Consider the following 144,179-nt stretch of genomic DNA (forward strand, 5'->3'; position numbering starts at 1 on the left):
GCCACAATGGGAACTCCTATCAAGTGATATTAACCTTATTTTCCAGACCATAAAACTAAGGCCCAGAGATATCCATTGTGTTTCTCCAAGTGACAAAGCCAGTACATGTAGGAATCAGGACACACACCTCAGATATTGAACTCCAGTTTTGCTACGACCAGACAATCATTTATTTAGCACAATACTATATTTTCAGTATTGTGCTAAATTAGCTTCCTTAATGCTTACACTCCCCCGCACGGGGTCTTGGTCCACGCCCTGACACGACTTCCTTATCTGGGCCAGACCTTAGAATCCCTTCTAGATGATCACGTGAGTCTCTCTGACTTCCATAAATTAGCCCCTACCCTGAATATTGCATTTTTTCCTGCCTTCTCAGCTCAGCCCTGGCTGGTGTCTGACCTCTCCCCTCTCCTTTCCTTCATCCTCCTTCCTTCACAGCTCATGCAAGCCCTCCAACTAGTTTTGGAAAATTCTGGCCTGAGCGCTGGCAGAAACACAGGCCAGTGTCCTTGCAACAGTTTCTGAGAGCCCAGCCTGGATTGTGCCTCCCTTGTCCATTCGACTCCCCTTGGGCCCTCTCCATGTTTCTGGGTCCTAATCTGTGAAATGAACCTTGTGCTGCCCTGTCTTTCACAGAGCCGTTGGGGGGATTAGCAAGGGAGTATTTCTGAAAGTGACATATTTCTGTAAGCTCTTGTGATTTCTACATCCTTGTATTCCAGGTAAGGGTATTATTATTATTTTTTTAATTTACAAGCATCTAAAAGTCCATTTGTCTCTAAAGTCCCTTTGTAACAGAAATAAAGTCCTTCACCTAATCTTGTTACTTAACTCCTTTGTTCACATTGAGCATCTTTCTGTTAAAAAGGTTTGGCTGTGCTTTTCAGTTCTTCAACAGCACATAAGGTAATGTTCACTTTTAGCTTCATTCGCTCCAGTAGTGAACTCACTCCTCAAGAGTGGTAGCTGCTGTAGCGGGTTCATTCAGAATTTTTGAAAAGGGAAGGATGAAAGCATTGAAAAAGGGGTTTGAACTGTGGTTCATTCATTCACTTAATAAACATTCAGTCAGTGGGAAGCATGTGGTAGGTGGTAAACTCCATGACCGTGTCCCTAGCTCTTTGCATCTTTGTTTATTGATGGAGTAAGTTTGTTTAATATACAATACATATCATTTGTTTAAGGTATGTTTGTATGATGGCTGAATGGCCGAATCACGTACTCCTTACTTCACTTCTTTGGGTCTCCCTGGTTTGAACCTTGGTTCCTCTTTTCTCTCTCACTCTCTCTCTCTCTCTCTCTCTCTCTTTTTTTTTTTTCTTTTTTAGGGCCGCATCTGTTGCATATAGAAGTTCCAGGCTAGGGGTGGAATTGGAGTTATAGCTGCTGGCCTACACCACAGCCACAGCAACACAGGGTCCAAACCCCGTCTACAACTTACGCCACAGCTCACGGCAAAGCCGGATCCCTCACCCACTTAGAAAGGCATCCTCATGGATACTAGTCAGATTCATTTCCACTGCACCACAGCGGGAACTCCTGGTTTTTCTGATAATTACAATATTTAAAGATGTCTCTGCACTCACCGCTCCAGCACTGTGCTCAGCACCATGCATTGAATTCTCACTGTAACTGCCAGTGATAGGTGCTGTCACCATTCCCATGCGTTACAGTTGGGGAAACCGAGGCTTAGAGAGGTTGCCACTTGCTTAGGTGCCACGTGAACGGAATGTCGTGTTCTGAAAACATTCTTCCAGCCACAGGGCAGCACATCGTAGCAAGCGTGTCAGGGGTTTGAGCTCTAAGTAGATTCGACCCAAAGCAGGACAATTGTTGGAGACATTTATCCACATGTCCCTCTTTCCCGCCCCCATGTACTCCTGGGATTTCCTGTCCTGGGGAAGGTTTAATGCAGGGCAGGCAGGGCAGAAAGGCTGGTTTCTTCTCTTGCTTTGTTTTCCACTGGCTGCCATCCAGATGCTATGCTCCCAACTCTGAGCAGTTTTAGGCAAAAGCGTATTCAAGTATCACTTTTGTTATTCAATGATAGAGGGATTACTTAGCAATTTTAACATCAAGAACTAACCTACTGATGTGGACATATGTGCATTTCTTCCTCCAACCCAATTACTGCAAGTGGAGGGAAATCTATTGTAAAAAATATAAAGGTTGCCAAAAAAAAAAAAAACAAATCAAGTGACCCATCAGAACTTTTACTAATACAATGAAGGCTTTGAATAAAATCATTAAAAATGAAATCAAAAAAATTAATACTTTTGCAGATCTGCTGAGATCATTATCATAAATACAATATACATGCAAGTTTAGCAAACCAGGTTCTTCATTAATTTTATTTTGACAATTCCCATCTTTGTCTCTATAGTAGAATGTCTTTCTCCATATTAAAAATTAAAAGCCGTTTAAGTAACACAATGGGATAACTATAATTAATAGAGCTAGTGCTATTATCCATGGAAACTAAAGCAATTGGAAGTAGTAACACATTTATAATTTTGCTAAGGTCAGATTACCAAAAAGAATATTTCAAGTTTATTAAAATTCATAAATTTGCTTGCAAAAGCAAAGCATTGCCTTTATTTAGTCTTTGCCAAGTTTTCCTTTAAAGTTTTAAGATTCCATATTTGTTTATGTTGTTTTTGTTTACCAAAATAGGTACCGTTTTGTCAATAAAGTTATGTGGCATTTACTTACAGAAAAATAGCTCTTTTTGTTATCCATAGAAAAGTTTGGGTCCTGTTTTATAAGAATATAGGAACTTGTATATATTTTTCCAACTTTGAGTAAGGTCCAGAGTTCACTGCAATTGGAGTAGGTAACACTGCTCTAAGCTTCAGGGATTTGAATAATTTAAGAAGATATGAAGAGTGGTTATTTGGGAAAACTTAGAAACAGATGATCTGAATTTGGTAATATTGAACACTTCAAAATATATAAATCAGGCTGATTTTCCTTTTTTGTTTCTTACCAGGGTAAAATACTGACATTTACCCAATAACGAATGTGGGTTGATATTAGAAACTTTTGGTCAACTTATGGCTCACTCTGTGTGTCTGTGTAATTAGAAGAACTGGCAGGGGAGAGAGGTTTTATGATACCTTGGAGTCACCATGTGTTACAGAGGAGGACAGATCAAGGTCAAGTGACTTATCTTCTCTAGCCTTCAATTTGCTCTTCTGTAAAGTGGGGTTGGTAAGGCCTACCTAGGAGAACGGAGACAGTACATGTGAAGCATCTGGCATGTGGTGTGGTTCAATATAATTTTGATATTATTATTATTTCAGGTGAGAGTCTATCTTGGCACAGGCTATTAGGCCTTAGAGTTAAGTAACTTATGTAATTGCTCGTATAAAAATTTTTGAATTGCACTCAGTTCAAACAAATGGAAGGCAGCTATGCTCACCACTATACCACCAACGCACTACTCAATTCAAACAAAGGTGAGAGGTTGCTAAGTGCATTTGTTTAACTTACTGTTGAGAATCGCAATTTATTTAACTCGATATTGGGCAGATACACTCTTAATCAGATGATGTCAATGTGCTCCTCAAGTATTTTGAATTTAAAGTGATTTTGAAGCTATTTTAACAGTTACAGTTTTTTTAAAATGGTAGAGACTGGATCTTGACCTTGTAGAAGTGAATGATGTTAAATTAATATAATGTAAAACTATCATCAGACTTTTTTTTAATGGAATCTTTATGGGATTTACATCTTGTGCTATTTTCTGTCATAGTTGAAAATACCATATGATGTGAAACTCCGCCTCTGCCCCAACCTTTCCTTCCTCCTCCTGTTTCAAGGCTAGTGACTGCAGCAAGGATCCCAAGCTCTCTCTCTTCTAGGAACCAGGGTGGAGAAGAGATCTTGGCTTCCACTCTCAAATCCCCATCTTAGCTTCCACTCTCAACTCCCCACCCCAGTTCTTTCTCAGAGCCAGACTTTTCTGGGTGAGAGTTAATCCTTTCTCCAGAGTCTCAGTTAATTGCCATCTTACTCACTTCTCAACCCACTTTATTGGCCTCTATAGCTATCACTTCAACGACTCTCCCTACAGTTACCATTGACCATTGACGTCCACAACACTAATTCCGATAAGCCCATTTCACACGTGGTCCTTGCTGTCTCAGGAGTGCTCAACACCCATTTTTCATTTCAAGTGTTGAAAAACTTGAAAGTTTTAGAAAATGAAAGTGTGGAAGTGAAAGGTTCATTTAGAGTGTTGAGAAACACTCTCTGCTTGTGTGCCACCACCCTGGTGCTCCCGGTCTCCCTCGCACCTCTCTGCTTGTTCCTTTTCCTCCTCTGGAGCCTCACATACCTTGACCCAGTTTTTTAAGTATTGGAATTTCTCAAGGTCACAAAGCAACAGGATCAGACACCTTCAAAGGTCTCCCGGATTCACCGGCATGTCATCCCAAGAACCTGGGGAGACCAGCGCCACTGCCGTGTCACACACAGGTGACAAGGAGGAAAGGAGAAAGGTCCCTGAAATTCGCAGTCCGGAGAGAAGGGACTTCGGGTGAGCCCCTTTCCTTCTTTCAAGTTTAATTTCCTTATTTGGAATACAGAGCAAGGTCTAGCTAATCCGTATAGGTCCTTCCCGTGGTGGCAGTTACCCATTGCCCTGTATCTCTTTGCTTATGGATCTGTCCCGCCACCAGATTGTGAGCTGTCCCACAGAAAGGCCTGCCCTTGACCCATCTTTATACCCTGGCATTGCCCAGCACTGGCTGGCGCACAAGGGGCATATGGGGACTGGCTCTAGGCCTCCTTCGTGAACATGTCCATTCTCTTGCCTCCAGGCTGCTGCAGGAGAAAAGGAAGGAACTATCCTTGGCCCTCTGCATGGAACCTGCTATGTAAATTCTACTGGGTCCCATCTTTTAGCAGCTTGCTTGCTGAACAATAACCACAGCAGTGCTCCAGATCCCCACTCAATCCTCCCTGCCTCTGACAGGGCAGGTGAGGCCTCAGAATCCTCTAAGAAAATTGAGGGCCTTTGGCATCAGAGACCTAATCCTTCCCTATCCTTCCTCATACTTCCAACGTGCTGGTCTTCCCAGTTGAACCCCTTCAAAAACTACAACTACTGTGTTAAAGGAAGGGCAGAAAAAAGAGCTTTCTACCTAGTCTGGACACTTTCATAATAAAGCCCATCTATGAAGTTTCTCAGCCCCATCCCATCCAGCCCATCCCTTCTAGCCAATGTCCCGTTCCCTCGCTGGCCCTATTTTTTCTCTCTTATTGGCCCTTTCTCAGCACTTTTCAGCACCATCTCCCTTATAAACAAGGACCAGGCTCCCGGTCATGAAAACAGCCATCATGTCAATGTATTCTTCTCACCTCCCTTCCCACCCGCCTTATGTTTATTCTCTGTAGTAGACAAACTCCTCGACCTGGGATGACTCCATTTCTTTGCTGCCCAATTGCTTTGCAGATCTTTGCTCTATTTTCCTCATTTCTCCTCTTTCCCCTTATGTCTCACTAGTTCAAGCGAATTAAATAACTATTTATAAATCCCCTACTGTGTGCTTAGCCCAAAGATGGGCTCCAAGGGAAACCTGGTGATGAAAAATAAATATTTGAACCACCATAGAGTTTTAGAACCTAACTAGGAAGGCCAGTTGTATATGCAGTGAGGTACATCATGAGGCTTCACAGGACTGTGCTGATGGTGGAATGAATAATAAATGAAAAGATGAGCAAAGTATCAAATGAGAGCTGTGAAAATGAATGCTTTGATTGTTCACAGGGTAGACGCCCATGGACTGGAGGTGGTTGGAGAAGTGTTTATAGAGGAGGTGAGCCTTGAAGATGAGTTTGAGAAGAGCAGAGACACACAGGATAAGAGTTGGGGGACTATCAAGTGGGTGCTTAGGGAATATTGATTCTTCTTGCTTTTGCTCTATCAGTGAATACAAACAAAGGGATTGTCCTGGATTTCTTCCCTACTGTGCCCACATCCAGTCAGTTACCAATTCCCACCAAAAATATACCCTAATATTTCTCCCACTCATCCTGCCTCTCTGCCCCAGGGTACTCCCCCAGTCCAGGACATTATCACAGCTCATCCGAATCCTGCAACAGCATTAGAATTGGGCTTCTAGTTCCAGCCTTGCACCCCCTATATACACACATAATTTATTTCCATAAATGTTAAGATCCTGGGACTTGGATTCCTGAGACTGCCTCGGTCCAAATCCTGATGCCATTTCTTACCCTCTGATGTCCCTGGGCAAATTGCATAAACTCTCTGTGCCCCAATTTCCATCTATGTAAATGTGGGGATAATGCCAACCTCAAATATTTAATGTGAGAGTCAGATGAGATGCTACATATGAGTCACTGTTGAATAGTATTTGGCACTTAGTAAGCACAAATAAATATTTACCTGGTGTCACTATCCAAATAGTCATCAGAGCGCTCCACTATCTAACATGTAACTTTCCATCTTAAATCCTTTCAGTGGATTCTCATGGCCTCAGTAAAGTCTGAAATCCTGCCTGGTCCTGCCAAGCCTCACTATCTATGTTGCTGGAGGCATTTCTATGTTCTCTGTCCCCTTTATTGCAGCCAAGGAAATTCAAGTCACTGGACATTTGCCTATTTGCCAAGAGAAGGAAGTGATTGCTTCCCCAAAATGGATTTTTGAGTCCCAGTAACTATTGAAAGCCGGTCTTTGGCCAGAATAAATAATTTTCTAAGTTCCTTTATCTCCCATTAGCATATCTTGTTGGAGTGGGTTGTAGATCTTCACTCTTGGTTGGGGTTGAAAGAACAGAGGCGATATGAGGAAAGTTTCTACTACATGAAAAGCAGGTAGTAGAAAAGCCACCTCTTCCAGCCTGGTGGGCTGGGGCAGGAAAGGGCAGAGGGGAGGAAGCCAGGGGTCAGGAGAGTAACTGATGTCTCCTATCTAGGCTAAACTCTGGGAAGGAAGGTGGTTGGACAGACTGAAAGAAAAGTTGGGAGCAAAGAGTTCCTTTTGGGAGGAACCAGAGTGAAAATAGAAGTGATGCAAAGAGAAATCCTGAACCATCACCTTCAAGCCTCTTTTAGGCTCCTGGGAATATTGCACAAAATCCCAAATTTCCTTTGTTTTCCAAGGAAGGAAATGGCAGCTGAAGGTGTGGCCTGGTCTCAGAGGGATTAACATCTCCAGCTAGAGTCGGGGGGGGGGGGTGTGGAGTGGGAGGGGGCTGGGTCAGCTAAGGCGTCTCCAGGCGTTGACTTTGCCAAGAGAACTAACTAGAATTTCACCAACTATAGACAACACAGAGGACTCAGGGACCAGACTAGAGGTCTCACCAAGCTGGATCTTACCAAGCTGAAACAAGGCAGGACCCCCTTGGGCACAGATCTGAGGTCTTCAGTCCAACCTCCATGATGCAGACACACAAGCGCCACCACACATGCATCAAATTAGGGGAAGAAGCAGGGCACAGAGGAAGAATCTGAAAACCTGAAATGTCATGAGCCCCCCCTTCCAGAAGAGACTGTATGAATCAGAAGATTCTGAGACACTGTCCAGTAGCAGCTTCTAGTTGAGGGATGGAGGTAGGTGGGAGGTGGGAAGGTCTGGGGACGAGGGAGCTGAAACACTTCAGTGTGGTGCCTGATGGAACATTCAAGGGTCCACTAGTCGGTCCAGATGAAGCCAACCTCAGAGGAGTCTGACTTTACCATTAAATCTGGCTCCAGAGACTGGGATGGGTGCCTGAGGAGAGGGAAGCAGTGAGGAGAGGAGAGCAGGGAGCCATAGCAGAGACTGGGTTTATCGTTCTGGGCTGTAACTCCAACACCTAACATGTGCTGTTTTAGCATAAATAAGTGAATGAATCAAAGAATTGTGGGCAATGTGCAAAAGGAAGGCTGGGTGTGGGGGGCAGCAGCTTGGGAAGCTGGGTCTGTTAGGTTCTGGTTCACCACCTGATAGGCAATAAGTACAAAAACTCATCACTGTCTCATGATTTCACTCTGTTTTACTCTAATCTATGCTCCTGAATTAATTATGTCTTTTGCATCCAGGCCTGGCTTCATGGGCCTGGGACCTGGGCAGTCACACGGGTTCCTGAACTCAAAAAGGTGAGTGCTTGGTTTAATGCTCTGCCGTTGTCACCTTAAAATTCTCCATAAGTTTTTAACAAGACGTCCCACATTTTCATTTTGCACTGGGATCCATGAACAGTGCAGCAGGCCCTGTCTGTGTCTGTGTGGTGGAAATACTCTAGGATGGTAGCCATTTAGCATCTTTCCCACTCAGTGTTCAGGGGACCTTCTGCTGGCAGCTTGAAATAGGACATGATGGACCTTGGCAAGCACCAGAAATCAGAGTGAGGACCAACTGTAAAATACTTACCAGCACATCACTGGACAGGTCACACTGTATAAGTCTGATGATCATACACATCCACTACCAGCCCCCAGACCCTCGTGGGGTCTGACAGAATTTCCAAGTGGGAAAGAAGTTCTTTTTGCACAGCAGTTTATTATTTATTTGGGGCAAGAAGAAAAACAATGACCTGAGCTTTGGCATTATTTCAAAACCTAAATCCATCCCTTCCGGGATTGAAAACTATCGCACTTGAATGATGCCGCTCTCTGATACGGAAGTTGTCCTGAATCAAGTTTTGCATCAATTGACACAGGGCTAGAAATCCGGCAACTCCTGCCTGCCTGCCCGCCTCGGGCCAAGCCCGGGCTGCCCCCTCCCACTGCTCTTCCTTTCTCAGGGGAAAGCAGGGATGGTGCCAGCGCGCGGAGGCGCGGTGGGCTGGCTCTCCCCGAGAGTGGGTGGCTGGATCCTCCCCCCCCCCCCCATCCCGGGCTGCAGAAAAGCACCAGGCCAGAGGCTGCGGGCCATCCGCGCAGCGCAGAGCGATGGAGTCCTCCTGGCTGGAGACGCACTGGGCGAGGCCCCTCCACCTGGCGCTGGTGTTCTGCTTGGCCCTGGGGCTGCTGCAGGCTGTCAAGCTCTACCTGCAGAGGCAGCGGCTGCTCCGAGACCTGCGCCCCTTCCCCTCGCCCCCGAGCCACTGGTTCTACGGGCACCAGAAGGTAGAGAGATGAAGGGAGGGGTGAAGGAGGATGCTGGAAAGCGGCGGGCAGAGCAGCGGCTGCTTCCTTCTCTTCCTCCGGTGCCTCCGTCCTACGCAGACCTCTTCCGCCCAAGCCTGCGGCTCTGGGCATCGTCATTAGTCTACACTCGCGTTCGCGCACAGCCCTCCAGGGAAATGGAAACGCCCTATAGCCACTGGAAAGGAGGTTTTAGGGGGGCTGGGAGAGGGCAATTTAGAGAGACTGAATAAGGACAAAGAAATTACATGGGAGGTAATTCATGTCTGCCTGCAATTGCTTCTCCCATCTCTTGCATTTAAGTATTGTGTTCTAAAAGGCTTTCCACAGAATGTTGCTAAAAACAAAAAACCAAAAAACAAAACAAAAAAAGTCTGTTATCCTAAATAATACTTATTAAGGGCAGAAGATGTGCCACATTGGGCACAATAGTTGCCACCCTTAGTCCTTTCCAACCTGAGATCCTGTGAAGCGAGGGGGGGGGGGCAGCAGGCCCAGCCAATCACACGAAAAATACCAACGAATTGGAATTTGTAAGGTGGAGGGAGACCCCTTACCTTTGGGTCCCTCCTGTTCTCTAAATCTACTCCCCACCCCATTCCTTGCTCTATTCATTCAACCAACTTTGAGTAGTGGCAGTTGTGTGATAGGTGCTGGATTCCCAAGTCAGATGCATACTTGGACCACAAAGAGAAGATGAAGATACAGGGTAAAGGGTACTTCGACAGAGGCCTAGGGACAAGGGGCTGTTGGAGGGAAGTACACATGTCTCCCAGGGGAGGGAACAGCCTAGGAAGGGCTGAGCACAATCTCAAAGGATGGATGGGTGGGTGGGGAGGCTGTTCCCAGCAGAGCTACTGGGGGATCTTTTGGCTCCCCCACTCCTGGTCCCCCTTCCCCAAAGCAAGCACTTTTGATTCTTTTGTCTATTTATTTAAATCATTACCTAAAAGATAATATTGCTATGCTGCACTTTTATTTTATTTTATTTATTTTTTATTTTTTTAATATATTTTTTTTATTTTCCCACTGTACAGCAAGGGGGTCAGGTTATCCTTACATGTATACATTGCTGCACTTTTAAATTGAATCTTTGAGATATCCATCTCTTAGCTACCTATGAAGAGTTATCACACCTCATTTTTACTGTCCCAATATAGTTATATTGTATTTTTTGATTAAATAGAAAAGTTAGTATTTATATTCTTTTGCTTATTTAAGTGTTATTTACCACTGACCAAATGGTTGATTTTGTTCCTTTTCTTATAGAGTTTTTTCGTTTTTGGTTTTGTTTGTTTGTTTGCTCATGGGGTTAACTTTCTCCTTTTCTCGAATGTTTAGTTTTCAATACCTATCACTATTGTCTTCCCCAATTTTTGAATCTGTTAAACACATCTCAATAATATTTCCAGACATTGAAACCTAGCAAACAATCCCTCAGTCCTTCTGCTTTTCTGGAGGCATTTCTCCCACAGACTTCTTCCCTTGTTCTAATCTGGACTGGTTGCTCTCTAGACCTGGTACACAGATGTTGTGCTGTCCTTTGTCATATCTCCTGTCTCCTTGACGTTATGTCTTTTTTGTTCCTGATTTATGTAATTATTTTTATGGGTAGCTTCTTGAGAATGAGTGAAGGAATGTTGGGTGAATTTTTAAAGCTCTTGAATCACAGTAAATGTCTTTATTATAATTTTGAACTTGAATGATAGTTGGCTGGATATATAATTATACCTTGGAAATAAAATCCTTTCAGAATTTTGAAGACATTGTTCTATTGTCTTCTAGCTTTCTGGATGACTTGGAGATTTCTTATTTTTTTCCAATTTTTTTTTATCATGGTCAAATATACCCAACATAAAACTTATCATAACCATTTTTAAAGTATACATTTCAGTGATATTAAAAATATTTATAATGTCGTCAAACTATCAACCCATCCTTCCAACTCTGTAACCCTTTTTCATCTTGAAAAAGTGAAACTCTTTACCTGTGAAGCAATAATTCCCCACTCCTGCCTTTCCCCAGTTCCTGGCAACTACCATTCTACCTTCTGTCTCTACAATTTTGACTACTCTACATATCTCATATAAGTGGAATCGTGTAGTATTTACCTTTTTGTGACTAGACGATTTCACTTGGCATGATGTCCTCAAGGTTCATCCATACTGTAGCATTTTTCAGAATCTCCTTCCTTTTTCAGGCTGAATAATATTTCATTGTTATGTCTGTACCACATTTTCTTTATCCATTTATCTGCTGATGGATACTTGGGTTGTTTCTACATTTTAGCTAGTGTAAACATGGATGTACAAATATGTGTTTGAGACTTTGGTTTCAGTTCTTTTAGGTAGATACCCCAACATGTAATTGCTCTATTTTTAATATTTCAAGGAACCACTGTACTGTTTTCCATTGTGACTTAACCCTTTTGCATTTTGACCGGAAGCGTTGAGGTGTTCCAGTTTCTTCACATCCTTGCCAAAACTTGTTATTTTGTGTGATATTTTAGATAGTAACCACCCTAATGGGTGCAAAGTAGTATCTCGTACTTTTTTTTTTTTTTTTTTTTGCTTTTTAGGGCCGTGCCCGTGGCATATGGAGATTCCCAGGCTAGGGGTCGAATCAGAGCTGTCGCCACCGGCCTATGCCAGAGCCACAGCAACACAGGATCCGAGCCGCCTCTGCAACCTACACCACAGCTCACGGTAACACTGGATCCTTAACCCACTGAGCAAGGCCAGGGATCGAACCCACAACCTCATGGTTCCTGGTCGGATTCATTAACCACTGCGCAACGATGGGAACTCCTTGTTTCACTTTTTTTGGATGTGTATTAGTAGTTATCTATTGCAGCCCAGCAAATTACCCTCAAACTTAACTAAAAACAATACATGGTTATTATCTCACACAGTGTGTGAGGGTCAAGAATTTGGGAGGGGCGTTAATTAGCCGGGTGAGTCTCTGTGAAGAACTCAGGGCCTCTCATAAGGTTGCCTGGGATTGGCTGGGCCTGCAGTCATCTCAAGGCTCCCCTGGGGCTGGGAATCCACTTTCCAGCTCATTACTCGATTGCTGCGAGGCCTCAGCTCCTCATTGGCTGTTAGACAGAGGCTTCAGTTCTTACCCACTTGGACCGCTCACAACTAAGGTGATCCGGGTTGCCTGGTTGTCTCCTGCTTTTAGTTCTGGGAGTTTTGCAACCTGGGAACCTGTCTCCAGGCAAGCCGGAAGTGTTAGTCGTCCTAATCTCAAAACAGCAGCTTGCTTCCCCAGAGTAAGATACGGGGGAGAGCACGCACGAGTGAGAGTGAGAAGGAATCTCAATGGAAGCTGCAGTCCTACTCTTGGAACTTTTATCCCATCACTTCTGCTCTATGCAGTCAGTCAGCCTGACAAATCCTTGTACCACGTGGGAGGGGACAATATAAAAAGGGGGAGAATGATCGCAAGCCATTTCGGAGGTTGGCTACCACAGTCTGTTTTGCCTTGTGCTTTTCGTGTCCTCGAACGTCAGATGGTCTGTGGCTGTCATTTTCATTGTCTAGAGCGAGGCACCCAAAACGTTTGGAAATCTTACTTTCCCTGAGAGTAATCTCAATCTGTCAGTATCTATGTATTTTTTCCCCGCTTTCTTAGAGGTGAATCTGCCTTTTTGCTTAGGAGATGTCCAGTTGACTTCTGGTGTTCTGGAAGCCGAGAAAGGAGGTGAATTAAGGATTGAATCATTTGCTACACAATCTCTCACAACCCCTCTATCTTCAGTCCAGTGATTCACCCCTTCCCTCCACAATGCCTGATTTCTTCAAGTCTACAGCCTCCCTCGTTTAGTTTTTCTAGAAAATAAAACCTCTGATCTGTCGGTGGGATGTAAGTGGGTATGGTGTGGGGAGAGGGCGGAGACCCAGGACTGAACCAGCCCGTCCTTTAACTACTTCTCCTTTAAGTTACTGCTCTATAGCTAACTTTTTTTTTCATTTAATCCGATTAACTTTTTCTAAACTTCTCATTCCTCAAATTCCATTTACTCTGTTTCTCATCAGAGTTTGATTTTCATCCAAACACCTTCCAGAAACTGAACTTGAGAAGGAGCCATCTATCAGAAGTTGGAAAACTGAAGATGCCCAAGAGGTCTGTTCTACCAGCTACTGAGAGGTGTATTCACATAGTGCTTCTCAAACTATCTGTGGTGAAGCGCCAGTTTTCTTTCCCTCCATTCTGTTGTAGACCTTTACTCTCATTAAAACAAAAACAAAAACAAAACCAAAAAACATAAAAAATTACAGCAATTTCAAATTACTATAAACATTTTTAATGCTATCCTCAGTTTCTGTAAGGATCTTATCATGGACGGGTCTACCATGTTTTGAATAACAATGTGTTAAAATCTTCCACTCTCTTTTTCCTTCCCTCCTTCCGTCTTTCTTTTTCTTTCTTTCTTTCTTTGCTTCTTCTTTCCTTCCTTCCTTTCTTTCTTTCTTTCTTTCTTTCTTTCTTTCTTTCTTTCTTTCTTTCTTTCTTTCTTTCGGCTGCACCTGCAGCATATGGCAGCTTCTGGGCCTATGCCACAGCTATAGCAACACCAGATCCAAGCCCCATCTCTGACCCATGCTGCAGCCTGCAGCATTGCCAAATCCTCAACTCACTGAGCAAGGCCAGGAGTCAAACCTGCATCCTCACAGAGACAACGTCAGTCCTCAACCTGCTGAACCACAGCAGAAACTCCTAAGTCTTATGGTGACTCTTATTGTAAATTTCTTTCTTTCTTCCTTTAGTTCTAACGTCCATTTTTCTTTATCAATTTTCAATCTATAGTAGAGTGTGCATACACATTTTGAATTACTATATCTTCCTCATAGACTAATCCTCCTTATATATGAAACATTCCTTTTTATATCTAGTAAGACTTCTTGCCTTAAATTCTACATTATCTGATTATAGTGTAACTACACAAACTTTTTTGTCAGTATTTAGATGGTATTTGTTTATCCTTTATTTTTAACCTCTTGGACTTTATATCTTGTGTCAGTAGTATATAGTTCGGCTTTTTAAAAACACAATCTGACACCTTTTGTCTTTTACTTGACATAATTAGCCTATTTATATGTAATATAATTACTGATGTATCATTGAATTTTCAGAGGATAACCTTGATATTTGAGAAGAACTAAGACCCTGTCTGGCATGTAAGAGTGCTATGTAAGTGTTTGCTAATGAAACGTAAGTTCCACTATCAGACTGTGACCACCACAGCATCAGGCAGGAACCTGTCTTAATTCCATGTCTTCAGCATCCAATACTCTGTACCTTCCTTGTTCTTGTTCTCTCTGTGCTATTTGGTTTGAATTGTCCATTACTCCCTTACCAGTCTGTTGTTAAAGCAAAGTCTATTCTTCACTAACACCATTACTATACTCATTATCTGGTAGATCAATGGCTTCATTCTAGGTTTTTTAAAGCTTTATTGAGATATAAATCACATACCACAAAATTCACCCACTTAAAGTGTAGAAGTAGTTTATATTCACAGAGTTGTGCGACCACAACCACAATCAATTTTAGAATATTTTTATCATATATTAAAAAAAAAAACAAATGGAGTTCCCTAGTGGCTCAGCAGGTTAAGGATCTTTAAGGATCTGGTGCTGTCACTGCTGTGGCTTGGCTTGCTACAGTGGCTCTGGTTCAATTCCTGGCCCAAGAACTGCTGCAAGCCCTGGGAGCAGCTCCCCCCCTCACCCCTCAAAACCTATATATACTCTTTAGTTATCACTCCCATAGCACCCCATTCCCCCATTCAAGGGCCCATTAATCTACCTTCTATCTCTATATTTACCTCTTTTAGATATTTCATATAAATAGAATTAAATAACATGTCTTTTGTGACTTGCTTCTTTCATCTATTGTAAGGTTTTTAAGGTTCATACATGTTGTAACATGTATCTGTGCTTCATTCCTTTTTGTGGCTGAATAATATTCCACCATGTGTGTATATATCACGTTTTATTTATCCATTTGTCAGTTGATGGGCATTTGGGTTGTTTCCAATTTGGGGCTGTGTTTGGACATTTTTGAACATGCTTTGAAATGTTTTCATTTCTCTGAAGTGTATGTACCTAGGATTGGAAATGCTGGGTTAAGTGAAAAAAATCAGCGTTTAACTTTTTAAGGATCTATCAACTGTTTCCCATTTTACATTCCCGCTAGCAGGATGTAGGGGAGTTTTGCAAGGGCAAAGACCTTGCCTGTCTTAGATTTCATCCTGTGTGGATGAGCCTTGCTACACATTTGAGCACAACCACAGGGTCCTGATGTGCAAAGAAACCTTAAGCCTGGCCCGTTCTTCCTGTGCGACCAGTCACAGCGTGGGCTGTGGGGTTGTCTGTTCTTACGCTCAGAATTTCTAATTTCTACATGTTGGAAGCCGAGAGTTTTCGCTTTTGAGTTTGCTTCAAGCCTCGCTATGTCTGTATAAATGAGCCTTCTACTATTGCAAGGGAAGAGAATTAGGCTTTCCGCGCAGATGAAGTTGGCCAGTTTTCGGAGAAGCGTTTCCTATAAGTCAGGAGACGGACTCCTTCCTCAGTAATTCGACAGGAAGGGTGGGGAGCTGATGCCTGGGCATGTCCCATCTACTGACATTCTCTCCTTCACACAGAAGCACTTTTTTCAGCATCCAGACTCTACTCCTAACCTAAGTGTGTGACGCTGGCAGCTGAGACAGGGTGTGTGACTCCACTCACTTCACCCTCCCCGTTGGGAGAACAGCAGCTCACAGTCTTTGTCATTCCGCAGCGACGTGGTCTGGGGTTGCAGCCTGTGTTCATCCTGCAAAAGATGAATATGTTAACCTTGCTTAGAAAAGTACACCCTAAGCTTAGAAATCCCAAGGAAAGGGTGTTCACTCAATTCCAGAAAAAGGGTCAAGCCTCTAGCTGTGGGACCTTATCCAGGCCTTGAGCTCCGCTTGCAGCTGTGGAGGGCATGAGTCCGGAGGGCCTGGCTCCTCTAATTCCCTTCATTTTTCCCCACTGCAGATAATTCAGAATGGTGGAATGGAGACGCTCGGGGAGATTACAGACAAATACCCGCGTGCCTTTCCTTTCTGGCTTGGACCCTTTCAGGCGTTTTTCTTTATCTATGACCCAGACTATGCAAAGACTCTTCTGAGCAGACCAGGTAAGAAAGGCATGGATCTCGGGATCCTAATCCTTCTAGGAGTGATATGCACAGCCCCGGGCAGGAGTCTAAAGGGACTAAAGACGCAAAGATTGGCGTTGGGCCTTTCAGAGCCACTGGGGAAAGTGCAGAGACGTTTCCCCCCAGTCCTGAAGGGGCTTGCCTGCCCCTCGTTCCCTCCTCTAGTTCAGACTCACGGGAGCCTTTTTAGGTCCATGGATCTTAAAGCCCAGCCACCAACCCTGGCTGTCCAGGGCCTTCCATGGCCCCTCTTCGTTTTGTGAGTTTAGCCCCAGTAATACTTCTCACCACCCAGTGCCTTTAAAAAAAAAATAATTTATTTACAATGCTCTGTCAATCTCTGCTCTACAGCAGTGTGACCAGTCATATATATGCTGTGTGTGTGTGTGTGTGTGTATGTATACACACACACACACACACATTCTTTTTCTCATATTATCCTCCATCATGTTCCATCACATTTTATTGCTTATAGTTTCCTATGATGTACAGCAGGGCCTCATTGCTCATACATTCTTTTTTTTTTTTTTTTTGTCTTTTGGGCTTTTAGGCTTACCCGCACTGCATATGGAGGTTCCCAGGCTAGGGGTACAATAGGAGCGGTAGCTGCCGGCCTACACCACAACCACAGCATCGCTGGATCCGAGCCACGTCTGAGACCTATACCACAGCTCACAGAAACGCCAGATCCTTAACCCACTGACCGAGGCTAAGGATTGAACCTGCATTCTCATGGATGCCAGTCGGGTTCGTTAACCACTGAGCCACAACAGGAACACCTGCTCATCCATTCTAAATGCAATAGTTGGCATCTACTGACCCCAAACCCCTGGTTTGTCCTAGCACCTGTCTTGAGTGTAAAGTCTTCAGGGGAATTCAGAGGCGGTGCTGCCTCTGCTTGCTCAGTAGGAAAACCTGAATGTCGCTCATCCATTTACGAGGCTCACCTCGTGATCATAGACCAATGGTTTCTATCTTCTGCATATGTCTCAGCTGTGTTCCCAATCGTTGCATGAGGCATTGGAATCCCTTACCAGGTCCTTACTCAAGGCTTCCAGGGTAGATTGTCTCCAAGCCCAATATTGAAATGTCCAGTTTTTTTTTTGTTTTTTTTTTGGTCTTTTTTTAGGGCTACACCCATGGCATAGGGAAGTTCCTGGGCCAGGGGTTGAATTGGAGCTGGAGCCTCTGGCCTACGCCACAGTTCATCAAAATGCCGGATCCTTAACCTGCTGAGTGAGGCCAGGGATCGAACCTGCATCCTCATGTAAACTAGTCAGATTGGTTTCTGTTGAGCCACGATGGGAACTCCAAAATGTCCAGTTTTTGCTCCCTCAACTTAGTAACACTAAGATCTGGTACATCGATCTTTCTCTTAATAAAACCTGATAAAAGAAAGCAGCCTCTTCCTGAAAGTCTCCACGTCTCCCAGTCCCCGGCTCTGATGTGTCTCATGTTCACCTTGTAAAGGATGTGAGCTGTAAAATACCCTCCTGTTAGGGCTCCCAGAACCACCAGAAGGTTCTCACTCTCTGGGGTCTGCCAGTCTCTCCCCTAACAGCTAATTTACTTTCCCAAAAGGATGTGATATATCGTCCCGACTACTACACTGGACACTCTGTAACCCTCGGGGAATCTCTGTTTCCATTGGAGGAAGTAGAAACAAGTGAAGAATCTGGGTCTATGTACCTGTCTGGCTTGGGGGGCTGCTGTCGTCAGCTGCCTGAACCAAGATGTGTGGTTTCCCCAGTTTGGCCAAGGGCTATAGGAAAGGAGACCTGGGCCCCCTTCTACTCACTGCTTGTGGTTAGTGCAGGCAGAGGAAGAGAACCACCACCCACTTTGGGAACTGTTCCTCTAATGTTTTCCTTTGTTTCCCTCGCTTGACTCCGCAGATCCCAAGTCCAACTTCCTGTACAAGTTCATGGATCCAGTCGTTGGTATGTATGTGCGAAAGAAAGGGGTGACTCTCTGTCTCTCAAAGGCCCCTTCCTGTGTAGAGCATGCCAAGGAAACTCAAATCGGAATTCAAAAGCGTCGAGAGTAGGGTAGAGCCATTCTGCACGTCTTCAAGGGGAAGGTCGAGGGGAAGGTCGAGTGGTGCAACTTCCTAGGAACCGTCCTCATCCACTTCCCTCCCCAAAGTCTCATGTGCAAGACAGCAGATGTGTGACTCCCTCCCACCTCTGTCTGTACAACTGCAGCTTTTCCATCCATATATTCTCTATTTTATTCTTTCTTCTCTCTTGTTTGCCTGGCCCTTTTCCTTTCCTTTTTCCATATGCAAATCAGTAAAGGTTTGCTTCAAAGTACAGTTTGGAAATATTCCATGAGCAGATGAATTAAGCTTTTGAGGCATACGATTGGTATTTATGTGAGACGAGGAAGGAATTAAATGAGAGAATAAGGTTTTGGATTCCCAACTACATCAGTTTGAATCCTCTCCCCCCCACCACCGCTGACTAGTTGTGTGATTTTTGGGGAAGTCCTCTAATTTCTCTAAGCCTCTGTTTCCTCATCCTTGAGAACAAGGATGAGAGTTACCTCTTTGGGGTGTTGTGGGGATTAAATGAAACACATGTATTTTCAGCATTTAGTATAACGGCGGGTATTGTAACAGCGCTGGACTGTGCATAACAAGCCTGGCGTGTGGTAAGCACTCAGTGGATGATGGCGATTGTATATCATTAAACTTCAAGGTCAACGTACAGCCAAATCTTTAATGACCTCCCTGGTAACAGCAGGTTCAGGGGTGTCAGGTCTGATGAGTGATTTCACTTCGTATCACTTCCAGGTGTGAAGCACAGAGCTGCACTCAGGAGAGGGTAGCTGAGTGGACACTCTTATCTAGTTCCTTGTGAATTTTGTGTTCACAGTAGAGTTTACGGATTGGTCTGGGGTGGAGAGGAGGTGAACATTTGCTGTGCCTCTGCCGTGAGCTAGAGCCCAGGTCAGGCACCTTATGTGTACACCTTCATTTAATCTGTACGGGGCGCAGCGAGGTAGAAATTTACCAGCACACTCTACCCGTGAGAAAACCAGACCTCAGGAAGGTTACTCCACAGGTGGAAAGGAATTGGTGATTTCAGGACTAGCGCACTCATTGGGCTTTAAAACTAGGGGTCTTTCTCACAGTGCTGGATACACATCCATCCCGGGGGGCAGCATCGAAACTCACTTCATTCTTCATATTTAAGTACCACGTCGACATCCCACCACGTCATGACTCCCCGTGTGTCAGAGCCACTCCATATCTGTGTTCCTCACCTCTCCTCCTTCATCTCAATTAAAAAAAAAAAAAAAAAACTGGCATGAGGTTTTGTGCCTTTATTTCTCAAGGAAAAGGACTCTTGAATCTGAATGGACCTAAGTGGTTCCAGCATCGTCGCCTACTGACGCCCGGACTCCATTTGAACGCCTTGAAATCGCATGTGGAGATAATGGCCCATTCTGTGAACACAATGCTGGTACGTGGAGGGACGGAGATGCTCTGGTGTGTGGCCAAAGGCTTCCACCAGGGACGGCATTAGACGCTGTTAGGTGGGAAGTGAGAGGCAAAGGGGGATGATTTCTAGAAGTCAAGCACAGTGCAAGAACCCACTGAGCAATGGGTGTCCACGTAAGTCTTTGCTGTGGTTCTTTGGGTAAGAAAAGAAGAGGAAGATCTGGTCGTCTGTCTTAGGTTTATTTTGAAACCCTTCGGCAGTAAAGCAAGTACCACGTGGTGCGATTCAGACGGTAAGTGCTGCGGTGACAGGCAAGGGAACCAGCAGCTGCTGGAATAGCTTCAGGTTCAGAGGAGACTCCGATGTCACATGGACTTGAGTATGTGTGGAATGTGGATGAGAGCACTCAAGGCAGCCGAGTGAGTTAACACCACCGAAAGTTTTGCAATGGGAGTGGACCTGCCTGAAGGCGGTAAGGGACCTAGAAAGAGAGTATCTACACTGAAAGCATGTATCTACACATCTGCGGACGTGAGTTTCCTCCTGCAGGTCGAGTGGATCGTCAGGAGCAGAAGGATGTCGCAGAGGAATATTCTCGTGGGTGGTCCCTGATCTATAAATGAGTTCTGTCCCAAAATTCCGCTAGTACACGGTGTATTTGTAATGCTTCAATTGCATTTATTTTAAAAACCAGACAAGTGATTCATTAATGCAGTTTCATCATAATGCTTTAAACGCCGCAAACAGAGCCACAGTTTCCTTCCGCCTTCGTCTGCACACCCACCCCTTTTCCCAAGCGAGACCCAGTGTTACCAGCTGGTTGGCCAGGTTCTCAGCCAAGCTCACAGAAGCAGATTTAACCTGAACTCTGCTGGGATTGTGATGAGAATACCTGTGCACGCTCTCCAGGCAGAGGGCTAGAGGTACAGGCTAGTGTGGGAAGGGGGCATTCTCTTCCAAGTCTGGTGCTGTGCACGTTCACGCACAATTATGCAAATCGGCCAGTGGTGGTATTTGAGTGTATCTCCATTGAAGAAAAGTATTTTATTCTATTTTCTTTTTATCAAAGTTTCCTTGATTTACAGTGTTGTGTCCGTTTCTGCTGTACAGCAGAGTGACCCAGGCATGTGTACATATGCTTTCTTTTCCTCACACTATCTTCCATCATGGTCTATCCCAAGAGGTTGGATGTGGTTCCCTGTGCTATACAGTAGGGCCTTGCTGTCTATCCATTCGAAATATTTTTTGTTTGTTTGTTTTTGTGTGGGGGTTTTTTATTTTTCTTTACTTTTTAGAGCCGCACCCGCAGCATATAGAGGTTCCCAGGCTCGGGGTCAAATCAGAGCTGTAGCTGCCAGCCTACACCAGAGCCACAGCAGCACAGATGTGAGCGGTGTCTGCAACCTACACCATAGCTCACGGCAACGCCAGATCCTTAGCCCACTGAGCAAGGCCGGGGATCAAACCTGTGTCCTCATGGATGCTAACTGCTGAGCCACAAGAGGACCTGCTCAAGTTTATGTTTAAATGTGCCTTTGGTTCTTGAGAGTAGTGATGGGATTAGGTAGCTAGCATTTGGGCACTAAAGAGGGAGGAAGCCCTTGTAGTTATGGGCCTCGTATGAGATTATCTGTTCTGCGAGAACTTGGATCTGTTTTAAAGCAGAGTTATGATAATAATTGAAAGGCCAAAGATACTTAACTCAGCCATTTACTAGACACCTGGTTTGCTCCGTGCTCTTTCTCACCCAGTCGGGTGCATTTTTCCCTTCCTCCCTCCAAGTAAGCACTTGGCTTGTTTATGTGAAGATCAATCCGCTGAAGCCTCATTTAAACTGGGGTCGGGAGGCCGGAAAGGGCAGCTCCCACATCCTACGACGAGAGGGCAATTGCAGACCCAGTAGGAAGTGACCTCCCTGTGCATGGTGATGCCTTTACTACCCAGCAGGAGGAAGGGAGAACTTCTCCTTGCCCAGCAACAGCTCAGCCAACGAGAGACGGTCACAGCTCAGCCAGTAAAACCGGCCCACGCTCCTTCAGTGGACCTTTGTGTATAACAGGTCCCCCAACTCCTCCTCCTCTCTGCAGGAGCTGTCCCTGCCTTTGGTCTCCGGACTCACCCGTGCTTCACCAGAGGCCCCTTGTCCTAAGTAAACCCATTTTACTGATGAAATAACGGGTGATGGCTTGGGGTCCCCATGTACCTCTATGGCCTTTGGCTCCTGCGCGGTCCGGACTGTCTCTGTTACATGGGATGCGCAGTGATGGGGAGGAGGCTTCGGAAGAAGGCAGTTTGAGGAGGTGACGGTGTTGATCTTGACTCCCGTGCCAGGGTAAATGGGAGAGGATTTGTGGCACTGAGGACACGCTTCTGGAGATCTCTGCGCACGTCACCTTGCTGACCCTGGACATAATCATGAAATGCGTTTTCGGCTTGGAAACCAACTGCCAGATAAACAGGTCAGTTAGAGGAAAGCAAAACAAAAGGTACTCATTTGCCATTATCTAAGTCATTTATTGACATTTTATCCCCACTTTCTCTTCTAGCACCTATGATCATTACGTAAAAGCAGTAAATGAAGGCAGCAATTTAATTTTTTACCGCGTGTACAATTTCTTATATCACCATGACATCATTTTCAAGTTCAGCCCGAAGGGCCACCGTTTTTTGGAGTTAAGGAAGATACTGCATCCCTACACAGGTATTTCTCGAGTTTGGGCGGTCCAAGTCCCACACTGTTGCAATTGCACTGTGTCTCCCTACAGGAATAGGCCTCAATGTGAAAAGAGAAAGAATTCTTGTCCTTAATGAATCTGTCTCTGAACGTTGCTCAGATGAAATCCAAGTCCTTTAGAAGAGTTTGCTACATCCATAGAAGTAGTCTTAGTAGAGGTTTTCTCTATACGCCATCGTTTTAGTTTGTACAGTTTTTATTAAATCAAATAAATGTGGGCATCTAACATTTCAAAGCATGTACGGCCTATGCCTTTTTGCGCAGTGATTGCGGTAATAATCACAAGCTAAAAACAGTCATGCGGCTTCGGAATGAGCAGAGGAATGAGCAGAGGAACGGAGTGAGCAGGGACATGCATTCAAAGGAAAGGGGAAGCGGGGGCTGTTCAACGGGTGTAGAGTTTCAGTTGTGGGAGTCGAGTGAGTTCTGGAGATCTGTGGTGCAACATAGTGCCCATGGGGAGCACTTCTGTACTGTGCACTTGAATTTTTAAGTGAGCCTATCTCATGTTATACAGTAAAAAGAAAAGAAAAGAAGCTGGTTCAAAAATAATTGTTTATTGAAACTTTGGCACTGGTGATGGGGGTGGCGAGGTCTTTGTTGTGAGGCACTGCTGTGTGCATTGTAGGATGTTTAGCTGGATCCCTGACATCCATCCACTCAATGATAATAGGTCTCCTACAGTTGTGGTAACCAAAACATCTCCAGACATCACTGAATATCTCCTGGGGTCAAAATTGTCCCTGGTTAAGCACCACTGCCTTCTAACCAGATTGTAAAAGGAAATTCATCCATGTCTTCCTCTAGCGCTTGTGTGGTTTTGTTCTTTTTGCATTTACATCTTTGATGCACTTAAAGTTTATTCTTATATATGATATGAAGGGTTGATCTCATTTTTCCAAATGCTTATCCGGTTGTCCCATCACCATTCATTTTATCTGTGAAGGTTGTGATTTCTCCTTCAAATCTGAATGAGAGCCTTGCTGGGTAGAGTAATCTTGATTGGACATTTTTTCCTTTCATCACTTGTTAAGTATATCATTCCACTCCCTTTTGGCCTGCAGAATTTCTGCTGAAAAATCTGCTGATAATCTTATTGGGGTTCCCTTGTATGTTATTTGTTTCTTTTCCCTAGCTGCTTTCAAGATTTTCTCTTTGTCTTTAATTTTGGTCAGTTTGATTAATATGTGTCTTGGGGTGTTCCTCCTTGGGTTTATTTTATATGGTACTCATTGTGCTTCCTGGATTTGAGTGAGTGATTCCTTCCCCATGTGAGGGAAGTTTTCGGCTATTATCTTTTGGAATATTTTTCTGTCTCCTTCTCTCTCTCTTCTCCTTCTGGCATCCCTATAATACGGATGTTGCTGCGTTTAACACTGTCCCAGAGTTATCTGAGACTCTCTTCATTTCTTTTCAGTCTTTTTTCTCTTTTCTGTTCTGCAGCCATAATTGCTGCTAATCTGTCCTCCACCTCACTTATTCGTTCTTCTGCCTCCTGTATTCTGCTGTTAGCTGCTTCTAGTGAATTTTTTATTTCAGTTATTGTATTTTGCATCTCTTCTTGTATCTCTTTGGTCAGTGTTTCCTGTAAGTTATCCATCTTTGCCTCCAGGTTATTTCCAATGTCTTTCATCATCTTCAGCATCAACAGTCTAAAGTCTTTTTCCTGGAGGCTGAGAATCTCCTCCTCACTTAGCTGATTTTCTGGGGTTTTTCCTTTCTCCCTCATCTGAGTTATAGTTCTCTGTTTTTTCATTTTTATAGGTTTTTGGTGTGGTGACCTTTTTACAGAGAGTAGAATTATAGACTCTCTTACTTCTGATGTCTGCCTCCCTATGGCTGAAGTCGGTATGGGGGGCTTGTTGTAGGCTTCCTGATGGGAGAGGCTGGTAGGTGGAGCTGATTCTAATCCCTTTGGTGGGTGGGGCTTAGTCTCTGGATGGGATTAGAGGCAGCTGTGTGCCTGAGGGGTCTTTAGGTAGCCTGTTTACTGAGGGGGGGGGCTGTGATCCCACCTGAATTGTTGTTTGCCCTGGGGCTTCTCAGCAGCTGACTGATGGGTGGGGCCAGATTTTCCCAAAATGGCCACCTCCAGAGAAAGGCACGGCTGCCCGAATATTCCCCAGAGCTTTGCTTTCAATGTCCTTCCCTCACAACAAGCCACGTTCACCCCTGTTTTCTCAGGATGTCCTCCAAGTACTGCAGTCAGGTTTGACCCAGATTCCAATGGAGACTTTGCTTTGCCCTGGGACCCAGTGCACGTGAAAGTCTGTGTGCACCTTTTTTTTTTTTTTTTTTTTTTTTTTTTGTCTTTTCTAGGGCTGCTCCCACGGCATATGGAGTTCCCAGGCTAGGGGTCCAATTGGAGCTGTTGTCACCAGCCTATACCAAAGCCACAGCAACACGAGATCCGAGCTGCATCTGCAGCCCACACCACAGCTCATGGCAATGCTGGATCCTCAACCCACTGAGCAAGGCCAGGGATCGAACCTGCAACCTCATGGTTCCTAGTCAGATCCATCAACCACTGCACCATGCGGGAACTCCTATGTGTACCTTTTAAGAATGGGGCCTCCGTTTCCCCCAGTCCCATGGAGCTCCTGAGCACAAGCCCCACTGGCCTTTAATGCCAGATGTTCTGGGGCTCTTTCTCCCCGTGCCAGATCCCCACACATGAGAGTTTGATGTGGGGCTCAGAACTCTCACTCCTGTAGGTGAGTCTCTGTGAACTAGTTAGTTTCCAGTCTGTGGAGCTTCCCACCCAGGAGGTATGGGGTTGTTTATATCGTGAAATTGCCCCTCCTACCTCTTTTTGTGTCCTCCTCTTTTTCTTTGGAGTAGGATACTGTTTTTAAGGTTTCTAGTCCATTTGGGTGAAGACTGCTCAGTCTTTAGTTGTGCATTTTGTTGTTTTTAGGAGAGAAGTTGAGCTCCAGTCCTTCTATTCCACCATCTTAATCTCGTCCCCTGAATTCTGCTTCTTATTTCAACCTTTGTTCATGGCAAGGACTCTATTCCCAGAAAAACACATTCATAAGAGTCAACCGTTCATTATAAAAGGTCCATCTTTTCCAGTTTTTTGAGATAACTCCCTTTATCATATCTAAATGGATATCTATGAACTTGGACCTATTTCTCAACTTTCTTCCTATTACATTGGTCTGTCTATTCATGTGCTAGAATTACACTGACTTACTTATCTTTCTGGTATTGATTTCTATTCCACTGAAGTCTGAGAGCATACACTGTGTGATTTTTGTCATTAAAGTTTATATGTGCGGGAGTTCCTGTTGAGGCTCAGCAGGTTAAGAACTCAACATAGTGTCGGTGAAGATGCGGGTTTGACCCCTAATCTTGCTCAGGGGATTAAGGATCTGGCATTGCTGTGAGCTGTGGCATAGGTCACAGTGCAGCTGAGAATCCCACGTTGCTGTGGCTGTGGTGTAGGCCTAAGCTATAGCTCTGATTTGACCCCTCGCCCGGGAACTTCCATATGCCATGGGTAAGGCCATAAAAATAAAAAGGAAAAAACAAATAAATAAATAAAATTTATGGATGTGGCTATGGTTTAAAGTGATTGTTGATATAGATTTATAGCTACTATATGTTACTGCTTGCTATTTACTGCTTTTTTTCCCCCTCAGTTGAGGTAACATTGGTTTGTAAAAGTCGTGTAAAAAATTGGATAGCCTTGTAATTGTATATTGGTTTTTACTGATAACCATTGGAGTTGAATATTTCTTATAAGTGGTGTTTCATCTTCTATGAAATGGTTTTATCATTTTCTCATCTTTGTTTTTGTTTTTGTTTTTTGTCTTTTTGCTATTTCTTGGGCCGCTCCTGTGGCATATGGAGGTTCCCAGGCTAGGGGTCGAATCGGAGCTGTAGCCACCAGCCTACGCCAGAGCCACAGCAACGCGGGATCCGAGCCGCGTCTGCAACCTACACCACAGCTCACGGCAACACCAGATTGTTAACCCACTGAGCAAGGGCAGGGATCGAACCTGCAACCTCATGGTTCCTAGTTGGATTCGTTAACCACTGGACCATGACGGGAACTCCATCATTTTCTCATCTTTGATTCATTTGTAGGTTTGCTGATTTCTTATGTCTTTGCAGTGTAATTGTTTTATTAAAATAAAATATGTTTGTGATATATATGCATATGTAAAACATTTTTGCTATCTCGTTTGTCAGTATTTTTTATTTTTATTGTGATCAAAGACACACAGCATAACATTTACTGTCTTAACCTTTTTCTTTCTGTACAGTTCAGTGCTATCAAGTGTATTCTTATTGTTGTGCAGCATCACCACCATCTACCTCCAGAACCCTTTTTATGTTGCAACACTGAAACTGTGCTCATTAAACAATAACTCCTCATTCCACTCTCCCCTCAGCCCTTAGCAACCACCATTCTACTTCCTGTGTCTGTAAATTTGGCTAGATTCTCCAAGTACCTTATGTATGTGGAACCATACAATATGTATCCTTTTGTGACTGGTTACTTGATAGTTTGTCAATTTGTGGTTCTATCCATTGATTTTCACTTGTTATCTACACAGTTATTAGTGATTTTAATCTACTTTCCTCTTTCCCCCTCCGTACTCCTATTTTTAGTAGGATTATTTATTTTTATTTTTATTTTTATTTTTATCTTTTTAGGGCTGCACCCAGGGCATGTGGAGGTTCCCAGGCTAGGGGTTGAATTGGAGGTGTAGCTGGGCCTACGCTATGCAGGATCCGAGCCGTGTGCAACCTATACCACAGCTCACGGCAACGCCGGATCGTTAACCCACTGAGCAAGGGCAGGGATCGAACCCGCAACCTCATGGTTCCTAGTTGAATTCCTTAACCACTGCGCCACAATGGGAACTCCGGATTATGGTTTTAAATATTCTGTTCCTTTTTTTTTTTTGTTTTAGACCCTTCAATTATATGTATGTTGGTATTTCTTTGCTTGTCTTTCTTTTCAATCCATTTCGTGTGATAATTTTTCCTCAAAAAATGAGCAATTTCTGAGGAAGAAAAGAATGATTGGTCACTTGCACCCAAATTTGAAATCATTTAAATTATGTTGCCTACCTAGTTATATAAAGTATCTTTTTGGTCTGTTGTGTTTGTCTTTGGAACTTTGCTCAAAAGTTGTCATGATGGGGAAATAGCCATCTGCGTCAATTAAATCTATTAAATATGATGTGCTCATCCTGACCTCAGGAAATTAGGCAAAATTTTCAGCTATTTCTGGGCCATGGTTTGCTCTGTAATTTATTTTACTTTGATTGACTTTGCTGTTACTTTGGTAATGGGGAATTCTTATTCTACTGCAGCAAAGATAATCCAGGCTGGAAAGAATTCCCTCATGAATGAGAATCAACAGGGTAACACTCAGAAGAGGAAGTACCGGAATATTTTCGATATTGCTCTTTCTGCTCAGGTGAGTCTTTCAAGTTTCTGAGCCTACTCATATCTAGTCAATTGTGTGGGGAGTTGGATGAGCAGGGAGGAGGGAAGACAAAGGCAAAATCGATCAACTACTTTGAACAATACATTTGAATTGATGGGTGGTGCTGTGGGGTTTGAGGAAAAGACTGAATTCTGCAACTCTGTCACCAGATGGAGACAGATAACCCTAAATTTTTAACTGATTTAGCGGGATTTGGTGATTACCATAAAGATTCATTGTAGTTTTAGAGAAACACAGGAAGATGGGTCACAGGGTAAGCTAATAAAATGAGGAAAAGAAGATGCTGGAAAATCTGGACAAGTGTGGCAGAATGATTGCAGGAAGACTTTGCAAGGCCAGCTTTTTTATTTTTTGATGATTTCTAGGGCCACCCCCAGGGCATAAGGAAGTTCCCAGGCTAGGGGTCCAATCGGGATCTACAGCAAAGCGAGATCTGAGCTGCATCTGTGACCTACACACAGCTCATGGCAACGCAGGATCCCTGGCCCATTGAGTGAGGCCAGGGATTGAACCTGCGTTCTTATAGATACTAGTCGGATTCATTTCCACAATGGGAACTCCTAAGGCCAGCTTTTCTTATCTATCTTTGGTTCTCCTCTATCCCTTGGGCAAAGTATGGAACACAGTATATGTCTGTTGAACTGAATTAAAACTAAAACTTTCTTTTACAACTCTTTTTCCTCAAACCATTATTTTAGTTGGGTCTCCAAACATCTATAAACTGACATTGCATAAAAATATCTCTACTGTTCTTTCTAGGCTGAAAATGGTGACAGCTTCTCAGATACTGACCTACGGTCTGAGGTAAACACATTCCTGTTGGCAGGGCATGAAACCATGACAGGCGGCCTTACCTGGCTCCTCTACCACCTGGCTCTGTACCCTGAGCATCAGGAGAGATGCCGGGAAGAGATCAGGAGCATCCTGGGTGACGGGTCTTCCATCACCTGGTAAGAACCTGTATCCCCAAGCAGTTTACCCAAGTTTGCTCCACGGGATTTTTCCTTTATTCTGTCCTCTTGATAACCATAATGCTTCAAGATACGCATATGGGAATTCCAGCAGAAGAAGAGGCAATCTACTTATTCTTCTGTTTTTCTAGAAGATCCAAAATTACTCCTTTGTCTTTTGCACTCACTCATGCGTCGTTAGCTCTTTCATTGTATTTCTAGGCAGTGGTGTGTAAAATGTCCTACTTCTTTCTTCCTCTGAGGCCCTGGGACAGTGGAAATGGGGCTTGCATTCCTAACTTGATGGCAGTCAATGGGGCTGTGATGGCTCAAATGGGGCTCCTCTTCTGAGGGACCTGAGTGAGCATGTGCATTTTTAAGCCTCCTGGTAGGCATTCTCTCCTATCTACTTGCTCACTCCTCAGAATCCGCTTTGCACTTAGAACATAGTAATAAATGATACCCACTGTCCATGAGTTTAGCCAATATGGGCGGAATATATTTAAAGTACTGAGATGCAATACAATCTGTGCAGGATTTGGTGTGGGTCCTGCCCTCAACAAGCTCATACTTTAGTATAGGAGACAGGCCCCATTCGCAAGGTTGCAGTATACCATGTTAAGGGCGATGAGACAACACGATGGTGACCACAGACATTTAGGAGCCTGGCACCTAAACTGGCATGCAGGGCTCAAGGAGACTGCCTGGAGATCTGACACTCAAGCTGCCTCTTGCAGGATGGGCGCAAAGAGTGAGCTCACAACACTTGACCTGGACAGGTCTTTCTAAGCTATTTTTCCAAGTCTTCAGCTTTCTTCCTGTTTCTTGCAAGGGAAGAGCCTGTATACCATCGGACGCCTTTTGGTTTTTCCTCAGTGGGAATTTTAATCCTCTTTTATATTATTTCTACAATAATTTGTCAATGTATTTATTTTTACCTGCTTTTTTGTTTCTTTCCAGATCAATTTTTTATGCTGCCCTTATTTGTCAATATAAAGACTCTCACACAAAAACGTTAGTTAGCCAGGTGGAAAAATTCAACTCCATTTGCCTAGACTTTCAGCATATCTTGCTGTCCGTCAGTGAAGCCCAGGTTACAGGTTTGCCCCTCAGAGATGCTGTTTGCAAGAAAAACACAGGTCCCCAGTACTGACCACACTCCTCACACCAGCTAGATACTTCACATGTCATTGTTCTGCTGGTCAGAGAAAGATGGAAATGCTAATGGCAACCCAGCCCAGTGACTAGGGGGAGACACCACATTTCAAATGCTAAGAACATTTGTTAAGGAAAATTTGAATGTCTATAGGTATAGTAGAGAACTCACTTTCTATGATGAAATACTGGTCATTTCCTACCATAAATTAAAGGTGTGATCTACACAGCACAAAATGCACTGTCGCTTGGTAAGAGTTTACTCATTCATTGAGTTTAGAAACACTCTGTATCACCTCCCAACATTATTTAGATATTTCAAACCTGATTAAGGCAGATATATATACAACTCAAATAGTGACCTTCTTGTTCTTGTGTGGCCCATGTGAAAGGTAAACTCATAAAGAAATCTGCCAGGTTTCTGCCTAAAAGGAATCTGCCAGAAGATGAAGGCCAAAGGATCTGTTAACTACCAGTTATTTTGATAAGAGAAATGGCAACAAGATTATAGAGAATAAAGTATGTTTCCACGCAATAGTATTGCCTCATCGTTACATTTAATGAGATTTGTTTAGGGCAGTCTGAGAATTGATCATTCTTTTAGACAGATAATAAAAGCTCGCTGCAAAGAGCAATTTCTGCAAAAGTTGGAAAGTTGTTCATCTCCTTTGGGCTCCTCATCAACCCACTTCTGCAGTGGGTCAAAAGGCCTCTCTTCTCTTTGCACTGGGGCTGAGATGGACAACACTGTTTTTCCTAAGTCTGGAAAGTGCTAAGCTAAGCAGAATCACGTCTCTTACTCTGGGCTCAAGGAGGAAAGAGTCAAAATTAAAATTTCACATTGCCAAAGAGCCAAAGCCTACCTTCAAAATAATTACTCAGAAAAGCAGATAGAAGCACAGTGAAACAAAGAGACTAAATATATGGTGTCATTTTATTGAACCAATCTGGCTAGCTAGGATGCAGAGAAACATTTTTCTTCTTCTCTGAGTGGCCCTTGAAACTTGCTGTGGGGGACAAGTGCTTTTCATCCCTGGGGTGGAACCTGGAGTGAATCTCACAGCATTTCCATCCATTTAAATCATAAGAGCAGTCCCATTTCAGTACTTAAGCTGTCTGGTCCAGGGCAGTAATAAACAACTTCAAAGGCTAATCCACTTAGAGCATCTCCATCTAATCCAGCTCATAGGTCCTTGGGTCTGGAAGCCAGCACGGATGATGGGCTTGTGGATTGGCTTCCACTTACCAACCATCCAGAAAGGGTCCCAGGAAGGAGAGAGGCTGAGGAGAAAGCAGCTGGTACTATGGCGATTTTTGTTCTCTAAACGTGGTGGATATTCAGGGCTTCCTTTGACTCTGGATGGCTGCATCTGTGGGATTTGGGGAGAGCCCCTCCCTGGGACTTTGCAGGGATGATTCACAAGACAAAGGAATCCTTATGCTTAGAGATCCTTTCAAGCTGGTTCCCAAGTGTGCTCCCTCTTGCCTGTTCCTTGGCCCCTAGGACACACTGGAGCAGTCCTGTTTTGTTCCTGTTGCTTTTCTGCCTCTCCGTCTGCTCTGAGTCACAGCCTTTTCTCTCAGTCTTGTGCTCCCCATACTTCCCAAACAGAGCACAGGTCAGCTCATCTATGTCATCCTTTTAAAGCCCCTCTTTGCCCCCTCCTCCCTTCCCCATGGTCCTCCAGCATTCCAACTATGCCCACTCAAAACACCTGGGCCTCCTCTCTCCACTCCTTACACATTCCTTTTAAAGAAAACTTACTGGAGTATAGTTGCCTTCCAATGTTGTGTTAGCTTCAAGTGTACAGCAAAATGAGTCAGGTACACATATACAAATATGCATCCTTTTTCAGATTCGGTTTCCATTTAAGCCAACACAGAGTGTTGAGTAGGTTTCCCTGTGCTATACACCAGGCCCCTATCATCAGTTTTGTGGATGATGGTGTGTGTATGCTCCTAATTTCTCCCTCCCCCCAGTGTTTCTCCTTTGGTAACCGTAAGTTTGGTTTCAAAGTCTTTGAGTCTGTTTGTATTTTGTGAAGAAGTTCTGTTGTATCATTGTTGGTAGATTCCACATATTGGTGAACCCATATAGTATTGTCTTTCTTGGTCTGACTTACTTCGCTTAGTATGATAATCTCTAGGTCCAGCCATGTTGCTGCAAATGGCATTATTTCCTTCTTTTTTATGGCTGAGTAATTTTCCATTGTGTGTGTATGTGTGTGTGTGTGTGTGTACACGTGTGTGTACCATGTTTTGGATTTACATCATGAGTTAAGTGCTTCGAAACTAGTTTTCAGAAATGCCCTTGGCAAATCTCTCAGCAGTGTTTAGTGGTTCATTTTGTGATGAGGATATTTGGCACCTGTTCAGTTCCTCTTCTCTGGACCTCAGCTGAACCTGAGGCAGAAAGAGTCCCATGTTAACATTCTGTTGCATCAACCAATTGGTCAAATAGCTTTTACCAGGAACCAACATCCAATAGAAACATCTACCCTTATTTACAAGCTAGATGTGGAGTCTGAGTTGCCCTTGCTCCTCTCTTGTTCCCACAGGGGCCAGCTGGGTGAGATGTCATACACCACGATGTGCATTAAGGAGTCCCTCCGCTTGGCACCTCCAGTCCTCTCCTTTTCCAGAGAACTCAGCAAGCCCATTACCTTCTCAGATGGACGCTCCTTGCCTGCAGGTCTTGGCATTCTTTCCCTAAGCAGCTTCTGGAGAACAGGGGGCTCCTGGGGAACACAGTGACAGCGACCAGAAGGCTTCTTGGCTCTCGTGGAGTCCAAAGACATGCCCAAGGACAGCTGGTTTAGGGTGAGGCACCTGTTAGGTGCTCAATGGGTAATGTCTCGCCTTTCCCAACGGCACGGCGTCTTGTGCAGCCAAGCACAGAACCCCAACCGCAGCCCAGGGTTTCTTGTGTTATGGGACACTGTTTCTAAGCTAAGCCTGGTCTGGCTGAGTCTGAGACCTGGGCGATGGGGACTGGTGGGAGATGAGTACCATTGTCCCCGTCTGGAAGGCTCAGGGAGGGCCTCTGTCTTCATTATCATCATCACCTTCCCCTGACAACCATGCAGCTCATCATCGTTTACAGAGAGCCTTCAGAGAGATCGTCTCATTCTTTCCCTTCAGAACACGATGTCCCCAGACCCTTCTACATGCTTTGCAGTCTACGAAGCACTTTCAGATGCCTTTGGCATACCGCAAACCCACCGGGGGGTGCCAACGTGCAGATGAGCAGAGCTGGAACTCGCTCAAGGGGCCCCACGTCCAGAGCCCAGTGTTCTCCAGAGCAGCACAAGTGTCTGAGCAGGGCGAGTGGGAGGCCGAGGGGTCACATGAGACAAGCCTCATTCACCTGCTTCAGTGTCCTCTTCGCTCTTGCCCTTGGGAACAAAGCCACAGGATTCCTTGTGCCGATACCAACCGCTTGTCACTGCCTGTCGCTTTGTTGACAGATCCAGATTGAGTTCCCAGAAGTATTTCTGGTGACTGAATAGTCCTCAAATTGTCTCACCTCTCACAGTCCTTTTCTTACTCCCCATACCTCATGGATATTTGCCAGATTTCCCTACCTTGCATGCATGAAGAGCACCAATAGAAACTTTTCATTGGATCTGCCCGATGGAAGTACAGCTCGGTTCTTCTGCTCCCCAACCATTGCCCCTAGGTACTTTACAACCCACTAGTAGACCCGTCAGTAATTTCCAGAGGTGGCAGAAAACATGAGCATGGCCTGTCATTTTGACATCATGCCAACGGCTCCTTAAGATAGAATCGGGTACTAACTAGATCATCGATTTGAAGACTGACGTGCCACCAGCTCCCCCTTCCTGGAGGACCTTCATGCTGGCAATCACCCACGGCCCACAGAACTCGGCCAAGAGCTACTTCCTTCCCTTCAAGAAGAAGAGTCTTCTTGAAGAGCAGTGTGACAGGAGCTCATGATATGCTCTTTCCCCCACAATCTCATTGATTTCCTTCCTTTCTCAGGAATTACTGTGGTTTGCAGTATCTGGGGGCTCCACCACAACCCTGCCATCTGGGAAAACCCACAGGTACGCCTGTCTCACACGTAAATACTTCCAAGAACTAACACTGTGCAGTTTACTTTGTGTTAGTTAGGCATGGAAGTGGCAAATGACACAACACGACAAAAATAGTCATAACCAACAATGAGACACTTTTCCACTTAAGGACCACCGCCTCTTCCTCTCTTCCTACCTCATCTTGCTTTGGAGGGAAGCTTGGGGTAAGGCCCTGCCATCTGCTCTAAATTGCCCCGGGCGGTATTTCAGTCTTTTCTTAAGGCGCTCTCCCAAGCACTTAGCTAGACGTCCGCAAGGGTGTGGACTGTCCACAGCCACTCGGGCCCCTCTAAGTCTCCTCTGCTGGATGTCACCATCAGAATTCTGGCAGGAAGGCAAGGGCCCACTCAAGGGGGGGAGAGTGGACTTGAGTGTGTTTTGAGGAGAACTTCAGAGAGGAACTCTCGGGGTAGGGTTTCGGAGAAGCCAGACGGAGCAAATAACTGCTGCAGTGCTTACTCCTCTGGGCTTGAGGGACATGGGAGGGAGAGTTAGGAAACCCGGAGAGAGATTGCAGCTGGGAAAGGCCCCTGGACAGGAGTGGTGGCTGCCAGCAGAGTGTGCAGTTAACCTTTGGCCGCCTGGCTGGGAGGCGCCCGGGGATTAAACGCCCTGGACGTGCTCTCCTCCCACTCTCCAGATCTCCTCTCCATGCCAAACCCGCGGGGAACCACAGGGGTCTGTCGGGAGCCCGGCGCAGGATGGGAAAGGGAGGAGAGGGGATCTGGAGAGGCCAGAAGGAGATGGGGAGCACTCCTGAGTCTCTCGAAACTCTAACTCTCACAAAGTGGACAGATCCTTCCTTTTCCATAAGCTGCTAGTTTCCAATCTGTCGCGTGCCATGGGCGAGTGGTTCAACTGATCACATAAGCATTTTCACTTGACCTGTAAGTAGGCACCCGCCTCCCCCCAAAGTGAAAGATCACCAATGGCCATGGCGTTTCTGCTTTCCCCTTCCTTAATCTGGGTAGCTGACTAATCAACTGGGAGGCCAGACCAGTTCTGCAGGTCAGAGTTGTGCTGTTTGGTACGGTGGCCATGAACCACCTGTGGCTATGGAGCCCTTGAGATGTGGCTGCTTGGAGTGGAGTTGTGCTGGAAATGTCAAATTTTAAAGATGTAGTGCCAAAAAATGTGAGGTATTTCCTTAATAATGGCCTATATTGAATCCACATTGGAAGGGTCATATTTTCCGTTAAGTAAATGCTTGTATTAAAATCCATTACCCCTTTCTCATATGCGGCCAGCAGAACATCTGAAATCACATGTCTGTATTCTATTTGTGTGGGTCAGGGCTAAGCAGTAGCTTAAGAAATGTGCTGATGGTGTGTGGGGGATGGTGGCGGGCTTGCCCTCTCATTTCAGGTCTTTGACCCCTTGAGGTTCTCTCAGGAGAATAATGACAAGAGACACTGCTACGCCTACTTACCGTTCTCAGCTGGACCAAGGTGAGGACAACTTGAAGTTGTTGAAAATGCACAGAACTGTTTGCTTGGGAACACTCTTATCCTCGTAGCCCCTCAGCTCTCTAAATTCGTCCAGGGAAGCTCGTCTTCTCGCCTGACCAAGCGCTAGGTCTTGGTGCCTGTTCGAGCCCCTGAAAGGGCCAGTTAGTTTCCCAGAGCACGACACCTTTCTCTGTGTCACACTGTACAGCCATGCCTCAGAAAGCTACCCAGCAATGCGAGCTGTTGCTCATGGGCTCAGTGCAAGTTCACTCCCAACAAAGGAGAAAGACTTCTGTTTTTTCAAACTGTATTCCACCTGTATATGAACGTCCTAAATTCTAAGTTACTTGAAGTGTGTATCACGATGAGTTGATACACACAGACACCGTGAAAGGATCCCTCCCTGCCTAGTTAATTGGCACATCCTTCACCTTCCGCATTTACCTTCTGTGTGTGTGTGAGGGGACATTGAAGTGCTACCTTCTTGGCAAATTTCAGTTCTGCAGTGCAGTGTTACCAGCTACAGTCACCCAGTTTTACATCCGAACCTCAGAGGAGAGACGGTCCTCTGGGCACTCCAAGTGCCACCTTGTTTAGGGAGGGCATCACCTGGAGCCCCCCAGCTCACAGTCTTGCAGGGAGCCCTTCAGTCCAGCGTCCAAATGTTGGTAAGTCACGTAGTGTGAAAATGCTGCCAGCGAAGTCAGACTTGTTGTTCTAGGAGCTTATGAAAGAGTCAGAAGGAACATTCCTTGTTCAAGTATCTCTTTCTTTCCCTTGGCGTCTGCAGGAACTGCGTGGGGCAGCAGTTTGCGATGGCTGAGTTAAAGGCGGCCGTCGCCTTGATTCTGCTCCGCTTCTCACTGACGGCAGAACCCACCAGGCCTCTCGTCTCCAGGCCCAATATTTTCCTCAAACCCAAGAACGGGCTCTACTTGCACCTGAAGAAACTCCCCTAATGTCAGCCCAGAGTACGATGAGTACATACATTTTATTTTAAAGGCAGGTCGTAGCTGATGGTTCAAGACAAGGGAGGAGAATGCAAGCGTGGGGGTGGGGTTAAGAGAAGAAGGGCCGAGGGCCCCTGTAGAGCTGCCCATTGTTCAAAGCATGTCTGTGTGACCTAAGGTAGCACCTAGATCTCTTTCCGTAGGACCGACCAGATTTTCAGATCACTTCTGTTTGATTCTGGCTACTACTCTTGCCACATATCAAGCAAGAGTTTTGCTAGATGGCTTCCATATAATTTCGATTGTTTTAAACTTTTTTTCAGAATGACACAGGTCATAGGTGAATGTATGCTCACTGTAAAAGGTTTACAACACTCGAAAAGCGGGTGGAGTTAGAAGTAACCTAGGCCACACCTCCCTGCCCAATCTACTGCTTTTCCTGAAGACGGAATAGTTTGGCGTGCATTCTTTCAGCTTTTCCCCTGTACAGTTCCGATGTGCATGTGTATGTGTGTGCTCTTGTCTATGGGATCACATCCACATTGTTCCTGCTTTTTCTCACTTAATAAAAACACGTCTCAGTCCTAGTCATAGCTTCGTGAAATTCTGTGATATGGATATACTATAATTTATTTAACTATCTCCCTCTCATTGGATACGTAGGTCATTTCTGTTTGCAAAGCGTGCTTATTGGCCATGTATGTTTGTCTTTGTTTTGCTCTCTGTGATGTGTATTCCACTTATATTTATTTTTCCCTGGAGCCATTTGTCTTTTTCTTTTTTATCCATATGGGTTTTCATATGTATTGTGGAAAATAATCCTTGATGATAACATTTCTTTGTAATTTGCACCCATGCTTTCACTTTTTAAAACTGTGTGTACAGTGTCTATCACCATGTGGGATGTCTAAACTTCATGAAGTAAGGTATATAACTGTTCTTTATGGTCTTTGGGTTTGAGTCTTGGGTAAGAACGCCTCCCTTTGAAATATCACCAAGATATTCTAGGAGTTCCTGCTGTGGCACAGGGGGTTAAGGACCCAGCATTGCCACAGGTGCAGTGAGGTCAGCCATGTGTCACACGTGTGGCCATTGAAATAATAATAATGATAATAATAATAATAATAATAATAGTAAAAGATATCCTATACACTTTCCTGGTGCTAACACCTCTTGCAAAGCCCAACAGAAATCTCTTAATGATCTCAAGCTTCGCCACTTATGTGGTGTTGAAGTGCCTACTGCGTGTCAAATATTCTGATACCCATTAGAGACTCAGTGGTCAGCATGGCCCCTGTCTTCGTGCAGCTTCTGTTCTACAGTGGAAGTTGGATACCAGACAGACCATGACGGATTCACTGAGTGCCGTGAAGGAAGTGAGTGGGCTGAGCTAGACGGTAATCAAGGGGAACCTACTTTAGATAAGGCTGTCAAGAAAATCTTTAAGGAGGTGAGATGCAAACTGAAACCTGAATGTTGGTAAGAGAAGCTACCCCCACTATTCCTCCTGTGCCTGACAATAGCAACATCATGGCAAATCGCTGGCCAAGTTAAATAGCCCTGAAAAGAATAGGGTCCCTGCCCAGGACGAGCAAACTGATCTTGACAGTCTGGATAGACCGTACATGAAAAGCACGCACTGATGACCTCAAGAAGCCTCCATCGCCAGAAGCTCCCCTAGGAGAAGAACCTCAACAAGACGCAAATTTCTTTCTCTCTCCGTGAAAGTCTCGAGGTGGCAGGTGGTCCAGAGCTAGCAGCGTGGCTTGCTCTGCAAGATCGTCCAAGTATCCAGGCTCCTTCTGTCTTCCTCCCCCGTCTGCACAGGGCTTTCAGTTAGGGATCTAAGAGAGCGGCCAGCTTCCGCCACTGCATCTGCCTTTGAGCCAGTGGGAGCAGAGGGAAGGGCCTGGGGAGGCGAGCGCCTTTCCCCTTGGAGACATTAGCTGCAAGGTGTATACATCCCAGCTCTGCCCAACCCCTAGTCCCAAACCTGATGAAAGGGAGACTGAGCAATGTGGTTGTTCCCTGGCAGCCATGTACTCAGCTAAAACGACTTCTGTTCGCACAGAGGAAGGATGTTGAAGGGACACGGGGTCATCTCGGCCACAATCAGCCTATTGTGTATGGGCTGGGTCAGGTCTTTTTAAAATGGAGACAGCATCAGGAAGAGTGCTGAGCATGGAGCGTGTCACGGCATTCAGAGTTTAGAAATCAGGAGCCAAAAAGAAAAGAAAAGGGAGTTCCCGTCGTGGCGCAGTGGTTATCGAATCCGACTAGGAACCATGAGGTTGCGGGTTCGATCCCTGGCCTTGCTCAATGGGTTAAGGATCTGGCATTGCCGTGATCTGTGGTGTAGGTTGCAGACGCGGCTCGGATCCTGGGTTGCTGTGGCTCTGGTGTAGCTGGTGGCTACAGCTCCGATTCGACCGCTAGCCTGGGAACCTCCATATGCCACGGGAGCGGCTCAAGAAATAGCAAAAAGACAAAAAAAAAAAAAAAAAAAAAAAAAAAGAAATCAGGAGCCAGCCTCCAGCAGGCCACACAGGTCAGTGTGTTAATATCCAGTCCCACGTGTGGAGTGGGCAGGGAGGGCAAGCATCTTCAAGGCGTTCCACGGGCCTGGCCCAAATACTGGCACATTTGATGAAACCAGATTGCATTTTAATGGAGCCCTCCAGGAACCAGAGTCTCCTTGAGAACACCTGCAAAGACTGCAGCCAAGTGTCCCCAGCTCTCCCTCCAATCTCGAGAGGGCTTGTGACAATGAAGGCCTCAGCACGTTCAAATAGAAGAAAAGCTGCACGTCTCTCCCTGAAGGGAGCAGTCGAGCTTCCCTGGCAATCCTCTCTAAAACATCTAATAAGGACGCTGGCTTTTCTCTTACTTCTTCCCCCACTCCCACCCATGGTTCTGAGAATTACTGTGCTGGCCACCAGCACCCTAAGGCCTCCATCCCTAGAGACTGCTCTGAGATGCACCTCCTGGGCTGGAGACAGGCTGGAGGGAGCCACTTGTGCTTTCTCTCTCTTCCCCACTTGAGCCAGCAACACTTGTTTGGGGCATACAGAGCCACATCTGCCGAACAAATGGACCTTTAGGTTGGCCCCAACTGTAGCCACAGATTGACCCCGTAACCCTGTATACCCCTGGCCTAGCAGAGTGCCTGTGGCAGCTCGGGAGCTCAACGCATGCCTGTTTAATGGATGGATGAGTCAACAAGTTCACCCTGACCACAAGCTCACCTTTCTCCCCAGCCACCACACTGACCGCCGAGGCAAGGACTAGTTACTTCTGTTCCGAGAAGCCGGCATCGTGCCTCTGACTCACAGGCCCTTGACGTCGGCCTCAGCCTTGGCACAGCTCATACCTCCTGCCAGGGGCAGCACTCAGTCTGCCCTCATTCTACACTCATAAACATTTATGGGACACCCACTGTGTTCTAGGCACTGGGGACACAGCCATGAAAAGCCAAAGACTGACCTCTTGAAACTTAGGTTCTAGAGGAGACCCAAACGACTAAAAAGTGGATGAATGTGGAGTTCCCATTGTGGCTCAGTGGGTGAAGGACCTGACTAGTACCCATGAAGATGCGGGTTCAATCCCTGGCCTCACTCAGCTGGTTAAGGATCTGGCATTGCCACAAGCTGGGGCATAGGTCGCAGATGGGTCTCGGGTCCCAGGTTACTGTGGCTGTGGTGTAGGCTTGCAGGTGCAGCTCCAATTCAACCCCGAGCCCAGGACTTTCCATGTGCCCCAGGTGTGGCCATTCATAAACGAGAGAGAGAGAGAGAGGAGTTCCCGTCGTGGCAAACAAATCTAACGAGGAACCATGAGGTTGTGGGTTCGGTCCCTGGCCTTGCTCAGTGGGTTAAGGATCCGGCGTTGCCGTGAGCTGTGGCGTAGACAGACGCAGCTCGGATCCCGTGTTGTTGGCGAAGGCTGGCGACTACAGCTCTGATTAGACCCCTGGCCTGGGAACCTCCGTATGCCATGGGAGTGGCCCTAGAAAAGGCAAAAAGAGCAAAGAATAAAAATAAAAAAAAAAATAAGAGAGAGCAAGAGATAAAGAAAGAAAAAGAAAAAAAAAGCGGATGAAGAAATCAATGCATTAAGTTTATGTCTGCTGTAGAAAGTACCAAAACTCCAAAGCACAGTGGCGTAAGCACAACACAGTACAGGAAGCTTATTCCTCAGTCTCATCACAGTTCAATACAGGTGTTCCTGGAGGGCTGGCAGGTTTCTGTGTGAGAGAGTCAGGACCCAGGCTCCTTTCATCCGTGGCTCTTGCTAGCCCCTAGGGATTCGGCATTCTCTGGCTCCATCCAACAGACGGAGGGACAGGGTGTGGAGAAAGCATGCCTGCTTTCCCCTCCTCATCTCAGACGTGGTACACGTCACTTCTGCACATGCCATGTTGCAAAGAACAGAGTCCTGGGCCTGAGAGCAGAGCTGGACATAGAGCCCCTGGCTGGGCAGCACCAACGCTACGCTGTGGAGGAAGGAGCATGGACCCTGCCACTCTCTGCACTAAAGGATCCCTTCGGCCACCGAATACCTGGGTTTATGCTCGTCCCAAACACAGACCACACTCACCCTCCGCAGGATAACCACCCAAGTCCCACCCCTGATGCCCAGAACCTCCTCGTGATGCACGTTGCTCTTCATCAGGCCTTCACGTGAGGCCCGTGGTCCAGGGCCTATGACCTGGAAGACACGTTCTCTGTCGTTACCCAGTCCTCGGTGGTGGAGCAGAGACAGGAGGCCTACAACAAGAAGCCCTGAGCCTGTCCCCAAGCGAGGCTGCATGTCACAGAGGCTCTTGCTCTGAGGGCGGCTGTGTGACTCGGTTTGGACCAGCGCAACATGGGCGAAGCTGATGGCTGTCGCTCCCGACTTGCTTAAAGCACGTTGCCTGTCCTGGATTTCCTCTTCCCTTCCCAAGGGCTGCACCTCGGCCCGGACACGGAGATGCGAATAGCGTTTTCGGGAATGGCAGGTTAAGAGGGAGGGAGGCCGGGCTCTTGACAAACGTCATGAAGCAGACCTGCCCCACCAGCCTGGATCGTCCCGGTGATTCTGCGTCCATTGAAGCTCTCGTTACCTTCCACCCAAACAGATGACGTGTGACTTCGGCGCTGAAGAACAGCGCACCTGCATTCAACTGTCTTTCCCAGGAAGGAGAATGAACTTCTTGCACTAACACATGCCAAGAAGTCCCCTCCAGGCTTGGCCAATGCCTCGGCTCAGGGGGATTAGCCCTGGCCCCGTCCATCTTTCCGTTCTGCCTGTCTCATGCAAGTTCCAGGTCCCACATGCCTATAGAACATCGTTCAGTATCAAAGAAAGGGTAGCGTATATCTGGGTTCTGGTTCTTGGCTCAGGAGTGGAATATGCTCCCTCCTAAACTAATCACTTGTGAGGGGAGTAGAATTGTAGTGATTACCTTTGACGAATCTAAATTTGCTCTTGAGTTACATGGGTAAAGGGTGTCACTGAGCAAATCTGGGAGTGTCCTTACAGGCAGGTGAGAGGAATGAGTGTGGAATCTGTTGCACCTGGGAACTAGACGTGTGACTCCAGGAGCTGCACATTGATGAGCGTGTGTGTGTGTGTGTGTGTGTGTGTGTTGTCGGGATGGGATAGTGACTCCCCCCTGGCCAATGGGCGGAAGAGCTGAGGGCACTAGCGTTTTAGGGTCTTACTGAGCAGTGACACTGCTCATCCCGGCTGAGGACTTGGGCCACCTTGCTGAGGTGACAGGATAATGGAAACACGGTTTGCCAAACCTCGTGAGCTCACAAGGAACAGTGCCGCACAGGGACATTCCTGCAGATCCCTTCCTGCCTGTTTCCAACCCCTTCCAGACCCACAGGTTTCTGACCAAGCGCCTGCCTAGGTTTCCTTCCCGTTTCCTCCAGGCTCCTCTTGCTGTATCTCTCATCCTTGATGGGGTGTAGGGAGGGAAAGAAGCATTGGAATGACGTAGCAAACGTTTAAACCGGGCTTTAGAGTCAGAATCTCATTTGAGTTCCAATCCTGGCTCCCTTTCCTCAGAGCCCAATAATCTTGAGTGAATTCTTCCTTTAGCCTCAGTTTTCTATGTCAAGCTGAGCCTCGTATAACTTCCTACAGAAGGTTGTTGAACAAGTGACTCTATACTGGAATTGTTGTGTGTGGCTAGAGCCTAACTAGAAAAAAATGGGTTAAAAACAAGTTTAGGAGTTCCCGTCGTGGCTTAGCGGTTAACAAATCTGACTAGCATCCATGAAGACACAGGTTCGATCCCTGGCCTCGCTCAGTGGGCTAAGGATCTGACGTTGCTGTGGGCTGTGGTGTAGGTTGCAGACATGGCTCAGATCCTGCACTGCTGTGGCTGTGGCATAGGCCGGCAGGTACAGCTCCAATTAGACCCTTAGCCTGGGAATCTCCATATGCTGCAGGTGTGGCCCTAAAAAAAAAAAAAAAAAAAAAAAAAAAAGTTTACCTATTTGAGTAGGGATAAATTATTTCTTTATTTTATGCTATTGTTTATATCATCAATATGAATTTTTTTTTTTTTGGTCTTTCTGTCTTTTGTTGTTGTTGTTGTTGTTGTTGCTATTTCTTGGGCCGCTCCCGTGGCATATGGAGGTTCCCAGGCTAGGGGTTGAATTGGAGCTGTAGCCTCCGGCCTACGCCAGAGCCACAGCAACGCAAGATCCGAGCCGCGTCTGCAACCTACACCACAGCTCACGGCAACGCCGGATCGTTAACCCACTGAGCAAGGGCAGGGACCGAACCCGCCACCTCACGGTTCCTAGTTGGATTCGTTAACCACTGCGCCACGACGGGAACTCCATCAATATGAATTTTAAGTGCACTTAAAATTTTTGTTATGTAAACCTCTTTTTCATAAAGTTGAAAGAAATAAAGAAATGAAAAAAAGAAAGTTGTTGAAAAGATAAAATAAAAAGATAAAATAAAGACATAGCATCGAGACAGGCATAGAGTGATCATTGATTAAGTTGCATTTCCTATGGGAGCCTGAGGCATTCATTGGCTTTATTTTCAGTATTCATGTGTTCCCTAGTCCTTTTCTTGTTGGAAATAGCATACGTTTGGCTGCACTGCCTATTCCGACCTCGTTGGGAAATAAGGAAGAATGTGACTTCCTGCCTGTACAGTAGGAAGAATTGAATTGACAATTGCACCCTTTCTCCATTCATGAGGATAAGATGGCACCCCTTACCAGAAGTTTTCCCCAGAAGCAGGCTTTTTCTCTATATTTCCAATTCCTGAAAGGAGTTTTTTAAGCCTCCGGATGAGCAGGTATTTCTATGTTGGGTACAATATGATAACATGATTTGCTATGACAATACTTTGATAAAGAAACTCATTCTAAAATGACTGTGTCAGGAGTTCCTGTTATGGTTCGGTGTAATGAACCTGACTAATATCCACGAGGATGTGAATTCCATCCCTGGCCTTGCTCAGTGGATTAAGGAGCCGGTGCTGCTGTGAGCTGTGGTGCAGGGGGCAGACGAGGCTCGGAGTCTAGGTTGCTGTGGCTGTGGCTGCTAAGACAGCAGAGTGGAGAGAAACAGAGGCTGGAGCAGTGAGATGGCAAACAGGTTTATCCACCAACAGAGTGGCCTGCAGCGCTGAGGACGGAGAACTGAGGCTCCCTGCTATTGGGGTAAGGATTTTTTTATAGTTAGGGTTTCGTGTGATAGGTCATGTAGTCTCAAGGAGAAAGGGGAAGGGGGCTTGGGAAATACGGAAGGAGGATTTAGGTCCGTAAGTGTGAATTTTAACAGTCTTTTTGGCTCTGTTTACATAGAGGCTTAACAGCTTCTAAATTGTCTTGGTCCTGGGGCCTCCATCTGTGCCAGAGTCTGTTTCCTGTTTGTTTGGTCAGCTGAAATCGGGGCTGGAGACTGGGTGGAGTCTTGATGGTACGGTTGTTTTATCTCCTTCATTTTGTATTCTCCAAGCCCCTCCTCTTGGAGTTTGGATCTGTGTAGATTTCCTGAATGAGGTGACTGTGAGAACTTAAAGCCTAAGTGATTTATAAATTGTACGTTGTCTCAGGTAGCCCAGAGAAGCAGCTAAGCTCACTTCACTCTCAGGCAAGATCTTGTGATTTCAGAAGGCTAAACTCTATGACCTGTAGGCTGGGTCCCGTGGAATCCTGAAGAAGACAGAAGCCTTCAAGCTTTCATGGGGTTTTTACAGGTGCAAAACCCTGACAAAATAACAGTAGAGGTCTTAGGTGGACCCCCATTAGATGCCAGGCACTGGGTGAGGCAATTCCACACACAAGATCCCACTCAAGTCACAAAGGCTTACTACGAGAAAGGAGCTCAAGGGCACGAGGTCACCTAAATAAGTCACCTTTCAGGATAGGACAAAATTTGGACTTCAGCCAGTTATATGAGTGGTCCCACACTTTCCAGTGCACGATAGTGCCATCATTTCTGACACTTGTCACCACGTCCACTTCCTATTCTAAAATTAAAATCAAAGCACAGTGCAGATACTCAGATAGAGGCAGATACAGTCTACAGTGATGACCGATACCTTACTAAGCACTTACTATGTGCCAGTTCGTTCCATCTTTTCATGCTGCTATAGCTTAACGACTTCAGTATCACTATCCTCATTTGACTGGTAAAGACACTGAGATTTAGAGATGAAGCAGTTTGTTTAAGGCTGCAAGGTGGATGAGAAGAAGGACAGGTTCCAGCTCAAGCCTCCATAACTTGGGAGAGAAGGTCCTGAACCAAGGCACGCAGACGAAGTTCATAACAGACGGGCATGTGCATGACTGTGCTCTTCATCTGCAGCCTCAGGACAAATAGGAGGGCTCCTTGCCCAAGGCCTGCATCTGGATATCGTAGTACAAGTCTCCTTGATGAGCTCGGACTCACCATGAACTGAGCCTTCAGCCACCAGCACAACAACCAGGCTGACAGGTCAATGACCAAAGGCAGGTACTTGCTAACCAATAACTAACTATGTCACCCACTATCATGCTGTAGTGGGTGACATTTCTCCTCCTGCAGGACCTTTACCTTCTACCCAGAAGCTGTGCATAGCCTCACCAAACTCACCCACCAACACGTGTACAATATCACAATGACCCAATTTTCAAATCCAGCTCTCAAAGTCAAGTCTTTTACTATAACCACTCTGTAAGGTATTTATGAATATCCTTATTTGACTGAAGAGAAGTGGTGGCTCAGAAGATGAAGTCAATGTCTCAAGGTCACGTACCTAGAAAGCAGCAAAGCCAGGAGTCAAGACAGTTCTGAGTCCAAACTCCGTGCCCTTTCCACTAAGTCAGAATGCTCCATATGCACATCATTTGCCAGCCTCGTCTCTGAGTGTTCAGTAAACACTTGCTGCCTTGAATTGTACTGAATTCTTGGAGGGACCAAAACATAGTCTTTGGGTCTGATTTGCATTGTGATGGCCAGATTTACCATGGGAAAGACGAGCCCTTTAGGTCAAGACTCCTAAGAACGGGGCCCTGGGAAATGCAGATTTGGAAGCTGAGTAGAATTGGCAGGAACTGATGACTTTTACAATAGCATTTTCTGGTTTGAAAATAATATGCATTCAGGAGTTTCCATAGTGGCTCAGCAGGTTACAAACCCAACTAGTATCCATGAGGATGAGGGTTCGATCCCTGGCCTCGCTCTGAGGGTTAAAGAATCTGGCTTGGCTGTGAGCTGTGGTGTACTTCGCAGATGCAGCTCAGAACCTGTGTTACTCTAGCTGTGGTGTAGACCTGCAGCTGCAGCTACGATTTGACCCCTAGACTGGGAAGTTTCATATGAGGTGGGTGCAGCCCTAAAAAAAAGCAAAAAAAAAAGTGCATTCATTATGTAAAAATTGGATCCACTGAAAACAATAGAGGGAATAAGAATTACCTGCGGTCCCATTTGGTAATAGTGAGTGTATCTCTTTCCTTTCAATGCTTTGTCTTTTCAACATGTATATTTCAAATTAATGTAATTCTACATATACAGATATATACATATAATTCACTCCTTATACTGTTTTTCCATTGAATTTTAAGTCACGAGCTTCCCTTTTCTCATTAAGAAATTATTCAGAAACATAACCTCAGTTGCTACATTATATTCCATTTTATTAATTGTCCATAACTTATTTTACCTTTCTCTATTGTTAGCCATGTAGGCTCTTTCCAGTTTTTGACTATGATATAAAATATCTTTGTATATAAATTCCTTGTGCAATTTTTAAACATTTTCTTAGAGTTTATTCTTTTAAATAGAATTACTGAATCAAAAGTTATGAACATACGTGCTACTCCTGACTCAACCTGCCGAACTGATTTCTGTTGATTCATAGATACTTGTACAAAGCCTGGCATTCTGACATAAATCTAGTTGTTTGAAGCTTTGAAAATATAAAGTAAAATATGTATGTGTGTGTGTATATATATATATATATATATATATATCAGTTGAATAAATTTTGAATTTTAAAGCATTAATCTTTTTCCATGCCCATTGCTTTGATGGAAGGAAATGACTTTCCATAACTGACTTGGAAGATAGATCTTCAGCATCTTTTAAAGAGTGGACACAGAAAAGACTTTCGGAGTTCCCGTCGTGGCGCAGTGGTTAACGAATCCGACTAGGAACCGTGAGGTGGCGGGTTCGATCCCTGGCCTTGCTCAGTGGGTTAAGGATCTGGCATTGCCGTGAGCTGTGGTGTAGGTTGCAGACACGGCTCGGATCCTGCGTTGCTGTGGCTGTGGTGTAGGCCAGCAGCTACAGCTCCAATTGGACCCCTAGCCTGGGAACCTCCATATGCCACAGGAGCTGCCCAAGAAATGGCAAAAAGACAAAAAAAAAAAAAAAAAAAAAAAGAAAAGTCTTTCCTTAGAGCAGATGTCCTGGCTGGAGTGAAACTGTTCATGTTTCCGGGACGGGAAAGCACATCCAGAGGCATCTCCTGGATCTCCACCGCACGGCAAAGCACGCTGAGCATCAGCAGCGATGCCAAGATGAGCTCAGGGAACTCCCTGGGGCTGGGTCTCCTATTGCCTGTCTGTGTCCCTGTGTCAGCCTCGTTTTTCTCCTTAGACGTTTGACCATTTCTCTGTTCCGGCATCAAGCGAGATGACAGTGCCCTGAGATGGCATGCACGGATTTAGAAGGATGGGAAGTGTGCTCGAATCCTACACTGCCTCAGAGACGGTCTCTACTTTTTTGGTGGAAAAAGGCTAGGAGTCGGGTAGAACTCCTAATACCCTGTTTTATTACTTTTCTCAGTCCCGGCCATGGCACTACGGCAGAAGGTACAGTCTGCCTGGCCTGTTTGTGCCGTGGAGGGCAGGAATGCAACAGGGCCTTCCTGGGACTCCAGGTTTTACCAGGACAGATGGTCCAAGAGAGCCGTCCAATCGCTTGACATGGAAAAAACACACACCTATCTCGTTCCCTGGTCCCCATCCCCCGTTCTTGGTGTTGGCTGTGGATTTGAGCCTCGTACTAAATGACCCAAGCTGCCGCTCCATAATTTTGATTAACCTTGGTTTGGGGGCATCTCCTGGTGCTAACAGAGCCAAACTGGCACATGTTTTAAAAACTTAAAAATGGTAAAACATAGGATACACTCAAAAAGGTACAAGGAACACAATGCACAGCTTAAATTGCAGAACAATCCCCAATACGTTCCCAAACCTGATTTAAAAATATTTGAACCCCAAGAGGTAAGTGCTTTCCTGACTTTTGTGATATTCATTCTTTGTTTTGTTAATAGTTTATTGTCCAAGCATGCAACCCTAAATATTAGAGTTTAGATGTTTTTGTGTTTGAGGTGCATGTGTATAGAATCACACGTTCTTTTTGGTCCTTTGTTCTTTTGCACAAAGGCGTATTTGTGAGGGTTACTCATATATATATATTTTTTGTCTTTTTGCCTCTTTAGGGCTGCACACCTGGCATATGGAGTTTCCCAGGCTAGGGGTAGAATTGGAGCTGTAGCTGCCAACCTATGCCAGAGCCACAGCAACGCATGATCTGAGCCGTGTCTGTGACCTGTACCACAGCTCACAGCAGTGCTGGATCCTTAACCCACTGAGCGAAGCCAGGGATCAAACCCGTGTCCTCATGGATGCTAGTCGGGTTCATTAAGTGCTGAGCCACGACAGGAACTCCTGGGTTACTCCTTTTTGGGGAGTAACTGCTTTTCAGTCATTTATATTGCTCAATGGCATTCCATTCTGTATATACCACAGCTCCTTTATCCATTCTACTGCTGGTGAACATTTAGGCTGTTTCCAGATTTCGAGTTAGGTTGCTGTTACAAATAATGCTGCTGGAGTTCCCACCGTGGCAGAGTGGGTTAAGGATCTGACTGCAGCGGCTTGAGTTGATGCAGAGGTGTGGGTTCAATCCCCAACTTGGTGCAGTGGGTTAAGGATCCAGCATTGCCACAGCTGTAGTGCAGGTCACAGCTGTGGCTCAGATTCGATGCCTGGCTCAGGAGCTTCCACATGCCACAGGTGTGGTGATAAATAAATCATTAGATAAATCCGCCATGAGCATCTCTGTACACACACCTCAGTACACAAACACACACACCTAGGAGTGGAACTGATGGGGTAGAGAGGATGCATATTTTCACAACTGGTATAGACGGCCAGGTTCCTAGCGGTTCTATATTACGATCTTTCCAGCAACGCAAGAGTTCTCACGGATCCACAAAACTCCCAGTTTGTAGTGTCAGACTTTTACATTCTCCCAATTGTGTAGAACCGTATTGGGGTCTTTTATGGTTGGATTTTTCACTTCCCTGCTGACTAAGGAGGTTGAGCACTTTTCACATGTGCTTGGCTGGTTGGAGTCCCTCTTTATAAAGTTACTGTTGATTTTTGCCCATTTTCCAATAATTTTTTTTCTCATGGATTTCTAGATGTTCTTTGGTCTGAAATTGATCCATTTGTTGGTAACACGTGCTGCAAATCCTTCTTTCACTGTGTGCGTGGGTTTTCACTTCTAAATGGCATCTTTTCATCAAGAGATGTCCTTCAATTTCATGTATCCAAACTAATCAATAGCTTTCATAGCTAATGCTTTGTAAAGAAATCTCTCTGAGAAGGCTTTCTCTCCCCTGATCTCTTTTTCACTCTTTTTATTGTAGTAAAACATACCTCAGCATGAAATTTACCGTCTTAACTGTTCTCAAGGGCACAGCCGCGGTGTCACCTGCATCACATTGCTGGGCGGTCATTACAAGCATCCACCCCCATGACTCCTTCACCCTGTAAAACCGAAACGCTATTCCCATGCAACACTAACTCCCTATTTCTGCCTCTCCTCGGCCCCTGTCAACCAGCATTATACTTTCTGTCTTCATGAGTTTGACTCCTCTAAACGCCTCGTGTAAGTGAAAACATACTGTGTTTTTCTTTTCGTGACTGGCTTCTTTACTCAACGTGAGGTCCTGGAGGTTCATCCATGGTGTAGCAACTGTGAGAATTCCCTTCCTTTCAAGACCGAATAATATTCCATTCTGTGTATAGACCACACTTTGCGTATCCGTTCATCCCTCAGTGGACCCTGGGTTGCGCCTATGTTTTAACTATTGGGGATAATGCTGCAGTGAACATGTGTGTACACATATCCCTTCCCGACTCTGCTCTCAACTCTTTTGAGGATTTACCCCGAAGTGGAACGGCTGGATCACACAGTTAGTCTCTTCTTAATTTTTTGAGGAACCTCCACCTGTTCCTCACGGTGGCTGTGCCAGTTTGTGTGCCCACCAAGAGTGCGCAAGGGGCTCACTGCTTCACATCCTCAGCAGCATCTGCGGTTTTCTGCTTTTCTGATGATAGCCAGCCCATTGCAGTGTTGATTGCTTTTCCCTGATGATTAATGATGGGGAGCATTTTTCCTTGTGCTTATTGGCCATTCTTCCGTGGTGAAGTGTCTGTTTAAATGTCTGTTTAAAAATGCCCATTAAAATGTTTTTTTGTCTTTTTAGGGCCGCGTCCGTGGCATACGGAGGTTCCCAGGCTAGGGGTCCAATCAGACCACAGCAACGCAGATCTGAGCCACGTCTGCGACCTACACCACGGCTCATGGCAACGCCGGATCCTTAACCCACTGAGTGAGGCCAGGGATCGAACCCCCCTTGCCACGGATGCTAGTCAGGTTGGTTAACCACTGAGCCACAACGGGAACTCCTAAAAATGCCCATTTTAAAATATGGCTATTAGGGTTTTGGGTTTTGAGATTTAGACGTTGTCTATATATTCTGGATATTAGTTCATTAAAAGAATGTATTACAAATATATTCTCCTAGCCTGTGAGTTGGCTTTTTGTTCTGTTCATAATGTCTTTGGCTATGCAAATTTTCTTGAATGTTCATGAAGTCCAATTTGTCTGTTTCTTCTTTCGTTGCCTGGGTCTTTGTTGTCATACCCAAGAAATCTATTCCAAATCCAATGCTGTGAATCTTTTTTCCTATGATTTCTTCTGAAAGTGTTATTGTTTTGGGTCTCAACTTTATGTCCTTGATCCATTTTCATTTTTTAATATATGGTCCAACAGCATTCTTTTGCATGTGGACAACTGTATAATTTAGGATACTTTGGATTGATTTTGGAAATTATTAGAAATAATTCTGACTTCCTGCTGGATTGTATAGGTTTCCTTTTGGTGGAACCCACAAAAAGTACCTCAAAAACGCCAACTGACTCCAAGTGCAAGAGGACATTATTGGGTCATATAAGCAGTAGCAGAGTGACTTTCAAGAAGAGTTTGATCTAGGCTCCAACTCAACGTCTCTGCATTACTTTTGTCTCTGCATAACAGCTTTATCCTCAGCCTTCTTCCCCAATTAACTGCAAGTAACTCCATCACCTCATAGTCTCTCATTGCACCTTCTAGGGACTGGGTAAATTGATGAAGGGATGTTAGCAACCCTAGATACTTAAGAGGAACTGAATACAGGTAGGCCTGTAGCTGAATTCCCATTCGGAGTATTACAGGGTTCTATACCCTAGAGAATGCCTGCTCAACATTGAGTGCGATGGGGAGTCTAGACAAAGATGGGGTCTGCAGAGACCAAGCTGGTCCCCATGCCTGAGTGGGCCATGGCGAGATGCAGACCTTCCGGCACATCTGCAGCGGGAGACACACGGTTTTAAGTGGGAAGAGGAATCGGGAACATAAGTCATAGGAAAGCCCAGAATTTTAAGCAGCTGATGTTGGAGTCATTTAAGGCAGCAGCAGATGCACTGGGGACAGAATTTGACATTAAAAGGCCACGTAGGCAGGACATCCTATTAAACCACAAAGCATTGCTAAGTAACTCCAGAATATTAATTTTGCCCCCTTTTTTATAGATTATTTGATGAAATTCTCCATCTTCCCCCCTGTATTCTAAAACACGTTGCTCACAGTTATTTCTATTATTGTTGTTTTGGCCATGACCACGGCCTAAGTTCCCATGCGGGGATCGAACCAGCGCCAGAGTCGTAGCAGTGGCAACCCCAGGTCCTGCTGAGCCACAAGGAACTCCTGCTCATAAGTCTGTTACTGTCTCTGTCTGGCCACCCAGTATCTGTGGGACTATGACTATTGTCTGGGTTTTGTTTGTTTCAGCTTTTGCTTTTTTTGCCAAATTAGTCTGTTTCTTGGCCTGCCTGGTGAGTTTCCATTAAGTGTTGTCCATGGTGTCTAGTGAATTGTAGTGGCTTTGGTTGGCGTTGTCTTTGGTGAAAGAGGTTAGATCACCTTCTGGCAGCCGCATGGAACCACTGGCAGAGCCTCACGAGGCAGCTGAGGGGAAGGGGGATTTGGACACAGCATTCCCTCCCGTGCTTGCGGGCTGCTTTGCATTCTCATAGCTGTAGGTATACTGCACATCTGTTCTGAGCCATGTCTTTGTGCCACAGAGCCCGAAGAAACTCAAAGCGGCACCCATAAAGGTTTGAGCACCAGGGGCATGTAGGGAAAGGGGGGGAGAGACACAGAAGAGCCTTTTGTAGGATGGGATCTTTGCCTCTCTTTCCAGGACACAAGGGAGCGACTCGCGACCCAGAACCCAGGTCTGAAGCTCTCCGAAGACCTTTGCTAATGACCCTGAACGCTGCTATGGAGCGTGCCTTCTGTGTCAGGGCGGTGCCCAGGCGAACGGGTCGGGGGCTAAGGTACAGGAAGTAAACTGCTCCACCTCTTCGCTGCCATCCCTCCGAACCCTGCCTGGAAGCAGTGCTTAACAAGGACCACCTTCATCCACCGTGGCCAGCACCGTCCTGCCCCTCAGTGACCTGCTTTACAAACTCAGCCGTCAGAACTTCCATTTTAATAAACATCGCTTCATGGCCCATGAGCACAATCGTGTGTCCTGGGCTTTGCACACACTGAGGCCTCCATGAAACAACCAGGTGCCTGAGTCACACACTCTGTTGACGGCGGCTTCTGCTGGGATAGTTGGACAAAACAGCCTGTCGGTATCCTCAAGAAAGGAATGGTTGAGGCTGGGCAGGTCCATCCAGGTCTAGAACCCCAACCCCTGACTTCCGGCCAGGGCTCTCTCTGTGAGGGCCCCTCCCCCCTCTCCCCAGGGATCCTACCAATGCCAGTCCACTCAGACCCCCAGCTTTGGCCAACTCCCCTCCAAGGACAGGAAACCGGGCTGCTCTGGCGTGGATCTTCCCGGGGACTGTGTGAGCTCCGCCCTCTGGTGGCTGCTCAAGATATTACAAGTACCAGGGAGAAAGGCTAAAGGACAGAGCAGGCACTTGGCAAAAAGAAAGTGTTCTACTTTGGGAACAGTCTTTTAGAAAGTGGCCCCAGAGCAATCTGGAATCTCCCGCCATCCCCACCCCCACCCCCACTGTTTTCCGTGAGTTGATTAAGTGGGAAGGATTGAACTCCTAAGGAAACCACGAGTGAGCAGGTGTCTCACACGAGCCTCAGAAATGCTCACGGGCCTCGATGGAGTCATCCTGCTCCTGGCAGTTTGTCCGGAGGAAGGGCCATCGCTCCGGGGCTGTGACGAAAGAGGCACAGTGACTGGGGCCATCCAGAGCGAGGCAGTGTCAGAGGGCAGAGACCCCGGAAGCGGAGCTCCAGCCCCACGCCAGCCAGAGCTGGGCCATCAGGAGCTGGGTGGAGACAAGGAGGCCCAGGAGCAGAGTCATTCAGGAGGACGGTGGGGCTCCAAGGACAGGGAGGCTGTGCCTGTGCTTTCTGGGCAAATGGGAGCCCGCGGAGCTCGGCTGAGCCATCAACTGAGCCCAGGCCCACCCAGTCCAGCCGGCTTGCAGTCTAATTCCAGAATGGCCTTGGAGAGGAGGTTTTTAATACCCTCAGCTGGGGTGGGAGACGGGAGAAGGTACCACTGGGCAGCAGCTGGTGAGCGATAGGAATGGGCTGCGGTTGGGGAGCAGGTGGCTGTGCATGGTGGCCCTGGGTCAACAGTCTGCCAGACCTCATGCTAGGGCTTTACGCTGGACTGTCACCACAAACATGCAGCTGAGCCGCCCCAACCCCTTTTTCTCAAAGAGCTTTCCAAAGTTTCCAAATTTGGTATCTTGAGCCCTGTCACGGAAGTTAAATTATTGAAACATAAAAAGGACATCGTTAATAATTCCTCAACAAACATCACACAGGCGATATAAAGCAAAGTTTCAAGGTGAAACCACACAGGGTACCATCACAAAGTGTATACTTTGCTTAAGTGAGTAATATGAGAAAACTACGATAAGAAAAAGACACTGGAAAATAATGGACCGGGAGAAAATATCAGCTCGGGTCTCAGGCATTAAAGCGAGAAAGCCCTGACAGTGAGCTACCTCCGACAGTGCCCTTGCGTGGCGGGGGACTTCAAAATAGCTAAACTGAAAGAACATTCATCATAATCACGAACTAAGGACGTCTTGTTCTAGACCTTACGTTCCTGTATCATCTGGTGAAGTTTCTCAGCTAAAATTCAGGCTCCAGTTTACTGATCCCCTATGCACCAGGCATCGTACTGGGCACTTCACACATACAATAGCTCTCACTAAAACTATTCCAAAGCACCTTATTGTCCCCTTTGTAGATAACAAGCTGTAACTCTTTTTTTTTTTTTTTGGCCACTCCTGCAGCATACAGCAGTTCCCAGGCCAGTAATCAAACCCATGCCACAGCAGTGACCTGAGCCACAGCAGCGACAACCCCAGGTCCTTAACCCACTGTACCACCAGGGAACTCCTAGAGCCTCTTTTTAAATGCCCACTTATGGAAAAGAAAACTGAGACCCAGAGAGGTCAAGTGATTTTCCCAAGATCGTGCAAATTATTTGAGTGGCTGAGCTGGGACTAGCTGACACATACTCATTCACCGAACAAATACTGAGCCTTGTTCCATGCAGGGGCTCTGCCAGGTGTCCTGGAGATGTTCTGCCCTCCCGGAGCTCACAGAATAAGAGCAGAGCCCACTTGGTGAGCGTGGAGTGGGAAAGATATATCAGAAATCTGTCGAGGAGGAGGTGAGGCTTGCAGACGGGAAAAAAAGAGCCCGGAGGATGAACAGCATAAGCACAGACACATGAAACTGTGAGAGAGGAGAGGATGGATCAGAAGGTCACCGACACCTGCAGTGTGGCCACCTAGTGGCTGCTCAAGACATTGCAGGCAAAACAGAAGGGAGAATGATGGCTCACACTCACTGAGTGCTATTTACTCTATGCTTCCGGCCATGCATTAACTCATTTCCTCTTCCCTGCAGCCTGACAGGATGGGCATCATTTTATCCCTAACTTTCAGATTCATATGCTGAGGCACCTTCATTAGTAACTTGCCCAACACTGCACTTATTTAAAATGGGAGGATGGGATTTGCCGAGAGAAATCTGGCTTCAAGCCCAGGCTCACAGCCACTCAGCTACACCTGCCTGGAGGAGGAAGGCTCACCTCCCAGGTGTAAAGGGATGGGTCCCAGTTGACTCTGTGTTTGGGAAAGGACTTTCTGGTGGCCGTGTTTCCACAAGAGTGGGAAGAAGGGGAAGAGTGGAGGGTTACTGCCAAAATCAGGCAAAGCGGCCCGTCCGAAGAAGGGAAAGGAGGGTGGGCTGGGGTGGGGGTGGGATTCGAGGTTAATCCCGCCTGGGGATGGGTGCCTGAGAGGTGGTGCCACTAACAGCACAGGGGACTCAGTGGCCCATCAGCAACTCCCATCAGAGGTGCCTGCGAAGCTGTGCGGGAGGCGACTACGTCCTGGAGGTACCACTTTGGAAGCAGATACTTCCCGGGAAGGGATGGAAATGAATGGAGTGGATAAGGTCCCTGTGGCCTTCATTCAACCACTACTGATGAGGGAGCCCCTGTGTTCTGGATCTGTGCTGGACACCTGGACATTACGATAAACAAGACAGCTGTGGTCTCTGCCTCGTGGAGATCAGAGCTCACAGTCTTGTTCAGAGGCCATCACCATGACCAACGTGAGACTGTGAGCCCCCTGGCAGGGGGGAGCTTGGAGAGCTGAGGGCAGGAGGTCAGGACCACTCCCCAGAGAAAACGGCCACCAGCCTATGACGTTGAGAGCAGAAGGATCAGATCGGCCATCCCACCTTGCACCGGAGACGGGGCTCTGGTGCTCGTGGTGAGAGCAGCCTCAGCAGAGTGTTGCGCACGAAGGCGGGGAGGAGCGAGTGGAAGGATGGAGGCAGAAGCAGCAAACATCAGCCACCCCACATGGTACTGGATGGGCCCGCTCTCCACTTTCCCAGATGCCTCTTTCCAAATGGACTGTGACGCCACAGCAGCCACACTTGATTTTCCTCTTACACCTACCCCCCGCCCCCGACAGAGAACGCTATGCTGCGGGAGAATTAGCAATGGATTTAAAGTCAAAAGACCAGGGTCCATGCCACCACCCAGTTGTGCAAGGTCACCCCCTCTCCGAGTGTGCACTTTTTCCTCAAGAAATTAGGATGCAAATGAATCTCCAGTGAGAGAGCATCCTACACACCCTCGTGCAACAGCCCTTGGCTTCAGTGCCAAAACCACCGTCACTGCCACCATCACTGAGGCTGGGTTTGTGGGGAAGGCCCTTTGTTGCCTCTTGGCACCTGGAAGATTCTTCCATCAGCTTCTTCCCATCCCCCTGCTCCCCCCCTTGCTCGCGTCCCCTCCTCCTTGTCCCTCTCCCGACTTTGTCAGCTCCCGTCCACCCCGTCCCCCATGGCACACACGGAGCTCACAGAACTGGTCAGGAGCCCGGTTATTCATTTGCAAAGTCCACGTACCGTACTGTACCGGCTCAGCAACGCAGAACGAACCAGCCCCCTTATGTTGGTGCGTCCAGAGGTCCAGGAGAGCAGCCGGGTCCAGCATGTTCCGTCCCCACCAGCCAAGCAGAGCCTCAAGCCTGGCTATTACCCCAACTTGTCACTTGACCTCGGGCAGAAGCCAACCTTTCCTTGGGCTTCAGCTTTCACAGCTCAGTATCAGTAAAAGGGGCTAAAACGGGGGTCTGGCTGCTCGCCGCTCAAAGCCAGTAAAGAGAGGCGAGCTGGGTGGGAAGGAACATTTGCTTTATCCCTGAGGTCGGCAAATGGGGGAGGCTGGACTTGTGTCCACAGGCGCCCTCACCCCCCTGACCACCGGGGGGCAAGAGCTTTTAAAGGAGAGCTTCAGGGGCATAAACAGACGCAGGGGACCACAAGCAGCCAGCGTGTCGGTCGCGCCGCGGCCTGAGCAGCCCCCTTGACGGAGCACCGCGCATCTTCCTTCCGGGGTCAGCCTGGTCCCGTTTCCCTGAGTCCGAATCGTGGCAGCTGATGTCCTGGCTACCGTCTGGTCGGCATGTGGTTCACTTCTTCCACCTGGTGGGGCCCCACGATCGACAGACAGCGCGGAGGATGGGGTTCCGAGTATCACCTGCCGCCCGTGAGGAGAAACTAAAGGGCCCTGACTCTGCGTGACGGCTAAACCATCATTAGTTGGTATTGTTTGGTCTTGACTGTTTTCCTTGGTTTCTGCATCTTCTCACTTCTCCGATTACACTTACTCTTTGGCTGAAGTTCTCTGCAGACCAAAGGCTGGCTGAGGACATAGGGGTGGGGGGTGAGGGCCTTGCTCCAGTTCAAGGTGACTAGGATTTTGCTCTAACACACTGTGCTCCTGCATCCAGCTGAGTCCCTCCTTTCAGCATAACAATCGCCATAAAAACCCAGAAGCTAACAGTTATTGTGCACTAACTGTATACTTGGCCCTATTCTATGTGTTTGTGCAGAGAAAAACACGTTTCTTTGCATCTTCACGACACCTCCTATTAGACAGACACCATGTACTGCCCCAGTCTACGGAGGAGGAAACTGGAGCTCAGGTGACTTGATTGATCCAAAGTCACAGACATTAGCCGTCAGAGCGGGGCTGTGTGCAGGCTGCCTGGCCCAGACCTGGCCTTTCACCCTCCCAGTGGGCAGCCAACTAGAAGACACAATCTCTGGCTCAATTACTACCTGCTCAACGGAGCTTCAGGTCTTTCCTGTGCACCCAGCTGCCCCCAGTCTGCTCCCTGTAACGTTCCACGAGCTCCAAGACGCCACGTGTCCAAATGCATCCTCACCCCACATGCTCCTGATTGTCCTCGGGCACCCACCTGCCATTCTCCGTGCTGTGCGCCAGCCTGAATGGTGCCCATATGCGAATCAGAAAAAGACGCCCCCTCCCCGCAGGCAGATGCAGTCTCACCAGGTTACAGGTAGAGCCGAGGCCTGCACAACCCAATTGGGGGTCCTTCGTGGCTCTACCGTCTTCCAGGCTGCTCAGGCCCAGAGTGGGACTTGGCCTTGACCTCCCTCCACCCTTCTCGCTCATCAAACTCTCTCTGCTCTGCTTCTCCAGGGGGCCAGGGTCTCGAGGGAGCAGGGTGCCGCAAAAGTTTTACTCCTTTACTCTAAATCTTTTTTTCCTTTTTTGGGCACACCCACAACATATGGAAGTCCAGATGGGGGCACAGAATTTGAACTGGAGCTGCAAGTTACACCACACCAATGACACAAGGAGGGGGCGCTGGAGGCCATGCTGCCCTTGAAGCCCACAGTGCAACGTGCTGGCACAACCTATGGGGTCCCTGGGGCCAGGCCCTGGAAAAGCCTCTGGTCCCAGTGCTTAAGGGGGAAGAGTCGCCTAAAGGTGTGAAGTTCAAAGGCTCTGCTGAATCTGCCCTTCCCATTGCAGCCACCAGGTGGCAGCCGAGGCTACAGGCAGAAGAAGAGCAGCCCCTCCCCAACCCACTGCAGACCAACCAGATGGAGCATCAGTGTTCCCTGACCCCGGGACCTTCAGGGGAAAGAGCTTGCGCGAGCAGGTGCAGGTGTGTGTCTGAGGGGTATGGACAGACATACAGCTGGACAGATGACTGGGTTTAGCCCCTTCCTCTGGGTCTCTTCCTACCCCTCAGGTTTCCCTTCCCTGGGCTCAGCCCTGACCTGGGTGCTGGTGATCAGAGAGGAAAGTCACCCCAGGCCTGCCCTTGAGGAGCGCCCAGACCTGGGGCCGGACACAGACCAGTGAACAGACCACACAGGGTGGTGAGTGCAGAGATGGCTGGGGTAGCACAGAGGAAACCCCTAACCCAGGGGTTGGGGACACACTTCCCAGAAATGGCTTCTGGGCTGAGCCTAGAGAACTTCCCGCGAGTCTCAGACACATACATCATGTCTGCGTCTCCCCAGCAGCCTCGCGGGGAAGGCATGACAGGACCACTTCTCCTGGCAAGTGCACGGAGCATCTGAAAGGCCAAGTGGTCCCACACGCAGTGGGAAGAAGAGCTGGCACTTGAACCAGAGCCTGCACGAATCTTAAGCCCGAGCTCCTGGCCACTGTATGTACTGCTGGGAACTTAACACTGGGAGGAGGGCCAAGCTGGGGGGTCCAGGCCCTGGGCCAGATCTAGAGGGAGGCAGATGCCTCCCATCTACGGCCCAGTGCAAGTCCAGGCATCTGACTCACCTGTGGGCTCGGTCCAAGGGGATCAGGTAGGAGAACAGAGGGTCACAACTCTCTGCACCCCCCCAACCCCGCTCCTCTACCCTGGGCCGGAGGAGGAGAGGCCAGCAGCAGTCCCATCTGATGGCTCCCAAGCACAATGAGCAGTAGTATTTCTGCTCGTGTCCCTCTGAGCGGGAGGCAAGTCACCTTGAAAACCATCCCAACGCCCTGCGTCTCTGTCTTACTAACAGGTGACACTCAAGCTAGATCTCCGCAGCCTTTTTTCAAAACCAACTCCAGGCCGGAAGTTCCCCTTAGAGTCTAACTGAAGTAAGCTGTGCTGCCATCACCTTCGACTCTGCAGTTCCTGTGTGCAGCTTTTCGTGGGCGAGTTAAATGCTGACCCCATTGTGTGGAGGCTCAGCCTTTCCTTCTATGGCGAAGTGTTTCCTTCTGGCGTAAAGGGTGGCTGGGAGATAAAGCTTTGCCCTTTCCATGGGCATCACCTTTCTCTACCCCTCTGACAAGCTTTCCGTGGGATCAGGGCCTGACGGATGGTGTTCAGTATAATGTCATCATAAATAAAACCCTTGTGACAAAAACCAACAACATGTATTTATCAAAATGAAGTTAGTTGAGGGAAACCTTGTTTCTTCCTTCAATATTAGCTTTGCGTGAAAGCAGCTTTGCTGAGATGGAGATATTCTGTCCAAAGGAGCATGGCGGAGGGCAGCGTTGCCAGCGACGTCCACGAGGTCTGGGTTGGCACCTCGTTCCCGCAGATCACACGCACATTCCTCTTCCTGGCGCTGGATGGCTGTGAGGAGCAGGCTAAGAAACAGAAGGCAGAGTCTAAGAATTCAAAGTCAACCATCCACACGTTTCACCAGTTCCTTAGATCTCAATGAGATCAACTCATTTTTAGTCTAAGTCGTGAAATCAAATCCATCTCCTGGTGACGTTGTTGGCTACTACGCAGCTTTATCCGTGCTGTCCTGTTCTCATCGTCACAGAGGTCAAACTGGCATTTCCTCTCTACTAGGAGACGTACCAGCTGGATGGCCACTGGCCCAGGCCAAACGGAGAGCAGCCCTACAAAAGCGAGAGGACTGTTTAGGAAATTGCAGCGTACACTTTCAAAGCATGCAATAACTTGCAATGATTTGTAATAACGTTTAAGCATTTGGTCATGTGCTGTTCCTATCCCTTTAGGGCAAATACTCAGTTTTCTTCTGGAGAAAGAACACTTCTTAGCGCTTATTCCTCAGCACATTAGTGAAAGAACAATCTCTTTGAAGAGAAAGAACATGACCTTGAGATTCAGCTCAGCTTGGGTTTGAATTCTCCTCCGCCCCTTCTCGGCTGCCCCTCAGCCTTTCTTCGGCTCCATTTCCTCATCAGCAAAATGTGGATAAAGCTGTTGTCATCACACAGGACACCACAGCGACGCTTAAATGAGAAGCTGTGTAACGTGTTTCGAGCAGACCCTTGCCCAGATCACAGCTCAATGATTGTTAGAGAATATTAATGTCATTATTACTATTATTTGGCAAAGACTGTTTCAATTAAGTGAAACATTATACCTTCTTTGCAGACGTGGTTTAAGGACGAGAAAGAACTCCCAATGTCTTAGAATTAGAATTGGCACCATTATTTTTATCGTTTCTCATTTTCCCCGTTAGGCTCATTATCCTGTGTCTTTTGTGTCAGGTTCCTATTTTTTTAAATTGAAGTATAGTTAGCGTATAATATTATACATGTTACAGGCGTATAATGATACAATATAGCGATTCACAGTTTTTGATAAAGCTTGTACTCCATCTATAGTTGTTATAAAATATTAGCTATATTCCTTATGTTGTACAACATATGCTTGTAGCTTATTTTATTTTATTTTATTTTATTTTATTTTATTTTATTTTATTTTATTTTATTTTATTTTATTTTATTTTTGGCTTTTTTAGGGCTGCACCTGCAGCATATGGAGGTTCCCAGGCTTGGGGTTGAATCGGAGCTGTAGCGCTGGCCTACACCACAGCCATGGCAACAGCAATATCAGATCCAAGCCACATCTTTGACCTACACCACAGCTCATGGCAACACCAGATCCTTACTGAGTGACGCCGAGTTCGAGTCTGCGTCCTCATGGATGCTAGTCAGATTTGTTTCCACTGAGCCACGACGGGAACTCCCCCTTTTGCTTATTTTAAACCTAATCTTAGTCCCGAACCCATATATTGCCCCCTCCTCTTCCTCTCCCCATTGGTAACCACTTAGTTTGTTCTCTAGATCTGTGAGTTGCCAGCATTTTTTTTTTTTTTTTTTTGGCTGCCCTTGTAGCAGGTGGAACTTCCCGGGCTAGGGATCAAACCCACACCACAGCAGCGACCCAAGCCACTGCAGTGATGGTGCCAGATCCTTAACCTACTGCGCCACAAGAGAATGCCTAAAATTTCTTATTGGTACATAAAATAGCAGGAATTATAAACCCAAGGTGCCTTGTGGATTAAACGAAATAATGGTCTATAGAGCAGGCTCCTGCAGTTTTAGTCGCATGGTCGGCATTTAAATAAATTTTAGTTCTTAAAATCATCATGGGCAGTATTTAAATCAACTATACTTCGATTTTCAAAAAATAATAAAATAGGAGTTCCCGTCATGGCTCAGTGTTTAACAAATCTAAGAACCATGAGGTTGTGGGTTGATCCCTGGCCTCGCTCAGTGGGTTAAGGATCCGGTGTTGCCGTGAGCTGTGGTGTAGGTTGCAGACGTGGCACAGATCCCACGTTGCTGTGGCTGTGGTGTAGGCCAGCTGCTACAGCTCTGATTCGACCCCTAGCCTGGGAACCTCCATATGCCGCAGGTGCGGCCCTAAAAAAGGACAAAAGACAAAATAAATAAATAAATAAATAAATAAATAATAAATAAAACAAAAGCATTATGGGGAAGAGAATTAAAATAACAAAACAAAAAAAGATTTTTTCTTTAAAGTATTATTAATTAATTTATTTATGTCTTTTTAGGGCTGCACCATGGCATATGGAAGTTATCAGGCTAGGAGTTGAATGGAGCTGCAGCTGCCAACCTATGCCACAGCCACAGCAACACAGGATCCAAGCCAAATCTGCAACCTACACCACAGCTGATGGCAATGCCAGATCCTTAAGCACCTGAGCAAGGCCAAGGATTGAACCCGAATCCTCGTGGATACTAGTTGGCTCTTAACCCACTAAGCCACGATGGGAACTCCTAAAAACCTACTTATTATTCTGATTTTCAGGGAACTTTAAGCCCAAGAAAATTCAGGATTGAAATGTTATTCAACATTTAGAGTTATAGTATATCAAATCATTCCCAACGACCAATATTAGTATTTAATACTATTATAAGTATTATAAGTATTCAAAAGGGCAGCTTTTACAATTTCCTACCTTCAAAAAAGCTTTTGTTTGAAAGAAGGGAGGAAAAGCATCAACTGAGATTAAACCAGTACTTCAATTTTAAATTTCTCATCTTGCTCATAGGAGGCAATATGAAGCTTGTAATGATGAAGGTGTTCTAAGAAATAGATGAAGGGGCCTGAGTGGAATATGTCTGCTGCATAATAGGTATTCATGTCATATTTGATTAATAAATGGATTGAAAGAATGAATAAATATATTCAGAGTTCAGTATTTCAAGGAAAACTTGTATGAAGTGAAGCAGTATTTTTGCCACAGTAAAAAGAATCTATATGTGCTATTTTTACTTTTTATTTCATAAGGACACAACTAAAACCTTATAAACTTTTGCAACAGTGATAATCATCCTTTATACTACTTTTCATTCTCAAAAGAATGCAAAAGAAAATGACTAATCTGCAATCATCTACATATCATATGTAATAAAGCTACATATGATCAAAAATGTATGTATATACTTAGATATATACCTTTAAATATACAAATAAAAAGATTCCCTTTGCTTTTTTTTTTTTTGGGGGGGCATGCCCACAGCTTGTGGAAGTTCCTGGGCCAGGAATCAAACTCCGATCCTTAACCTGCGACGCCACAAGGGAACTCTTGCCTTTACTTCTGAAGAGACTGAAGTTGACAGAAGATACCCATTCTCCAAAAAGTTAAAAAAAAAACCTCAAAAAGTGAGAAATTATTTTCATCTGTTCAAGATTCATATTCCTGCTCTTTCCCAGGATTATCAAATAATAAAAACATTTACTGGAATTTTTGTACATGCTGATTGTAGAAATCACAGTTTTTTAAAAAGGAAAAGAAAACTTCATTTGTAATACAAATGCTCAGAAAGAAATCTCATCCTGTTTTCATATGTATTTTTGGCTAAGACCATAGTCTTCTTGTGTTTATATACAATAAAATTGATTTTTTTTCTCAATGATTTACCAAAGTACATCTCTGTATGTCAGCATACATCTTTTTTAATCTTTAATTTTTATTTTTTGCTTTTTAGGGCCAAACTTGTGGCATATAGATGTTCCCAGGCTAGGAGTCCAATCAGAGCTACAGCTGCCGGCCTACGCCACAGCCACAGCAATGCCAGATCCAAGGCATGTCTGTGACCTACACCGCAGCTCAATGGCAATGCCAGATCGTCAGCCACTGAGCGAGGGATTGAACCCACAACCTCATGGTTCCTACTCAGATTTTTTCTGCTGCTCCACAATGGGAATTCCTGGACAATGTTCTATAGGCATGTGAGACCTGGAACTTGCATGAGACAGGCAGAACGGAAAGATGGACGGGGCCAGGGCTAATCCCCCTGAGCCGAGGCATTGGCCAAGCCTGGAGGGGACTTCTTGGCATGTGTTAGTGCAAGAAGTTCATTTCCTTCCTGGGAAAGACAGTTGAATGCAGGTGCGCTGTTCTTCAGCGCCGAAGTCACACGTCATCTGTTTGGGTGGAAGGTAATGAGAGCTTCAGTGGACGCAGAATCACCGGGACGATCCAGGCTGGTGGGGCAGGTCTGCTTCATGACGTTTGTCAAGAGCCCGGCCTCCCTCCATCTTAACCTGCCATTCCCGAAAACGCTATTCGCATCTCCGTGTCCGGGCCGAGGTGCAGCCCTTGGGAAGGGAAGAGGAAATCCAGGACAGGCAACGTGCTTTAAGCAAGTCGGGAGCGGCAGACATCAGCTTCGCCCATGTTCCGCTGGTCCAAACCGAGTCACACAGCCGCCCTCAGAGCAAGAGCCTCTGTGACATGCAGCCTCGCTTGGGGACAGGCTCAGGGCTTCTTGTTGTAGGCCTCCTGTCTCTGCTCCACCACCGAGGACTGGGTAACGAGAGAGGAGAACGTGTCTTCCAGGTCATAGGCCCTGGACCACGGGCCTCACGTGAAGGCCTGATGAAGAGCAACGTGCATCACGAGGAGGTTCTGGGCATCAGGGGGTGGGACTTGGGTGGTTATCCTGCGGAGGGTGAGTGTGGTCTGTGTTTGGGACGAGCATAAACCCAGGTATTCGGTGGCCGAAGGGATCCTTTAGTGCAGAGAGTGGCAGGGTCCATGCTCCTTCCTCCACAGCGTAGCGTTGGTGCTGCCCAGCCAGGGGCTCTATGTCCAGCTCTGCTCTCAGGCCCAGGACTCTGTTCTTTGCAACACGGCATGTGCAGAAGTGACGTGTACCACGTCTGAGATGAGGAGGGGAAAGCAGGCATGCTTTCTCCACACCCTGTCCCTCCGTCTGTTGGATGGAGCCAGAGAATGCCGAATCCCTAGGGGCTAGCAAGAGCCACGGATGAAAGGAGCCTGGGTCCTGACTCTCTCACACAGAAACCTGCCAGCCCTCCAGGAACACCTGTATTGAACTGTGATGAGACTGAGAAATAAGCTTCCTGTACTGTGTTGTGGTTACGCCACTGTGCTTTGGAGTTTTGGTACTTTCTACAGCAGACATAAACTTAATGGATTGATTTCTTCATCCGCTTTTTTTTTTCTTTTTCTTTCTTTATCTCTCGCTCTCTCTTATTTTTTTTTTTTTTTTTTATTCTTTGCTCTTTTTGCCTTTTCTAGGGCCACTCCCATGGCATACGGAGGTTCCCCGGCCAGGGGTCTAACCAGAGCTGTAGTCGCCAGCCTTCGCCAACAACGCGGGATCCGAGCTGCGTCTGCCTATGCCACAGCTCAGGGCAACGCCGGATCCTTAACCCACTGAGCAAGGGCAGGGACCGATCCCACAACCTCATGGTTCCTAGTTAGATTTGTTTGCCACGACGGGAACTCCTCTCTCTCTCTCTCTCGTTTATGAATGGCCACACCTGGGGCACATGGAAAGTCCTAGGCTCGGGGTTGAATTGGAGCTGCACCTGCAAGCCTACACCACAGCCACAGTAACCTGGACCCGAGACCCATCTGCGACCTAATGCCAGATCCTTAACCAGCTGAGTGAGGCCAGGGATTGAACCCGCATCTTCATGGGTACTAGTCAGGTCCTTCACCCACTGAGCCACAATGGGAACTCCACATTCATCCACTTTTTAGTCGTTTGGGTCTCCTCTAGAACCTAAGTTTCAAGAGGTCAGTCTTTGGCTTTTCATGGCTGTGTCCCCAGTGCCTAGAACACAGTGGGTGTCCCACAAATATTTATGAGTGTAGAATGAGGGCAGACTGAGTGCTGCCCCTGGCAGGAGGTATGAGCTGTGCCAAGGCTGAGGCCGACACCAAGGGCCTGTGAGTCAGAGGCACGATGCCGGCTTCTCGGAACAGAAGTAACTAGTCCTTGCCTCGGCGGTCAGTGTGGTGGCTGGGGAGAAAGGTGAGCTTGTGGTCAGGGTGAACTTGTTGACTCATCCATCCATGAACTCATCCATCCATTAAACAGGCATGCGTTGAGCTCCCGAGCTGCCGCAGGCACTCTGCTAGGCCAGGGGTATACAGGGTTACGGGGTCAATCTGTGGCTACAGTTGGGGCCAACCTAAAGGTCCATTTGTTCGGCAGATGTGGCTCTGTATGCCCCAAACAAGTGTCGCTGGCTCCAAGTGGGGAAGAGAGAGAAAGCACAAGTGGTTCCCTCCAGCCTGTTCCAGCCCAGGAGGTGCATCTCAGAGCAGTCTCTAGGGATGGAGGCCTTAGGGAGCTGGTGGCCAGCACAGTAATTCTCAGAACCATGGGTGGGCGTGGGGGAAGAAGTAAGAGAAAAGCCAGCGTCCTTATTAGATGTTTTAGAGAGGATTGCCAGGGAAGCTCGACTGCTCCCTTCAGGGAGAGACGTGCAGCTTTTCTTCTATTTGAACTTGCTGAGGCTTCATTGTCACAAGCCCTCTCGAGATTGGAGGGAGAGCTGGGGACACTTGGCTGCAGCCTTTGCAGGTGTTCTCAAGGAGACTCTGGTTCCTGGAGGGCTCCATTAAAATGCAATCTGGTTTCATCAAATGTGCCAGTATTTGGGCCAGGCCCGTGGAACGCCTTGAAGATGCTTGCCCTCCCTGCCCACTCCACACGTGGGACTGAATATTAACACACTGACCTGTGTGGCCTGCTGGAGGCTGGCTCCTGATTTCTTTTTATTTTTTTTTGTCTTTTTGCTATTTCTTGGGCTGCTGCCGCGGCATATGGAGGTTCCCAGGCTAGGGGTCCAATCGGAGCTGTAGCCACCAGCCTACACCAGAGCCACAGCAACCCAGGATCCGAGCCGCGTCTGCAACCTACACCACAGATCACGGCAATGCCAGATCCTTAACCCACTGGCAAGGCCAGGGATCGAACCCGCAACCTCATGGTTCCTAGTCGGATTCGATAACCACTGCGCCACGACGGGAACTCCCTTTTCTTTTTCTTTTTTTTTTTTGGCTCCTGATTTCTAAACTCTGAATGCCGTGACACGCTCCATGGTCAGCACTCTTCCTGATGCTGTCTCCATTTTAAAAAGACCTGACCCAGCCCATACACAATAGGCTGATTGTGGCCGAGATGACCCCGTGTCCCTTCAACATCCTTCCTCTGTGCCAACAGAAGTCGTTTTAGCTGAGTACAAGGCTGCCAGGGAACGACCACATTGCTCAGTCTCCCTTTCATCAGGTTTGGGACTAGGGGTTGGGCAGAGCTGGGATGTATACACCTTGCAGCTAATGTCTCCAAGGGGAAAGGCGCTCGCCTCCCCAGGCCCTTCCCTCTGCTCCCACTGGCTCAAAGGCAGATGCAGTGGCGGAAGCTGGCCGCTCTCTTAGATCCCTAACTGAAAGCCCTGTGCAGACGGGGGAGGAAGACAGAAGGAGCCTGGATACTTGGACGATCTTGCAGAGCAAACCACGCTGCTGGCTCTGGACCACCTGCCACCTCGAGACTTTCACGGGAGAGAGAAAGAAATTTGCGTCTTGTTGAGGTTCTTCTCCTAGGGGAGCTTCTGGCGATGGAGGCTTCTTGAGGTCATCAGTGCGTGCTTTTCATGTACGGTCTGTCCAGACTGTCAAGATCAGTTGGCTCGTCCTGGGCAGGGACCCTATTCTTTTCAGGGCTATTTAACTTGGCCAGCGATTTGCCATGATGTTGCTGTTGTCAGGCACAGGAGGAATAGTGGGGGTAGCTTCTCTTACCAACATTCAGGTTTCAGTTTGCATCTCACCTCCTTAAAGATTTTCTTGACAGCCTTATCTAAAGTAGGTTCCCCTTGATTACCGTCTAGCTCAGCCCACTCACTTCCTTCACGGCACTCAGTGAATCCGTCATGGTCTGTCTGGTATCCAACTTCCACCGTAGAACAGAAGCTGCACGAAGACAGGGGCCATGCCGACCACTAATGGGTATCAGAATATTTGACACGCAGTAGGCACTTCAACACCACATAAGTGGCGAAGCTTGAGATCATTAAGAGATTTCTGTTGGGCTTCGCAAGAGGTGTTAGCACCAGGAAAGTGTATAGGATATCTTTAATTATTATTATTATTATTATTATTATTATTATTATTATTATTTCAGTGGCCACACGTGTGACACATGGCTGACCTCACTGCACCTGTGGCAATGCTGGGTCCTTAACCCCCTGTGCCACAGCAGGAACTCCTAGAATATCTTGGTGATGTTTCAAAGGGAGGCTTTCTTACCCAAGACTCAAACCCAAAGACCATAAAGAACAGTTATATACCTTACTTCATGAAGTTTAGACATCCCACATGGTGATAGACACTGTACACACAGTTTTAAAAAGTGAAAGCATGGGCGCAAATTACAAAGAAATGTTATCATCAAGGATTATTTTCCACAATACATATGAAATCCTAAATGGATAAAAAAGAAAAAGACAAATGGCTTCAGAGAAAAATAAATATAAATGGAATACACATCACAGAGAGCAAAACAAAGACAAACATACATGGCCAATAAGCACGCTTTGCAAACAGAAATGACCTACGTATCCAATGAGAGGGAGATAGTTAAATAAATTATAGTATATCCATATCACAGAATTCACGAAGCTATGACTAGGACTGAGACGCGTTTTTATTAAGTGAGAAAAAGCAGGAACAATATGGATGTGATCCCATAGACAAGAGCACACACATACACATGCACATCGGAACTGTACAGGGGAAAAGCTGAAAGAGTGCACGCCAAACTATTCCGTCTTCAGGAAAAGCAGTAGATTGGGCAGGGAGGTGTGGCCTAGGTTACTTCTAACTCCACCCGCTTTTCGAGTGTTGTAAACCTTTTACAGTGAGCATACATTCACCTATGACCTGTGTCATTCTGAAAAAAGTTTAAAACAATCGAAATTATATGGAAGCCATCTAGCAAAACTCTTGCTTGATATGTGGCAAGAGTAGTAGCCAGAATCAAACAGAAGTGATCTGAAAATCTGGTCAGTCCTACGGAAAGAGATCTAGGTGCTACCTTAGGTCACACAGACATGCTTTGAACAATGGGCAGCTCTACAGGGGCCCTCAGCCCTTCTTCTCTTAACCCCACCCCCACGCTTGCATTCTCCTCCCTTGTCTTGAACCATCAGCTACAACCTGCCTTTAAAATAAAATGTATGTACTCATCGTACTCTGGGCTGACATTAGGCGAGTTTCTTCAGGTGCAAGTAGAGCCCGTTCTTGGGTTTGAGGAAAATATTGGGCCTGGAGACGAGAGGCCTGGTGGGTTCTGCCGTCAGTGAGAAGCGGAGCAGAATCAAGGCGACAGCCGCCTTTAACTCAGCCATCGCAAACTGCTGCCCCACGCAGTTCCTGCAGACGCCAAGGGAAAGAAAGAGATACTTGAACAAGGAATGCTCCTTCTGACTCTTTCATAAGCTCCTAGAACAACAAGTCTGACTTCGCTGGCAGCATTTTCACACTACGTGACTTACCAACATTTGGACGCTGGACTGAAGGGCTCCCTGCAAGACTGTGAGCTGGGGGGTTCCAGGTGGTGCCCTCCCTAAACAAGGTGGCACTTGGAAGTGCCCAGAGGACCGTCTCTCCTCTGAGGTTCGGATGTAAAACTGGGTGACTGTAGCCGGTAACACTGCACTGCAGAACTGAAATTTGCCAAGAAGGTAGCACTTCAGTGTCCCCTCACACACACACAGAAGGTAAATGCGGAAGGTGAAGGATGTGCCAATTAACTAGGCAGGGAGGGATCCTTTCACGGTGTCTGTGTGTATCAACTCATCGTGATACACACTTCAAGTAACTTAGAATTTAGGACGTTCATATACAGATGCAATACAGTTTGAAAAAACAGAAGTCTTTCTCCTTTGTTGGGAGTGAACTTGCGCTGAGCCCATGAGCAACAGCTCGCATTGCTGGGTAGCTTTCTGAGGCATGGCTGTACAGTGTGACACAGAGAAAGGTGTCGTGCTCTGGGAAACTAACTGGCCCTTTCAGGGGCTCGAACAGGCACCAAGACCTAGCGCATGGTCAGGCGAGAAGACGAGCTTCCCTGGACGAATTTAGAGAGCTGAGGGGCTACAAGGATAAGAGCGTTCCCAAGCAAACAGTTCTGTGCATTTTCAACAACTTCAAGTTGTCCTCACCTTGGTCCAGCTGAGAACGGTAAGTAGGCGTAGCAGTGTCTCTTGTCATTATTCTCCTGAGAGAACCTCAAGGGGTCAAAGACCTGAAATGAGAGGGCAAGCCCGCCACCATCCCCCACACACCATCAGCACATTTCTTAAGCTACTGCTTAGCCCTGACCCACACAAATAGAATACAGACATGTGATTTCAGATGTTCTGCTGGCCGCATATGAAAAAGGGGTAATGGATTTTAATACAAGCATTTACTTAACAGAAAATATGACCCTTCCAATGTGGATTCATATAGGCCATTATTAAGGAAATACCTCACATTTTTTGGTACTACATCTTTAAACTTTGACATTTCCAGCACAACTCCACTCCAAGCAGCCACATCTCAAGGGTGGTTCATGGCCACCGTACCAAACAGCACAACTCTGGACCTGCAGAACTTGTCTGGCTCCCAGTTGATTAGTCGGCTACCCAGGTTAAGGAAGGGGAAAGCAGAAACGCCATGGCCATTGGTGATCTTTCGCTTTGAGGGGAGGCGGGCGCCTACTTACAGGTCAAGTGAAAATGCTTATGTGATCAGTTGAACCACTCGCCCATGGCACGCGACAGATTGGAAACTAGCAGCTTATGGAAAAGGAAGGATCTGTCCACTTTGTGAGAGTTAGAGTTTCGAGAGACTCAGGAGTGCTCCCCATCTCCTTCTGGCCTCTCCAGATCCCCTCTCCTCCCTTTCCCATCCTGCGCCTGGGCTCCCGACAGACCCCTGTGGTTCCCGCGGGTTTGGCATGGAGAGGAGATCTGGAGAGTGGGAGGAGAGCGCGTCCAGGGTGTTTAATCCCCGGGCGCCTCCCAGCCAGGCGGCCAAAGGTTAACTGCACACTCTGCTGGCAGCCACCACTCCTGTCCAGGGGCCTTTCCCAGCTGCAATCTCTCTCCGGGTTTCCTAACTCTCCCTCCCATGTCCCTCAAGCCCAGAGGAGTAAGCACTGCAGCAGTTATTTGCTCCGTCTGGCTTCTCCGAAACCCTACCCAGAGAGTTCCTCTCTGAAGTTCTCCTCAAAACACACTCAAGTCCACTCTCCCCCCCTTGAGTGGGCCCTTGCCTTCCTGCCAGAATTCTGATGGTGACATCCAGCAAGGAGACTTAGAGGGGCCCGAGTGGCTGTGGACAGTCCACACCCTTGCGGACGTCTAGCTAAGTGCTTGGGAGAGCACCTTAAAAAAAGACTGAAATACAGCCCGGGGCAATTTAGAGCAGATGGCACGGCATTACCCCAAGCTTCCCTCCAAAGCAAGATGAGGTAGGAAGAGAGGAAGAGGCGGTGGTCCTTAAGTGGAAAAGTGTCTCATTGTTGGTTATGACTATTTTTGTCGTGTTGTGTCATTTGCCACTTCCATGCCTAACTAACACAAAGTAAACTGCACAGTGTTAGTTCTTGGAAGTATTTACGTGTGAGACAGGCGTACCTGTGGGTTTTCCCAGATGGCAGGGTTGTGGTGGAGCCCCCAGATACTGCAAACCACAGTAATTCCTGAGAAAGGAAGGAAATCAATGAGATTGTGGGGGAAAGAGCATATCATGAGCTCCTGTCACACTGCTCTTCAAGAAGACTCTTCTTCTTGAAGGGAAGGAAGTAGCTCTTGACCGAGTTCTGTGGGCCGTGGGTGATTGCCAGCATGAAGGTCCTCCAGGAAGGGGGGGCTGGTGGCACCTCAGTCTTCAAATCGATCATCTAGTTAGTACCCGATTCTATCTTAAGGAGCCGTTGGCATGATGTCAAAATGACAGGCCATGCTCATGTTTTCTGCCACCTCTGGAAATTACTGACGGGTCTACTAGTGGGTTGTAAAGTACCTAGGGGCAATGGCTGGGGAGCAGAAGAACCAAGCTGTACTTCCATCGGGCAGATCCAATGAAAAGTTTCTGTTGGTGCTCTTCATGCATGCAAGGTAGGGAAATCTGGCAAATATCCATGAGGTATGGGGAGTAAGAAAAGGACTGTGAGAGGTGAGACAATTTGAGGACTATTCAGTCACCAGAAATACTTCTGGGAACTCAATTCTGGATCTGTCAACAAAGCGACAGGCAGTGACAAGCGGTTGGTATCGGCACAAGGAATCCTGTGGCTTTGTTCCCAAGGGCAAGAGTGAAGAGGACACTGAAGCAGGTGAATGAGGCTTGTCACATGTGACCCCTCGGCCTCCCACTCGCCCTGCTCAGACACTTGTGCTGCTCTGGAGAACACTGGGCTCTGGACGTGGGGCCTCTTGAGCTAGTTCCAGCTCTGCTCATCTGCACGTTGGCACCCCCCGGTGGGTTTGCGGTATACCAAAGGCATCTGAAAGTGCTTCGTAGACTGCAAAGCATGTAGAAGGGTCTGGGGACATCATGTTCTGAAGGGAAAGAATGAGACCATCTCTCTGAAGGCTCTCTGTAAACGATGACGAGCTGCATGGTTGTCAGGGGAAGGTGATGATGATAATGAAGACAGAGGCCCTCCCTGAGCCTTCCAGATGGGGACAATGGTACTCATCTCCCACCAGTCCCCATCGCCCGGGTCTCAGACTCAGCCAGACCAGGCTTGGCTTAGAAACAGTGTCCCATAACACAAGAAACCCTGGGCTGCGGTTGGGGTTCTGTGCTTGGCTGCACAAGACGCCGTGCCTTTGGGAAAGGTGAGGCATTACCCATTGAGCACCTAACAGGTGCCTCACCCTAAACCAGCTGTCCTTGGGCATGTCTTTGGACTCCACGAGAGCCAAGAAGCCTTCTGGTCGCTGTCACTGGGTTCCCCAGGAGCCCCCTGTTCTCCAGAAGCTGCTTAGGAAAAGAATGCCAAGACCTGCAGGCAAGGAGCGTCCATCTGAGAAGGTAATGGGCTTGCTGAGTTCTCTGGAAAAGGAGAGGACTGGAGGTGCCAAGCGGAGGGACTCCTTAATGCACATCGTGGTGTATGACATCTCACCCAGCTGGCCCCTGTGGGAACAAGAGAGGAGCAAGGGCAACTCAGACTCCACATCTAGCTTGTAAATAAGGGTAGATGTTTCTATTGGATGTTGGTTCCTGGTAAAAGCTATTTGACCAATCGGTTGATGCAACAGAATGTTAACATGGGACTCTTTCTGCCTCAGGATCAGCTGAGGTCCAGAGACGAGGAACTGAACAGGTGCCAAATATCCTCATCACAAAATGAACCACTAAACTACTGCTGAGAGATTTGCCAAGGGCATTTCTGAAAACTAGTTTCGAAGCACTTATCTCATGATGTAAATCCAAAACATGGTACACACACACACACACGCGCACACGCACACACACACACACACACAATGGAAAATTACTCAGCCATAAAAAAGAAGGAAATAATGCCATTTGCAGCAACATGGCTGGACCTAGAGATTATCATACTAAGTAAGTCAGACCAAGAAAGACAATACTATATGGGTTCACCAATACGTGGAATCTACCAACAATGATACAACAGAACTTCTTCACAAAATACAAACAGACTCAAAGACTTTGAAACCAAACTTACGGTTACCAAAGGAGAAACACTGGGGGGAGGGAGAAATTAGGAGCATACACACACCATCATCCACAAAACTGATGATAGGGGCCTGGTGTATAGCACAGGGAAACCTACTCAACACTCTGTGTTGGCTTAAATGGAAACCGAATCTGAAAAAGGATGCATACTTGTATACGTGTACCTGACTCATTTTGCTGTGCACTTGAAGCTAACACAACATTGGAAGGCAACTATACTCCAGTAAGTTTTCTTTAAAAGGAATGTGTAAGGAGTGGAGAGAGGAGGCCCAGGTGTTTTGAGTGGGCATAGTTGGAATGCTGGAGGACCATGGGGAAGGGAGGAGGGGGCAAAGAGGGGCTTTAAAAGGATGACATAGATGAGCTGACCTGTGCTCTGTTTGGGAAGTATGGGGAGCACAAGACTGAGAGAAAAGGCTGTGACTCAGAGCAGACGGAGAGGCAGAAAAGCAACAGGAACAAAACAGGACTGCTCCAGTGTGTCCTAGGGGCCAAGGAACAGGCAAGAGGGAGCACACTTGGGAACCAGCTTGAAAGGATCTCTAAGCATAAGGATTCCTTTGTCTTGTGAATCATCCCTGCAAAGTCCCAGGGAGGGGCTCTCCCCAAATCCCACAGATGCAGCCATCCAGAGTCAAAGGAAGCCCTGAATATCCACCACGTGTAGAGAACAAAATCGCCATAGTACCAGCTGCTTTCTCCTCAGCCTCTCTCCTTCCTGGGACCCTTTCTGGATGGTTGGTAAGTGGAAGCCAATCCACAACCCCATCATCCGTGCTGGCTTCCAGACCCAAGGACCTATGAGCTGGATTAGATGGAGATGCTCTAAGTGGATTAGCCTTTGAAGTTGTTTATTACTGCCCTGGACCAGACAGCTTAAGTACTGAAATGGGACTGCTCTTATGATTTAAATGGATGGAAATGCTGTGAGATTCACTCAAGGTTCCACCCCAGGGATGAAAAGCACTTGTCCCCCATAGCAAGTTTCAAGGGCCACTCAGAGAAGAAGAAAAATGTTTCTCTGCATCCTAGCTAGCCAGATTGGTTCAATAAAATGACACCATATATTTAGTCTCTTTGTTTCACTGTGCTTCTATCTGCTTTTCTGAGTAATTATTTTGAAGGTAGGCTTTGGCTCTTTGGCAATGTGAAATTTTAATTTTGACTCTTTCCTCCTTGAGCCCAGAGTAAGAGACGTGATTCTGCTTAGCTTAGCACTTTCCAGACTTAGGAAAAACAGTGTTGTCCATCTCAGCCCCAGTGCAAAGAGAAGAGAGGCCTTTTGACCCACCGCAGAAGTGGGTTGATGAGGAGCCAAAGGAGATGAACAACTTTCCAACTTTTGCAGAAATTGCTCTTTGCAGCGAGCTTTTATTATCTGTCTAAAAGAATGATCAATTCTCAGACTGCCCTAAACAAATCTCATTAAATGTAACGATGAGGCAATACTATTGCGTGGAAACATACTTTATTCTCTATAATCTTGTTGCCATTTCTCTTATCAAAATAACTGGTAGTTAACAGATCCTTTGGCCTTCATCTTCTGGCAGATTCCTTTTAGGCAGAAACCTGGCAGATTTCTTTATGAGTTCACCTTTCACATGGGCCACACAAGAACAAGAAGGTCACTATTTGAGTTGTATATATATCTGCCTTAATCAGGTTTGAAATATCTAAATAATGTTGGGAGGTGATACAGAGTGTTTCTAAACTCAATGAATGAGTAAACTCTTACCAAGCGACAGTGCATTTTGTGCTGTGTAGATCACACCTTTAATTTATGGTAGGAAATGACCAGTATTTCATCATAGAAAGTGAGTTCTCTACTATACCTGTAGACATTCAAATTTTCCTTAACAAATGTTCTTAGCATTTGAAATGTGGTGTCTCCCCCTAGTCACTGGGCTGGGTTGCCATTAGCATTTCCATCTTTCTCTGACCAGCAGAACAATGACATGTGAAGTATCTAGCTGGTGTGAGGAGTGTGGTCAGTACTGGGGACCTGTGTTTTTCTTGCAAACAGCATCTCTGAGGGGCAAACCTCTAACCTGGGCTTCACTGACGGACAGCAAGATATGCTGAAAGTCTAGGCAAATGGAGTTGAATTTTTCCACCTCGCTAACTAACGTTTTTGTGTGAGAGTCTTTATATTGACAAATAAGGGCGGCATAAAAAATTGATCTGGAAAGAAACAAAAAAGCAGGTAAAAATAAATACATTGACAAATTATTGTAGAAATAATATAAAAGAGGATTAAAATTCCCACTGAGGAAAAACCAAAAGGCGTCCGATGGTATACAGGCTCTTCCCTTGCAAGAAACAGGAAGAAAGCTGAAGACTTGGAAAAATAGCTTAGAAAGACCAGTCCAGGTCCAGTGTTGTGAGCTCACTCTTTGCGCCCATCCTGCAAGAGGCAGCTTGAGTGTCAGATCTCCAGGCAGTCTCCTTGAGCCCTGCATGCCAGCTTAGGTGCCAGGCTCCTAAATGTCTGTGGTCACCAACGTGTTATCTCATCGCCCTTAACATGGTATACTGCAATCTTGCGAATGGGGCCTGTCTCCTGTACTAAAGTATGAGCTTGTTGAGGGCAGGACCCACACCAAATCCTGCACAGATTGTATTGCATCTCAGTACTTTAAATATATTCTGCCCATATTGCCTAAACTCATGGACAGTGGGTATCATTTATTACTATGTTCTAAGTGCAAAGCGGATTCTGAGGAGTGAGCAAGTAGATAGGAGAAAATGCCTACCAGGAGGCTTAAAAATGCACATGCTCACTCAGGTCCCTCAGAAGAGGAGCCCCATTTGAGCCATCACAGCCCCATTCACTGCCATCAAGTTAGGAATGCAAGCCCCGTTTCCACTGTCCCAGGGCCTCAGAGGAAGAAAGAAGTAGGACATTTTACACACCACTGCCTAGAAATACAATGAAAGAGCTAACGACGCATGAGTGAGTGCAAAAGACAAAGGAGTAATTTTGGATCTTCTAGAAAAACAGAAGAATAAGTAGATTGCCTCTTCTTCTGCTGGAATTCCATATGCGTATCTTGAAGCATTATGGTTATCAAGAGGACAGAATAAAGGAAAAATCCCGTGGAGCAAACTTGGGTAAACTGCTTGGGGATACAGGTTCTTACCAGGTGATGGAAGACCCGTCACCCAGGATGCTCCTGATCTCTTCCCGGCATCTCTCCTGATGCTCAGGGTAAGAGCCAGGTGGTAGAGGAGCCAGGTAAGGCCGCCTGTCATGGTTTCATGCCCTGCCAACAGGAATGTGTTTACCTCAGACCATAGGTCAGTATCTGAGAAGCTGTCACCATTTTCAGCCTAGAAAGAACAGTAGAGATATTTTTATGCAATGTCAGTTTATTGACGTTGGAGCTCCAATCGAATACTCGCTTGAGGGAAAAAGATAGCATTTGAAATAGAGTTTTAATTTTAATTCAGTTCAACAAATATTCTTGTGATCCACATTTTGCCCAGAGCATAAACGAAAACCAAAGATAGGTAAGAAAAGCTGGCCTTGCAAAATATTCCTATAATCATTCTGCCAGATGTATCCAGATTTTCCAGCATCTCCTCCTCATCAATTTATTAGCTTACTTTGAGACCCATCTTCCTGTGTTTCCCTAAACTAATGTGATCTTTATGATAATCACAAAATTCTGTTGAATCAGTAAAAACTTCAGACTTATCTGACTCCTTCCATTGACAGAGTTACAGAATTCAGTCTTTCCTCAAACCCCACAGCACCACCCATCAATTCAAATGTATTGTTCAAAGTAGTTGATCGATTTTGCCTTTGTCTTCCCTCCTCCCCACTCATCCAACTCCCTACACAATTGACTAGATATGAGTAGGCTCAGAAACTTGAAAGACTCACCAGAGCAGAAAGGGCAATATCAAGAACATTCTGGTACTTCCTCTTCTGAGTGTTACCCTGTTGATTCTCATTCATGCGGGAATTCTTTCCAGCCTGGATTATCTTTCTGCAGTAGAATAAGAATTCCCCATTACCAAAGTAACAGCAAAGTCAATCAAAGTAAAATAAATTACAGAGCAAACCATGGCCCAGAAATAGCTGAAAATTTTGCCTAATTTCCTGAGGTCAGGATGAGTACATCATATTTAATAGATTTAATTGACGCAGATGGCTATTTCCCCATCATGACAACTTTTGAGCAAAGTTCCAAAGACAAACACAACAGACCAAAAATATACTTTATATAACTAGGTAGGCAACATAATTTAAACGATTTCAAATTTGGGTGCAAGTGACCATCATTCTTTTCTTCCTCAGGAATTGCTCATTTTTTGAGGAAAAATTATCACATGAAATGGATTGAAAAGAAAGACAAGCAAAGAAATACCAACATACATATAATTGAAGGGTCTAAAACAAACAAACGAAAAAATGGAACAGAATATTTAAAACCATAATCCAAGAAAACTTTCTGGGAATAAGAGAAAAGAAATCTATATATTGAAGAGCTCATGTTATGCCTGGAAAAATTGGAACAGCATAACCAGTTCAATACATATCCTGATAAAACAACTTGACACTAAAAGCAGAGAAAAGAAAATGTCTTAAGACTCCAGACAGAAAGGTCAAGTGAGTTTTAAGGAAGACAAATTAAACCAGCATCCTACTTCTCAAGAAAAATTAAAAATCAAGGCAAGATTAGAGCATTTTCAAAAAACTCAAGGAAAAAAATGTGAAGCAAGTATTTGATATTTAGCATAATTGTACTTTTAAGTATCAAGTCTACAAAAGAACAGTTATAAACTTTCATAAACTCAGAAAATGCTATGCCTGTGGGCCCATCCTGAGGAAACTATAGTGGATGAATTTCATCCAACCAAGAGATGACTGGGAAAATATTATTAAAATATCCAAGGCCAGCATTTCGTATATTTAATTCTAGATATTAGACTAAAATAAGGACAAGGATGTAGGCAGAAGAATAACATATAAACCTTAAAAATTAAAATAGCACTAGTAAAAATAGGAATAGGGAGGGGGAAATGGGAAAAATAGATTAAAATTTAATAACTGTCTAGTTAACAAATGAAAATCAATGGATATCATTACAAATTGACTATCCAGTAGCCTGTCACAAAAGAACAAATACTATATGGTTCTACATATATAATGTACTTGGTGTATCTAGTCAAATTTACACTGATAGGAAGTAGAATGGTGGTTGCTAAGGGCTGAGGGGAGGGTGGAATGAGGATTTATTGTTTAACTGGTACAGAGTTTCAGTGTTGCAACATACAAAGAGTTCTGGATGTGGACGGTGGTGATGGTTGCACAACAATGTGAATAAACTTGATAGCACTGAACTACAGATAAAAAAGGCTAAGAAAGTAAATGTTATGCTATCACAGTAAAAATACAAAATACTGACAAATGAGATAGAAAAATTTAAATAAGGAAAAGGGGGATTAAGATCTATGAAAGGACTAAATACTACTATATCCATAGAACAAAAATATAAACTTCTTAAATATCAAAAGATGTTATGTTAAGAGAAAGACAAATACCACATAATATTTTATTTGGATCTAAAATATGACACAAAAGAAATTATTTATGAAATAGAAACATACTCAAAGACATACAAAACAACTTATAGTTACCAAAGGGGGGAGGGGTTGGAAGCAGGATAAATTAGGAGTTTGGGATTATCAGGTAAAAGGAAAAATATACTACATTTTAAGAGTAAAGAAGAGGGAGTTTCCTGGTACTGCAGTGGGTCAAAGAGCCAACATTATCACTGCTGTGGCTTGGGTGACTGCTGTGGTGTGGGTTCCATCCCTGGCCCAGGAACTTCTGCATACCATAGGAGCAGCTAAAAAAAAAAAAAAAAAAAAAAAAAAAAAAAAAAAGAGCAAAGAAGACATATCACATAGAGAAAGAAACAGTATTTGCCAAGTTGAATAATATTCCCCTAAAATTCATGTCCATCCAGAACCGGTGAATGCAGCCTTTGAAATAGGGTCTTTACAGATGTGATCACCCACTAAACCACAAAACAAGTTCCAGTAAATCTAAGAAGGCTGAAATCATTTCAAGTATGTTTTCTGACAACAATAAACTATAAGCCAGCTAACGAGAAGGAAACTGGAAGAAACACAACCCCATGGAGACTAAACAACATGCTACTAATCAATTAATGGATCAATGAAGAAATCAAAGAATAAAACAAAAAAATCTTGATACAAATGATAATGGAACCTTTCCAAAATCTTTGGGATGCACCAAAAGCAATTCTAAGACAGAAGTTCATAGTGCTATAAAGCTATCTCAAGAAATAAGAAAAATCTCAAATAACAAATCCAAATGTGTATTTAAAGAAACTAGAAAAAGAAGAAGCACCACAGCCCAAAATTAGTAAAGGAAAGGAAATATTAAAGATTTAAGAGGAAATAAATGACCTAGAGACTAAAAAGAATGTAGAAAAGATCAGTGAAACTACGAGTTGGTTCTTTGAAAAGATAAACAAAATTGACAAACCTTTGGTCATACTCACCAAGAAAAAAGAGGAAGCCCACTAAATAAAATCAGAAATGAAAGGGGAGAAATTATAACAAACACCACAGAAACACAAAAGATCATAAGAGAATAATATGAACAACTATATTCCAACATAATAGACGACCTAGAAGACATGAATAAATTCCTAGAAGCATGCAATCTTCCTAAACAGAATTATGAAGACAGAAAAATCCAAATAGCCTGATTATCAGTAACAACATTGAATTAGTAATAACTCAATTAGTTATTGAATTAGTAATAACTGAATTAGTAATAATTCAAATAACACCACCCAAACAAAATTCCAGTTCCAGAGGGCTTCGCAGGTGAATAATATCAAACACTTACAGAAGAGTTAATACCTATACTTGAATTATTCCAAAATAACTGAGGCAGAAGGAACACTTCCAAACTATTTTGCAAGGCCAACATTACCCTGATACCAAAACCAAGCAAAGTTACCACAATATTACAGGCCAGTATCCCTAATGAACATGGATGAAAATATCCTCAATAAAATGTTAGCAAATTGAATTCAACAATGCATTAAAGGGATAATATGTCATGGTCATGTGGGTTTCATTCCAGGGATGCAAGGATGGTTTAACGTCCACAAATCCATCAATGTGATACACTACATTAACAAATTGAAGAGGAAAATCATATGATCATCTCAACAGATGTAGAAACAGATTTTGGCAAATCTTTTTTATGATAAAATCTCTCAACAAAGTTGGAATAGAGAGACTATACCTCAATATAATAAAGGCCATATATGAAAAACCCACAGCTAACATCATACTCAATAGTGAAAAATGAATACTTCTAAGATCAAGGTCAAGACAAGAATTCCCATTGTCATCACCTTTCTTCAGCATAGTATTGGAAGTCATAGCCACAGTAATTAGGCAAGAAAAAGAAATGAAAATATCCAAATTAGAAAGGAAGTAAAAAAACTGTCACTATTTGCAAATGATATGATACTATATATAGAAAACCCCAAAGACACCACCCAAAATTATTATTTTTTTAGACTATTCTTTTTTTTTTGTCTTTTTGCCTTTTCTAGGGCCACTCCCTCGGCATATGGAGGTTCCCAGGCTAGGGGTCGAATCAGAGCTATAGCTGCCAGCCTACGCCACAGCCACAGCAACTTGGGATCTGAGCTGCATCTGCAACCCACACCACAACTCACAGCAATGCTGGATCACCACCCCACTGAGCAAGGTCAGGAATTGAACCTGCAATGAATCTGTTCCTAGTCAGATTTGCTAACCACTGTGCCACAACAGGAACTCCCACCCAAAATTATTAAAACTAAAAAATGAATTCAACAAAGTTGCAGAATACAAGATTAATATATAGAAATTGGTTTTACTTCAATACACTAATAATGAACTATTAGAAAGAGAAGTGGGAGTTCCAGCTGTGGCTCAGTGGTTAACAAATCCGACTAGGAACCATGAGGTTGTGGGTTCGATCCCTGCCTTGCTCAGTGGGTTAAGGATCCAGCATTGCCATGAGCTGTGGTGTGGGTCGCAGACGCAGCTTGGGTCCTGCATTGCTGTGGCCCTGGTGTAGGCCGGCAGCTACAGTTCTGATTAGACCCCTAGCCTGGGAACCTCCATATGCCATGGGAGCAGCCCTGGAAATGGCAAAAAGACCAAAAAAAAAAAAAAAAAAAAGAAGAGAAAGAAAAGTGAAGAAAAAAATTCCACTTACGATCACATCAAAAAGAATAAAATACCTGGGAATAAGTAAAAGAAGGTGAAAGACTTGTACTCCAAAAACTATAAGATATTGAGGAAAGAAATAAAAGACTAAACAAATAAATGAAAGATGAAGCATATTCATGGATTGGAAGAATAAATATCATTAAAATGTTCATACTACAAAAAGCAATCTGCAGATTTGAGGCAATTCTTATTGAAATATTAATGGCATTTTTCCCAGAACTAGAATAATCCTAAAATTATATGGAACCATGAAAGACATCAAAAAGGCAAAGCAATCTTGAAAAAGAAGAAAAATGCTGGAGGCATCAAACAATCCCAAATTGAAACTATAGTACAAAGCTATCATAATCAAAACTTATAGTACTGGCATTTAAATAGACATATAGGTCAATGGAACAGAATAGAGAAACCAGAAATAGGAGTTCCCATTGTGGTGCAGTGGTTAATGAATCTGACTAGGAACCATGTGGTTGTGGGTTCGATCCCTGGCCTTGCTCAGTGAGTGGAGGATCCAGCATTGCCATGAGCTGTGGTGTAGGTTGCAGACACGGCTCAGATCCCGCATTGCTGTGGCTCTGGCATAGGCCGGTGACTATGCTCCAATTGGACCCTAGCCTGGGAATCTCCATAGGCCGTGGGAGCAGCCCTAGAAAAGGCAAAAAGACAAAAATAAAAATAAAATAAAATAAACAGAGAAACCAAAAATAAACCCACATTTATATGGTCAATTGTACTATGACAAAGGAGGCAAGAATATAGAGTAGGGAAAAGACAGTCTCTTCAATAAATGGTGTTGGGAAAACTGGACAGCTACTTGAAAAAAATGAAACAGGAACACTTTATTACACAATATACAAAAATAAATTCAAAATGGATTAAAGACTTAAGCTAAGACTTGAAACCGTAAAACTCATCAAAGAAATCATATGTAGTACACTCTTTGACATCAGTCTTAACAACATTTTTTTTTGGATTTGTCTCTTCAGGCAAGAACAACAAAAGCAAAAATAAACAAATAGAACTACATCGATGAAAAAGCTTTTGCACAGAGAAGGAAACCACCAACAAAAGGCAACCTACTGAATAGGAGAAGATATGGCAAATGATATATCTGATAAGGGGTTGATATCCAACACATATAAAGAACTCATATGGGAGTTCCTGTTGTGGCTCAGTGGTTAACGAATCCAACTAGGAACCATGAGATTCCGGGTTCAATCCCTGGCCTTGCTCAGTGGGTTAAGGATCTGGCATTGCCATGAGCTGAGGTATAGGTCACAGACACGGCTTGGATCTGGCATTGCTGTGGCTGTGGTGTAGGCTGGAGGCTACAGCTCTGATTAGACCCCCTAGCCTGGGAACCTCCATATGCCGATGGGGCAGCTCTAGAAAAGACAAAAAAAAAAAAAAAAAAAGAATTCATATGACTCAATATCAATAGATAGAGATACGAATAGACATTTTTCCAAAGAAGACACACAGATGGCCAACAGCCATATGAAAAGTTGTTCAATGTGATTATTAAGGAAATGCAAATCCAAATCACAATTAGATATCATCACATGCCTGTTAGAATGGTTATCAAAAGGCAATAAATAACAAATGCTGGTGAGAATGTAGAGAAAAGCGAACACTTGTGCACTGCTGGTGGCAATGTAAACTGGTGCAGCCACTACGGAAAACAGTATGGTCATTTCTCAAAAAAATTAAGACTAAAACGACCATGTGATCCAGCCATTCCACTTCTGGATATTTACTGAAGAAAACAAAAACACTAATTTGAAAAGATATATGCACATCTATGTTCTTTGCAGCATTATTTACAATAGCCAAGATATGGAAACAACGTAAGTGCCCATCTGTGAGTGAATGAATAAAAAATGTGGTGCATATGTATAATGGAAACCATTCAGCCATAAGAAAGAAGAAATCTTGCCATTTGCAACCATATGGATGACACTGAAGGTATTATGCTAAGTGAAATAGATCAGATGGAGAAAGACAGATACTGTATTGTTTTACTCATATGTGGGTTATAAAAATAATAATAACTCCCCCAAAAAGCCCCACATAAAACCACACAAATATATAGAATAGAGTAGTGGTTATCAGTGGGGGAAGGGTAGTGGGGGAGGGAGAAATGCATAAAGGGAATCAACTGTATGGTGACAAATGGAAACTAAAATTTGGTGGTGAGCCACACTATAGTCTATACAGTAGCTGAAATATAATGTTGTTTACATGACACTTGCAAACCAATTTACCTCAATTTAGAAAAAAAAAAGCAGTGAATAGCAAGTAGCAACACAAATGGTAGCTATTAATCCAACTATATCAACAATCACTTTAAACATCATAAGTCATAACCACACCCATAAATTTTATTTATTCATTTATTTTATTTTTTTCTTTTATTTTTATGGCTGTACTTGTGGCATAAGGAAATTCCTGGGCTAGGGGTCAAATCACAGTGATAGCTGAGGCCTATGCCGCAGCCATGACAATACTGGATCTGAGCTGAATCTGTAACTTACACGGCAGATGTGGCAATGCTGGCTCCTTAACCCACTGAGCAAGGCCAGGGATTGAACCTTCATCTTCATGGACACTATGTTGGGTTCTTAACCCACTGAGCCACAGCAGGAAGGCCTATACTCATAATTTTTAAAAGGACAGAAATCATACAGTGTATGATCTCAGACTACAGTGCAATAGAACTCAGTAACAGAAAGATAAGTAAGTCAGTGTGATTCTAACACATGAATAGACAGACCAATGAAACAGAAAGTTTAGAATATAGGTCCAAGTTCATATCAACTTAGAATATGATTAAGGTGGTTATCTCCAATCACTGGAAAAGATGGAATTTTTAAAATAAATGCTGATGGGACAACTGGATAACCATTTGGAAAAATGAGGTCGACTATTCATATCATATATAAGAATAAATTTTAGGGAATTCCCATTGTGGCTCAGTGGGTTAAGAATGTGACTAGTATCTGTGAGGATGAGGGCTAAGTCTCTGGTCTCATTCAGTGGGTTAAGGATCTGGCGTTGCTGTGAGCTGTGGTGTAGGTTGTAGACACAGCTCAGATCTGATGTCACTGTGGCTGTGGTGTAGGCCTGCAGCTGCAGCTCCAAATCAGCCTCTAGCCCAGGAACTTCTATATGCCACAGGTGCAACCATTAAAAAAAAGAAAAGCAAAGAATAAACTTCAAGTGACTCAGAGACCTAAATGCAAAAAGAGCAAAACCACACAAGCACAAGAAGAAAACATGGATGAATTTTCTTTAGGATATGGCTAGAAGGCAGTTCTTGACCAAGGATGATTTTCACACCAGGGGACATCCAGTAATGGCTGGAAATATTTTAGTTGCCACAACTGTCAGAGTCCTATTATTATCGAGTGGATGGATGTCAGGGATGCAGCTAAACCTCCTACAATGCTCAGGACAGCTCCTCACAACAAAAACCTCTCCAGTCCCAACTGTCCTTAGGACTGTGGTTGAGATACCCTGGAAAAGGGAAGACTTTTGACTCTCATTCAAAATCCAGATGCTCCTAAATTTAGGAGCATAGAAATTATCTCAAGTATCTTCTCTGACCACAATGCCATGAAATTAGAAACCAACCATGGGAAAAGGAAAGAGAAAAAACCTACTACATGGAGACTAAACAACATGCTACTAAAAAACCAATGGGTCAATGAGGAAATCAAAAAGGAAATTAAAAACTACCTTGAAACAAATGATAATGAAGACACAACCTCTCAAAATCTATGGGATGCTGCAAAAGCAGTGCTCAGAGGGAAATTTATAGCAATACAGGCCTTTCTCAAAAAAGAAGAAAGATCCCAAATTGACAACTTAACCCTCCACCTAAATGAATTAGAAAAAGAAGTACAAAAAAGTCCTAAAGTCAGCAGAAGGAAGGAAATTATAAAGATCAAAGAAGAAATCAATAAAATAGAGACTCAAAAAACAATAGAGAAAATTAATAAAACCAAGAGCTGGTTCTTTGAAAAGGTGAACAAAATTGACAAACCCCTGGCCAGACTCACTAAAAAGAGGAGAGAAAGAATCCAAATAACCAAAATTATAAATGAAAAAGGAGAAATCACAACGGATACAGCAGAAATACAAAAAACCATAAGAGAATACTATGAACAACTATACGGCAACAAGTTTGACAATCTGGAAGAAATGGACAATTTTCTAGAATCTTACAGCCTGCCAAAACTGAATCAAGTAGAAACAGACCAACTGAACAGACCGATCACTAGAAATGAAATTGAAGAGGTCATAAAATCACTCCCTACAAATAAAAGTCCAGGACCAGATGGCTTCACAGGTGAATTTTATCAAACATATAAAGAGGAATTGGTGCCCATCCTCCTTAAACTCTTTCAGAAGGTTGAAGAAGAAGGAATACTCCCAAAGACATTCTATGAGGCCACCATCACCCTCATTCCAAAACCAGACAGAGATACCACCAAAAAAGAAAACAATCGGGCAATATCATTGATGAATATAGATGCAAAAATTCTCAACAAAATCTTAGCCAACCGAATCCAACAACATACCAAAAAAATTATACACCATGACCAGGTTGGGTTCATCCCAGGTTCACAAGGATGGTTCAACATACGCAAATCAATCAGCATCATACACCACATTGACAAAAAAAAGTCAAAAATCATATGATCATCTCAATAGACGCAGAAAAAGCATTTGACAAAGTTCAACATCCATTCAGGATCAAGACCCTCGCCAAACTGGGTATAGAGGGAACATTCCTGAATATAATCAAAGCCATTTATGATAAACCCACAGCAAATATAATCCTCAATGGGGAAAAACTGAAAGCCTTCTCACTCAAATCTGGAACAAGACAGGGATGCCCACTCCCAGCACTGCTCTTCAACATTGTTTTGGAAGTCTTAGCCACAGCAATTAGACAAACAAAAGAAATAAAAGGCATCCATATAGGAAGAGAAGAGATCAAACTGTCACTGTATGCAGATGACATGATACTGTACATAGAAAACCCTAAGGACTCAACCGCAAAACTCCTTGAACTGATTAATAAATTCAGCAAAGTAGCAGGATATAAGATTAACATTCAGAAGTCAGTTGCATTTCTGTATACCAGCAATGAAACATTAGAAAAGGAATACAAAAATACGATACCTTTTAAAATTGTGCCTCACAAAATCAAATACCTCGGAATACACCTGACCAAGGAGGTAAAGGACCTATATGCCGAGAACTATAAAACTTTAATCAAAGAAATCAAAGAAGATGTAAAGAAATGGAAAGATATTCCATGTTCCTGGATTGGGAAAATCAATATTGTAAAAATGGCCATACTACCCAAAGCAATCTACAGATTCAATGCAATCCCCATCAAATTACCCATGACATTTTTCACAGAACTAGAACAAACAATCCAAACATTTATATGGAACCACAAAAGACCCAGAATCACCAAAGCAATCCTGAGAAACAAAAACCAAGGAGGAGGCATAACTCTCCCAGACTTCAAGAAATACTACAAAGCCACAGTCATCAAAACAGTGTGGTACTGGTATCAAAACAGACAGACAGACCAATGGAACAGAATAGAGAATCTGGAAATAAACCCTGACACCTATGGTCAATTAATCTTTGACAAGGGAGGCAAGAACATAAAATGGGAAAAAGAAAGTCTATTCAGCAAGCATTGCTGGGAAACCTGGACAGCAGCATGCAAAGCAATGAAACTAGAACACACCCTCACACCATACACAAAAATAAACTCCAAATGGCTGAAAGACTTAAACATACGACAGGACACCATCAAACTCCTAGAAGAAAACATAGGCAAAACACTCTCTGACATCAACATCATGAATATTTTCTCAGGTCAGTCTCCCAAAGCAATAGAAACTAGAGCAAAAATGAACCTATGGGACCTCATCAAACTGAAAAGCTTTTGCACAGCAAAGGAAACCAAAAAGAAAACAAAAAGACAACTTACAGAATGGGAGAAAACAGTTTCAAATGATGCAACTGACAAGGGCTTAATCTCTAGAATATGTAAACAACTGATACAACCCAACAGCAAAAAAACCAATCAATCAATGGAAAAATGGGCAAAAGACCTGAATAGACATTTCTCCAAAGAAGATATACAGATGGCCAACAAACACATGAAAAAATGCTCAACATCGCTGATTATAAGAGAAATGCAAATCAAAACTCCCATGAGATACCACCTCACACCAGTCAGAATGGCCATCATTAATAAATCGACAAATAACAAGTGCTGGAGGGGCTGTGGAGAAAAGGGAACCCTCCTGCACTGTTGGTGGGAATGTCAACTGGTACAGCCACTATGGAGAACAGTTTGGAGATACCTTAGAAATCTCTACATAAAACTTCCATATGACCCCGCAATCCCACTCTTGGGCATCTATCCGGACAAAGCTCTACTTAAAAGAGACACATGCACCCGCATGTTCATTGCAGCACTATTCACAATAGCCAGGACATGGAAACAACCCAAATGTCCATCAACAGATGATTGGATTCGGAAGAGGTGGTATATATACACAATGGAATACTACTCAGCCATAAAAAAGAATGACATCATGCCATTTGCAGCAACATGGATGGAACTAGAGAATCTCATCCTGAGTGAAATGAGCCAGAAAGACAAAGACAAATACCATATGATATCACTTATAACTGGAATCTAATATCCAGCACAAATGAACATCTCCTCAGAAAAGAAAATCATGGACTTGGAGAAGAGACATGTGGCTGTCTGATGGGAGGGGGAGGGAGTGGGAGGAATCGGGAGCTTGGGCTTATCAGACACAACTTAGAATAGATTTACAAGGAGATCCTGCTGAATAGCATTGAGAATTTGTCTAGATACTCATGTTGCAGTAGAAGAAAGGGTGGGGGAAGAAATGTAATTGTAATGTATACATGTAAGGATAACCTGACCCCCTTGCTGTACAGTGGGAAAATAAAAAAAAATAAATTAATAAAAATAAAGCTTCTGTGAACTTTAAAAAAAACAAAACAAAACAAAACAAAACAAAATCCACATGCTTTTGCAAAAGAAAACATTGATAATCATGACTAGATAAAAAATTTAAATGTGAAAAGGTTTTATTTTGAATGAATCAAACAATTAATTTTCCTCTAATATTCTGCATTTTGTTTTTGTCATAATTATGTAGTAGAAAGAATATGTGAAAAAATTTTTTTCACTAAGTCGTTTATGGATGCCCCCAAACCCACACCTATTTATTCCAATGGGCTATACAAATATTCATATTTTCTGTGTAGGCAATGATGCGAACAGGTTTGAGAACTACTGTCGTATATATTGCCCATTCATGTCTTAAGTGGTTTCTAACCTGCTTATCGGCACATCTTCCTTATACTATGGGCGTGTGTATGTATGGGTGAGAGTATGCATGAGCAGGTGCGTCTTGCAAGTTTCCTGGGGCAAATGTGTTTTCTTTTAACAATGATTCAGTTCTAGGCACTGTAAATCCCTGTAAGTGTTTTACATACATTAACTTATTTAATCATCACCAAAAACCTGTGAGATAGGAGAGGCTCTTTTTATCTCCATTTGACAGATGACACTGAGACAAAGCAGTTACTTGCCCAAAGTCATCCTCCTACTTTGTGGTGGACCTGAGTTAATTAACTGCCTGATAAAGATTCTCTGTCATGGTGTTCATGAAAAGTAGGGTTGAGTTGCTTAAAAAACTTGATTTCAACTTTTATGTTTCACTAAAACAATTATTATTATTATTATTTGTTTTGTCTTTTTGCCATTTCTCGGGCCGCTCTCACGGCATATGGAAGTTCCCAGGCTAGGAGTCGAATTGGAGCTGCAGCCACTGGCCTACCCCAGAGCCACAGCAATGCAGGATCCGAGCCGTGTCTGCAACCTACACCACAGCTCAGGGAACGCCGGATCGTTAACCCACTGAGCAAGGGCAGGGACCAAACTCGCAACCTCATGGTTCCTAGTCGGATTCGTTAACCACTGCACCACGACGGGAACTCCTAAAACAATTATTTTTGAACCAGCTTCTTTTCTTTTCTTTTTACTGTATAACATGAGATAGGCTCACTTAAAAATTCAAGTGCACAGTACAGAAGTGCTCCCCATGGGCACTATGTTGCACCACAGATCTCCAGAACTCACTCGACTCGCACAACTGAAACTCTACACCCGTTGAACAGCCCCCGCTTCCCCTTTCCTTTGAATGCATGTCCCTGCTCACTCCGTTCCTCTGCTCATTCCTCTGCTCATTCCGAAGCCGCACGACTGTTTTTAGCTTGTGATTATTACCGCAATCACTGCGCAAAAAGGCATAGGCCGTACATGCTTTGAAATGTTAGATGCCCACATTTATTTGATTTAATAAAAACTGTACAAACTAAAACGATGGCGTATAGAGAAAACCTCTACTAAGACTACTTCTATGGATGTAGCAAACTCTTCTAAAGGACTTGGATTTCATCTGAGCAATGTTCAGAGACAGATTCATTAAGGACAAGAATTCTTTCTCTTTTCACATTGAGGCCTATTCCTGTAGGGAGACACAGTGCAATTACAACAGTGTGGGACTTGGACTGCCCAAACTCGAGAAATACCTGTGTAGGGATGCAGTATCTTCCTTAACTGCCATAAGCGGTGGCCCTTCGGGCTGAACTTGAAAATGACGTCATGGTGATATAAGAAATTGTACAAGCGGTAAAAAATTATATTGCTGCTTTCATTTGCTGCTTTTATGTAATGATCATAGGTGCTAGAAGAGAAAGTGGGGATAAAATGTCAATAAATGACTTAGATAATGGCAAACGAGTACCTTTTGTTTTGCTTTCCTCTAACTGACCTGTTTATCTGGCAGTTGGTTTCCAAGCCGAAAACGCATTTCATGATTATGTCCAGGGTCAGCAAGGTGACGTGCGCAGAGATCTCCAGAAGCGTGTCCTCAGTGCCACAAATCCTCTCCCATTTACCCTGGCACGGGAGTCAAGATCGACACCGTCACCTCCTCAAACTGCCTTCATCCGAAGCCTCCTCCCCATCACTGCGCATCCCATGTAACAGAGACAGTCCGGACCGCGCAGGAGCCAAAGGCCATAGAGGTACATGGGGACCCCAAGCCATCACCCGTTATTTCATCAGTAAAATGGGTTTACTTAGGACAAGGGGCCTCTGGTGAAGCACGGGTGAGTCCGGAGACCAAAGGCAGGGACAGCTCCTGCAGAGAGGAGGAGGAGTTGGGGGACCTGTCATACACAAAGGTCCACTGAAGGAGTGTGGGCCGGTTTTACTGGCTGAGCTGTGACCGTCTCTCGTTGGCTGAGCTGTTGCTGGGCAAGGAGAAGTTCTCCCTTCCTCCTGCTGGGTAGTAAAGGCGTCACCATGCACAGGGAGGTCACTTCCTACTGGGTCTGCAATTGCCCTCTCGTCGTAGGATGTGGGAGCTGCCCTTTCCGGCCTCCCGACCCCAGTTTAAATGAGGCTTCAGCGGATTGATCTTCACATAAACAAGCCAAGTGCTTACTTGGAGGGAGGAAGGGAAAAATGCACCCGACTGGGTGAGAAAGAGCACGGAGCAAACCAGGTGTCTAGAAAATGGCTGAGTTAAGTATCTTTGGCCTTTCAATTATTATCATAACTCTGCTTTAAAACAGATCCAAGTTCTCGCAGAGCAGATAATCTCATACGAGGCCCATAACTACAAGGGCTTCCTCCCTCTTTAGTGCCCAAATGCTAGCTACCTAATCCCATCACTACTCTCAAGAACCAAAGGCACATTTAAACATAAACTTGAGCAGGTCCTCTTGTGGCTCAGCAGTTAGCAAATCTGACTAGCATCCATGAGGACACAGGTTTGATCCCCGGCCTTGCTCAGTGGGCTAAGGATCTGGCGTTGCCGTGAGCTATGGTGTAGGTTGCAGACACCGCTCACATCTGTGCTGCTGTGGCTCTGGTGTAGGCTGGCAGCTACAGCTCTGATTTGACCCCGAGCCTGGGAACCTCTATATGCTGCGGGTGCGGCTCTAAAAAGTAAAGAAAAATAAAAAAACCCCACACAAAAACAAACAAACAAAAAATATTTCGAATGGATAGACAGCAAGGCCCTACTGTATAGCACAGGGAACCACATCCAACCTCTTGGGATAGACCATGATGGAAGATAGTGTGAGGAAAAGAAAGCATATGTACACATGCCTGGGTCACTCTGCTGTACAGCAGAAACGGACACAACACTGTAAATCAAGGAAACTTTGATAAAAAGAAAATAGAATAAAATACTTTTCTTCAATGGAGATACACTCAAATACCACCACTGGCCGATTTGCATAATTGTGCGTGAACGTGCACAGCACCAGACTTGGAAGAGAATGCCCCCTTCCCACACTAGCCTGTACCTCTAGCCCTCTGCCTGGAGAGCGTGCACAGGTATTCTCATCACAATCCCAGCAGACTTCAGGTTAAATCTGCTTCTGTGAGCTTGGCTGAGAACCTGGCCAACCAGCTGGTAACACTGGGTCTCTCTTGGGAAAAGGGGTGGGTGTGCAGAGGAAGGCGGAAGGAAACTGTGGCTCTGTTTGCGGCGTCTAAAGCATTATGATGAAACTGCATTAATGAATCACTTGTCTGGTTTTTAAAATAAATGCAATTGAAGCATTACAAATACACCGTGTACTAGCGGAATTTTGGGACAGAACTCATTTATAGATCAGGGACCACCCACGAGAATATTCCTCTGCGACATCCTTCTGCTCCTGACGATCCACTCGACCTGCAGGAGGAAACTCACGTCCGCAGATGTGTAGATACATGCTTTCAGTGTAGATACTCTCTTTCTAGGTCCCTTACCGCCTTCAGGCAGGTCCACTCCCATTGCAAAACTTTCGGTGGTGTTAACTCACTCGGCTGCCTTGAGTGCTCTCATCCACATTCCACACATACTCAAGTCCATGTGACATCGGAGTCTCCTCTGAACCTGAAGCTATTCCAGCAGCTGCTGGTTCCCTTGCCTGTCACCGCAGCACTTACCGTCTGAATCGCACCACGTGGTACTTGCTTTACTGCCGAAGGGTTTCAAAATAAACCTAAGACAGACGACCAGATCTTCCTCTTCTTTTCTTACCCAAAGAACCACAGCAAAGACTTACGTGGACACCCATTGCTCAGTGGGTTCTTGCACTGTGCTTGACTTCTAGAAATCATCCCCCTTTGCCTCTCACTTCCCACCTAACAGCGTCTAATGCCGTCCCTGGCGGAAGCCTTTGGCCACACACCAGAGCATCTCCGTCCCTCCACGTACCAGCATTGTGTTCACAGAATGGGCCATTATCTCCACATGCGATTTCAAGGCGTTCAAATGGAGTCCGGGCGTCAGTAGGCGACGATGCTGGAACCACTTAGGTCCATTCAGATTCAAGAGTCCTTTTCCTTGAGAAATAAAGGCACAAAACCTCATGCCAGTTTTTTTTTTTTTTTAATGAGGTGAAGGAGGAGAGGTGAGGAACACAGATATGGAGTGGCTCTGACACACGGGGAGTCATGACGTGGTGGGATGTCGACGTGGTACTTAAATACGAAGAATGAAGTGAGTTTCGATACTTCCCCCCGGGATGGATGTGTATCCAGCACTGTGAGAAAGACCCCTAGTTTTAAAGCCCAATGAGTGCGCTAGTCCTGAAATCACCAATTCCTTTCCACCTGTGGAGTAACCTTCCTGAGGTCTGGTTTTCTCACGGGTAGAGTGTGCTGGTAAATTTCTACCTCGCTGCGCCCCGTACAGATTAAATGAAGGTGTACACATAAGGTGCCTGACCTGGGCTCTAGCTCACGGCAGAGGCACAGCAAATGTTCACCTCCTCTCCACCCCAGACCAATCCGTAAACTCTACTGTGAACACAAAATTCACAAGGAACTAGATAAGAGTGTCCACTCAGCTACCCTCTCCTGAGTGCAGCTCTGTGCTTCACACCTGGAAGTGATACGAAGTGAAATCACTCATCAAACCTGACACCCCTGAACCTGCTGTTACCAGGGAGGTCATTAAAGATTTGGCTGTGCGTTGACCTTGAAGTTTAATGATATACAATCGCCATCATCCACTGAGAGCTTACCACACGCCAGGCTTGTGATGCACAGTCCAGCGCTGTTACAATACCCGCCGTTATACTAAATGCTGAAAATACATGTGTTTCATTTAATCCCCACAACACCCCAAAGAGGTAACTCTCATCCTTGTTCTCAAGGATGAGGAAACAGAGGCTTAGAGAAATTAGAGGACTTCCCCAAAAATCACACAACTAGTCAGCGGTGGTGGGGGGGAGAGGATTCAAACTGATGTAGTTGGGAATCCAAAACTTTATTCTCTCATTTAATACCTTCCTTGTCTCACATAAATACCAATCGTATGCCTCAAAAGCTTAATTCATCTGCTCATGGAATATTTCCAAACTGTACTTTGAAGCAAACCTTTACTGATTTGCATATGGAAAAAGGAAAGGAAAAGGGCCAGGCAAACAAGAGAGAAGAAAGAATAAAATAGAGAATATATGGATGGAAAAGCTGCAGTTGTACAGACAGAGGTGGGAGGGAGTCACACATCTGCTGTCTTGCAAATGAGACTTTGGGGAGAGAAGTGGATGAGGACGGTTCCTAGGAAGTTGCACCACTCGACCTTCCCCTCGACCTTCCCCTTGAAGACGTGCAGAATGGCTCTACCCTACTCTCGACGCTTTTGAATTCCGATTTGAGTTTCCTTGGCATGCTCTACACAGGAAGGGGCCTTTGAGAGACAGAGAGTCACCCCTTTCTTTCGCACATACATACCAACGACTGGATCCATGAACTTGTACAGGAAGTTGGACTTGGGATCTGCAGAGTCAAGTGAGGGAAACAAAGGAAAACATTAGAGGAACAGTTCCCAAAGTGGGTGGTGGTTCTCTTCCTCTGCCTGCACTAACCACAAGCAGTGAGTAGAAGGGGGCCCAGGTCTCCTTTCCTATAGCCCTTGGCCAAACTGGGGAAACCACATATCTTGGTTCAGGCAGCTGACGACAGCAGCCCCCCAAGGCAGACAGGTACATAGACCCAGGTTCTTCACTTGTTTCTACTTCCTCCAATGGAAACAGAGATTCCCCGAGGGTTACAGAGTGTCCAGTGTAGTAGTCGGGACGATATATCACATCCTTTTGGGAAAGTAAATTAGCTATTAGGGGAGAGACTGGCAGACCCCAGAGAGTGAGAACCTTCTGGGGGTTCTGGGAGCCCTAACAGGAGGGTATTTTACAGCTCACATCCTTTACAAGGTGAATATGAGACGCATCAGAGCCGGGGACTGGGAGACGTGGAGACTTTCAGGAAGAGGCTGCTTTCTTTTATCAGGTTTTATTAAGAGAAAGATGAACATATCAGATCTTGGTGTTACCAAGTTGAGGGAGTAAAAATTGGCACATTTCAATTTGGGGCTAGGAGACAATCTACCCTGGAAGCCTCGAGGAATGACCGGTTGAGTGATTTCAATGCCCCATGCCCCGAAAGGGAACACAGCTGAGACATAGGCAGAAGGTAAAATGCATGTGGTCTATGATCAAGAGGTTAGACTGGTGAATAGATGAGTGGCATCAGGTTTACCTACTGAGTCAGGAGAGGCAGTGCCACCTCTGAACTCCTTTGAAGACTTCACATTTAATAAGGTGGTGGGAAGGACTGGGAGTTTGGGGTTAGTAGATGCCAACTACTGCCTTTAGAATGGATGAGCAATGAGGTCCTGCTGTACAGCACAGGGAACTATATCCTATCACATGTGATAGAACATGATGGAGGATAATATGAGAAAAAGAATGTATATGTAGGAGTTCCCATCATGGCTCAGCACAGTTAATAACCAGACTAGTATCCATGAGGATGCAGGTTGATCCTTAGCCTTGCTTACAGGGTTAAGGATATGGCGTTGCTGTGAGCTCTGGTGTAGTTCGCAGATGTGGCTTGGCTCTGGCGTTGCTGTGGCTGTGGTGTAAGTTGGTAGATGTAGCTCCGATTTGACTCCTAGCCTGGGAACTCTCCTATGCCTCAGTTGCAGCCATGAAAGAAAGAAAAAAAGAAAGAAAGAAGGAATATATATATGACTAGGTCGCTTTACTATGCAGCAGAAATTGACAGAGCATTGTAAACCAACTACGATAAACAATTTTTAAAAAAGGAGAAGAAAGGTACTGGGAGTGGGGAGTATTTTGAGGCTGAACTCACAAAACCAAGAAGAGCCAGTGAAGGCCCTGGACAGCCAGGGTTGGTGGCTGGGCTTTAAGATCCATGGACCTAAAAAGGCTCCCGTGAGTCTGAACTAGAGGAGGGACCGAGGGGCAGGCAAGCCCCTTCAGGACTGGGGGGAAACATCTCTGCACTTTCCCCAGTGGCTCTGAAAGGCCCAACGCCAATCTTTGCGTCTTTAGTCCCTTTAGACTCCTGCCCGGGGCTGTGCATATCACTCCTAGAAGGATTAGGATCCCGAGATCCATGCCTTTCTTACCTGGTCTGCTCAGAAGAGTCTTTGCATAGTCTGGGTCATAGATAAAGAAAAACGCCTGAAAGGGTCCAAGCCAGAAAGGAAAGGCACGCGGGTATTTGTCTGTAATCTCCCCGAGCGTCTCCATTCCACCATTCTGAATTATCTGCAGTGGGGAAAAATGAAGGGAATTAGAGGAGCCAGGCCCTCCGGACTCATGCCCTCCACAGCTGCAAGCGGAGCTCAAGGCCTGGATAAGGTCCCACAGCTAGAGGCTTGACCCTTTTTCTGGAATTGAGTGAACACCCTTTCCTTGGGATTTCTAAGCTTAGGGTGTACTTTTCTAAGCAAGGTTAACATATTCATCTTTTGCAGGATGAACACAGGCTGCAACCCCAGACCACGTCGCTGCGGAATGACAAAGACTGTGAGCTGCTGTTCTCCCAACGGGGAGGGTGAAGTGAGTGGAGTCACACACCCTGTCTCAGCTGCCAGTGTCGCACACTTAGGTTAGGAGTAGAGTCTGGATGCTGAAAAAAGTGCTTCTTCTGTGTGAAGGAGAGAATGTCAGAAGATGGGACATGCCCAGGCATCAGCTCCCCACCCTTCCTGTCGAATTACTGAGGAAGGAGTCCGTCTCCTGACTTAATAGCAAACGCTTCTCCAAAAACTGGCCAACTCCATCTGCGCGGAAAGCCTAATTCTCTTCCCTTGCAATAGCAGAAGGCAGGCTCATTTATACAGACATAGCGAGGCTTGAAGCAAACTCAAAAGCGAAAACTCTCGGCTTCCAACATGTAGAAATTAGAGTACAAATGCCACATTCAGAGGTGAATTTTTGCCTTGATCAGCAGATTACTATGGCTCATGTACTTAGTTCTCCTAAATCTTTGATAATAAGATCCATTTACATCTGCTTCTTGTATAAAGTGGGAGCGTGGAGGGGAACCTGTGTGTGTGTGGATGAGCCTTGCTACACATTTGAGCACAACCACAGGGTCCTGATGTGCAAAGAAACCTTAAGCCCGGCCCGTTCTTCCTGTGCGACCAGTCACAGCGTGGGCGGTGGGGTTGTCTGTTCTTACCCTCAGATGAGGTGGAAAACTTCAGCTCCTAATTTCCTCTGTTACCAGCTGGCAGCTCTAACCCATGAAGAGTTCTCTGGATAGTTTAAGGCCCTCCAAATGCTGAAACTCTTGAAATTCAGTTCCTGAAATACTAGACTCTGTTTGACTAACATGCCCCATAATAAAGCCAATGACAAGGATCCACTGATGGTACAAACAGTGTTTCCCATGAGTGCAAATATTTATTCATTTATTCATTTGCAGACAATAAAGTATTTATTAACTGCCTGTTATATATAATAGGCAATAGAGACACAGAGAAATATAAGACAAACAAGGGCTTTGCCCTCATGGAAGTTATAACTTAATATGAGGATTATTTCCAGGTTAGAAATTGGCATGGACACACTCAGCCACAGGCATTGGTTTTATTTTCAGTAACTCCTGCCTGGATGAGAAGGACAGAAAGCTAATGTGACTCCTGTAACACAGGAATTTGCATTTCTTCATCCACCTATCTAAATACATTTGAAAATATGTATCACATATATTTAGGAACCTTTTTTTTTTGCCTTTTCTAGGGCTGCACCCGTGGCATATGGAGGTTCCCAGGCTAGGGGTCTAATCCGAGCTGTAGCCTCCGGCCTACACCACAGCCACAACAACGCAGGATCCAAGCCGCGTCTGCAACCTACACCACAGCTCACGGCAATGCCGGATCCTTAACCCACTGAGCAAGGCCAGGGATCGAATCTGGTTCCTAGTTGGATTTGTTAACCACTGCGCCACGACGGGAACTCCTAGGAAACATTGTTCAGAAATACTCAGAAAATACTTACTCCTCTGATAAATAGTAATACCTGACATTTACCAAGCACTGAGATGAGCTAGATGCTGCCAAGTACTTTCGATGCTTTATATTCTTTAATCTTTACATCAAAAACCCTATGAAGCAGATACAATTGCACTCACCATTTTAAGGTTGAGGAAATTGAGCCTCAGAGAGGTTAAGTAGTCTCTCCAAGATCATATAGCTGGCAACTAGTAGTAATGGAACACAGCAGAACTCTGCAGCCCCCCAAGTACAAAGCCTCTCCATGCCTCCTGATTCTTGTTTATAGAAAAGTTGAAGTCTCCCAGGTCTCCCTGAGTCACAAAACAGCAGGATCAGGCAGCTAATGATTAGGAAAATAGAGTCATAGACCCAGTGTCTGATGTACATTCCTGAGTTATTTTATAGATACTGTAACTGCCACCAGAGGAAAATGCTAACAGCATGATGCCCAGATTGCAGCCATGACAGAAGCTGCTCCACCTTGAACAGCACTGAATCAATGGCTAGCACAGTTCCAAGAAATGGCCTTCAGAGAATGGGATTAACATTATTGCTCATAATAAGCTCTATTTTTGTGGACAACAAAATAATTGTAGCTTGTTCTGCCCATTTATGTAAACAGATGACTACAACTGCCAGCTAAGGGATGCTACAGCCACGTGTCAACTTTTCACATTCTGAGATGGTACCCTTTGTCAGCACGAAGTTACAGAAGAGGGATCATCACCCTTGATCACAGATGTGGAATGATGTTCTGATAGTGAGGATTTGTAAGCGGCTTTTGGCAGGAAAGAGCTCTCTGCAGAAGACCCCTTGTCTTATCATGAACCTTAAACAGCCACCCCCACGCTCTACTCATCTCTGGCCCTACCACACCTTTCAACTCTTTTGATAGCACAATACCTTGACTAATGCGTTGTTTTTTTTTCCCACAGGTCAAAACGTAGAAATGAAGAATAAGTAATTAGCAGATTACCAGATCTCTTCCCCAGCTTCCCCTGTAGTAATCTCGTGGACAAAGCGTGTGAACAAGATAGCATCTAAAGAAAAATCACAAGACGTTGACAAGCCAGAATGCAAGGCTGCACGCAGTAGCAGATGATGACGACTCTGACCCCCATCTCAATGATTAACTGAGATTCCTTCCCTTTTTTCCTTTCAAAACTTCCATAATTAAGCAGAGTCTTCAGAGATGGTTTTTGGGGGACAGTGAGTCCACCCTCTGTTTAGATTGGTGGCATTCTGATTAAAAGCAACTTTCTATTAACATTTCTTTCTCTCTGGTGCATTGATTTTCGAGAGGTGAGCAGCCAATTTGGTAACAGTAAGGATTCAAACTTAGGGTGCACTAAGGATCCCAAGTGGTGCTTTACTCTTTCGTTACATGGAGTTTCCATGAATTATGTACAAGTGCACACACACACACACACACACACACACCTGCGGAAATACACAATAGGACTCTCACACTGGCAAGGAAACATTGGCCTACTGAATGAGTGTCAGTCTACCTGGTTATGTAGTCAGTAGATCTTTGAATGAATGAATTCTTTAGGATCTAATATATATGTGCATTCAACAAAGTGGTTATTGAGCATCTAGTATGAGCCAAGCTCCGGTGAACACAGACTTTCCTCTCATAAACTGTATATTCTAGTGAGGAGGAGGAGAGTATGAATGAAAAATGTTGCCTTCCATATCAACAGACAAAGGATATTGTGGCCATCAAGCCATAACCCACTACCCCCACCTCCCATAATGAGCCTGAGGGAACTCAGGATGGAGATAAATGGACTGCCCCCTGCCAGTCCCACAACCACTGCAGCCATCCCAGAGATGTACCCTGAGAAGACTCAGGATGGGAAAGAGCAGGATATTGGCCCTAAATAGCTAAGGTACGTATCAAAAGAATTATTTCAAAGAGCTCAGACTCTTGCATCTTCCCACACATAGAAAAGTACTAAATTCATTAACTGGAGATATCTGGTTTTCTCTAATTAACAGTAGTGTTTTGATGTTCTGACTACCTGGCCTTTGATGTAAAACTCCTGTATATCTGCCTCCTCCCTTCTTCAGCACAGTCCCTCAGAGCTTCTGAGAAACTGTGTCCCAGCCGTTACACCCTCAGAATGTCTGCCAAATAAGACATGATTCTCAACTCTTAGGTGGTGGCATGTTTTTCCACAGGTGGAAGTGTACAGCAAGGGAAGATATAATATGGTGTCAGAGAGTGACGAGTACTGAGATAATGAAAAGAAAGTTAGGGATAGAGACTACTGGAGGCCCTATTTTAGTCTGTGTGACATTTGATCAAAGGCCTAGAAAAAGTGCTGCGAGAGCATTCTAACCAGAGGAGAGCATTTTCAAAGCCCCAAGGGACAAGTTTGCTTGCCATGAAGACATGAAGGGAGAAGGCCAGTATGGCTAGAGTAGAGCAAGGAGTGAAATTTCTTTTTCTTTCTCTCTCTCTCTCTTTTTTTTTTTTTTAGGACCACAACTACATCATATGGAAGTTCCTGGATTAGGGATCAAATCAGAGCTGCAGCTGCTGGCCTATGCCACGGCCATAGCAACACGGGATCTGAGCCTCATCTGACCTACACCATAGCTCATGGCAACAGTGGATCCTTAAACCACTGAGTAAGGCCAGGAACAAACCCATATCCTCCTGGATACCAGCTGGGTTTATAACTCACTGATCCACAACAGGAACTCCCAAATTTTCTGGTCTTTTATGGAATTTTCCCTAAACAGAACTTTTCCTATAAGGTTCCATATAGTCTGGAACCTTATGACTATACCTAAAATGTTACTGTCCTGTAAAACAGTTCCATCCCTTCCTTGTGACTCAATAAGTGGTGAATCATCAAAAAGAACATAATAGGTTAAGAAAAAAGTAAATAGGCATGGTTGGTATATTAGTCAGCTTGATACATCAGCCATCTCTAACCTGCCAAATTAGGATAGAGACCTCTCTAAAACACACAAAAGATTATCTAGTGACATCAACAGATAACCTAGTGACCAATCTAGTGATATGGACTTTTAAATATTATGAATGCAATGAAAAATCTGAATTAAAATAAAACCATTCCATTTACAACAGTATCCAAAAGAATAAAAATTCAGAAATAAATGTAACAGAAGAAAAATAAAGCTTTTACAGCAAATGCTTCAAAATACTGCTGAAGGAAAATTTTAAAGACTTAAATAAATGGAAAGACATCCATATTCATGGATCAGAAGACTCAGTATTGTTAAAATGGCGATACATCCCAAATTGATCAGCAGATTCAGTGCAATTCCTATCAGAATCATAGCTGGATTTTTTTTTTTTGTAGAAATTGTCAAACTGATCCTAAAATGTATGTAGAAACCAGAAGTATCCAGAACAGCCTAAATGATCTTGAAAAAGAACAAAGTAGAAGGATTCACACTTCCTGATTTCAAAACTTTCTACAAAGCAACAGTAATAAAGACAGTGATATTGGCATAAGATAGACATAGAGATCAATGGACTAGAAACAAGAAACCAGAAATAAACCTTCACATATAGGCGCTGGGAGATAATAGAAAAATAATTATATATACATATAAACAGATAGAGATATAGATATGTCTGCCCCTGGTTCCTGGCCCAGAACTCCTTGTAATTTCCTAAGTGATAAGAACCTAAGGAGATGGTCACAGGAACCTTAGGCTTATAGCCAACTGGTCAGAAGCACAGGTAACAACCTGGACTTGCGACTGGCATCTGAAGTGGGGTGAAGGTAGTCTTGTGGGACTGAGCCATGAATCTGTGGAATCTGATGCTATCTCCAAGCAGATAATGTCAGAATAACTCAATTTTGTATATAATTATATAAAATACTCAAAACTGTATGACACCCAGCTAATGTCATAGAATTGCTTGGTGTAGGGAAAACTCCCACACTTTGGTGTCAGAAGTGTTGTGAGTGTGGTAGTTATGTGACAGTAAAGGAGTAACACAGGAGGGTGGATTGGCATTTTCCTACTCAGGTGCCAAAGCAAGTCAACTTGGGGGAAGAATAGTCTTTTCAACAAGTAGTGCTGGGATAACTGGTCATCTACATGCAAAAGAATGAAGTTGGCCCCCTTACCTCACACAATACAACAAAATTAACTCAAAATAGGTCAAAGTTCTAAATAAAAGAGCTAAAACAGAAAACTCTTAGAAGAAAACATTAGGACCTACCCTCTGATTTGGCAGTGGTTTGTTAGCTATGACACCAAAAACATAACAATAAAGGAAAACATAGATAAATTGGAGTTCTTTAAAATTAAAAAGTTTGTGTTTATAGGAAACTATATCCAGTCTCTTGGGATAGACCATGGTGGAAAATAATATAAGAAAGGGAATGTGTATATATGTATGACTGGTCACTTTGCTGTACAGAAGAAATTGGCAACACATTGTAAATGAACTATACTCTAATAAAAAATTTTAAAAAATTTGTGTTTAAAAGACACTATAGAACAAGAGAAAATATTTGCAAATCCCATATCTAAGAAAAGCCTTGTGTCTAAGATATATCTTCAAAAACTCTCTTACAACTCAATCATAAAGACATTTAACCCAATTAAAAATTGCAAATGATCAGAAGAGACATTTAATCAAAGAAGATATACAAATGACCATGAGGTACATGAGAAGACATTCAATATCACTAGTCATCACGGAAATGTAAATCATAACCACTATGAGAGACCAATTCATACCCACCAGAATGGCTATTAATAAAAAAGACATATAATGACTGACATATAATGACATATAATGGTGAGTGTGTGGAAAAAATGGAACTTTCAGTGGAATTTTCACACACTGCTAGTGGGAATGTAAAATCATGTAGTCACTATGGGAGAAAGTCTTATAGCTCCTCAAAAAGTTAAATACTGATTTTTTATTTAACCTGGCATTAATAATCCTCATATACTTAAGAGAAATAAAAACATAGCAACAACAAAAAATGTTTAAAAAAAAGGTTCAAATAACAGCTCTAAATTTGAAACAACCCAAAGATGACATAAACAGATGGAAAGATGTACCATGCTCTTGGATTGGAAGAATCAATATTGTCAAAATGACTATACTACCCAAGACAATCTACAGATTCAATAAAATCCCTATCAAATTATCAAGGACATTTTTCACAGAACTAGAACAAAATATTTTAAAGTTTCTTTGAAAGCACAAAAGACCCAGAAAAGCCAAAGCTGTCCCGAGAAAGAAAATGAAGCTGGAGGAATCAGGCTCCCTGACTTCAGACTATACTACAAGGCTACAGTCATCAAAACTGTATGCTACGGGCACAAAGACAGAAATATAGATAAGTGGAACAGGATAGAAAGCCCAGAATTAAACCCATGCACCTCCAATCAACTAATCTATGACAAAGGAAGCAAGAATATACAATGGAGAAAAAAAGACAGTCTCTTCAATAAATGCTGCTGGGGCAACTGAACAGCTACATGTAAAAGAGTGAAATTAGAACACTTCCTAACACCATGAACAAAAATAAACTCAAAATGGATTAGAGACCTAAATGTAAGACCAGACACTATAAAAGTCTTAGAGGAAAACATAGGCCAAACACTCTCTGACATAAACCACAGGAATATCTTCTCAGATCCACTTCATAGAGTAATGACAATAAAAACAAAAATAAACAAATGGGACTTAATTAAACTTAAAAGTTTCTGCACAGCAAAGGAAACCCTAAACAAAACAAAAAGATAACCCACAGAATGGGAGTAAATGTTTGCAAATGAAAAGACTGACAAGGGATTAATCTCCAAAATTTATAAACACCTCCTACAGCTCAATACCAAAAAAACAAACAACCCCATCAAAAAATAGGCACAAGGTCTAAACAGACAATTCTCCAAAGAAGACATACAGATGGTCAAAAAACACATGAAAAGATGTTCAACATCACTAATTATTACAGAATGCAAATCAAAACTATTATGAGATACCACTTTGCACCAGCCAGAATGGCCATCATCAAAAAGTCTACAAACAATAAAAGCTGGTGAGGGTGTGGAGAAAAGGAAACCCTCTTACACTGTTGGTGGGAATGTAAACTGGTATAACCACTATGGAAAAAAAGCATGGAGATTCCTCAAAAAACTAAAAATAGAATTGCTATTTGATCCAGCAATCCCACTCCTGGGCTTCAATCCAGAGGAAACCATGACTCGAAAAGATACATGTACCCCAAAGGTCATTGCAGCACTATGTACAATAGCCAAGACATGGGAGCAACCTAAATGTCCATTGACAGAGGAGTGGATAAAGAAAATGTGGTACATATACACAATGGAATATTAGCCATAAAAGGGAATGAAATAATGGCATTTTCAGCAATATGGATGGACCTGGAAATTATTATGCTAAGTGACGTTAGTCAGACAGTGAGACACGAATGGCTTATGCTATTGCTTACATGCGAAATCTTAAAAAAGGATACAATGAACTTCTTTGCAGAACAGATACTGACACAGACTTTGAAAAACTTATGGTTTCCAAATGAGACAGGTTGGGGGTGGGGAGATGCACTGACGGTTTGGGATGGAAATGCTGTAAAATTTCTATAAATGTAATAAAATTCATTAAATAATTTAAAACCTCTAAATATAATAAAATTTATTGAGTTTTTAAAAGAAGAATTAAGCTGACTGATTCATATTTCCTGATTTCAAAACTTATTACAAAACTACAGTAATCAAAACAGTATTGTTTTGGCTTAAAAACAGACATATAGACAAATGGAATAGGACAGAAGCCCAGAAATAAACCCTTTATTATATGGTTAAATGATTTATGACAATGACACCAAGGACCATTAAATGGGGGAAGGTAAGACTTTCAATAAATGGTGCTGGGAAAATTAGATATCCACATACAACAGAATGATGTTGTACCCTCAAATAAAATACAAAAACAGATCAAAGACCTAAAACTATAAAACACTTCAAAGAAAACATAAGACAACAGCTTCACGACTTTGGGTCTGGCAGTGATTTCTTGGATACCAAAGGCACAGGCAAAAAAAAAGAAAAAAATAGACAAGTTGGACTTCATGAAATTAAAAAAAATTTGTGCATGAAAAGATGGTATCAACAAAGAGAAAACCCTCACATTGGAGGGAGGAAATATTACTAAATCATACATTTGGGATTAATATCCCAAATATATTGAGAATTCCTAAAACTCAAAAACAAAAACCAAAACAACCTTATTCAAATGAACAAAGGACTGAACATTTTTCCAAAGAGGATATGCAAATGAACACAGCACATGAAAAAAATGCACAACATTGCTAATTATCAGGGAAATGCCGATTAAAACCACAATGACATATCATCACCTCATACCTGTCAGAATGTCAATCATCGGAAAAGTCTACAAATAAAAAATGTTCGCAAGAAGTGGAGAAAAGCGAATCCTTCTCATCCCCTGTTGGTGAAAATGTAAACTGGTGCAGCCACTGTGGAAAACAGTATGGAGGTTCCTCAAAAAACTAAAAATAGAACTACTATATGACCCAAGAATTCCACTCCTTGGTATATATAAAAAAAACCCAAACTCTAATTTGAAAAGATATATGCAACCCAAAGTTCAAAACAGCATTGGTTACAATTGTCAAGGTATGAAAACAACCCAAGAGTCAATCAACAGGAAGTTTTTTTTTTTTAAGAGAGAAAGTTACCAATGCTTTTACTCCCTTAACAGCCAAAGACGTGTTTGTGTGTGTGCCTGTGCGAGCAATATTGCTAACCCTTAAAAAGAATAAAATTTTGCCATTTGCAGCATCATGGATAGACTTGGTGCTAAGTGAAATAAGTCAGTCAAAGACTGTATGATATTACTTATATGTGTAACCTAAAAAACAAAACAAACTGGTGAATATTAAAAAAAAAAGAAACAGACTCACATACATAGAGAACAAACTAGTGGTTACCAGTGGGGAGATGGAAGGGGGGAGGGGAACATAGGGGTGAAAAACGGTTATTATGGGATTCCACAAAATCATGTGCATGAAAGTTTTGAAAATTGTAAAGCACTATAGAATTTAAAGAATCTTTCATTTAGTAAATTTTTAATTTAAAATTTTTAATTAAAAAAAGGAACAAAGGACTTAAATAGACATTTCTCCAAGTAAGATATACAAGTGGAAATGAGCACATGAAAAGATGCTCAAGATTACTGATCATTAGGGAAATGCAAATCAAAAATATGGCGATACTACCTCACACCCATTAGGATGGTTACTACTATAAAAATAAACAGAAAATAACAAGTTTTGGCACGAATGTCAAGAAACTGGAAACTCTGTACACTTTTGGTGGAAATTTAAGATGGTATAGCCACTGTGGAAGACAGTACAGTGGTTACTCAAAAAATTAAAAATAGGGTTACCATGTGATCAAGCAATTCTGTTTCTGGGTATATACACAAAAGAATTGAAAGTAAGGGCTCAAGGAAAAATTTGTACACCCATGTTCCCAACAGCTAAAAGGTAGAAACAACCCAAGAATCCATCAACAGATGATTGGATAAACAAAATGTGGTATAGACATACAGTGGTATATTACTCAGTCTTAAAAAGGAAGGTAATTCTGACATTTGCTGCAGTATGGATGTACATTGAGGATATGATGCCAAGTGAAATAAGCTAGTCATAAAAAGGTAAATACCACACAATTCTACTCATATGAGATACTTAGAGTAGTCAAAATCATAGAAATAGAAAATAGGATGGTGGTGGTCATGAGCTGGGGAAAGGTAGATGCAGGGTAAAGTATTTCAGTTGCATAAGATAAAAAAGCATTACAGAGATGGATGGGTTGATAGTTTCACATTATAAATGTTTTTATTATCACCAAAATGTATGCTTTATTTATTATTTATTTATTGCTTCTTAAGGCTGCACCTGAGGCATATGGAAGGTCCCAATCTAGGGCTGAATTGGAGCTGAAGCTGCTAGCCTACATCACAGCCACAGCAATGTGGGATCCAAGCCACATCTGCAACCTACACCACAGCTCACAATGATGGCAGATCCTTAACCCCCTGAGCAAGGCAAATGACTGAGCCTGCATCCTCATGGATACTAGTTGGGTACATTACCACTGAGCAACAATGGGAATGCCTGAAATGTACACTTTAAAAATGGTGAATATAATAAGTTTTACTTTAGGTATATCTGACCACAATAAAAAAGTTGGAAAAAAAATAAGAAATTTCCAAGTCATCCTGAAAGCTAGAAGACAATGGAATGATGTCTTTAAAATTCTGAAGGAATTTTATTTCCAAAGTATAATTCTATACCCAAACTATCTTTCAAGTTAAAAATTATAATAAAGACATTTACAATGATTCAGGAGCTCAAAAACTTCACCTGATGAGTCAGCATCAATATGGCAGAGGAGTAAGACATGGTGCTCACGTTCCCTCACAGACACATTTAAAAAACCCCATCTACATGTAGAACAATTAACACAGGACATCTACTGAACACTGGCAGAAGGACTTAAACCTACAAAAAGTGCAAGAAACCTTCCACATAAAGGTAGAACAAAAGGGGAAAAAAGGAGAGAGAGAAAGAATAGGGGGAAAAAAGGAATATGGACAAGACCAGCACTCCTGAGAGGGAGCTGTGAAGAAGGAGAGGTATCTGCACACTGGGAGGCCACCTAACTGATGGGGAGATCGGCCAGGATGGAGAGGGAACCTAAAAACCTCAGAGAAAAGTGGCAGCAGCTGGATTGAGAAGGGCAAAGCAGAGAGAGAGCTGCACAGACCATCAGTACCACTGCCCAGACACCACAGCCTGGGACAATTGGGCAGGAACTGGGCCCTGAGATGCAGGCTCTGGAGGTCAGTTCTTGGGAGAGGACTAGTGTTGGCTATGTGGAGACAGTCTGAGGGGCTAGGGAGTAGTGTGCCACAGTAAAGGAGCATGAGAGAAGGGCTGAACCCACAGGAGAAGCAAGGCACCATTGTTGGGGAGGGTGAGAGGAGGAAGGGCAGGACCACCATAGGACTATTTTTCTCTGCACACTCATGGGCTCTTGGGTGGTGGGGCACCTCTTGCATGGGCTACAGTGGAGGCATATACACCTAGAATATACATTCTTTTCAAGTGCACATGGAACATTCTCAGGGACTGATGACAAACTAGGTTACCAAACTAACCTCAACAAATTTAAGAGTATAGAGATTATTTCAAGCATATTCTCTGACCATGGCATGAAACTAGAAATCAACCACAGGAAAAGAAATGACAAAAAATTGACTACATGGAGACTAAACAATATACTACTAAAAAAACCAATGGGTCAAAAAAGAAATCAAAGGGGAATTAAAAAATACCTAGAGGAGTTCCCATTGTCTTTCAGTGGAAATGAATCTGACCAGTATCCACGAGGATGTAAGTTCTATCCCTGGACTCACTCAGTGCCATAAGCTGTGGTGTAGATCACAAATGCAGCTCGGATCTGGTGTTGCTATGGCTGTAGTGTAGGCTGGAGGCTACAGCTTCGATTCGACCCCTGGCCTGGGACCCTCCATATGCCACAGATGTGGACCTAAAAAAAGACAAAAAAAAAAAAAACCTTCAAGACAAATGATAATGGAAACACAATCATTAAAAATCCATGGGTTGCTGCAAAAGCAGTTCTTAGAGGAAAATTCATAGCAATACAGCCCTTCCTCAAAAAAAGAAAAAAAATCTCAAATCAACAACTGAATCCACCATCTGAAAGAATTATAAAAAGAAGAAAAACAAAACCTAAAGTCAAGAGAAGTAAGGAAGTCATAAAGATCAGAGAAGAAATCAAAATAGAGATTCAAAAAGCAATAGAAAAAAAATCAATAAAGCCAAGAGCTGGTTCTTTGAAAGTGTAAACAAAATTGACAAACCAGATTCACCAAGAAGAAGAGAGAAAGAACCTAAATAAACAAAATAAGAAACGAAAAAGGAGAAATCTCAATGGATACTGCAGAAATACAAAAAAAAAAAAAAAAAAGAGAATACTATGAACGATTATATGCCAACTGATTTGACAGCCTAGAAGAAATGGACAACTTTCCAGAGAATTACAGCCTGACAAAACGGACTCAAGAAGAAATAGATCAACTGAACAGATGATCACTAGAAATGAAATTGAATATGCACTAAAAACACTCCCTATAAACAAAAGTCCAGGACCAGATGGCTTCTCAGGCAAATTCTACCAAACATACAAAGAAGAACTTATACCCATTCTTCTTAAACTTTTGCAAAATTTGAAGGAGAAGAAGGAACACTCCCAAAGACATTCTATGAAGCCACAATCACCCTAATACCAAAACCAGATAAAGATACTACCAAAAGAAAACTATAGGCCAATATCTTTAATGAATATAGACAAAAATTCTCAACAAAATTTTAGCCAGCTAAATCTGACAACACATAAAAAGATCATATTCCATGAGCAAGTGGGATTCATCCCAAGTTCACAAGGATGGTTAAACATATGCACATCAATGTCATACACCACATTAACAAAAGAAAAGTCAACGACTACATAACCATCTCAATAGATGCAGAAAAAGGATTCGACAAAGTCCAACATCCATTCATGATAAAAACTCTTACCAAAGTGGCTATAGAGGGAACATACCTTAACGTACTAAAAGCCATTTATGACAAACCCACAGCAAATATAATACTCAATGGAGAAAAGCTGAAAGGCTTCCCACTAAAGTCTTGAACAAGGCAAGGATGTCCACTCTCACCACTTTTATTCAACATAGCATTGGAAGTCCTAGCCACAGCAATCAGACAAGCGAAAGAAATAAAATGTATCCAAATTGGAAGAAAAGAGGTAAAGTTGCCACATGCAGATAATATGTTACTACATACAGAAAACCCAAAGACCCCCCTAAAAAAAACTACTAGAAATGATCAATGAATTCAGCATAGTAGCAAGATATAAGATTAACATTCAGAAATCAGTTGCATTTCTGTATACTAACAATGATATATTAGAAAAGGAAAATAAATTACAATACCTTTTAATATCGCACCCCCCAAAATAAAATACCTAGGAATACTTCTGACCAAGGAGGGGAAAGACTTATATTCTTAGAACTATAAAACATTAATCAAGGAAATTAAAAAGGATTCAAAGAAATGGAAAGATATTTCATGCTCCTGGATTGGAAGAATTAATATTGTAAAACTGGCCAAAGCAATCTACAGTTTAATGCAATCCCTATCAAATTACCCATAACATTTTTCACAGAACTACAACAACAATCCAAAAATTTATATGGAACCATAAAGACCCAGAATTGCCAAAGCAATACTGAGGAAAAAAACCAAGCAGGAGGCATAACTCTCCCAGACTTCAGGTAATATTACAAAGCTATAGCAATTAAGACAGCATGGTACTGGCACCAAAACAGACATACAGAGCAGTGGAAGAGAATAGAGAACCCAGAAATAAACCCAGACACCTGTGGTCAACTAATATTTGACAAAGGAGGCAAGAATATAAAATGGGGAAAAGATAGTCTCGGAGTTCCCATCGTGGCGCAGTGGTTAACGAATCCGACTAGGAACCATGAGGTTGTGGATTTGATCCCTGACCTTGCTCAGTGGGTTAACGATCCGGCGTTGCCGTGAGCTGTGGTGTAGGTTGCAGACGTGGCTCGGATCCCGCGTTGCTGTGGCTCTGGCATAGGCTGGTGGCTACAGCTCCAATTAGACCCCTAGCCTGGGAACCTCCATATGCCGCGAGAGTGGCCCAAAGAAATAGCAAAAAAAGACAAAAAAAAAAAAAAAAAAAAAAAAAAAAGGAAAAGACAGTCTCTTCAGCAAGTGGTACTGGCAAAACTGGACAGCTGCATGTAAATCAATGAAACTAGAACACACCCTCACATCATGTGCAAAAATAAACTCAAAACGGACTTAAACATAAGACAAGACCCCATAAAACTCCTAGAAGAAAACATAGACAAAACATTCTCTGATATCAACCATACAAATGTTTTCTTAGGTTAGTCTCCCAAGGCAACAGAAATAAAAACAAAAATAAACTGATGAGACCTAATCAAACTTTTTAGTATATTTGTACAGCAAATGAAACCACAGGGGAAAAAAACCAAAAGGACAACCTACGGAATGGGAGAAAATAGTTTCAAATGATGCAACTGACAAAGCCTCATCTCTAAAATATACAAACAACTTACAGAACAAAAAAAACCAACAACCCAACTGAAAAATAGGCAGATGACCTGAATAGACATTTACCCAAAGAAGATACACAGATGGCCAACAAGTACATGAAAAAATGCTCAACATCACTAATTATTAGAAGAATTCAAATCAAAACTACAATGAGGTACCACCTCACACCAGTCAGAAAGGCCATTATTAACAAGTCAATAAGTAAACGCTGGAGAGGATGTGGAGCAAAGGGTACCCTCCTACGCTGGTGGTACAAATGTAATTTGGTACAACCACTGTGGAAAACTAAATATAGAACTGCTCTATGACCCAGAAAGCCCACTCCTGGGCATATATCCACACAAAACTTTTCTTGAAAAAGACACATGCGCCCGTATGTTCATTGCAGCACTATTCACAATAGCCAAGACATGGAAACAACCTAAATGTCCATTGACAGATGAATGGGTTAAGAAGATGTAGTATATATACACAATGGACTACTACTCAGCCATAAAAAAGAACAAAATAATGCCATTTGCAGCATCATGGATGGAACTACAGACTCTCACAGTAAGTAAAGTAAGTCAGAAAGAGAAAAACAAATACCCTAAGATAACACTTACAGCTGGAATCTAATATATGGCACAAATGAGCCTTTCTACAGAAAAGAAACAATCTCATGGACTTGGAGAACAGACCTGTGGTTGCCAAGGGGGAGAGGGAGGGAGTGGGATGGACTTGGAGTTTGGGGTTAGTAGATGCAAACTATTTCATTTGGAGTCGATAAGCAATGGCATCATGCTGTATAGCACAGGGAACTCTAGCCACTTTGATGGAGCATGATGGAGGCTAATCTGAGAAAAAGAATATATATATGTATGACTGGGTCACTTTGCTGTACAGCAGAAATTGACAGAACAATGTAAATCAACTATAATAGAAAAAATAAAATCTAAAAAAATAGAAATCAAAACAAAAATAAATCAATGGGACCTAATCAAACATACAAGCTTTTGAACAGCAAGGGAAACCATAAAAAAATAAATAAATAAAAAGACAAGCTAAGGAATGGGAAAAAATAGTTGCAAATGATGCAAATGACAGGGGCTTAACCTCTAAAATATATAAACAACTCATACAACTCAACTTCAAAAAATGCAAACAACCCATTGAAAAATAGGCAGAAGAACTAAATAGACATTTATCCAAAGAAGACTTATATGTAATATCACTTATATATGGAAGCTAAAATATGGCACAAATGAACCTAACGAAGAACAGAAACAAACTCATGAACATAGAGAACAGACCTGTGGTTGCCAAGGGGGAGGGGGAGGGAGGGGGATGGACTAGGAGTTTGGTGTTAGTAGATGCATTTGGAGAGGATAAGCAATAAGGTCCTGCTGTATAGCACAGGGAAATATATCCATGTGATGGAACATGATGGAAGGTATTGTGATTAAAAAGAATGTATAGAGAGTTCCTATTGTGGCTCAGTGGAGACGAATTCGATTAGTATCCATGAGGATGCAGGTTCGATCCCTGGCCCTGCTCAGGGGGTTAATGATCTGGCATTGCTGTGAGCCGCATACCTATATATGAATGTATGTGTGTGTGTATATATATATATATATATATATATATATATATATATATAGCATTCATTCATACAAAAAATGTATATATATATGTATGACTGAGTCACTTTGCTGTACAGCAGAAATTGAGAAAACATTGTACATCAAGTCCAAGAAAAATTTTTTTAAACTTACCTGATATCCCTTCACTCATTCTCAAGAAGCTACCCATAAAAATACTTACATAAATCAGGAACAAAAAAGACATAGCGTCAAGGAGACAGGAGATATGACACAGGACAGCACAACATCTGTGTACCAGGTCTAGAGAGCAACCAGTCCAGATTAGAACAAGGGAAGAAGTCTGTGGGAGAAATGCCTCCAGAAAAGCAGAAGGACTGAGGGATTGTTTGCTAGGTTTCAATGTCTGGAAATATTATTGAGATGTGTTTAACAGATTCAAAAATTGGGGAAGACAATAGTGATAGGTATTGAAAACTAAACATTCGAGAAAAGGAGAAAGTTAACCCCATGAGCAAACAAACAAACAAAACCAAAAACGAAAAAACTCTATAAGAAAAGGAACAAAATCAACCATTTGGTCAGTGGTAAATAACACTTAAATAAGCAAAAGAATATAAATACTAACTTTCCTATTTAATCAAAAAATGCAATATAACTATACTGGGACAGTAAAAATGAGGTGTGATAACTCTTCATAGGTAGCTAAGAGATGGATATCTCAAAGGATTCAATTTAAAAGTGCAGCACAGCAATATTATCTTTTAGGTAATGATTTAAATAAATAGACAAAAGAATCAAAAGTGCTTGCTTTGGGGAAGGGGGACCAGGAGTGGGGGAGCCAAAAGATCCCCCAGTAGCTCTGCTGGGAACAGCCTCCCCACCCACCCATCCATCCTTTGAGATTGTGCTCAGCCCTTCCTAGGCTGTTCCCTCCCCTGGGGAGACATGTGTACTTCCCTCCAACAGCCCCTTGTCCCTAGGCCTCTGTCGAAGTACCCTTTACCCTGTATCTTCATCTTCTCTTTGTGGTCCAAGTATGCATCTGACTTGGGAATCCAGCACCTATCACACAACTGCCACTACTCAAAGTTGGTTGAATGAATAGAGCAAGGAATGGGGTGGGGAGTAGATTTAGAGAACAGGAGGGACCCAAAGGTAAGGGGTCTCCCTCCACCTTACAAATTCCAATTCGTTGGTATTTTTCGTGTGATTGGCTGGGCCTGCCCCCCCCCCCCTCCGCTTCACAGGATCTCCGGTTGGAAAGGACTAAGGGTGGCAACTATTGTGCCCAATGTGGCACATCTTCTGCCCTTAATAAGTATTATTTAGGATAACAGACTTTTTTTGTTTTGTTTTTTGGTTTTTTGTTTTTAGCAACATTCTGTGGAAAGCCTTTTAGAACACAATACTTAAATGCAAGAGATGGGAGAAGCAATTGCAGGCAGACATGAATTACCTCCCATGTAATTTCTTTGTCCTTATTCAGTCTCTCTAAATTGCCCTCTCCCAGCCCCCCTAAAACCTCCTTTCCAGTGGCTATAGGGCGTTTCCATTTCCCTGGAGGGCTGTGCGCGAACGCGAGTGTAGACTAATGACGATGCCCAGAGCCGCAGGCTTGGGCGGAAGAGGTCTGCGTAGGACGGAGGCACCGGAGGAAGAGAAGGAAGCAGCCGCTGCTCTGCCCGCCGCTTTCCAGCATCCTCCTTCACCCCTCCCTTCATCTCTCTACCTTCTGGTGCCCGTAGAACCAGTGGCTCGGGGGCGAGGGGAAGGGGCGCAGGTCTCGGAGCAGCCGCTGCCTCTGCAGGTAGAGCTTGACAGCCTGCAGCAGCCCCAGGGCCAAGCAGAACACCAGCGCCAGGTGGAGGGGCCTCGCCCAGTGCGTCTCCAGCCAGGAGGACTCCATCGCTCTGCGCTGCGCGGATGGCCCGCAGCCTCTGGCCTGGTGCTTTTCTGCAGCCCGGGATCTGGGGGGAGGATCCAGCCACTCACTCTCGGGGAGAGCCAGCCCACCGCGCCTCCGCGCGCTGGCACCATCCCTGCTTTCCCCTGAGAAAGGAAGAGCAGTGGGAGGGGGCAGCCCGGGCTTGGCCCGAGGCGGGCAGGCAGGCAGGAGTTGCCGGATTTCTAGCCCTGTGTCAATTGATGCAAAACTTGATTCAGGACAACTTCCGTATCAGAGAGCGGCATCATTCAAGTGCGATAGTTTTCAATCCCGGAAGGGATGGATTTAGGTTTTGAAATAATGCCAAAGCTCAGGTCATTGTTTTTCTTCTTGGCCCCAAATAAATAATTTGTAGCTCTTGGACGCAGCTCAGATCCTGCTTTGCTGTGGATGTGGTGTAGGCCAGCAGATGCAGCTCCAATTTGACCTCTAGCTTGGGAACTTCCAGATGCCACCCACATGTGCAGCCCTAAAGACAGATAGATAGACAGACAGATAGATAGATAGATAGACAAATAGATATGTGAAAATAGCTTCAAAACTATTTTAAATTCAAAATAGTTGAAGAATACATTGAAGTCACCTGATTAAGAGTATATCTGCATAATATGGTATTAAATTAATTGCCATTCTCAACAGTAAGTTAAACAAATGCCTTCAGCAACCTCTCACATTTGTTTGAATTGGCTGCAATTCAAAAAATTTTATTTGAGGAACCACATACGTAACATAACTATAGGGCATAATAGCCTATGCCCAGATAAACACTCACCTGAAATAATATCAAAATAATATTGAACCCACACCACATGCCAGGTGTTTTAAGTGTACTGTCTTGTCTCCATTCTCCTAGGTAGGCCTTGCAGAAGAGCAAATTGAAGGCTAGAGAAGATAAGTCACTTGACCTTGATCTGTTCTCTGTATCACATGGTGACTCCAAGGCATCATAAAACCCCTCTCCTCCAGTTCTTCTAATTACACAGATCCATATAGTGAGCTGTAAGTTGACCAAAATTTTCTAATATCAACCCACATTCATTATTGGCTAAATATTAATATTTTACCCTGGTAAGAAACAAAAAAAGGAAATCAGCCTGATCTATACACTTTGAAGTGTTCAGTATTACCAAATTCAGATCATCTAAGTTTTCCCCTATGACCATTCTTCATATTTCCTAATATTACCTAAGTTCCTGAAGCTTAGAGCAGTGTTACCTACTCCAACTACAGTGAACTCTAGGCCTCACTCAAAATTAGAAAAATATATCCAAATTCCTATACTCTTGTAAAACAGGACCCAAACTTGTCTATGGGTAACAAAAAGCGCCTATTTTTCTATAAGTAAATACCACATACCTTTATTCTCAAAATGCTACTGTAACTGAGTATGGCCCTGAGGGGGTTCTGGGCACAGAGGACTTTCTATGTCCCCTGTTTCTTGTTTTTAAAAATGGGTCTCATTCAGCCTCCACAGCTCTCCTGTGATCCAAGGGGCAGGTTCAGACAGTTGCTGATAAGGGGATGCAAAGACAAGGGAGGGACAGTCAAGCAACAACGCAGCCTTGGGAGGGGATACTTGTTCCCTCTCAAGGGACGCACATACTGCTGTAGGCATCTTACACACTTGAGAAAAGTTATATTCCTTATGCTTCTTTTAGAAATGAAAACTTCAAAACTGAACAGTTTGGACTCCTTCTTCGTCCTTTTCCCGGCCTTAATTGCACCCTAAACAAAATCACTCTTAAACTGAAGACTAGGCACCCTGAGCACAATTGCCTGTGGGTTAAAGATTATCAGCATATGATGTTTTTCAGGAACTTTCCTAGTTTATTCTAATCTCTGATCAATATGCCCTTTTTGCAAGTACTGTTAATCTAGGCAATAAGCCAGAAGGCCACCATCATGGTCATGGCAAAATCTCCTGAGTTCAGCTTTGATGACTAAGATTCCCCATAAAGAAAGAAGAATGCATGTTTGTCCCGATCCTGATTCCTATCTGAAAACCTGTTTTCCTCTATTTTACTGTAAAACTCCCTACAATTCTTTCCGGGGCGAGGGGGGGGGGCAGAGACTTTAAGGCATTAGCCTGCTGTGGCCACTTTGCTGGGCAAAGCAATAAAAGCTATTTCTTACTCCTTCACCCAAAACTCCTGTCTCTGCATTTCTATTTGGCACTGGTGGACAGAGGCCGAGTTTCAGCAACAGTACCTATTTTGATAAACAAAAACACAATGTAAACAAATACGGGATTTTAAAACTTTAAAGAAAAACTTGACAAAGACTAAATAAAGGCGATGCTTTGCTTTTGCAAGCAAATTTATGAATTTTAATATACTTAAATATTCTTTTTGGTAATCTGACCTTAGCAAAATTATAAATGTGTTACTACTTCCATTTTTTTCAATTGCTTTAGCTTCCTTGATAATAGCACTAGCTCTATTAATCATAGTTATTCCATTGTGTTACTTAAACGGCTTTTAATTTTTAATATGGAGAAAGACATTCTACTATAGAGACAAAGATGGGAATTGTCAAAATAAAATTAATAAAAAACACATTTTGCCAAACTTGCATGTGTATTACATTTATGATAGTGATCTCAGCAGATCTGCACAAGCATTAATTTTTTCAATTTCACTTTTAATGATTTTATTCAAAGCCTTCATTGTATTAGTAAAAGTTCTGATGGATCAGTTGATATGCGTTTTTTTTTTGCAACCTTTATGTTTTTTACAATAGATTTTCCTCCACTTGCAGTAATTGGGTTGGAGGAAGAAATGCACATATGTCCACATCAGTAGGTTAGTTCTTGATGTTAAAATTGCTAAGTAATCCCTCTATCATTGAATAACAAAGTGATACTTGAATACGCTTTTGCCTAAAACTGCTCAGAGTTGGGAGCATAGCATCTGGATGGCAGCCAGTGGAAAACAAAGCAAGAGAAGAAACCAGCCTTTCTGCCCTGCCTGCCCTGCATTAAACCTTCCCCAGGACAGGAAATCCCAGGAGTACATGGGGGCGGGAAAGAGGGACATGTGGATAAATGTCTCCAACAATTGTCCTGCTTTGGGTCGAATCTACTTAGAGCTCAAACCCCTGACACGCTTGCTGCGACGTGCTGCCCTGTGGCTGGAAGAATGTTTTCAGAACACGACATTCCGTTCACGTGGCACCTAAGCAAGTGGCAACCTCTCTAAGCCTCGGTTTCCCCAACGGTAACGCATGGGAATGGTGACAGCACCTATCACTGGCAGTTACTGTGAGAATTCAATGCATGGCGCTGAGCACAATGCTGGAGCCATGAGTCACACATGCTTTTATTGTTTTTATATACTGTAATTCTTAGAAAAACCAGAGTTCCAACCAGGGAAACCCAAGGAAGTGAAGTAAGGCGTATGCCATTCAGCCATTATACAAACATACATTGAACAAACAATATGTATATTAAACACATACATATCCTATCAATAAGCCAAAATGCAAAGAGCTAGAGACACGGTCATGGAGTTTACCATCTACCACATGCTTCCCACTGACTGAATGTTTATTAAGTGAATGAATGAGCCACAGTTCAAACCTCTTCTTCATGCTTTCATCCTTCCCTTTTCAAAAATTCTGAATGAACCAGCTACAGCAGCTACCACTCTTGGGGAAATGGTGGGGTGAATGAAGCTGAAAGCTAGACACTACCCTATGTGCTGCTAAAAAACTGAAAAGCACAGCCAAAAGCTTTTTAACAGAAAGATGTTCAAATGTAAAGATATGAGCTAAGTAACAAGATTAGGTAAAGGACTTTATTTTTGTTACAGACAAAGGGACTTACTTTAGAGAAAATGGACTTGTAGGCTCTTGTAATTAAAAAGAAAATCCATACCTGGAGTACAAGGAAGTGGAAATAATAAGAGCTTACAAAAATATGTCACTTTCAGAAATAATCTTCTGCTAATCCTTGCGATAATTCTATGAAATGCAGGGCAACACAAGCTTCATTTCACAGATAAGAACATGGACTCACAGAGCGTGCCCGGGGCGGGGGGCGGCACTGGATGTACAAGTGAGACTTAATCCAGGTCTCTGATCCCAGCTTGGGCTCTCAGCACCTGTGGCAAAGACACGGGCATGTGTTTCACATTTGTGCCAGCCCTCTCTGGCCAGGATTTTCCAGAACTTGTTGGAGGGCATGCATGAGTTGTGGAGGAAGAAGGAGCAAATGAACGTAAGAAAGGAGAGAGTGGAGGTCAGACAACCAGCCAGTATTGAAGGGGCTGAGCTGAGGACACAGAACAAATACGCTGCCTGGGGCAGGGGGCAGTTTACACAAGTCAAATAGACCCACCTGACCGTCTACAAGGGATTCTAATATCTGGGCCCAGATGAGGAAGTCATGTCAGGGTGTGGATCAAGGCCCATTGCAGAAAGTTGGGGTACAGTGATGAGGCTAGATCCAGGTCCCCCAGACTCCAGGGTAGAACAAACACCCTACGCATGTTCCAAAGACTCTTCTTTAGCCTGTATTTTGAGAGTCAGGGTGGATGTCAGTTCTCTTTATTATGGGAGGTCAGGAAGCTTTTGTCTTCCCCCTGCCCCATCCTCTCAAGTTGTGTGCTGCCATGGTTGTAGGTCAGACCTTGGTCAAGTCAATGCCTTGCTTCAAAACCATCATGGGTTTTGGGAAAAGTCCTCATTCTTGTTATGCCAGACTCATCAAAAATTAGACTCTAGGAGTTCCCATTGTGGTTCCAGGGTTAAGAATCCAACTAGTATCCATGAGGGTGCAGGTTCGATCCCTGGCCTTTCTCAGTGGGTTAAGGATCTGGCATTGTCACAAGTTGTGATGTAGGTCGCAGACATGGCTCGGATCTGGCATTGCTCTGGCTGTGATGTAGGCCAGCAGCTATACCTCCGACTGGACCCTTAGCCTGGGAACTTCCACATGCTGCAGGTGTGGCCCTAAAAAGCAAAAAAAAAAAAAAAAAAAAAAAAAAAAAAAAAAAAAAGAAAGGGGTTCATTTCATACCAGGAGTGCAAACAGGCACAGAGTTTCAGCCAGAGTTTCTTCCTGCACATTCCCCACTCCCAAGTCCTCCATGTCAGGAAAAAGGTGGTCAAGTCCAGACTAGATTCTGCTAGCCAGGCTACAGTCATTGCTCTCACTGCCACTGCCACAGGTGGCACTGTTGGTAACTGGTTTTGTTCTGTGCGAAGCCACCTGGAAGTGGTGCTGAGGTACCACTGATCTTGCCTAAGCTTCAGTCAGGGCCCCTCGTTGAGGTTATTGCCAAGGTCACAGTTCTTTCTAGTTGACACCCTCTCCCATTTCAGCCACTGTACCTCAAAGCACTATGCTAGAAAAATACTACCAGAACCAGCCACAAACCACAGCAAAAAAATTCTTTCCCCTAAAAATCTGCCTATCTCAAAGTATTAAATTTAATCACATCTACAAACTGTCTTTTGTCATGTAAGGTGACATATTCACAGGTTCTGAGGATAAGAACATGGAGATATTTGATGGGCTCTTACTCTATATACAAGAGAAAGTAATCCAAAAGTTAACTGAGGGTTTCGTCCAAGTAATTAAGAAGGCATTTGCATGAGGTATTTGGCAAACCCACTCATGAAATATAATATACTAGTTAAAATTCTGATTCCGTATTCAGAACAAACCAGTTTCAAATAATGAGGTGTTCTTTGCTCTTTGTGTAGCCTTGAACAGGCTACATCACCTCTTTGGATACTCAGTTTTCTCTATTCTAAAACGGGCATTTTTCAGTACAGATCCATACCAGTAGCTGAACCCTCAGTTCATACCAATAGCTGCATGTGGGGTCTTTTATGACTTACTGATGGAAGAGAAAAAGGCTAAGTGTGAGGCACAGATGTGTTGCTTCAGTCTATGGGTGCAAGTTGATAATGACTGCTGCTCCTCTGCAGCTCATTCAGGGGTGGTTCTGAAGGGCATAAATGAGAGGAAATCTTCCTAATGGACAGAACTTTGTGAAGTACATCTGATCATCCATTTAATGAGAAGAAGAAAAAGACTATGTACAGACTTGTGAGCAGGGGCAAATGGCTTGGATGGCTTGACTGAGATCTGGAGGGAGAAAGATTAGAAAATAGGACAAGGAGGTCTGGGAAACAGGCATGTGGATGGATAAGTGGCAATGGGCATGAAGTCTAAAGATGTGTGTATTGCATCCTAATACCCACCCAAGAGTTTCTATGACAAGAGAGCAATGGAAAACCTGGTAGACAAAGTATCTGGTCTTATATTTAGGTCTTTAATCCATTTTGAGTTTATTTTTGTGTACAGTGTTAGGAAGTGTTCTAATATTATTCTTTTACATGTGACTGACCAGTTGTTCCAGCACCATTTTTTTAAGGGGCTGTCTTTTCTCCATTGTATATTCTTGCTTCCCTTGTCATAGATTAGTTGACTCTAGGTACATGGGTTTAATTCTGGGCTTTCTATACTGTTCTACTGATCTATATTTCTGTCTTTGTGCTAGTAGCATACAGTTTTGATGACTGTAGCTTTGTAGATAGTCTGAAGTCAGGGAGCCTGATTTCTCCGGCTCCATTTTTCTTTCTCAGGATGATTTTGGCTATTCTGGGTCTTTTGTGCTTCCAAAGAAACTTTAAAATATTTTGTTCTATTTATTTCTGTGAAATATGTCCTTGGTAACTTGATAGGGATTGCATTGAATCTGTAGATTGTCTTGGGTAGTATAGTCATTTTGACAATATTGATTCTTCTAATCCAAGAGCATGGTATATCTTTCCATCTGTTTTTGTCATCTTTGATTTCTTTCATCAGCAACTTACAGTTTTCAGAGTACATATCTTTTGTCTCTTTAGGTAGGTTTATTCCTAAGTACTTTATTCTTTTTTGATGTCATAGTAAATGGGATCCTTTCCCTAATTTCTCTTTCTGATTTTTTGTTGTTAGCATATAGAAATGCAGTTGATTTCCGTGTATTAATTTTGTATCCTGCAACTTTGCCAAATTCATTGATGAGCTCTAACAGTTTCTGCTAATGTCTTTAGGATTTTCTAGGTGTAGTATCATGTCATCTGCAAATAGTGATAGTTTTACTTCTTCCTGTTCAATTTGCATTCCTTTTATTTCTTTTTCTTCTCTGATTGCCATGGCTAGGACTTCCAAATCTATGTTGAATAGTAGTGATGAGGACATCCTTGTCTTGTTTCTGATCTCAGCTTTTCACCATTGAGAATGATGTTAGCTCTGGGTTTGTCATGTATGGCATTAATTATGTTAAGGTAGATTTCCTCTATGCCCACTTTCTGAAGGGTTTTTATCAGAAATGGGTGTTGGATTTTGTCAAAACTTTTTCTGAATCTATTGAGAAGATCATATGGTTTTTATTCTTCAGTTTGTTAATGTAGTGTATCACACTGATTGATTCGTGGATATTGAAGAATCCTTGCATCCCTGGGATAAATCCCACTTGATCATGACATACAATCCTTTTGATGTATTGTTGGATTTGGTTTGCTAGTATTTTGTTGAAGATTTTTGCATCTATGTTCATCAGTGAAATTGGCCTGTAATTTTTGTGTGTGTGTGTGTGGTATCTTTGCTTGGTTTTGCTATCATGGTGATGGTGGCCTCATAGAATGAGTTTGGGACTATTTCTTCCTCTGCAATTTTTTGGAATAATTTCAGAAGGATAGGTTTTAGCTCCTCTCTAAATGTTTGATAGAATTTGCCTGTGAAGCCATCTGGTCCTGGACTTTTTTTTGTTGGAAGTTTTTAAATCACAGTTTCAATTTCAGTCCTTGTGATTGGTCTGTTCATCTTTTCTATTTCATCTTGGTTTAGTCTTGGAAGATTGTACTTTTCTAAGAATTTGTCTATTTCTTCTAGGTTTTCTGTTTTAATGGCATATAATTGCATATAGTAGTCTCTTATGATCCTTTGTATTTCTGTGATGTCCATTGTAACTTCTCCTTTTTCATTTCTAATTTTATTGATTTGAGTCCTCTATGTTTTTTTCTTGATAAGTCTGGCTAAGGATTTATCAATTTTGTTGATATCTTCAAAGAACCAGCTTTTAGTTTTATTGATCTTTTCTGTGGTTTTCTTCATTTCTGTTTAATTTATTTCTGCTCTAATCTTTATGATTTATTTCCTTCTGCTGACTTTAGGTCTTGTCTGTTCTTCTTCTCTAGCTGCTTTAGATGTAAAGTTAGGTTGTTTATTTGAGCTTTTTCTTGTTTCCTGAGGTAGGCTTGTATTGCTATAAACTTCCCCCTTTGAACTGCTTTTGCTGTATCCCATAGGTTTTAAAGTGTTGTGTCTTTGTTGTCATTTGATTCTAGGTATTTTTGTGTGTGTGTGTCTTTTTGTTCTTTTTAGGGCTGCACCTGTGGCATATGGAGGTTCCCAGGCTAGGGGTCTAATCAGAGCTACAGCTGCTGGCCTATGCCACAGCTACAGCAATGCCAGATCCAAGCTGTGTCTGTGACCTACACCACAGCTCGTGGCAATGCTGGATCCTTAACCCACTGAGTGAGGCCAGGGATTGACCCCAAACCTCGTGGTTTCTAGTTGGATTGTTTTGCTGTGCCACTATGGGAACTCCTGCTTCTAGGTATTTTTTAATTTCTTCTTTGATTTCTTCAGTGATCCATTGGTTGTTTAGCAGCACGTTCTTTAGTCTCCATGTGTTTCTACTTTTGCAGTTTTTTTTTTCCTTGATGTTTGATTTCCAGTCATATAGTTTTGTGGTCTGAAAAGGTGCTTTATATGATTTCAATTTTCTTAAATTTACCGAGTCTTGATTTGTGACCCTGAATGTGATCAATCCTAGAGAATATTCCCTGTACACTTGAGAAGAATTTGTATTCTGCTGCTTTTGGATGGAATGTCCTATAAATATCTATTAAGTCCATCTGGTCTAATGCATCATTTAGGGCCTGAGTTTCCTTGTTGATTTTCTGTCTGGATGATCTGTCCATTAGTGTAAATAGGGTGTTAAAGTCCCCCACTATTATTGCATTATTGTCAATTTCTCCTTTTAAGGTTGTTAGCAATTGCCTTATATATTGAGGTGATCCTATGTTGGGTGCATATATATTTACAAAAGTTATATCTTCTTCTTGGATTGATCCTTTGATCATTATGTAGTGTCCTTCTTTGCCTCTTATAATACTCTTTATTTTAAGGTATCTTTTGTCTGATATGAATACTGCTACTCCAGCTTTCTTTTGATTCCTGTTTCCATGGAATATTATCTTCCATCTTCTCACTTTCAATTTGTATGTGTCCCTAGAAGTGAAGTGGGTCTTTGAAGACAGCATATATATAGTTCTTGTTTTTGTATTCATTCAACCAGTGTATGTCTTTTGGTTGGGGCAGTTAGTCCATTTACCATTATATTACCATTAAGGTTATTATTGGTATGTATGTTCTTATTGCCGTTTTATTAACTGTTTTGGATTTGGTTTTCTTGCTCTTTTTTTCTTCCCTTCTTCTCTTGTTCTCTCCTCTTGTGGTTTGATGACTATCTTTAGTGTTGTATTTGGATTGCTTTTTTGTTTGTATGTATATCTAAGTATATGTGTATGTAGATTTTTGGTTTGCAGTTCCCCTGAAGTTTTTATATAGGAGTCTAAGTTCGAAGTTTTTGGTCTCTTAATTGCAAGTGCATCTACTTTGTCTTGCATTTGTACCCTCCTCTTCGCACGATTTCTGATTTGGGTAGCATAGTGGTGCGTGAATGAGCTCCTACCTTTACTGTATATATGCATTTACTGGTGATCCTTGTCACTGGTAGTATTTTTGTTTCCAGCTGTGGACTTTTCTTTCGTCTAGAGAAGTTCCTTTAGTATTTGTTGTAAACCTGGTTTAGTGGTGCTGAATTCTCTTAGCTTTTGCTTGTCTGTAAAGCTTTTGATTTCTCCTTCAACGCTCAATGAAACCCCTGCTGGGTAAAGTGATCTTGGTTGGAGGTTTTTTTCTTTTCATCACTTTAAGTATATCGTGCCACTCCCTTCTGGCCTGCAGAGTTTCTGCTGAAAAATCTGCCAATGACCTTGTCGGGGTTCCCTTCTATGTTATTTGTTTCTTTTCCCTTAGCTGCTTTCAAGATTTTCTCTTTGTCTTTAATTTTGATGAGTTTGATTAATATGTGCCTCGGGTGTTCCTCCTTGGATTTATTTTATATGGTCCTCATTGTGCTTCCTGGATTTGAGGGAGTGGTTCCTTCCCCATGTTAGGGAAGTTTTTGGCTATTATCACATCAAATATTTTTTTCTGTACCTTTCACTCTCTCTTCTCCTTCTGGCACCTCTATAATATGGACCTTGGGGCATTTAATGTTGTCCCAGAGTTCTCTTAGACTGTCTTCATTTTTTTCACTATTTTTTCTCTTTTCTGTTCCACATCAGTGATTTGCACTAGTCTGTCCTCCACCTCACTTATTTGTTCTTCTGACTCCTGTATTCTGCTGTTGGTTGCTTCTAATGAATTTTTTATTTCAGGTATTGTATTTTGCATCTCTGCTTACTTAATCCTTTAATGTAGTATTTATTTGCTCAATTTTACTTGTAATTTATCAATCTTTGCCTCCAGTTTATTTCCAGTGTCTTACATCATCTTCACTATCATTAGCATAAAGTCCTTTTCCTGGAGGTTGATAATATCCAGATCACTTAGCTATTTTTCTGGGCTTTTTCTTGCTCCCTTATCTGAGTCATAATTCTTTGCCTTTTCATTCTGTATAGATTTTTGGTGTGGTCTCCTTTTTGCAGACAATTGAGTTGTAGCCTCTCTTGCTTCTGATGTCATCCCCCCTTCAAATGGGTTATTTTTTAAATGTTATTCTTTCTTCATGTGCTTACTGATTCTCTTTAAAATGAAGCATAATCCCTGTGAATCTTTCTCTATGCTGGCTCTGCAAACACTGGGATGACAACTATGAAAGGTAAGTTAGCCAACATAGTGCCCCATAATTAGAACACTAAGTTGAAACATAATAATAGAAATACCTAGGGAGACTTGAGAACACTGGGGAGGACAGCTTGGGGTCAGCAGGCTAAAGTTTAAGTGCAGCTCACCTGGTGTATCCTTAATATGGTTTCCTCACTCTGCAGTGACACAGGATCATGCAATCATCCCTCCCTTATACAGGTTTGCCTTGAGTATTATAGAGTTGTACTAGTTCAGAAGCCTGCCGCAAATACCACAAACTGGGTGGCTGAAACAACAGAATTTAGTGTCTCATGTTCTAGAGACTAGAGCCCAAAATCAAGGTTTTGGCAGGGTTGGTGCCTCCTGCATGCTGGGCAGGAAGTACCTATTCCAGGCCTTTCTCCTTGACTGGTAAATCACTAATTCTCCATATGTCTCTTCACATCATTTTCTCTCTGATTGTGTAACTCTGTGTCCACATTTCCCCTTTTTATAAAGACACTCGTCGTACTGGACTAGGGCCCACCCTAGGACCTCACTTAAACTTGATGACCCCATAAAGACCTTATCTCCAAATAAAGTCACATTATGAGGGACTGGGGTTAAGATTGCAACCAATGGACTTGAGGGGGCTCAATGTAACCAGTAACTCTAAGATAAGTCTCTGAAAAACACTTGTATACCATGGAGCCCATTACTAAACTTCCTCAAGCACCTACTATGTGTAAGATTCTGAAGGCAGCTTTGAGGAGGGCCCACAGATGGCCCATGTAAAGCCAGGATAGGGCCCTAGGCCAAGTTTCTGCAGGAGAGCAATATCCAGATCAGAGCTCAGCTTCCCAAAAACAGTTCCAAACTCCTAACTGCTACTGATTGATCCAGAACACTCTCCCAGTTGCTGTCCTATTTCACCACCACTCTAAGCACTTGTCCTAAAGAGAAAGTTGTACTGATTTGACTTTCCCTCTGTTAAAGTACCTGAAGGACCAGGAGCTTCAAGAGGTACTGAGAAGGATGGAGAACTTCCCATGTGCCTGTCCCCGCTGGCTGTGGGGGAGCAAGGTTCATCTGGTGAGTACATGAAGGTGGTCCTGGGGAGATCTGGTGAGAGCAAAATGTGATCCCAGGTGGAGCATCTTTTCCTCCTTCACTACATGCATCTGGGTCTGGAAAATTCCAGAAGAGATTAGCAGTTCAGTCCTCAACACCTGAACTCTACCATCCAAACATATAGCCCATGTCCAACATTATACACTTAAACTGAGAGTTTAAACAGATGTGTGGGGCTGTATTTTTTCCTTATTTCTTTTTTTAACCCTATTGAGATGACTTTTTATAAATATCCCCAGATGGTAAAGACAATTTTTTTTTTCTTTCTAGGGCTGCAGATGCAGCATATGGAAGTTCCCAGGCTAGGGGTCGAATCAGAGCTGTAAATGCTGGCCTATGCCACAGCCACAGCAATGCAGGATCTGAGCTTGTGTCTGCAACCTACACCATAGCTCATGGCAATGCTGGATCCCTGACCCACTGAGCAAAGCTGGATCCCTGACCCACTGAGCAAAGCCAGGGATCAAACCTGCATACTCACGGATACTAGCCGAATTTGGTTCCTCTGTGCCATGACAGGAATTCTCTGAAAAACAAATTCTTATGCATGCTGATTTGCACTTCTGGGTCATAGGATGGCTAAACTAGCACATGCTATAGGAAAACCACAGCCTTCTGTGGCTTGAAGACAGAGATTATGTTTCTTGCTGATTTGCCATCTTAGTCCTGTGGATCTTCTGCTAGGACAGAGTCTGCCTTCCTGAGCCCACAGTGACTATCAGGACCAAGAAAGTCAGGGATGGGGGCAAGTGGGAGGTGGCTTGAGACAGACTGCCAGGTGACAATCATCAGGAAGGGCTGGCAGCCCATGGTCTGGACCACAGGTGCTCTGGGGGCTGCCTGCCTTGTTTGGTCCCCCCCTCTCTTTTCTATAATGCCCTTCCTTACCTTTCAGATCCAAAGTTTACTTTAATGTACAGATTCTTATCTCCCTGTATTAGTAAGTACATATAACTAGTACTTAGACATACTCCCAGTTAGTTTTGCCAAGAGCTGCCTCTCTGGCTCATGAGACATGTGCTGGCACCATTCACCACTCTCATCTCTGAATCAAGCCTCATTTCTGACAAAAGTCTCACCCATTGTAATGGTGACGAAAGCCCTCCTGAAGCTCAGCCTCTTCAGCTCACTCCTCATGCTTCTCCAATGATCTCACCATGACTTTTATTTAAGTCCTTCTATCACCTGACCCCTTCTCTTTTTCAACCTTTTTCTCCAACTGTCACATGCTATGCACAAGCCATTTGGAATATTCACACTCCTGAAATGTACTGGCCCCTGCTGCCTTTGCCCATGATGTGCCTTCTCTTGATACCTTTGGTTTTCCCATGTTGTTCCCAGCCATACTTCTGATTCAGCTTCTTGCCCCACATGCATTCCCAACTGTGACCCAGGTTATGGTTTGCCTCTGCTGGATGGGCAGACATGGTTCCAGCACCAGCAGATGCTGACCCCAGCCTTCCACTAAGACATCCTAAAACCCTATGTGTGTCTTGTGGCCAACTCTGTCCAGGTGATGCTGGTGAGTCTATCCCTCTCTCACCTGGACACATTCATACCCAGAACAGCTTACAAAGTCCACTCTCAGACACTCGTGTCCCCCAGACATCCATCAGACAGACAGCCCAGAATCATATAGCTAACCTTAGTGTGGACACTGCTCTCCCAAAGTGAATGAGACCCAGGCACCACCTTGGACACACACTCTGGTCATTGATAAGGGAAGGGTGGAGCATGGCGTATTCAGGGTCCTTTCTCCTCCCACCTTTATGTCTTTACACCATGGACTAGAGCAAGTGTCATTCCCCTGGGTTCCAGGACGAGCTGCCCATGGCTGACCTAGCCAATGATAGCTTCAGACACAGCGTGGACATCCCAGAATGACACTCAGGTGGGCTCTGGCCTAGGGCCCAGGGCTTCTGCATGGAACTGAGCCACTCATGGGAGGAAATGAGATCAGGTCCACACTCTCAGACCTGGGTCCCTCCATCGCATGACACCACATCAGGATTTTGTTTGACCACCGCCTGGTCTCGGCTGACATTTTACGGATGAAAGGAAAGGGGATCTCTCATGTGAGGGACCTCAGTACTAGAGTCTTCTACTTTCTCTTGCCTGACAAACTTGCCTACCACATTGGACATCAGCTGTCTAGCTCAGCTATCAGGACATAAAGACTTTCACTTAGTCCACTGAGAAAGGAGGCTTTCTGGTCGGGCAGAAGGTGGTTAATATCATAAATTGCTTCTAATTAATGTGAATTTGAAATATTAGGAAGAAAGTTGTTTATTTATATAATAAAAGTTTCTGAAAACATAGCCATGACATTACACATGTGATTTACACCCTTAAACTGCTAACGACATGCCCTAAGAAAGTGAGGACATCGCATCAGAAGACGTGCAAAGGCAGAGAGAGAGCCTGGCCTTGCCAGCACAGGCCTTCTGGGGGAGCAGAACAGGGTCACTGTCCCCCTCCCACCACAGGACAAGTGGGAGCAGCTCGTCGCCCAGGACCCACGTCTGGAGATCGTGGGACCCGTCTCCTTGATGACCCTGGACACCATCATGAAGTGCGCCTTCAGCCACCAGGGCAGCGCCCAGACAGACGGGTCAGTGACACACCTGCAGTGGCAGCTGCTTGTTCTCACCAGCTGGGGAGGACCACCCTGGCAGGCACTTGGGACAGCGGGATGCTTTTCAGCACAAAAAGCAACATTCTGCAGGGGGCCCCAGACCACAGACAAATTCCAACCCAGACCAAACCTAGACTCAGTCACACATCCTGATCCCTGACACAGTGACCTGGATGCTCAGGCCACTAGTGAAAGGTAGAGGGTCCGGAGGACTGTAGGGCAGAAGGACAAAGGCCTCAGGGCGGCCTGTCCCACTGACTGAGGACACCTCCCCCTAGAGCCCTACTCCTTCTCCAACTCAGTGACTCCCACCAGTCAAGTCTCTTCTGCATCCTCTCCCTTCAGGAACTCCCACTCCTACCTCCAGGCCGTTTGGGACCTCAGAAATCTCATTTTCTCCCACTGGAGGAGTGCCTTCCTCCACAATGACGTCATCTACAGGCTGAGTCCTGAAGGCCACCAGAGCCGCCGCACCTGCCAGCTGGCCCATCAACACACACGTTCGGCTCCTGCTCTGGGCTGTTCCTCTCCTTCCATCAGGAACATCTAAAAGGGTCTGGCCTTGATGCTGAGGCAGATCCAGTCTCCTGTGTCCCTTTAGTAGCAGAGATAACCTGACACTGCGCATCCCCCTGGGGTAGGGACTTTGAACCAAGATGTCAGGGTGTCAGGTGCTATGCAGGGATTTTCATGAGTCACACAGCATTGGTGATCGGTGATTGAGATGCCCTTTCCAAAGTCTTCAGGCACACTGCTATGAGGGGATCCCCATCCTGTGTCACATGGTGCTGGATGTCTCAGCCTTAAAATGCTACCCCTGCCCACCCACATCCTGATCCACCTGACACCCAGTTTGGGCCACGAGGGGCAGTGGGGATACCCTGGATGATATACCTGGCCCCCAGAGCTCTCAGCTCAGCCTGGGAACCACTGTTCCAAAACAGACCGAGTGATCCAGCTGAGGAAGGCGCAGCTGCAAAAGCAGGGAGAGATGGAGAACGTGAGGAAGAAGAGGCACTTGGATTTCCTGGACATCCTCCTCCTTGCCCAAGTGAGTGTTGGGGGCATAGGCTTGAGGCTTTGCCCAGAAGCACAGAGGACGGGGCAAAGCTGCACTCTCCCCCTGCCTCCTCAGATGGAGAAGGGGAACAGCTTGTCGGACACCGACCTCCATGCCGAAGTGGACACGTTCATGTTCGAGGGTCATGACACCACAGCCAGTGGCATCTCCTGGATCCTCTATGCTCTGGCCTCCCACCCTGAGCATCAGCAGAGATGTCGGGAGGAGATCCAAGGCCTCCTGGGGGACGGCACCTCCATCACCTGGTGAGTGTCCCAGAGACGGAGAGCCCCGCACGGACCGCCCACCCCCCACCCCCAGCGAGTGGAGACTCCCCCGTTCCCCAACTCTGCCCAGCCTCAGGATGGCCTTTGTTCAGGGACCACCTGGACCAGATGCCCTACACCACCATGTGCATCAAGGAGGCCCTGAGACTCTATCCGCCAGTACCAGGAGTTAGCAGAGAGCTCAGCAAGCCCATCACCTTCCCTGATGGACGCTCCTTACCTGCAGGTATGAGCGTCACCACACCCACTAACCTCAGCATCTCGCTGAAAACATGGGAGATCAGACATCCACATGAACTTGCCCACCAGCCACACTTGCAGACCCATTCCTGCCTCAAGTTAATTGATATTGACTCTCTATTTAGGATGCGGTGGTGAAATGCTTGATATAGAAATTGAACACAGCAAAAGTTCAGCATACAAATGCTAGCCCTAGAATGGCGTCTTCTCATCGAGCCCTCAGATTCAATTTCCCTGGGACCTGAAGAATTGGGAGACAAGGAGACAAAAGCAGGGGAAGATGTGGTTCATTCCATAAGGGGTCCAAGTAATGAGGGAGCTCCGGGAACCCACTGTCCCCAGGTCAGGTGGCCAGTCCCTGAGGAGCCCTCAGGGGGATGCAGACAGCAGCTGAGGACCAGGTCTGAGAGCCCTGCCATGGCTGGAGGCCACCCACTGGCTCACCTCCCACTGGGACTGAGGCCCAGCCCTGCCACCTCCCGGCCGTGGGGTCCTAGACCTGCCGCATGGCCTCTCTGAGGCTCGGGTCCTCATCTAGACACGTGGGTAGGAGTGCCTTCCTTGAGGACTGCTGTGAGGAGTCGATGCGTCAATGTTTATTCCTCAGGGGCTCCCGGATGGCACTTGACAAGTGGGAGTTGTCACCCGAGTCACTCCTAAAAGGAAGCCTCCAGGTCTTTGGCCTCTCAGGGCTGGGTCATGGTTCCGGGCTCCTGGTCTTTGATCCCCTGCTCTATCACCTCCAGCCCACCTCCCCTGCCTCAGCCTCATTCATTCAGAGTGATGGAGAGTGGCTCTCATGGCGGCTGCCAAGTCTTCTGTGCAGGCACAGAACCCCTGCTGCCACGGGAACCATCAGTCTTCTCACCCCCTGCCCTCCCCACAGGAATCACCCTCTCGCTCTCCGTTTACGGCCTTCACCACAACCCGCAGGTGTGGCCGAACCCAGAGGTATGAGGAGGGTCCCCGGGAGGAGGGATGGGATGCTGTCCCCAGAGCAACACCTCCTCCCGCTCCTTCCTTCTCTGGGATTCTTGTCCGCTGTGGCTGAGAGGAGTTTGACGCCACTTTCCTGGCCCCTGTGCTCTCTCTGCAGGAGTTTGACCCATCCCGGTTTGCACCGGGTTCTGCTCGACACAGCCATGCCTTCATGCCCTTCTCAGGAGGATCCAGGTGAGCCCCTCTGGACTTGGGTCAGCAGCGTGTCTCTGGGTGTGACCCCACGTCTGTCCCCACCTGTGTCCATATGTGCTACGTGCCATCATGCCCTTTATGTTGGTGTGTTGAGAAGGAGGCTGTGTCCATGTACAAAAAGGCCTTCAGAGCACGCCCCCCAGTTCCTGACCTCCGGACTCTCCCAGCAGCCGGACACATCTCCGTGTCAGTGGCCTTTCCAAAGTGTTCTGGGGGTTTCCTCGCTTTAGGCGTGTGCCTTTTCAGCCGTAGAATTTTTCATGAAATATGAAGGTCAGATGTTTCCTGTTACCCTCATCGGTTACCTGAAAATCCGGCTTTCTCTCTGTGCACGTTCTTAGTCCACCCAACTGCCTTTTCTACCGAATCCCACAGTCTGCCTCTCGTGGTCTCACTGGTATTTGCATGGGGTTGCATTTCCAGCCGCCTTCAAGCCATATGCATGAACAGGGACACATGCCACTGGAAGAACGTTTCAAACCCATTTGTCCATCCTCTACTTTTGTACGCTATCCCCCCAAAACTTTGACTGCATATTAATGTTCACACAGCCGTGACCCCTTTTCCAGTGAGCAGTATTCTTTGTATGTAGTGGGAGTTATACGCAACAGTCCCAGGATCTACTTAGTCTAATGCTGGCAAAAAAGCAGGATATGGAGGACAATTGATTGCTTTTGAGAGAATAAGCTCCACTTTGGACATGACACATGCATGTTTAAGATGCCTTACAAAGCACATTTGAAATAGCTCTTGAGGTGAACGATACACTCCAAAGTGGCTGCTGAAAAAACTCTTCAAAGGCCACAGAGCTTCCCAAGAAAGGGAAACTTCAAGAGCTTCGTAATTACTTAGTAGAAATAAGTTTTTTTCAAAATCCATAATTCTGTGAATTTTTCATTTGGTGACTCAACCGTCACAGAACAGGTCCAAAGCAGACATCCTGCCAGATTTGGCTCTAGGCTCGGGTTTCTGCCAGGGTCCAAGTCTTTCCTTGTAGACTTTGGCTGCGCATCCTGCATCTGCCTCTGGAAGGCAAGATTCCCTGGGCACTTCACGTCCTAGGTCAGAATTAATATTGACTTTTATCCTATTGGGTTTTCTTTTTTTTCCCAATATTAACTTGATTCGAAAATAAACAATTTAGGAGTTCCTGTCGTGGCACAGTGGAAACGAATCCGACTAGGAACCGTGAGGTTGCAGGTTTTGGCCTCCCTCAGTGGGTTAAGGATCCGGCGTTGCTGTGAGCGGTGGTGTAGGTCACAGACGCAGCTCGGATCTGGCATTGCTGTGGCTCTGGCGTAGGCCAACAGCTCCAGCTCCAGTTGGACCCCTAGCCTGAGAACCTCCCTGTGCCACAGGTGCAGCTCTAAAAAGATAAAAAAAGATAAAAAATTTTAAAATAACAACTTATTGTCTGTCTTTGTGTGCCAAGTCCTGTGCTGCAGAAACAGAAATGCCTCTGATTCAAATCCAGCCTGAACACAGATTGGAACTTGAATCCACTTTTTTTGTTTGTTTGCTTGTTTGTTGGTTTTGTCTTTTCTAGGGCCTCACCCGCGACATATGGAGGTTCCCAGGCTAGGGGTCTAATCGGAGTTGTAGCTGCTGGCCCACACCACAGCCACAGCAACTCAGGATCCAAACCGCATCTGTGACCTACACCACAGCTCACGGTAACGCCAGATCCTTAACCCACTGAGGGAACCTCATGGTTCCTAGTTGGATTCGTTAACCACTGAACCAGGACGGGAACTCCCCCCCCCCTTTTTTTTCTTTAATTAGAATCACTAGCCTGATGTCTGGACTCACTAAGGCTCAGGTTCTTTGTGACTCATGGTGGAAGAAATCCAGCAAGAAACAAAGTAATAGGCAAGAACTAGATTTATTAAGATAGGATGCTTTTGGAGTTCCTGTTGTGGCTCACCAGTAATGAACTCGACTAGTATCCATGAGGATGCAGGTTTGAGTCCTGGTCTCACGCAGTGGGTTAAGGACCCGGCATTGCTGTGGGCTGCAGTGTGGGTCACAGACCCGGTTTGGATGTGGTGTTGCTGTGGCTATGGCATAGGCCAGAAGCTGTAGCTCCAATTTGACCCCTGGCCTGAGAAACCCCATATGCTGTGGGTTCAGCCCTAAAAGGAGAGAGGGAAACAAAAGATGGGACACTTGCGAGGGATACGAGCAGGCAGGTGAGAAGACTGCCCCCAAGGATTAGGTGGGCTACACTTTTATAGTCCAAGGATAATGGAGAGTGGGAAAAGACCCCCTTCTTCCTCATTCTTTAGCAGCCCACAGGCCTACATCATTAGGTCCTCTTTCCTCTCCTGCTCTTTCTTCTCCCCTTCTTCTCTTGTTCTCTCCTCCTGTGGCTTGATGACTATCTTTAGTGCTGTATTTGAATTGCTCTTTCTTATTTGTAGGCATGTGTTGTGGATTTTTGGTTTGCAGTTCCCTTGAAATTTTTCTGTAGGAGTCTGTATACACATACGAGATGGTTTGAAGTTGTTGGTCTTTTAACTGCAAGTGCATCTCCAGTGTCTTGCATTTGTACCCTCCTCTTCGCACGATTTCTGATTCGGGTAGCATAGTGGTGCGTGAGTGAGCTCCTACCTTTACTGTATATATGCATTTACTGGTGATCCTTGTCACTGGTAGTATTTTTGTTTCCAGCTGTGGACTTTTCTTTTCTGTCTAGAGAAGTTCCTTTAGTATTTGTTGTAAACCTGGTTTAGTGGTGCTGAATTCTCTTAGCTTTTGCTTGTCTGTAAAGCTTTTGATTTCTCCTTCAGCGCTCAATGAAAGCCCTGCTGGGAAGTGATCTTGGTTGGAGGTTTTTTTCTTTCCATCACTTTAAGTATATCGTGCCACTCCCTTCTGGCCTGCAGAGTTTCTGCTGAAAAATCTGCCAATGACCTTGTCGGGGTTCCCTTCTATGTTATTTGTTTCTTTTCCCTTAACTGCTTTCAGTATTTTCTCTTTGTCTTTAATTTTGATGAGTTTGATTAATATGTGCCTCGGGTGTTCCTCCTTGGATTTATTTTATATGGTCCTCCTTGTGCTTCCTGGATTTGAGGGAGTGGTTCCTTCCCCGTGTTAGGGAAGTTTTTGGCTATTATCACTTTGAATATTTTTTTTTCTGTACCTTCCGCTCTCTCTTCTCCTTCTGGCACCCCTATAATACGCATCTTGGGGCATTTAATGTCGTCCCAGAGTTCTCTGAGACCGACTTCATTTCTTTTCCATCTTTTTTCTCCTTTCGGTTCCACATCCGTGATTTCCCCTAGTCTGTCTTCCACCTCGCTTATTCATTCTTCTGCCTCCTATATTCTGCTGTTGGTTGCTTCTGATGAATCTCTTCTTTCAGCTATTGCATTTTGCATCTTTGCTTGCTTAAGTTTTAAATCTTGTACTTCTTTGCGCAATGTTTGCTGTAACTTATCAATCTTTGCCTCCAGTTTATTTCCAGTGTCTTACATCATCTTCACTATCATTAGTCTAAAGTCTTTTTTCTGGAGGCTGATAATCTACACATCACTTATCTGTTTGTCTGGGGTTTTTTCTTGCTCCCTTGTCTGAGGTATAGTTCTCTGCCTTTTCATTTTCATAGGTTTTTGGTGTGGTCTCCTTTTTGCAGACAAGAGCTGTACTCCTGATGTCCACCCCTCTTGTGGCTGAAGTGGGTATGGGGGCTTGCTGCAGGCTTCCTGATGGGAGGGACTGCTGCCTGCCCCCTGGCAGGTGGAGCTGATTCTTATCCCTCTGGTGGGTGGGGCTTTGTCTCTGGGTGAAAATAGAGGAGGCCGTGTGCCTGGGGAAGTGAGGGGGGAATGTCTGTAGCTGGCCTGCTTACTGATGGGTGGGGCTGTGATCCCACCTGGATTATTCTTTGGCCTGGGGCATCTCAGAGCTGATGGGTGGGGCCAGATTTTCCCAAAATGGCCACCTCTAGAGGAACACACTCTGATGAATATTCCCTAGACCTTTGCCTCCAAGGTCCTTCCCCCACAATGAGCCACAGTCACCCCCTGTTTTCCCAGGAGATCCTCCAAGCACTGCAGTCAGGTCTGACCCAGATTCCTGTGGAGCCTCTGCTTTGCCCAGGGACCCAGTGCACATGAAAACCTGTGTGTGCCTTTCAAGAATGGGGTCTCTGTTTCCCCCAGTCCCATGGAGCTCCTGTACACAAGACCTGCTGGCCTTCAATGCCAGATGCTCTGGGGGCCCTTTCTCCCAATGCCAGATCCCCAGGTGTGGGGACCTGACGTGGGGCTCAGAACTCTCACTCCTGTAGGTGAGTCTCTGTGATACAGCTACTTTCCAGTCTGTGGGCTGCCCACCCAGTGAGTATGGGGTTGCTTATCACCCCTCCTACCATCTTGATGAGGCCTCCTCTTTGTCTTCTGGAATAGGATATCTTTTTGGAAAGTTTCCAGTCCATTTGGTTGAAGTTTGTTCAGCTTGTGGTTGTAATTTTGTTGGGTTTTTTTTTTGTTTTGAGAGAAGGTGAGCTCCAGTCCTTCTATTCCACCATCTTAATCCTGTCTCCTCCTCCTCCCTATCCTGTAAGAGAGTATTTGACTCTATGACTTCAAACTAAGACAGCCTTGGTGCTTATTCAAATCAGCATAAGTGTAGTAATATATGCTAAAATATGTTGAATCATCTCAGCTTTCCATATAAAGAGGGTCTCCTACTCTGCAATGTCATCCTGCCCTTAAATTCCTGTCCTTGGTCCCAAGGATCATCATCTCGATGGAACTGAACACAGGCCTCATTTGATCTTTCGCTTAACGACCTGAGGAATAGCTCATGCTGTTATGGGTCATTTTAGGCTTAAGCTTCACTCCATCCACGTTCTGATGGCTTTCTTGAGCCATCATTAACTTACAGCAGTCTCCCTAGTTTCTCTGTTTATCTATGGCACCCTACTGGGACTTCTACCTGTGTAACTATCCTGCTTTATCCCTATCACTTAGAGATGGAAACACCGAGATGAGAGACACTGTTCCTGCTTCCAAGAGTCCCCAGTCAAGCAACAAATGCTTCTGCTTCAGATAGCCATCATTCATTCCCCCAGTCTTTTACTCAATGAGTCATGGAGAAGAGTGTTGACAGTTCCATGTTCCTGGCACTGTCCTGGGCACTGGACAGGAAGTGTCCTCGAGTAGAACAGTGATGATGCCTTGGGGACCAGGGAGAAAGAGAAGCACCCAGCAGAGTGGGTGAGGGCGGGCTCTCACTGGACTTATCCTTGAGCATGTGGCCAGCAGAGGTGGAGGGAGGGCATTCTTAGGGACCTCCCCAGGAACTGAGGGAGGAAGAGGAGCTGTAAGGTGAGAGGAGAGTGAGGAACAACCCAAAGAGGGCTTTGATGCCAGCTAAGGTATTCAGATGTGTCCTCCCTGTGATGGAGAACATGGCAGGTCCGGTGTTGCCAAGCCTTCAGGAGAGGGACGGGAGGCAGGGACACAGAAGAGGCCGGGTGAGGAGACCCAGGTCTGGACAGGAGGGACATTTCTACAGAAGAAGGGGAAGGCTCTAGAAGTGGGTTGACTGAGGGGATAAGGGAGGGCAGGAGACTGGACCATGAATTTGGAGGCAAATGGTTCAAGAGGTTCAGGATTGATAACCTGTAGCCCCTCCAGGAAGCCGCCAGGCTGCCTGGGTTGCCCCTCCAGGAACTGGCATTTGACTTCCTTACACAACTGTCGTGTCCTGTCTGGGGATCAGGGTCCCTGTGTGTCCTCATAGAGGATGCGGGCCTGAGAGTGTGGCCCACCCCACCCCCTCAAGGGCCCTGGCCTGGCCTGAGACCGAAAAACTGCCTGTGCACCAGGGAACAGAGCACTAAGTCACCTTTAGCGACTCCCTTGACCCTGTGGCTGGAGCACTGACCTTCCACAAGGGATTTCCCAGGGCTGGGAGCAGAAGCAGGAGTGAGGAGGTGGTCCTGGAGAGGGGTGGGCTTCCTCAAAGGTCAGAGGACAGTGTGGACCAAGGCTGGGCAGCAAGACCAGTGTGACCTGCCAGGAAAGGAGGTTGAGCCTGGGCCACATGGATAGCCCTGAATGCCCTGTTTCTGGCCAGCGCTCAGGGGCCAAAGTCTGCCCAGCTGAGAACACGCTTTGACACCACTTCTTACATTTTCCCTCCCTGAACCAGGAACTGCATTGGGAAGCAGTTTGCCATGAACGAGATGAAGGTGGCCGTGGCCCTAACCCTGCTCCACTTTGAGCTGGCACCAAACCCCTCCAGGATTCCAGTTCCCATTCAAAGAGTTGTGTTGAAGTCCAACAATGGGATCCACCTGAAGCTCAGGAAGCTCCCATAACCTCTGTGGGGACAAGGACAAGCTCTGAGGGCCTCCTTCTGGCCACCCTGTCTTGCTCTCCCTCTACCCGGTCCCCTCCCTTTTTTGCCCACATCCCACTTCTCTTGGGCCACCTGCAAGGCGACTTCATGCCCTGCCTCCTGCCCATCGGACATTCTGCCCTTCTCCCTCTCACCTCTCTCCAGCCACTGTATCTCTCTATCAGTCCACCTGTCACTAACCTACCTGGATCTCTGAGTGTCCACATCAAGAGCCACCACCTGCCGTCCTCCAGGCAGTCTGTCTTCTCCTTGCCTTTCCTCCTTTCTGCCTGGCTATTTGTCCATATATGCATTTCTTTCTGCTATAATACTTTCTTACAAGTTTAGTGACTTACAACAACACAAAATTTGTCGCTGATGGCTCCAGAATCAGACATCTGAAATGGGTGTGGCTGGACCACAGCAACGATGTCGGCAGGACTCCTATGTAGGGATGGGAGAGAAACTCTCTCTCTCTCTCTCTCTGCCTTGTTGAGGCTTGAGAGCTGCAGTCCTTGCATTCCTTGGCGCCTGGAGGCTCCTCCACGTTCAAATCCAGTGCCATCTCTAAATGGCCCTCTAGGTCCATCTTCACATCACCTGCACTTTCATAAGGGCATTGGTGGACTCACGGGCCCACTCAGAGAAAACACAGCTATTCTGAGGCTCCGAGAATCCCAAGTGGATGCCTTGGGCAGCCATTGCTCAGCCTGCCAAATCCTGGGTGGCTAGCATCACTCTGGGCCCCCATCTGTCCCGTGCCTTGGGGGTCTACATGTTTGTCCCTCACGTGGCCTCCCTTCTGTCCGACTCCCTGATAAAGTTCGCTGTGTCACCTGGAGTCTGTGTGTCTTCCTTTGAGAGGCGATGGATGGATGGAAGAGAGAGAAGGAATGGAAGGGAGGAAAGACAGAGGAGATGAGGAGGGGAGGACCCCAGCAGGCTGAGCGTGTCCCAGTGCCCCTGCCACCTCCCACCCTGGGGTCCTGAGGCCCCACACCCTGCCCAGAGCCTGAGGCTCCCGATGCAGCTGAGTTAGGAGAAAGGGCTCGTCTCCAAAGGCTCAGAGGGGAGAAGCTCACACCTGTCACCCCTCACCTGTCACTTGCCAGGAAGGAGCCTACCCCCCCTGCACTCCGCGGTGGCTTCCTCATACCACTTTCTTCAGAGTGGGGCCCAGCCAGAGCCCCTCTGCTCCTGAGCAGGAAAGCCTTACAGGCTTGGGGGCACATGGGGGCTCAGGGGCTCAGTGCTTCACTCCCAGTGAGATTGGACAAGAGCCCAGCCTGACCGTGTCACCAGTCCCTTGTCAGCCTTTCTTCTCATGTAGGAGCAGCAGGCTCCTCAGAGGAACAATGAATTGCTGTCCAGGAGGGACTGGCAGGAACCAGGTGGCCACAAGGTTTGGCCAGTGTGAGAGGATGTCAGACCCCAGGCAGGGACCAGACGGCGGCCCCTCCCGCACAGGACAGCCCCTATAGCCCTGGCTTGTCTGCTGGGCCACCCTGAGGGAGGAGGGGCCTCTTCCACCCGGTCACTCTTGGAGACTGGGTTTGGTCCATTCTCCCTCAACCCTGGGCCCTGACCAGCCCCAGGCCCCTCGCACTCCTTCCCCAGCCTCTCTGTAAGCACCCCTGCTCTCTTACTGGTTCTGCACAAGGGTCGTCCTCTGATCCCCACCCTGTCCTTCCCAGCCCAGGGCCCTCGGTGCCACAGGAGACCTCCCTGCAGCCCTCTCCGGTGGGGTGATGCCACCATATGCCTGCTGAAGGGACATCACCCCAGCTGGGACCTGCAGCTGGGACCTTCAGCCCAGTCCCCTGGTTCCTAGCTCACTCGGCTAGTTCATTCTGCACAAGAAGGGCTCAGGTGGATGCTCAGAGGTGGATGCTCAGAGCTGGAAGAGGGTGGGATACAAGGGATTGCGGGGAGCATCCTTGGCAGGAAGCTGGGCAAGTTCTCTGGTGTGAGGTGATGGAGAAGGGCTGGCGCTGGTCCCACTCAGACTAGGGAATGCTGAAGACTCGCTCTCTTTACTCTCCTAGTGCTAGTGCTGAACCTTTTTAATGTACCAGTGATGGAAAATCTATTTGCTTGGCCTCTGGGAGTGGGGTTGAGGGCAGAGACCAGAGAATGACCAGGAAAGGGGGAAAGGTTTGGCTGGGAAGGTCGGTGTGCAGGTGGTTACTCGGCCTTGACTGTTATCTGGATTTGTGCCCAGACCGTGGGCTCCTAGGTTGTTTATGAATAACGCGTCCCGAGGTCGGGCAAAGGGGAGGGTGTGGGGTTAAGCCGAGTTAAGCTTTGTGGGGGAGCAGGTCAGCAGGAAATTCGAGGCTCCTGAGAGAGTTGTTTTCAAGTAAATCTTCATGAAGGTTTTGTTTCTCATTCTGAATTATGGGCCTTGGATTTGATCTTGGGGAAGGAGTGTCATGAAGTAGGGGTGGGAGAGCCTGAAGATGAAGGTTTCCCCATCACTTGCCCTTTCATATATGATCTCCACGAATTTTTTAAGAGCCCATCCTTCTAGCAACACTCTCTACCTCTTGAATGCCTATTCACACTTCAAGGAGAATTCTTCTTCTTTTCTTTCTTTTTTTTTTTTTTTGAGTTTTTTCCATCTCTAGTGGGCCTGGTCACAATTCATCATTCAAGCACAAGCCTTAACACTTGTATGGTACTATTGGTGTTTTCTGCCTTGACCTGTAGACCAGGAGCTCAAGAAATGTTTCCTCAGTGAATGAACAAATGAATAAATGAGTAGTCACAGGAGGTACACAGGAAATGAATTAGCATCCCATCTTTCAAAGGAGCAACGGAGGCTCAGAGAGTACATGTTGTTAGCTGCATGTGTGGTGAGGCTGCCCTGGGGCTGGGGCTCCTGATTCCAAGCCCAGAGCTCCGTCCACTGGCACAGTCTCCCAGGACACCACCACACAGTGGACTTGGACAAGCCGTGGGGGGACCTGGCAGAGGCAGCTGAGGCTGGCAGTCTGAGGTCCAACAGAGAAGGGCTGCGAGCTCAAGGATTTCAGCTGGGACTCTCAAAGGCCGTGTTCCTCTGGCTACATCACCTCTCCTCTCTGAAATGGGTTTTGACCTCTGAAATGGGGATAACGATAGAGGTAACCGCACCTACTGCACGTAGGGCAAATGAGCCAGTGAATGTGTGGGAGTCAAGCAAAGTTCATGTCTGCTTTGCTCGCAGCTGTGTCCCAGCACCTAGCCGACTGCCTGGCAGGTTGCAGATGCTCATGAACTCTTTGGCGAGTGATGTGGAGAAGGAAAAGTGGGTTTTGCACGGCCTTTGTCCCTCTCGCGGACAAAGCTTTGCGCACACTATTTCCTCCATAGTTAGCATATCTGGAGGCCCAGCTCTGACCTCTACCCTCCTCACCACCCTCCCCCAGGTGGGCGGGGCCATCCTCCCTGACTAGGCTGGATGCTCAGGGGAGGTCAGCCCCAGTCAGGGACAGTCAGCCATCCAGAAGCCCGTGCACCATGACGGTCCCTGCCCTGGCCAGTGCCTCTGGGCTCCTGCAGGTGGCCTCCCTGCTCGGGCTGCTGCTGCTTCTCCTCAAGGCAGCACAGCTCTACCTGCACAGACAGTGGCTGCTCAAAGCCCTCCAGCAGTTCCCGTCCCCTCCTTCCCACTGGCTCTATGGACACAGCAGGGAGGTAGGTAAGAGGGGACCCGGGAGTGGGAGGGCAGGGAGGGCCGGGCACTCTCGGAGCATGGTCACGGCCAGCAAGTCAAAGGGACAGAGTTTCGTGTTTGTTAGCAGGTGGCCCCATGTAAGAAGCCAGCTCACCTCTCAGGTCGTGGCTCCTCATCCCAGTCCGGGCAGCTCCCTCGCTCACAGGACCCTGGGCTGGTGTCCTCGGCTCTGTCACACACTCCTTCCTTCGGTGCATCTGCAGGCTGTCCCGGCAGCCCTGCCCTTTGAGGACAATGGCTCTTCCTTCCCGAGTCTCTCCATCTTCAGGCTCAGCAGCTTCAGCTCTTCTCACAGAACAGTCTTCTAGAGGCTTCCCTGCCCCAGGGTTACCATGCCGTACTCTCTGCCTTGAGCTTGCCTGGGAGCCCAGACATTTGTCTGAAGGATCCCGCCCTCTGCCTCATTGTCCCTGGAGACAACAGACAGCAATCTGAAAACTTGTCAGCTCTCAGGGACCAGGCTCAGCTGCTTGTTGGAGGTGCAATAAGCTGTAGGGACAAGGAGGCTTAGCTTCCTAAGACTCAGAGATGTTCCACACAGCAGTTTCAGAACTTCAAGTCTCATAAGTTGCTGGCACACGTGAGCCAGGATTCCAAGATGGCGTCAGGGAGGGACAAATAACATCTGAGTTGCGTAATCGCCCACCTGGGCTCCGCCTTCCCTGGACTCCGAGCTCTTGCCGCAAAGCAAGTAATACCTCAGCCCCTGGACCCAGCACAGAGCCTGGCCCAGAGGGCCGTCAGGCCACTGTGTGCAGTGACAGAAAGGAGGGAAAGGAGGAGCTTGCAGGCTGAGGAAGGGCAGCGCCCACCCACCCAGCTCGGGCAGCACTGGCCTGGTCGAGAAAGGGGCCACACGGAGAGAGGCTCACCGAGGGTTGGTGGATTAAACAAATGGTAGGGGGAGATCAGGGACTGCAGGGAGCAGAGGCCCCTCTTTCCAGGCAGCGTGATGACAGCAGAGTGGAGCCATGACGGGAACTGGAAGCTGCCAAGCCGAGGCACTGGCCCGGTCCATCCCTCCTTCCCCTCCCTAACCTCTTCCACCCCAAGATGCTCAGGGGCCTCCCCACCTGCCTGTGCATTCCAGCCTCTGGAACTCTGCT

The 144,179-nt window shown here is 44.9% G+C and overlaps 4 protein-coding genes, 1 long non-coding RNA gene and 1 pseudogene across 7 annotated transcripts in view; 5 read left to right on the forward strand and 1 right to left on the reverse strand.

Moving 5' to 3' along the window:
- On the forward strand, nt 8,857-52,911 carry LOC110255328 (cytochrome P450 4X1-like). Of its 2 annotated transcripts, XM_021096702.1 has the most exons (13): nt 8,857-9,081; nt 16,134-16,275; nt 18,192-18,236; nt 19,636-19,763; nt 22,074-22,201; nt 22,289-22,443; nt 27,807-27,913; nt 28,703-28,893; nt 32,607-32,740; nt 34,051-34,115; nt 35,511-35,593; nt 36,384-36,564; nt 52,588-52,911. In XM_021096702.1, the coding sequence occupies exons 1-12, from the start codon at nt 8,905-8,907 to the stop codon at nt 36,550-36,552; spliced, it is 1,524 nt and encodes a 507-aa protein (XP_020952361.1). In that variant the 5' UTR covers nt 8,857-8,904; the 3' UTR covers nt 36,553-36,564; nt 52,588-52,911. The 2 variants fall into 2 exon arrangements, with proteins under 2 accessions (XP_020952361.1, XP_020952360.1); XM_021096701.1 differs by lacking the exon at nt 52,588-52,911 and having other exon boundaries at nt 8,858-9,081; nt 36,384-37,134.
- On the forward strand, nt 54,713-59,944 carry LOC110261235. 2 transcript variants are annotated; one of them, XR_002345219.1, is made up of 3 exons: nt 54,713-57,506; nt 58,747-59,099; nt 59,247-59,944. It is a non-coding gene; the product is annotated as an uncharacterized LOC110261235 (long non-coding RNA). The 2 variants fall into 2 exon arrangements; XR_002345220.1 differs by lacking the exon at nt 54,713-57,506 and having other exon boundaries at nt 57,925-59,099; nt 59,247-59,392; nt 59,751-59,944.
- LOC100627093 (cytochrome P450 4X1) lies at nt 60,096-115,858 on the reverse strand. The gene is given in 15 exon segments (XM_021096705.1): nt 60,096-60,591; nt 69,494-69,674; nt 70,466-70,548; nt 71,927-71,991; nt 73,303-73,436; nt 77,147-77,216; nt 77,219-77,336; nt 77,893-77,994; nt 83,060-83,064; nt 90,957-91,111; nt 91,199-91,326; nt 93,650-93,777; nt 95,173-95,217; nt 96,872-97,013; nt 115,327-115,858. Coding segments are annotated over 14 exon segments (1,521 nt in total). The 5' UTR covers nt 115,504-115,858; the 3' UTR covers nt 60,096-60,591; nt 69,494-69,505.
- Nucleotides 126,485-130,398, forward strand: LOC110255285 (annotated as a pseudogene).
- Nucleotides 131,113-140,196, forward strand: LOC100627285 (cytochrome P450 4A24-like; the record flags this gene model as incomplete). Its single annotated transcript, XM_021096704.1, has 6 exons — nt 131,113-131,274; nt 131,359-131,549; nt 131,663-131,796; nt 132,697-132,761; nt 132,907-132,983; nt 139,167-140,196. Coding segments are annotated over 6 exons (798 nt in total), but the record flags the coding sequence as incomplete, so codon positions are not given.
- Nucleotides 142,818-144,179, forward strand: part of CYP4A24 (cytochrome P450 4A24) — a 21,262-nt gene continuing 19,900 nt past the window's right edge. Inside the window, 1 exon segment of the mRNA NM_214424.1 lies at nt 142,818-143,033. Coding sequence (NP_999589.1) covers nt 142,857-143,033 — 177 coding nt within the window. The 5' untranslated portion in view covers nt 142,818-142,856.

The sequence above is a fragment of the Sus scrofa genome, chromosome 6 (assembly GCF_000003025.6).
Source record: "Sus scrofa isolate TJ Tabasco breed Duroc chromosome 6, Sscrofa11.1, whole genome shotgun sequence".
Lineage (NCBI taxonomy): Eukaryota > Metazoa > Chordata > Mammalia > Artiodactyla > Suidae > Sus > Sus scrofa.

Excerpts from the sequence above, each read along its gene's own strand:
- LOC110255328 (XM_021096702.1), top strand. The coding sequence starts at position 8,905 with ATGGAGTCCTCCTGGCTGGAGACGCACTGGGCGAGGCCCCTCCACCTG. Across the intron at positions 19,764-22,073 it reads ATTCTGTGAACACAATGCTG|GGTAAATGGGAGAGGATTTG; the intron begins GTACGTGGAGGG and ends CTCCCGTGCCAG. Across the intron at positions 22,444-27,806 it reads GATACTGCATCCCTACACAG|CAAAGATAATCCAGGCTGGA; the intron begins GTATTTCTCGAG and ends ATTCTACTGCAG.